This window comes from Agelaius tricolor, unplaced genomic scaffold (assembly GCF_023055355.1).
Source record: "Agelaius tricolor isolate 1412-34295 unplaced genomic scaffold, bAgeTri1.0.p SCAF_21, whole genome shotgun sequence".
NCBI classification, from domain to species: Eukaryota; Metazoa; Chordata; class Aves; order Passeriformes; family Icteridae; genus Agelaius; species Agelaius tricolor.
Genome location: NW_027269281.1, coordinates 9,912,996 through 10,057,174, shown reverse-complemented (window position 1 = coordinate 10,057,174; position 144,179 = coordinate 9,912,996). Strand labels below are relative to the sequence as shown.

Sequence of the window (144,179 nt, the reverse complement as noted above, 5' to 3'; positions counted from 1 at the left end):
AGCAAACCCCATGACATTTGCTTTGATTTTCTTCTTAAACATGTAATCACAGAGGCATTACCAACCTCTCTCTTTGGCCCAGTTTTCGCCAGCAGCATGTCCATCTTCAGAGCCATCAGCCATTAGCTCTGCTGGACATGGTGGGAAGCTTCCAGCACCTTCTCAGAGGAGCCACCTCTGTGGCCCCCGCTGCTACCAAAAACCAATATACAGGGACAAAATTGTCTGACCCATAATTATCTGGGTGAGGCTTTGGGGTTGGAATTTATATCCCTGTTCCCTGGTGATGTGCAACAGACAGTCTTTAAGCAGTTTTTGGGATTTCGTTGTGACTTGCCCCATTATAAAAAATGCTTCCTGACGGCTCACAAAGGCTAACCTGTTCTATAGCCAGTGATGAAAGGTGCTCCTTGGTGATCAGCTGAACACACACATGCTTGGTTTGGTCAGGCTATGCCACCGGACTGGAAGACATCTGTAGTAATGATGTCCCTGTTAATCAGGAGGCCATTTGTAGGGTATCAGTGCAAGACTCAGAAGCTAAGAGTAAATGAATCTGTTTATTGCAGTTAAGACAATACTTACACTCTTAGTGTGAGAGTCTCTGTTTAGTTCATCACATGCAACCGAATTGCAGGCCTGTAATAAATCTGATGGCCTAACAGTCTGTTATTTTTCTCAAGGTTTGCAGGCTTTGAAGAAACAGGATGACTTTCCTGTTTTTAGATCATGTGTAATCTTCTTTCTTCTGTGCTTCCCAGGGTTTTTCAGGCCAGAAGTTTCCTCACAATCTCTTACCCCTACATAAACATGAGGAACTATGGATTCCTGTGAATCTTTGTCCTGGATTGCCAAGCAAATTGTATTCTATTTGCCATCTCTATGGCAGTTGTCTTCTGGTAGGTGGGCTGTTTTCCTTATCTCTTCCACAACCAATCCTCCCTCCAGGGAGACATCTGCTGATAATAGGCTACTGAATGTCACTGCATGACTGATAATAACTATAGCATCCCATTGTGAGATGCTCCACCCAGAGGGAGGAGCCAAGCATTCCTACCCAGATATAATCTTGAGTTTCTGGAACACCAGGACTTTTCCACTGGATTTCCCAGAGGAACAGCTGCCTCTTCCTCTGGATCTTCAGAGGAAGACTACACCCTTTCTACAGGATCCCTGCTCCAACAGAACCACACCTGACACTCCAGGAGGACTACAGCCACAATCCCAATTGGACTGCTACCAACACCCTGACCAACAGGGTGTCAGGTTGAGTTCTGACTCTGTCAGTGTTGGTTTGGTTTACTGCATTGTTTATATTATTTTTTTGTTTTCTTCCCTAATAAAGAACTGTTATTCCTGCTCCCATATTTTTTGCCTGAGAGCCCTTAATTTAAAATTTATAGCAATTCGGAGGGAGGGGGTTTATATTTTTCCATTTCAGGGGAGGCTTCTAGCTTCCTTGGCAGACACCTGTCTTTTGAAACCGAGACAATCTTAAAGCAGAATGGAAAGGAGAATCAGAAGTTGTATATCTAAAGTGTTTCTTTTCAAAGGAATTCAAACAAAAGAAGAGATTTATTGTTTGTTTGGTTGTTTTTATTGTATCTGCTATTGCTATTTAATTTTGTCTGCTATTGTTATTGCTGCCTTTACAGAATCAGTAAAAACAGCTCATGAAGTTAGTTCTTTAAGGAGTAATTTCACAGAGGGAATACAAATGCAAACAGTAATTGATCAACAAATATTGGCACGTATTAAATATTAAACCCCGAATGTTTTGGGGTGTGTCCTGCCTGGCTTCGTCTGGCCTCGCTGCTGGACCAAAGGCGGCAGCTGTGGCGTCTTTCACCCCAGAGATGCCTTTGGCTGGCTAGGTGCTGCAGCTGGGTGCTCAGAACAAGTCCAGGCAAAATAGGAACTCAGTTTACCTTTGGTGGAAAAGGTTCAGGCAACGGTGAAGAGAAAAGGAGCGGGTTCTGCCGTGTAGCTTAGATCCAGAGTTTATTGTAGCATGGTAGACCTCTGAATGTGGTATCAGCTCCAGCCAGACAGGCAGAGCCAGAGACACGGCAGAGACCCCGACCGCATGGTCTCGTGTCCTTTTTAAGCCCTGGGGACAGGGGGAGGGGACGGACAGGTGAGGGCCAACCAGGTGTGAGCAGGGGAAAGGGTCAGGGGATGTGGACGCTAGGACAAACCAACGAGCCCAGGCCTGGGGGGGCATCTGCCAATCACACGACGCCTTGCTGGAAGGTGCCAGGCAGGAGGGCAAAAGGGGGAGGGGGAAAGGTTGGCATCCTTGAGGGGGATGGGATAGGTGAGACAGGAAATGGCGACACACTGCAACATCTCCCCCTAGTTTTGTTTAAAAAGAAGAGGACTGGGTTTGTGGTACAGAATGCTTGCCAAACCATGGTTGGTAAATTGGTTCTTCCTCTACAGGAGGTTCAGTGCTTTCCACTGAGGGTTTTATGTCATTAATTGAAGCACTAAGGGCTTCCAAATGGTAAACTTCAGGAGGGGGAGGAGATGAGCTTGAAATCAACTTGAGAACCATGCGGTCGACTAGTCCAAAAACAATGCTAACAACTACAACAACAAAAACTAATACAAACAGTACTAAAATTACAGTTTTCAGAATAGATCCCACCCAGCCCGAGAGTCCCCAGTCTTTGAACAGTCCACTCAGCCAGTCATCAGTTTCTCTCTTGATGTCCGAGGTCTTTTGCCAAGGTAGTCCATACGTGCTTTGGGCTGAGGGGCTATCCAGGAGATCACTGGTGGGAAGATCACGAGTAGGACAAGGAGCAGGCTTGGTTTCATGGAGTCTTGAGGCTACACACGAACCGTGGGATCTAAACTGGTACAAGGAAACTTAAGACAAACATATTACAAGCTATTCCAGAAAGGAGGCTTAAATGGAATTTCCTCCAGAGAACGCGTGCGGCGTTTCCTTCTCCAGGCAGCATTGGCAACCTGGGGCGCTTCTGTCGATTTCTCTGAGACTTTGGGAACATAGGGCCTTACCCATTTGGAAGGAACCCACTTTAACCCAGAGGGGGTGGACACACAGGCGTATCCACGTCCCCAAGTAACCAATTTGTAAGGTCCCACCGTCTTCCAAGTCTCAGGGTCCTTTACTAAAACCGGAGGCTTTTCTTTCAACATCGTATGACTGCCCCCCCCAAAGTGGCGCAGGATGGGCGGGTTCAGGCTGTCAAAGGAACAATTCAGAAAATTTATTGTAAACAACGCCCTGGACAATCGGATGTAGGGGGTTCCACCTTCAGAACCTGTTGCTGCTGGTCTAGGACTCTTTTAATATTGCAGTGAGTCCTTTCTACAATGGCTTGACCTGTAGGGGAGTAGGGGATGCCAGTTTTGTGCTCTACTCCCCATTGCTGCAGGAAGCTCCCGAATTCCTTGGATTTATAGGCAGGCCCATTATCAGTTTTCAATTCTTTGGGGATGCCCATGAAAGAAAAAGCCTGTAAGAGGTGCTTAATGGCATCATTAGATGACTCTCCTGTGTGGGCAGAGGCATAGACCGCTCCAGAAAAGGTATCTACACTAACATGAACGTATTTCTGCCGTCCAAATGACTGTATGTGTGTTACATCCGTTTGCCACAGTTCACAACTGTTCAACCCCCTAGAGTTTGCTCCCGTACTCACTGTAGGGAGTGCATGTTGTTGGCAATTTGGGCATGTGTCCACAATCGCTTTGGCCTGTTCTCGAGTGATGTGAAACTGACGAACCAGGCCAGGTGCATTTTGGTGGAAAAGCTGGTGGCTGATTTTTGCCTGTTCAAAAACATTTGGAAGAGTGGCCATCACTGCAGGTGCAGCAAGAGCATCTGCCCTTCTGTTGCTTTCAGCGATAAACCCTGGCAAGTCGGTGTGTGACCTGACGTGCATCACATAAAATGGTTGCTCTCAGTGGGTGACTAACTTTACAAGTTTTGAGAGCAATTCAAAAAGTGTGATGTTAGACACTTCTTGCAGTATGTCTTGATCTGCCCTGGATACTACTCCTGCCACATATGCAGAATCCGTAATCAGATTGAATGGTTCTGAGAACCTTTCAAAAGCCCTAACAACAGCAGCCAATTCAGCAATCTGAGGTGAACCTTCCACCTCAGCAATGTCCGTCTCCCACTGCTGGGTTTGAGGATCCTTCCAAGTCATAACGGACTTGTGGGACCTCCCGGACGCATCTGTAAAGACAGTCAGAGCCTTTTTTAAAGGTCTCCTACTCAGAGCACTTCTCAATTTCAGAATAAATTGAACATCTTGTTGGAACTTTTTGTGGGCAGGCCGGTGGACAGAAATTTGTCCTGCGTAGGAATCCAGAGCAAACTGCAACACTTCATTTTCTCAAAACAATTGTTCCAATATTTGCATAGAATTTTGACCCAATTTTAACTCAATTGGAATGTGAATGCACTCAAAGTCACATCCTGCTAACTCCCTGATCCGGGTCCTTGCTTTCCGGATCAGTTCTGCTACCAGCTCGTGAGGCTTTGTCATTCTCTTGGACCTTTTGTGACTGAGGAAAACCCATTCTATGATGAAGAGAGGGTCCCTCCTGTCCTGGCCCTTTTTAGGTGTGCCCTTTACCTTAGGAGTTTGTTTTTCCTCCCACTGGAAAATGATCCCATGGAGGTGTGGTGACTTACCTAAGATGATAAATTTGAATGGCAGGTCAGGCCGGCATCGGTGGGCCTGTGTTGTGGACATTGTAATCTGAACCTTTTCTAGAGCTTTCCGTGCCTCTGGGGTAATAGACCTAGGAGCACCTGGGTCCTCTCCCCCTTTCAAATAATTGAAAAGAGGGGCAAGGTCTTCATTAGTCAGACCGAGCCATGGTCTTACCCAATTCAAAGACCCACACAACTTGTGGACATCCGCAAGGGTCTTGATCCTTGGATTGATTTCTAGTTTTTGAGGAACAATGGTCCTATTTCCAATTTTTAAGCCCAAATATTTCCAAGGTGGCATCTTTTGAATTTTCTTTTCCTGGAGCTCGAACCCTGCAACAATCAATGCATCGATCGTTAGGTCAAGCACATGTGTGAGTAAATCATCATTGGGGGCACACACAAGGATATCATCCATATAATGATAGATGATGACCTTTTCTGCAGCTGCATGCACTGGGGAAAGCAGGGAAGAGACATACCACTGGCAGATCGCTGGCGAGACCTTTAGTCCCTGAGGAAGAACTTTCCAATGTTACCTTTTCATAGGGGCTTCCATGTTGATGGTGGGGACCGAGAATGCGAAACGCGGTGCATCGTCAGGGTGGAGGGGAATATGGAAAAAACAATCTTTTATATCAATAACAGCTAATTTCCAATCTTGGGGAAGCATTGTTGGGGATGGCATACCAGGTTGGGGAGAGCCCATATCTTCAATGACATTATTAATTTGTCGGAGGTCGTGGAGGAGCCGCCATCTCTTTTTGTCAGCTTTCTGAATGACAAACACTGGAGAGTTCCACGGGGACGTGGTCTCCACAATGTGACCCTTTTTCAGTTGCTCTTCCACTAGCTCCTCAAGCGCCTTTATTTTTTGTTTACTGAGTGGCCACTGTTTCACTTCAACTGGTTTGTCTGTTTTCCACTTCAATTTTTGGGTGTGGCGCTGTTGTTCAATGACTGCTGTACAAAAATCTTGTGGGGAGTCTGGAATATCAATTGTGACACCCCACTGGGCCATCAAATCTCTCCCTAACAAAGGTTCTGAATAATCTAACACAAATGGACGGATATCAGCCAACTGTCCATTTGGTCCCTCTATTTGGATGATGCTTTTGGATTGTCTTGCCAATTGCAGGCCTCCTACACCTTGAACATGACCGGCAACGTTTTGCAAAGGCCAATGTGCTGGGCAGTCTTGTACTGGGATCACTGTGCAGTCTGCACCCGTGTCTACAAGCATCTCAATGCGTTTTGACTCCGCAATCCCACGGACATTACACCATAATTTGGGTTTGTCTCTCCCAATAACTTGGACCCGGGCGACTGTGGGCCCTTGTTTTTCGGTGCCTTCAGGCAAAAACGGCACAGGGATAGCTTGGGCAACAATTTGACCTTTGGGAAGAAACAGGGGTGGGTGGAAACAGTGCAGCCCGAGAATGAATTGCTCAGGATCTGATGCTGTCATTCCTGGAGCAATTTCAATCTCATGTGGTGTGTGTTTGGTGTCCCCAATGACAATGTACTTACAGCGAATACGGTGCCAAGTACCCTTCTGATCTGGGTTGACAGAAACAAAATGCCAGTCTGTATCTTTCAGGTGGAGTGATTCTGTCAGCTGCAACCTGAAAGGCTCATTGACAGAAGACGTGGTTAACATAGGTTCACTTAAATTATAACAAAGGTTATTTTTTTGCATTTTTAACAGTGGACCAGCAGATGTGGTCTTTGAAGCATCTGCTTCACTTACAGAAACAGTAACATTACCGCGCGCTTCGTTTGTTTTGCTTCCCTTATTCCCTTGGCCTGCTCTTTTTATGTCTGCACGCCTAGCAGGCCGGCACTCCCCATTCAGTTTTTGTTGTTGTTGACCCCCTGGGAGTGTTTGTAATTTCCCTCCCGTGCCATTTCTAAACTCATCAAATTGCTTTTTCAGGGGGCACTGGTTACTCCAATGCCCAAGGCTGTGGCAAAGCAGGCATGGCTTTGTGGGGTCAACCATTGCTGGTCGTCGCTGCTGCCCAGGGTACTGCTGTGCTGAGGGAATGGGCGCAGGGCTGGCAACGGCGACACGCTGTGGTGGTCTTGGCAGTAGCCTTGGTCTGGTGTCTTCAGCCACACTCATCAGAGGCACTTTCCTGTTACAAACTAGAAGCATATCTTTTAGTGTGGGGGGGGGTTCTAGAGGAAGGCTCAAAATTGCCGCTCGACACTGTTCATTTGCATTTGTAAATGCCATTTCCTCTAAAACCTCTTCCCTTGCATTCTCTTTTTTGACTTGGGTTTCAATGGCTCTAGTTAACCTTTCGACAAATTTCAGAAAAGGCTCGGATGGTAGCTGCTTGATCTTACTGTAGGGCTCAAAAGGCCCCTCAGGTTGGAGGGAAAAGAATGCTTTTTCAGCTGCTTCCTTTACCTTCTCCAGTGCTTCTACAGGTATTACATTAGCTTGCATTGAGGCTGCAGACCACTGCCCTTCACCGATGAGATGCTCAATGGTAATTGGCATCCCATTAGCATCTTTTGCTGTGTTTGGATCAGCATGCAAGCTTGGGAGAGCCTCTTTTAGCAGTTGTTTCCATGCTACTTCCCATAATTTGAATTCTGTAGAGGTCATGAGGCATGAGCAAAGCTGTTTTAAATCATGCGGGACGACTACAGTCCTGCTCAATTCAGAACTTAAAAGGCCATGGAAGTATGGACTGTGTGGGCCATACTCCTTGTGAGATTTATAGATCTCTTTAATCAATTGTCGTCCAAAAGAGCTCCAATTAGCAGTTTGAGCAGCTCCCACTTGGGCTGCAGGCTGATACGAAACAGGGGCGAATGACAAAATGGGACCCTGTATTGGGTCTGCAGCTTCCTGCCCTGTATCCCTTGCATTGGAAGCAACGGGATCACAGAAGCAGGTTTGGGGACATGCAGTGGGTGTGCCCCCACCGAGGGAATCCGGGGAGGGGGCGGAGATGCAATGCAAACAGGGGGCGGGGACAGTTGGTGACGTCACTTCCGCAGATGCCTGTTGCCGTTACGGCGTGGCGGCCTGGTTCGGGAGGTCCGGCACGGTGACCCAAGGCCCAGGGTCACTCGGTCCAATGCTACATACACCAATGTGGTGGACAGCAAATGGCGTTTATTGAGGGGTCTCAGGGGCATTTATGGACTAAGGGGTTTCTCTACGTCAGAAAGGGGTTTGGCTATACTTTCTAGGGTTAGTATGGAGTGGAAAGTTACTGGCATCTATAGGTTAGGGGGGCTACATGTTTGGCTACATTCCAAGGGTGATCCTTATCTCTGGGGAGAGGGGCAGAAGGAGTCCTGTAATTTTCCGTCACAGCCCGAAATCTTCCGAACGCCTGTCCCTTACCTACCACACTTCCCCCCCCTCTTTCACAGGTGAAGCACAGAAATGAGGTAGGAGGTTGAGATCTGACTAGGGAAAAGGGTCTTGGGAAACCTGAGTAAGTTTCTGCCAGGCAAGTCTCTCGTGACTGGCAGTGTTCCCTGTTGAATTCACAGTAATTGTTGCTGTCCCACGAACAGGATGCTAGCCCGTTCTAGGCGGGCCTGAACGAATGAGACTAGCTTGTTCAGCAGGCATGGCCCGAAGGTAATAGCTAAAAGCAGCATTGCCAATGGACCTATTAGGGTAGAAATTATGGTGGTTAGCCATGGTGATCGATTGAACCAGGACTCAAACCAGCCCTGTTGAGCTTCTCTATCTGCTTTCCTTAGGTTTAGCCAATTTCTCAGTTCGGCCATGGAGTCTCTGACGACTCCGGTGTGGTCTGCATAAAAGCAGCATTCCTCTTTCAAGGCAGCACACAGGCCCCCTTGCTGCATGAATAAGAGGTCCAGTCCTCTCCTGTTTTGGAGGACAACCTCTGAGAGTGAGGAAAGGGATTTTTCCAGGGAAGAGATGGATTTCTCGATCCTTTGCAAGTCCTCATCAACTGTCATCTGCAGTTGTGCCAGTCCCTGATGTTGTGTTGCAAGGGCCGAGATGCCTGTGGCAGCGCCGGTAGCTCCTAAACCGAGGAGCATTGCGATGGTGACGCCTGTTATCACCTCTCGTTTGTAGAGCTGGTTGGGTTCCTCGAACAAGTGGTACACTTCTTCTTCTTGGTAATACAGGACTCTGGGGAACAATTAGAACTTGGACACAAAAGTCAGTAGAACACGCTTAAGAATGGACTGGAGAGGGTTGGTTTGGTTAAGAGATCGGATGGGGAGGCTAGTTTCGACCTCTGTGTTTTGCGGCTAGAACTACCGTTAGCTGCGATCTCTTCCCTGGGTCTACTTACTACTAGAACCGGGTTGGGTCCGACTGATTGGGATACTGAAGCTGGGAGTCTGATAATTTGTATGTTCGCCCAGATGCTGCGGTTAGGGAGATGAGCATACGCTGTCCACACTTTACCTGTGGCCCAGGAATCATGGGTCGGCTGCAGGATTGTCATTATATAACCTGTGCAAGTGTGCTGTTTCAAGCCTCTGGGCATAAGCGCATACCCATCTCCGTCATATTTTGGTTCGATACAGCCGTGTGGAGTGTACTTAATTTGCAGGAACTTATCTGGCTGTTGAGGCGTCCATCTATTGCTTATCACAATAGTTTCACACCCCCAATATCCACAATATCCATGCCCTGGGTAATTACAATAACTTTTTCCTGGGTTGGAAGCAGGGCACCAGTACATCCCAAATACTGTTGTCTCCTGAAATCTGGGGTGCCCTGTATGCATGGGAAAAATGTCTTTTAACCTGAACTCGAAAGATGGGATGTCGGCTGTAACAATTTCTTTGATGACCCCCTCACCTGAGAGATGGCGTAGAACCCACCTGAATGGCTGGTGAGGGTAATGTTTTGTGTCTGCTTGTCCTCCGCCTACTAACCCTAGAAACAAGATTACACAGAGATACCGTTGCTGCTTTAATTTTGATGGGGCGAGCTTCTCAGGTGATGTCGGGTTGCTCGTTGGCCTCTCTCTCTTTCCCAGTAGTGGGGCATATGAGTTTCGGGGACGTCCAATGATCCAGTCCTGCAAACAAAGTCTCACAATTCTCATGAGTTTCCCTTTGAAGGTCTGGTTTGATAGATTTGAGTGGACACCATTTAATGTCCCCGTCTTTTTTAACGGCCGCATATCCCCGCCCCGTGAGCACCAATCTCCAACCCTGTTCCCACTCCCCTAGTTCATTTTTGATCACCACCCGTGGGCCTTCTTCTAGCGCCCGAGTGGCCCAGTGTCTCTGAGCAGGACTGCTTGTTTCGTCCCCCCTAGGGAATTGATTTAACGCTAGCAGCGCAGTTGCCAGCATGCGCGCCTGGTCACCCGGGGGAATGGCATTGGTGAAGCCTTCTGCCTTTGCTAGCACTTCCAGCTTAGTTTTCAGAGTCTGGTTTGCTCTTTCGACGATGGCTTGCCCGGTGCTGTTGTATGGGATGCCATGCACCAAGGCGATGTTCCATTTCGAGGCGAATGCTTGGACTACCTTTGAGATGAAGTTTGGGCCGTTATCTGTTTTGATCTGTTTTGGAACTCCAAGCCATGCCATGGCTGTTAGCCAATGCTGGATGGTCGCTTTGGAATCGGTCTTGAGATGCTGTGTGGCCACAATCATGCCGCTGTACGTATCTACAGTAACCGCGAGCCACGCTCGGGGTTTCAACAGCTGGCATTGTGTAAAGTCTGTTTGCCATATTTCTGAGGCTTTGAGGCCTCTGGGGTTGACGCCACTCGACCACAGTGGCGACTTCTGGCAGGGGGGGCACGTAGCGACGACGTGCTTTGCGTCCGCAGTAGAAATCCCACACCTTTTCGCAAGCGCTTTAGCGCCGATGTGAAGGGATTCGTGCAACTGACGAGCTTCTTTCAGTGTCCATACCGCCCTTTGCGGCGGCGTCAGCCTTGTCGTTGCCTATTTGGTAGAATCCTTTGATCGGGTCATGGCTGTTGACGTGGATGACTGATATGGTGCCTTTCCGTGAATAGAGTGCTTCCTCCAGCATCGTTGCCACTGTGGACACTGACACACCTGGTCCGGACATGGCTAGGCAGAGCTTGGCCACAAATATGGAATCAGTCACAATGTTAAGGTGTTCTTCTGGGAACAGTCCGCACGCTAGCACTACAGCTGCTGCTTCAAGCTGTTGGACCGAAAGCGTGGGGTCGGTTGCTTTGACACATTGCCACTGTTTTCCTGACTGCCATACTGCCGCCGCGGTGGAGGTCTGCGATGATGCGTCCGTGAAGATGGTTGGTCCCGCCCGCGGTCGGTCAAGTACTTTTGGTGGGAGGTCGATATTGATGACCGTGAGCAGCCGAGTCCAAGGGGGTTTTTCCGCGTAGCGAATCTCTCCTCCAAAGCCTGTAAGGGCCATGGCTAGATATTCCGATATTGTTGTTGACTGCGCAGAGAGCTGTTTGTGGAGAGGCAAGCTTATCTTGGAAGGTTCAATGCCCAGATGTCTTAGGGCGAGTTTCCTGCCTTTCATGATGAGGCTGCAGAGGCACTCGACTCCCGGGGAAAAGGCACGCGACGGTTTCCCCAAGACCACCCATAGTATTGGTTGGGCCTTGTCGGGGGGTCCTTGGGCTAAGGCTCCCACTCCCCCCTTTTTTGTAAAGTGGACATACAGATCGACTGGAGCACTTGAGTCCCATCTGGTGAGCATGCTCTCTGACATCTGATGTTCGATGAAGTTGAGCAAGCATACTGCTTCCGGTGTCAGGGTTTTTTGCTCCCATGGGTTCTTCCCTTTCAAGAGGTCATTTAGAGGGTCCATGACCTCGGGAGGAATCAGGACGATGTTGCGGAGCCACTGTAAGGACCCTACCAGCTGTTGCATGTCGTGGAGCGTCTTGATGTCTCGGCAGATTTTCATCTGGGGAGGAGTTATGTAGGAGCTTGTGATTCCCACTCCTAGGAAGGTCACGCACGGTCCTTTTTTTATTTTTGCACTCGCTACCTCAAAGCCATTTGTCCTTAAGGTCTCGGAGATGGTAGACACCAGCTGGTCCACTTGTCTCGTGGATGGTGCGGCGATCAGGATGTCATCCATGTACTGCACGATGGTTACAGTCGGATTGCTCTGCCGGACTGGTGCTAGCGCTTGGTCCACGGTGATCTGGCAGATAGTCGGGGAGTTGAGCATTCCTTGTGGAAGCATCCTCCATTGGAAGCGTAGGTTGGGCCGCTGGCTGTTTGGGAAGACGATGGAGAAGGCGAAACGCTCCTTGTCGTCTTCGTGCAGGGGAATAGAAAAGAAGCAGTCTTTGATGTCGAGCACTGCACAGGGTTGTCCTTTCGGTATCACAGAGTTCATGGGCAGCGAAGTTTGCACAGGGCCCATAGGCTGGATTCTCTTGTTCACTTCTCGCAAGTCGTGCAGGAGTCGAAAGCCTTCACCAGACCGCTTAGGTATTACGAAGATCGGAGTGTTCCATGGACTCGTGAAGGGTTCTATATGATTCTTGTGTAATTCACGGCTAACTAACTCAATGAGGGCAGTCATTCGAGGCGTTGACAAGGGCCACTGTTCGACCCACACTGGGTCGGCTGATTTCCAAGTCAGCTTGATGGGCAATGGCGGGTACGCGACAGTGGCCCTTAGAATAAATTTGTCACCCTAACATCCAGCAGGGCTAGGGCATCCCTCCCTAGCAAGGGTGGGCAGTCCGACATCACATATGCAGTGAGGGTGATAGTTCTTCCTGGTCCTCTCTCGGTGCAGAGGGTTATTGCCACTGGTTGGGTGCTCTTGTGGGCTCGGGACAGCCCTCCAACTCCGCCCACCATGGAGGCTACTTCTAGCTTCCATGGTCGAGGCCAATGTATGTCTGGGATGACGGTGACATCTGACCCTGTGTCCACCCAAAAGGGAAGGCAGATGGCCGAGTCGTCGGAGCTGTTGTGGAGACGACACACTGCCCACACAATCAGTGGGTGTTTCCCCACCTTCGCGGCGAAGGCCACCCATAAGTCCCGTTCCCATGCTTTCATGGCCAAAGCCACCCAGGGGCCTCGGCCCCAGGGAGCTGTTCTTGGTATTCCTGAGGTGCAGATGGGTTCGATTGAGCCTTTGGCTGGGTGACAAAGTTGGTCATTCCCTGAGGGGGTGGAGGTGGTGGGCATGAGAGCCGTGTGCCCCATTGGGGGTTGCTGTAGCTGGGCCGCTGCATGTTCCAGGTGGGAGGAGGCTGGATACGGCCCAGCTGCCCCCTCCCTCTCCCGTTTCCCTGATGCCTGGATCTGCATTCCTTAGCTAAATGCCACAGGCCCAGCATTGTCCCCTAGGTCTCCCCTGGCGTGGTGGAGCAGCTGCTGGTGGGCGTCCTGACTGGGGGCAGTTTGTTGCCACGTGCCCAGCTTGGCCACACTTAAAGCATGCCATGACACTCGTTATTGCAGTGTGAACTGCTGCTTGAATGGGAGCTAGGTGTTCTTCCTTTGCAACGTGTCTGATCATGGCAGCTAGATTAGACCCTTGCGGCAGTGATCTTAAAATGTCTTTGGTGGCTGAGTTGCATTGCTGGCGTAGGCACTCTGCCAGCACAGGACCCTTTGCCTCTGAGGGTAATGTTGAGGAGTCCAAGGCAGCCTGTAAACGATCCACAAACTGAGTGAAGCTTTCATTCTCACTCTGCTTTATTGTGGACCAAGGCGACGGTTTGGCTATTACTTTGGAAGCAACACGGATGGCTTCTCGGGCAGCACGGGTTGTTGTCATAACCTCATGTGCCCGCAAGCCCTCAGCCTGTGCCTGAGGGGTGATCATTGTAGGGTCTGTGCCCATTAGCCTCTGTATGCTGGAGCCGTGCAGTGGATGGTCTGCCCCTGTTACCAGGGCCAGCTGCTTAATACAGTTATCCTCCCATTCCTGCTTAAAAACGATCATCCCTGCCCCATCAAAAATCATTCTGCAAGTCTGCTTAATATCAAAAGGTAACATGTCATCCCCTCCAAAAACGCTGTCAATGAGTGTGGAAACCATGGCAGAATTAATTCCCCTATCTGCAATTGCTTTAATAATTGCCTGCACGTCTTTCGGGTTTACCGGGGAATAGGTCCTTTGATTCCCGCCGGCTCCCCCCACCCGAACCGGGGACACCAGTTTCGCCGACGGAGTCCATTCAGCACACGCTATTTTTATTTTCCGCCAATCTGTAAGCGGAGTTCGATCTTCTCCGATATCCCCTTCACCCATGCAGGAGCGCTGTGGCTATTGACCTTGTATGCCGCTGCTCTCCTTCTGTTAAAACCCGAATCCGAGTCGGAACTCCCCGATCCCCTCTCGAGCTCGGAGCTCGAGTCCGAGTCCGAGCCGGAAGTCGACTGGCCGGACGTTTCCGGGCTGCTCTGCCTTTTTCTCGGGCTCCGACCCCGCCCCTTCTTGCGGGGGTCGGGCCGTTCCCTCCCCCTGGGGTCCCCCCGCCTCCTACTGGGGGAGGTCCTTGCCCTATAAGGACCTAAAGTGAACTGAGCGCTCTGATTGGTCTTACGCTCCTCCGCAGGGGCCGCCCCGTCCCCCCGCTCGCCCGCGCATGCGTTGTTAAGCAGGCGGACTGCATTTCTGCCCCCCGTGTTTTCCTTTCCGCCCTGAACACGCGGTTCGGCGCCATTTTCAAACGCATACGGAGGGGGTGCGCTTTTATCCACCCCTTCGGGGTGCGGCAATTTCGCCGCCTCCCGCGCTTCCTCCGTTAACCCCCGCCAAAACGCCCGCACGCGCCCCCCCCCCCCCCCCCCCCAATGGTGAAGCGGTCTGCTCGGGGGAATCCGGCGCTCGCGGTTCCGCGGTGCCGATCTGATCGAAGCCCTCCGCGGTCTGCGTTGCCGCGCCCACCCCCAACTGCGGCGTGGCTAATAACCAAGCCTGCGCGGCTTTCCAGGTCTCCTGCTCTTCTCTAGCTTTCTGCAGAGCCTGCATGACTCTGCCCCATGACTTTAGAGCTTTCCCTGAGCCTGAGGACATAGTTTCCTCAGCTAAAACCTTTGTACAAGTATCCCATATCTCTGGATGGAGAATATCCACCGGGCTGTCTATCGCCCCCAGCTTAATAAGTCTCGGTATAGCAAGACATAAATCTTTTAGCTTACAATCAATCCCCCATTGAGCATGCATCTGAGTTACGACCTTCGCTATGGCTTCCATGGTCCACGCTGGTCCGGGGGCGTCCCCCCCGCTGCACTAGGCCTGCTGTGCAGCCGCCGGTCCCCTGTCCAGGCAAAATCCCGAACTCCGGGCGCTGCGATTCCTGGGTTTCGGCACCAGATGTTGCCGTTATGGCGTGGCGGCCTGGTTCAGGAGGTCCGGCACGGTGACCCAAGGCCCAGGGTCACTCGGTCCAATGCTACATACACCAATGTGGTGGACAGCAAATGGCGTTTATTGAGGGGTCTCAGGGGCATTTATGGACTAAGGGGTTTCTCCACGTCAGAAAGGGGTTTGACTATACTTTCTAGGGTTAGTATGGAGTGGAAAGTTACTGGCATCTATAGGTTAGGGGGGCTACATGTTTGGCTACATTCCAAGGGTGATCCTTATCTCTGGGGAGAGGGGCAGAAGGAGTCCTGTAATTTTCCGTCACAGCCCGAAATCTTCCGAACGCCTGTCCCTTACCTACCACAGACGCCCCCTGGGAGGAGTAGAGGGGCGGAGCTGAGGGTACAGCAGGTGAGGGAGGGGGAGGGAAGGTGTCATGAGGAACAGGAGGAGCGGGGGATGGGAAAGGAATTTTGGGATCCTCAGGGGGATCTTGGGAAGAAGATGACCAGGTCTGGGAAGGTGCCACGTGGCATCCTCCATCTTGGGTAGCCCCTAGGCACTGGGGGCCATTTTGGGGATCACTGCTCTCCGAAAAGCTAACACGTGCTCTGGGATTTAGAGCGGGGGAAACAGGGTTTTGGGAAGATTTCCACGAGACCTGGCCAGGGCCTTGTGGACAAGGGGACTCAGGCATTTTAACCTGCACTGGGAGTCGACTTCCCAGCGTGTGAGCAGGGTTTGCTCTGTTTAAAATACCAAGTTTTGGGGTAAGAGCTTCAGGGCTGAAAGGGGGGGACACAGGGAGAGCAGAGGTACATGGCTTAACATTTGGCTTTTTCTCCAATTCCCTTTGTTTGAGCAAAGCAGTCCGAATTTGTAAGCTCCAGAACACAAATTTAGCTGAGGATGTATTCCCAGACTGTCCCAAGGTTATCAATTCATGTCCTACTTTATCCCAAAATTGAATATTGTGGACTTCCTCAGGTGAAGTTTGTGGGAAGTGCAGAAAAAGCCACCTTATAAACTGTTTCAATTTTCCCTTGGAGAACTTTACGTTTGCATTAACTAAAATTCCAATAATATGCTAATACACTCCTTCTTGTGCTGTGCTTAATTTCGAGCCCATGTTAGATGTAAATGGCACAGAACAAATTCCCGCCAACCGAATGCAAAGCCAAAATCAGCTACCGATTTAAAAAAAAAAAAGAAAAACTATGGTTAAAAGGCGATAACAGACGAAAGCTTTCACAATGTAGCTGTATACACTGCTTTTAAAATTGCCGCGGGCAGGAGCAGCAGGGAGTCGGGACCCGCCCCGCAGGAATGCAGCCGCCCCACGCCGAGAGAGAGAGAGCCCCCCCCCGTGCCACGTGGCGAGCCAAAACCGGGGCCGCCCCGTGCCGCGTGGAGACAGAGAAAAAGCCTCCCCCGTGCGAACGCAGCACCCCCCAAGCACCGAGAGAGAGCACGCGGCCGAGCTGGGAGGAGGGGCAGACAAAGCCGTCCCGCTCCTCCGAGCTGGCGCCAATTCCAAAAGCGGCGAGAACACGCCGCAGAGTTAAAGCTTTACAGAGGGAACAACCTTATCACCGCAGGGCTGCACAGCCTAAATGCAAAGGGCAAAAAGGAACTCGTCTCACGGCAAAGACGGGTTTTTTAAAAGGGAACTTGTCTCACGGCAAAGACGGGTTTTTGAGCTACTACCCCCCCAAGGAGCAGAAATACTCACCGAAATCAAAGCAGTTCTTAGCAAGGTCAGGCAGGCTGGTCTCTTCACTTGAATAGGACCCCTTGGGCAGGAAGGGGCTCCCCTATTCTCCCCTGGAAAATTCGCTCACCAGAAAGGAGCTTCACTTTCCAGAGGCACAATGCGTTCCTCGAGGCTTTTTGTGGGATCAGAACAGACAGAACAGTCCCAAAGTCTCTCCGGAGAGCTGTGCAACCACAGCTCTTTCCAGTGGAAGCAAAGCTGCTGTAACGCTTTTCCAAGGTTCTGAGGTTCCTTCTGGGGCTGCAGGTCCGTGCAGCCCCACGTTGGGCGCCACTATATTAAATATTAAACCCCGAATGTTTTGGGGTGTGTCCTGCCTGGCTTCGTCTGGCCTCGCTGCTGGACCAAAGGCGGCAGCTGTGGCGTCTTTCACCCCAGAGATGCCTTTGGCTGGCTAGGTGCTGCAGCTGGGTGCTCAGAACAAGTCCAGGCAAAATAGGAACTCAGTTTACCTTTGGTGGAAAAGGTTCAGGCAACGGTGAAGAGAAAAGGAGCGGGTTCTGCCGTGTAGCTTAGATCCAGAGTTTATTGTAGCATGGTAGACCTCTGAATGTGGTATCAGCTCCAGCCAGACAGGCAGAGCCAGAGACACGGCAGAGACCCCGACCGCATGGTCTCGTGTCCTTTTTAAGCCCTGGGGACAGGGGGAGGGGACGGACAGGTGAGGGCCAACCAGGTGTGAGCAGGGGAAAGGGTCAGGGGATGTGGACGCTAGGACAAACCAACGAGCCCAGGCCTGGGGGGGCATCTGCCAATCACACGACGCCTTGCTGGAAGGTGCCAGGCAGGAGGGCAAAAGGGGGAGGGGGAAAGGTTGGCATCCTTGAGGGGGATGGGATAGGTGAGACAGGAAATGGCGACACACTGCAATAGGCACGCTTAGATTCCCTTGAGGCTGCTCTACTATGGGTAGGAGGAAAACAAGATGTCCTAAATACTTGCTTGTGTCTTCATTGTGATTGGCAGCATACTGATGCTAGTGTGTGTTACCCCTGTAGAGTGGAACAGTTCTGAAACTTCCTGGGATAAGGTGAAGCCTCATCTAAAAGGGAAATTCTCTATAAATATGGATAAAAACATTAATGCATTAAGAGATAGCATTAGGAAACAACCTCAGAAACTTGAAACCATGTTTGCACAGAGTTTCTATGATACACTTGCTAACAGCTTTGCCTGGCTTAACCTGAAATCTTGGTTTAAGAGTCTGAATTAATGCATATGGCTGTTTGGCGCTTTGGGGACAGGTCTCTTTCCTTTTTTTATTGCAGGATTTCTTTTACTCTGGAGACTGTATTCAATCAACAAAAAGCCAGAAGCAGATGCAATGGATGCCTTTGTGATCAGTTCCTCCTTAAACAAATGAATTGCAGAAAACGAAAACAAGCTCCACAACTTTGTCAAAGTTGTAAAGCTGGTATGTTTATTAGAGTGCTGGATGCATGTGGGGATCACTCCCCTTAAAAAGATGTGTACCTCTGGGAACTCCAGATCCTTTTTTTATCTCCCTTACTAATCCATTTGCATGGAATTTGACAATAGTTTCATACATATTCATTTTACTGATTTTGCCTTACACTTGCAGCTAGTTACACTTGCAGCTAGTTACCCTTGCAGCTAGTTTTTTATCAGAAAGTACAGAAAGAACTCCTGGGTCACCCTGCCCTGCCTCCCGCAGTCTCTTCGTCTGTTTGTCCTTAGGCTGAAGCAGTTTCTTCGAGCATAGGTTTTTGCGAGAACAGGCAGTCAGACCAAACAGCTGTGTTTGCAAGCTACCGACTTCAAAGTTCAAGGGACCCCCCCTTTATCTCCAATTCAAAGATGTACATTTTACTTAAATTGAAATGGATTTTAACTCTGGATAATTTCCACTCTGTCTCACAAAGAAGGGGGAGATGTAGAAGTAGTGGCCTGCTAGGGCCATCCTGACTTGTATTAACAGCTCTTCTCCCATGGGAAAGCACATACCAAAGGATCAAGTCCAGCCATAAATACCTATGCTTTGACATTTAACCCAGAAAACTGGGCTTTGAATTTGTGTGGGATGAATGATAAAAGCTAGAAACATTGGCTCTACTCTTCCTGTTTTTGTGTGGTTGTTTTCTCTCTCCTACTGCCTGGCTGTGTAGTTGATCCTAAAACTTGTTCAAAGAAGAAACATATAAAAATCATGTGTGTTTATTAAAGATAATCCTGCTAGACTACAAATTGGTATTATGTTATCCTCAATTGCTATACTTCACCATCCTCATGACCCTCCTTTGGACCTTTTCTAATAGCCTAATGTCTTTTTTATATTGTGGTGCTGAAAACTGCCCCCAGCACTCAAGGTAAGGCTGCCCCAGTGCAGAGCAGAACAGGACAATCAGCTTTGACTGGCTGGCAAAAATTAGTTAGTGCACCAGCACTGTCTTCCTGCCTTAGATAAACCCTTCTATCTGTTTGTAGATGTAGAAAGAGGGGTAGCTCATGGAGTACTTGCCCAGGACTGGGGAGGATCCAGGAAACCGGTGGGCTATTTATCAAAACTACTAGACCCTGTCAGCCGGGGATGACCGACTTGCATTCAGGCAGTGGCAGCGACTGCCGCACTCATAGAGGAAAGCAAAAAATTAACCTTTGGGGGAAAACTGAAAGTATATACCCTGCACTCAGTTAGAAGTATCCTAAGCCAAAAGGCTGAGAAATAGCTCACTGATTCCTGAATGCTAAACTATGAAGCCATCTTAATAAATAGTGATTTAGCACTAATCGTGAGTAACCAACTCAACCCTGCCCAGTTTTTATATGGAGAACCAGGTGAGGAATTAATACATAATTGTCTAGAAGTTATAAACTATCAAACTAGAGTAGGAGAGAACCTAACAGATCAACCACTCCAAGTTGGAAAACGATTGTACATCAATGATCTTCATGGGTAATAAAGGGGCACAGGGTATCAGGGTACACTATAGTGGATGAAAGGTTAGTAGCCATAGAAAAGGGAAAGTTACCTTCCAACTGGTCAGCCCAATTGTGTAAGTTGTATGCCCTAAAATGAGCTCTGGAAATATTATCACAGAAAAGGGGAACAATATATACAGACTCAAAATATGCTTTTGGTGTAGTGCATACCTTTGGAAAAATTTGGGAAGAGAGGAGGCTATTAAATTCAAAGGGAAAGGGACTGATTCACGAAAAACTTGTTTTAGAAGTGTTAGAAACCTTACAATTACCAGAAGAAGTAGCAGTGGTATATGTAAAAGGGCATCAAAACGACTATGTCTAAGCTTAATTAATCACAGAAATAAAAACTATATCTTTATAACAAAGTTACTTTAACATCACACATATAAAATCCATTTTTACATTTGCGAAAAGCCAATATTATAATATGTATCTATGACAAAACCTTTGTAAATTTTTGGAAGTGAGCAGCATTTCTCACAGCAAACAATTTAACAATTAGCTCTAGCTTAAGCATCTAATATTCATTAACCTATCATCTGTCTAAATTACATCCTGATCAGTATGAATTGCTTCTAACCCTCAGCTGAAATCTTAACTCTTTAAAATCATGATTCAGTAAGTGAGATATATCAGAAACTTTGCAGCTGTAGCTGGAACCACAGAGTGTCCCAGAAGGTAGGGGGTGCGGGGCTACATTGTAGCAAAAACCTGGAGCAGTGGCAAAGAAACGGCGGGGGCTGGGCAGTGACAGCCCAGCTCCCGAACACAGATGGGAGAAGCTCCCTTGAAGGGGAAAAGGGCTTGGTGTGCTGAGATTTCCCCTGAGGCACCTGAACAGATGGTGAAAGTGCTTTTTTTAGTGAGGTAGAGTGTTAGCAAGGTCCCAGTTCAGTGGCTGCTCTTATGAGCAAAGGCTTACCCACGACAGAAGCAGGATAGGGATGAGCTCCAGTGGTGCCAGAGAATTTTCCCCCAGGAAGCAGCAACCTGACTGTCCTCCTCTGAAGCAGAGAGACCAAGAGAGCTAGGAGCTGTGCCCAGCCCCCTTTTCCCCAGCCCAATTCTTGTGGTATCTGTGCCCTTCCAGGAGAAACCCCCCTCTAAGAGAGTTAGCCAGCTGCACCCTTCCCGTGGCAACTTCTTTTGTCTCTCCTAAGTACCAGTAGCTATGGTTTCTGTTATAGATAAATATTATAATATTGGCTTTTCGCAAAAGTTAAAATGGATTTTATATGTGTGATGTTAAAGTAACTTTGTTATAAAGATATAGTTTTTATTTCTGTTGTTAATTAAGCTTAGACATAGTAGTGAAATAGCTATGCTTGTGTTAAAATGCCTGGTTGGATGGGATAACATCCAATGAACATAGGATGAGGGCACCTGCTACAGATATGCCAACTATCAGCACTCACTGTCTGAAGAAAGCATGGACCAAGGCCGGAACTGGAAGTGATAAAGAGAAGGAGCCTAAACCACAGCCAAGAAACACGCATGCTCTAAAAAGGCAGACCCGAGGAGGGGCCATGTCAAATGGTTCCTGGAAAATGTGAACTAGTTTATGGATATGCATAAGCGTCTAGGAATATGCAATGGGCTGATGTAAGGGAAAAAGTATTTAAGGGGTATCCCCAATGGTAACAGTGTGGTTTTGACTGAGTGCCAAGATGCATCCAGCTGTAATAACTTTTGCTCTATGGTCCTTGTCTCCTATTGTCCTTTAATAAACTGTTTAAATTTTCACAGGAGCGTGAATGTGTTTTTCACAAATGGGCACTCGTCCCAGATGTAACACCTCTCTCCCGAGACCACCAGGAGATCCTGAGCGGGGAAGGCGCGCCCTGCCAGGTTTAGGCAGCCTCGCTCTGTTTCTCCTGGTGTGATCAGCGGTTGCAGGTAGAACACCCAGTGGACAAGAGGAGACACATAAAGCAAAGGAAAAGGGAAGAAAAGGCTCCCTAAAACCACAGTAGCCCCATAAATTCTTGTGCACGAAGACTCGAAGAAGAAAAGGGGATTGTAAGTACTCTTTGGGGGGGCAGGTACAGGGGGATGAATGTGTCTGTGAATGAAACGCGGGCTGGTTATTCCAGACCTGCAAAGTGAGTGATGAGTCTCGCAGACTGCAGTTCCCTTCTTTCACGAGAAATACCAGCCAGTAAAGAGACGAAGCGAAAGATAAAAGTAGTGAGAGAATCCCCAGGGGTAACTGGGACTGGGTCTCAGGGAAGGGGTGGGACCCTTTAGAGAGAGAGAGCGGAGGGTTTTCCTGGCACAATCCACTGGGAAAGTGGGATAAAAACTGTAGGGGGCCCCTAAACACTCTGCTGGGTTGAGGGCTAAATATGCCCAAGGGCATCCAGGGTTGAACGACACAGCTGGATTGAGGGATACCCAAGAGCATCCAGGGTTGGCCAATAACATTTTGAGATTTTATCATACCTGTGGGTGGATATTAACAAGCGACTTGAGAACAAAGGTACATTATTTTGTGTTGTCCTGTTGTGAGTGGGAGTGAGCGAGTCATATTAAAGAAATAAAAGTGAGTGTGAATGAATGAAAGCATATATGATATGGATTGTGGATTTAAAGTTTAACTTTTCTGGAAGAAGGTGGATTGTATTTTTCTGTGCTGTGAAGAGTGGAAGGTGTTCAAGTTGTCTGGGGAATGGATTGGATGTCAGGGGAATGGATTTCTCACAGGCAAATGAGACGGGGAGCCAGAGAAAGGGGCTGGGACCTCCTGGAAATGTTGCCTCTCCCTGTCTCCAGTTTCTCTGCTCATGCCAGGAGCTCCAGTCTCTCTACCCGTATCAGCTTCTCTGCCTGTGTCAGGAGTTTCAGCCCTCCCCACCCATACTGACCGTGATCACTCCTGTCCCTGCCGTGACTCTGGAGCCGCTTGCTCCTACCTTTGTTTCTTTGTTGATTCCAGCTTTCCTGCTGACTTCTGCTCCTAATTCCATCCCATTTTTGGTTCCAACTTCACTGCCGACCCCCACTCTTGTCTCTGCTCCCTCGGTGATTCCAGCTCCTGCTGTATCTATGGGAGGGGTTCAGGAGGGGGGCAGAGCCCTGGTGTGGTCAGGGTCCCAGGGAGGGACTAGGGATGCCTGTTTCTGCTGCAGTGGGGGAGGGCACCCACACTTAGAGGTAGATTTGGAAGTACTTCAGGGGAAGTGCCCAGTTAAGGTGTGGGAAGATCATGGGCCCCGTTTTCTGAGGAATTAATGCCGTCTGGAGCCTTTGATAACTTGGGAAGCAGGACCCCAAGAGGAATAATTGGAATTTGTGGTTGATTCTGGGGCAGAGAGAACTTGTGTGGGGGAGATTCCAGGGAGATGTGATATGGGTGGTGACACGGTGGAAGTGGCAGGGGCAGAAGGAGAAAGGTTTAAAATCCCTGTCGTTGAAGATGGAGTAATTAGGAGAGAGACTGGCATGGGGATAGGAGATGTCTTGATTCCTGGGGCAGGCATCAGCTTGTTGGTGTGGGAAAGACATTTCTGTGCTGTTCTTGTGAGCCAGCAAAGGCTTCTTGATGAGGCAGAATATAAATTTTCCAGGGTAGAAATCTGTGACGGTGTTCACAGGGGTCTTATGTTGAGGGAAGAGACTAGGATCTGACTCCATATTTCAGAAGGCTTGATTTATTATCTTATGATATATATTACATTAAAACTATACTAAAAGAATAGAAGAAAAGGTTTCATCAGAAGGCTAGGAAAGAATATAAAGGAATGAATAACAAAGGTTTGTGGCTCAGACAGAGAGCCAAGCTAGCTGGGCTGTGATTGGCCATTAATTACAAACATCCATCATGAGCCAATCACAGATCCACCTGTTGCATTCCACAGCAGCAGATAACCATTGTTTACATTTTGTTCCTGAGGCTTCTCAGCTTCTCAGAAGGAAAAAATCCTAAGGAAAGGATTTTTTATAAAAGTTGTCTGCCACAGAAATCCATTTTGATTCAAGTGAAATGTACATTTTTGAATTGAGTCTGTGCTTAGAAAACATAGCTATTTAGCCTGACTGCAAAAGCCTAGGCTCAGAAAAACTGCTTCAGTGAAGGACAGAGACTGAGGGTGATAAAGAGAGACAGAAAGAGTGCTGCGAGAGCAAGTCAACCTGACCTAAGAATTCTTTCTGATAAAGAAGAACTAGCGGCAAATGTCACGCTAAATTCGTAAAAATGAATATGTATGAACCTATTGTGAAATTGTATGCATATGTATTGGGGAGGAAGATAAAAAAGGACCTGAAGTTCCCAGAAGTACGCATGTCATTTTAAGAGAACAATTCCCACATCCAGTCCAGTGCTGTAATAAACATACCAGCTTTACAACTTTCACAAAAGTTGTAGAGTTTTGTTTATCTCCGCAAAACATTGAAGATAAGGAAAGCCTCATATCTCTCTCAAAGAATTTACCAAGGCTATCACCATGACAACGCGAAGAAAGAGAGAAGAAAAAAGTATAAGCAAGAAGATCTGGACTTTGGTTGGCTTACACAGTGGTGTGGCTCCTTTCACCTTCTGAAAGCTTTGGTTTTTCTTTATGACCAATGGGCAGTGTATGTGTTCGTTAAGTAAATGTAAGCATCTTGTGAAACTATAAAAGCAACATGCTGTTTTAATCAATAAGTCTAAACAGCCTTCTGAGTGACTTCTGGTGCTTTGTGCTGCATGGGGCTCTATAGCAACATGTTGGGGAGAGACTTCCAGATGCAACTGGAAGTGGGGGTTGTACCAGAAGAGGAGAGAGCTGTGGACTTACTGTTAGAGATAAACTATTTGTGCATACACCTTGTGCGGTCCAAAGTGTGTTAAATCAATGGGAAAAAAAGAGGGAAAAAAAGGGGGGAAAAAAAGAAAAAAGAAGAAAAAGAGAGGTTTGATTTGCGGAAGCAAACAAACTCCACAACTTTTTTGAAAGTTGTAAAGCCGGTATGTTTATTACAGCGCTGGACACATGTGGGGATTGTTCCCCTTAAAATGACATGCGTACCTCTGGGAACTCCAGATCTCTTTTTATCTTCCTTACTAATCCATGTGCATGGAATTTCACAACAGGTTCATAAATATTCATTTTACTGATTTTGCATTATACTTGCAGCTAGTTTTTTTATCAGAAAGTACAGAAAGAACTCCTGGGTCATCCTGCCCTGTCTTCTGCAGCAGCCTCTCCGTCTGTTTCAGAATTCAAGGGGCCCTTCCTTATCTCTGTCTTTCAGCTGAAGCAGTTTCTTTGAGCATAGTGTTTTTGTGAGAACAGGCAGTCAGACCAAACAGCTATGTTTGCAACTACAGACTTAATTCAAAGATGTACATTTCACCTAAATCAAAATGGATTTCTACTCTGGAAAATTTCCACTCTGTTTCAGGTTGAATGTTGAAAAAGAAGAAGAGTCGTTAACAGACTCTAGGATGTTGGAATGTGGGATAATGATATCTTGGTACTGGAGGAGGACAGGAGTTTGAATATAATTTCTGTATGAAGGGCAGGGAAGTGCCTTAACACATGGATGTTTGGAGGTTTTTCAGTGCCGAACTGGGGTTCGGGAAGGTTTAGCAGAACAAGCCCTCCTTGAAGGGAAAAGAAAATATGTCGATGGTTTGTCCAGATGCTTACTAAGGAGAAAGAATGTCAGGAGCACCTGGGGATGCCAGGTTGGGGGTTGTCAAGGTTAGGATGTGTTTGGCTGCTCTCGTGCAAGCGGCAAGGTCTTGGGGGCTGAGGCAGGGGCCAATTTATGGGGGCGACCCAGGGTGGCAACTCCCAGTGTTCGCCCACCCAGTGAAGGCGGCGCAGGGCGTGGTTTGCATGGGACACCACTGGGGGTTGGGGGCTGGCTTGGTTGTGTCAGGGTCCTGGAGGATGTGGGGTTGACGGATGCGCTCGCCAGCCCGGCGGTGGTGCTGGGTGCGGATAGTACAGGTTTGCTCATGAGGAGCTGGCTGGCTCAGTGACGGAGCTACCGGGGGTGGCTCCCAGCCTGCCGAGGTCCCGAGTCCAGGATGGCAGCCTCGGCAATGGCAAGTGGGTCGAGGGAGAGAGAGAGAAGGAGGGGGTGAAAGGGAGGCAAGGCACGGCCCCAGGGTCCCCACGCAGGTGCCTGTCTGTGAGTTCCCCCCTGCTCCCGGAGCGAGCTGCTAGGGCAGGGTTTGCCTGGGCCAGGGCCGCTGGGATGCAGTGGTGGCAGCGGGACAAGGGTGAGGGACTACGTTGAAAGGGCTGCTGTGAAAAGAGGGAGAGAGCGGCCAGAGCTAGAGATAAGACCAAGGCAGAGATATCCTTAATCTCTTGCTAATTCTCCAAAACTTGCAAAGTTCGTTTATTTTTAAAGCAAGATTTCTTTTTTCTTTCTGTTTTTTTCTTTTCTTTTTTCTTGCTGTTAGGAGAGAGGCTTTTCTTCTGAGGAATGGGTCTGTGATGCTAAAACAGTTAAATATTGCCCAGAGGGTAAAAAGCAATAGATGTGATTCATCTCAGGACTGTTTTGGTCAGAGAGTTCTCATATTCTGGCCTTAGCCTGTGACTTATACAAAAAAGAGGGGGAATTACAATTTCCATCAGTGCCATACTGTATACTCTGTTTTATTCATCCCAATACTGGACACCCTAGCTGGGTTATAAGTAAATGCTTGAATTGTGGGAATAATTGGTATTGTAGTTCACACAATCGATGCTCTCGTTGCAGGAAGTGTTGAGTACTAAATCTATCCCCTATCCAGATAGAACTCAAAACAACTGAAATAATAACTTTGTTTTGTGGATGGAAATTATTAGTGCCTGTTGAATGAGAGATACCTGAGGAATGGTGGGAAACCACAGTTAAGGAGTGTAAAAAATTATTTGCCTGGAAATTAGTAAAAAGGAAGTGACAAGAGAAAAAGAGAGCAAGCCTGGATTGACCACCCACTGTACTCACCACCGAGAAGATCATATACACCTGCTATGGGTTGCAATCCCATAGGCAGGGAAGGTGGGGGTATAAGCCATGCCAGACCTCTGTTATTCCTTTTTCTTTCACTCATTTGTTTTCTTTTCCCTTTCGGGATATCAGCAAGATCGTGTCACAAATGCTACCAAAAGCATTACATGGTGTCCCAGTCTCTCTGCAAGCCTCTCAAGTCCCTGGGCCTTACCCGGGTCGGCAGAGAGTGGGGGGGGTGACCCCACCACGGCCGACTGCGGGGAGACACTCTCTGTGCCCCGAGGGTGCTGAGGGCACTCAGGCTGGTTGCCTTCGTTGCAGCAGAGACGACCGAGACGTCGGTGGAAGAGGAAAGGGGCCGACTCCCAGCAGGGGGTATTCCAAGGTTTTATTAAGGAGTCCCGAGCGAGCTCCTATACCTCAGGGGGTTCCTGCCGAGAGCACTGGGGGACGTTCGGAGCTTACATTTAAAGGGGGGAGGAAACTAACATAGATAAAATCCTACTGACCAATAGGTATCTCTGGGGGATGGGTGCTGGGGGGACAGACATACAAAACAGCGTATGGGGCAGGACTTGGGGGGTTGACCCTTGGCCCCTGGCTAATCACTCGACAACTTGGACCGAAACTTCTAGGTAGGGGGCTGGGATGTCGAGGTGACTGACAGAGAGCCAGGGTGGGGGTTTTGGAGATCTTATCCCAGGAAAGGGATAACACAAAAGGAGGGGGGGGGGTGCAGTCTGGGATAAACCATTTGGGAAAAACATGGGAATACAAAACCAACTACTTCAAAGTATTACAAAATATAAGAACGCACTACAACAACATGGAAAGAAATCAAAGTTCCTCTTTTATTACACACACCCATGTCAACAGTGACTGTTATAACCCATCCAAATTAAGTACCTGCAGGAAAAACAGGGAAAAATATTGGATTACAAGAAACTTAGGAAAAAGTGGTAATAGATTTGGAATTGAATGTACAAAAGGAGAGAGATGGATTATAGTCCAAGATCCGGTAAAAGAACAATTAGTAAACAAAAAGGTAAAATCAGCACAGCAATCTAACTCTGTATTGACCCCAAATTATATGCTGAATTGTATTATAAGACTCCAAGCAGTTATAGAGATGATAACAAATAAAGCTGCTCAGGCATTGGAATTAATATCAAGTCAGCAAAGCCAAACAAAAACTTTACTGTATCAGAATAGGTTGGCTTTAAACTATTTATTGTCTAAATTTGGGGGTGTTTGTGGAAAGTTTAATGTATCATATTGTTGAAAGTAGATGACAATGGGGATGTCATTCTGGAAAAAGCAAAAGGTATCAGAAAAATAACCCAGGTACCCATCCAAAATTGGGAAACAATATTAAAAACTGGCTGGTGGGGTAGTGTATTGGGGATAGAATGGTGGAAGAAATTAGGCTTCTTCATTTTATGTGTTACAATTGTTTTGATATTTGTTCCTTGTTTAATCCCGTTTTATTTGATTACCAGCATAGTCCAAAGAATGCAAGTGGACAAGAAATATTTCTCAAGCCAAATGATTTATAAAGAAAAAGAGGGGGGATTGTTATAGATAAATATTATAATATTGGCTTTTCGCAAAAGTTAAAATGGATTTTATATGTGTGATGTTAAAGTAACTTTGTTATAAAGATATAGTTTTTATTTCTGTTGTTAATTAAGCTTAGACATAGTAGTGAAATAGCTATGCTTGTGTTAAAATGCCTGGTTGGATGGGATAACATCCAATGAACATAGGATGAGGGCACCTGCTACAGATATGCCAACTATCAGCACTCACTGTCTGAAGAAAGCATGGACCAAGGCCGGAACTGGAAGTGATAAAGAGAAGGAGCCTAAACCACAGCCAAGAAACACGCATGCTCTAAAAAGGCAGACCCGAGGAGGGGCCATGTCAAATGGTTCCTGGAAAATGTGAACTAGTTTATGGATATGCATAAGCGTCTAGGAATATGCAATGGGCTGATGTAAGGGAAAAAGTATTTAAGGGGTATCCCCAATGGTAACAGTGTGGTTTTGACTGAGTGCCAAGATGCATCCAGCTGTAATAACTTTTGCTCTATGGTCCTTGTCTCCTATTGTCCTTTAATAAACTGTTTAAATTTTCACAGGAGCGTGAATGTGTTTTTCACAGTTTCTTAGTTTTGCAGTGTGTTTTTATTTTGCAGGTTATTGTTTGATTTGTGTTTTGGTAGTCCTTTTGGGTTTTTTTTCCCCCCCTGTTTTAGAGGGACACAGACCTGCCTTTGTTATTCAATTGAGCCAGGTGTTGGTTTATCTGTTGTTACTTAGCTACTTTCCTGCCAAGTTTCAAACCCCTTCCTCCCACATCCAGTTGTTAACCCCTCCTGTCCCAAGCAGTTTTCCTCCCTTGTATTCCCTGCCTTGTGTCTCACTTACAGTTCTCTTGATTAGTTGAACATTGTATCCTCCCTTGAGACCTGCCCCCCTTTATAAGTTGTTGTTTGGTCCCAGTTCTATCACCTGGGACCTCGGTACTTGGGGAATTTACCATCAAATAAAGTAACCCCAGTGCCACCCAGGCCCGTGCTGTGCCTTTTTGTTCCGCGTTGCGCCTCCACTGGTAGCTGGGATTCTGCGGAGCCCCGAAAGAGGGGGACTGTTGCCCCCCCCCACTGTCACCATCTAGCTGGGACATGCAACATTTGGCGCCCAATGTGGGGCTCTACTTGTGACTCTAAGAGGAGCTGCTGTGAGGAAATTTTAAAGCTCCTGGACTCTCTCCCACCCTTCCCGGTTTTCGGATGCTTACCCAGAGGCAGAGAGAGAAAGCTTGCCAGAAGGCCTTGAGCAGACAGCAGCGGGGAGCTGTGTGGCAGCTGCAGGCAAGGCAAAGTGCCTGCACTGGGATGGGCACACCGGGAACCTACAGTGGCCATGCCCAGGGCTTCAGGGACAAGTCCTGAAGCACCGGGAACACCCAAGTCCCTGGCACTGGTGAGCCGAGAAAGAAAAAGTCCCCAGCCTACCAGCAAACATCAGATTTATTCGTCGAATCCTGGTAAAGAGAGGGACAGGCGCAGGCAGATTTCCAGTCAGTTGGAAGACCAGACACCTGAACTTGGAGGGTAAGCAAGTCAGAGCGGGGTTTTCTTTGTTTTCTTTGGTTTTTTTTCTCCGGCGGGTGGGATCTGTCCCTGAGGGCTGTCGGCCAAGCCCACAGGGACCTCCACATCTGGTTCATTCCCCTCCCTCACTTATCAGAGAGGTGTTCTGTCTGCTTTCTGGTTTTTCCTCCCTCAATTCAGGGCTCTCCCCCAGGGACCTGGGGCATCCCTTGAGAGGGAGACAGCAGAGAACCCCAAGGCAGGGCAAAAAAAATTTTTCATCAAGCAGCAGCACGTCTAAATTCCTGTACCCTCTGTCCCTTAGACTTCCCGAAGCCCTTCCCTGTCCTCACTTGGAGCTAGTGTTGGCCGAGCTGCTCCGAGCGCCCAGCCGGACAGTGTTCAGACCTCACTAGGGAACTGCAATGTACCTCCTCCTGGAGGGGCTCTCTCTCCCTTGTGGGAGGGGGGCAGGAAACCCAAATCCAGAAACTGCCATCTTGCCCCCCTCCCCCGAGATGGCAATGCCCGGATCCACCTCCCTATCTACTCCCTTTGTTACCTGAGCAGCCATCAAATTTGTTGTAGCATTTCCTGTGAATTAGACCAAATTCAAATTCAATTGGCATTTAATTTTTATAAAGATTTTCCTTGAAAGATTAGACTCTTTTAAACCCCTGAAAAAGCCCTTTTAAATTATAGATTTGCAAGCTTTGATTAAAATAAAAGAGAGACAGTCTAAACAAAATAATGTTTATAATATTTTTGGTGATTTTTTACATGTTTTTAATAATTTAAGTGTTTTAAACTTTTAATTGTAAAGGTGACTGCTCAGGTTCCCTGTCCATCTCCCTACTCATTCCATACCCAGTTTCCCTTTTAATTTTTATATTATTATGAATTGGCAAAGACATTAATATTGATTTGGTTTATATTTATACAACTTTGATGAGTTCAAAAATTAGGTTATAGAATTACCTTTTATACCCTGAGCATTTCCTTGATTGCAAAGGGCCCTGCAGAAAGGCCATTCTCACGGTTGTGATAATAAAAGGTGAACTTAAAAATCAAGTGTTACAATTTTAAATTGAACATAAATTTTTTAAGAGTTAATCCCTTCAGTAAAAATTTCTTAACTTGAAGAGATGTCTTCAATTTCATTTTAAGTTACAATATGCTTTTTTAAGATTTTTGGAACCACATGTTTTTATAAAAATAAAATTGTTAATTTGATTAAATTTATAAAAAGTTTAATTATTGAACATGTTTTAAATTTTGAAAAAATATATATTCCCTTAATTCCAAAATTAAAATGTTAGATGCTTTGTTGAATTTGATTTAGTTATTAATTAAGCAGATTTTTTATCCCAAACGTATGTTCTTATATTGTTTTAAAAATAATTGCCTGTCATATTTGGAGTAATTTTGAAATTAACCCAGTTGTTAAGTTTTATATTATAGAAAGAAGATTGTAATCTCACCAAAGTTTACTATGCTATACTCAATCGTGACCATTCGCTGAACTGAACTCTTTGAAGAAAAAGACCTTCAAACTCGATGTTCTCCCATGAATGAAGAAGATAACTGAAGTTTTTTAAGTGCAAATGAAGATAATTGTCCAGAAAATCAGCCAATAAAGATCAGCCAAATTAATGTGATGAACACCTCACTGTTTTACGTTGTATTAAAAAATAATTTGTAATTGTATTAACAAAAAGAAAAGTTGTTAAAAAAATAGTAACCAGGAGCCAGTTTATTTTTAGTCAATTTAATACTACATTTTTTAGTTTTAAATCATAAATTGAAGTAAAAATTAAAAGAAAATTAGGAACTGTTTAGTATGAAATGAATTTTTTTTTATACATTTAACTCCTGGATACTATGAAAGATTAAGTCATTTTAAGTTTACTGTTTTTAGACTTTTTAGAGCCAATTTTTTTAAGCTAACTGTAAGAATAATTGACTCCCCAAAGCAGATTCAAGTTTCAGAAAAATTTAAATTAGTTTTCTTTTGTAATCAGTTACCTGGAAATTCTACTTTGTTTTGTAAAAGGTTCATTGAACAATTAATCCAGCAGTTATCAAAATTGGACACATTTAAATCATTTGTTCCTTTTTCAATAGTTTTAAAATTTTTTACTTGTTTGTATCCTATGTTGTGAAGTATTTACCTTTTGCAAGTCCATTTAAACTTTGACACTTTTTCCCTTGCTTTTGTAAAAAAAACCAAAACTGGAAGATGTTGCAGTGTGTTTTTATTTTGCAGGTTATTGTTTGATTTGTGTTTTGGTAGTCCTTTTGGGTTTTTTTCTCCCCCTGTTTTAGAGGGACACAGACCCGCCTTTGTTATTCAATTGAGCCAGGTGTCGGTTTATCTGTTGTTACTTAGCTACTTTCCTGCCAAATTTCAAACCCCTTCCTGTTGCCCCCCCCACTGTCACCATCTAGCTGGGACATGCGACATCTTAGCAACAGATGGGACAAAATTCCATGAGAGAAATAAACAAAGGGAAAAATCCTAAACTGCAACACAATGATAGCCAGCCATAGATTTATAGGGGCCCCTCTGGAGCAGCAGAGGAGAGCTACAGGTCTCTATCATTGATTAGAAAGAGGGGAAATGGTGCCTTAAATTTTAGCTTTCATATTTTTCACGTTCTGTTCTTCCTAGTCGTGTAGTTCTGAGCTTCATATTGTGTTGGTAAGCTCTCTTCATAGACTAGGTAGACAAAACAATTCCTTTTCTAGCTTGGGGTCAAGGACAACCATTACAAGTTTCAGGCCTAAGAGCATAAACAACAGTGGACTGAAGAGAGAAAACAAGAAGGATGGGACTTCATAATCTGAAGCTGTAATTGGACAATTAACTCCAATCTGCTAATGGACCAAAAATTATAAAAGTGTGAGACCTCATGACCAGTCGTCCACTTTGTCACCATTTTGGGTTCATCTTGGGTGTAGCCCTGTCCAGGCTCTTGTACTGCCCAAGATGTATTCATTAAGGCCTTTTAATAAATACCAACTTTATTCTTTAACTCAGTCTGGCCTCTGCTCTAGGTCAGCCTTCTCAAGGCATCAGTTCAAGAAGAAGTAGGAGAATCAGGAGAGGAGAGGTTGCGGTAACCGTGACTTTAAAAATCCCGCCTGCACCGCCGTTCCCGCCTGCCAGCCGACGGAGCGGGAGGGGAGGCGGGGGGGGGGGGTTGGTTGCGCGCTCCGTCGTCAGGCGCGCGCTGGATCGGCGGTCAGCTCTGCCAGAGGCGGACAACAGGCACGGCACCAACAGACAGGGAATGGGAGAGTGTCCCTCCGACCAGGGCCAGTCCAGTTTTATTCCAGAATGCGGAGTAACACCCAGGGGAAGCCGCTGGATCGAAGGGCGACGGGGGGAGAGAATACACGTGTTATATAGGAGAAACGGGAGGGGGAGAGCTCAGACAGGCAGCGAATGGGAGCCCACGGTGAGCGCGGGCTTTTCAGAGTGACAGGACGGGTGGCCAAACGAGAGAGCTCAAAGGTGGGACCCCGGTCCCCGGCCCAATAATTCCATTTATAACACCGAAGTTTCTGGATAAAAGGGGGGTATTTGGGGGTGACAGAAAGGGCGCGAGTTTCCAGGGTAACTGGTGATTGACAGATAACTGGGAAAGAGGGGGAATTCCCGACAGAACCATTATACAGAAAAAGGGGGTAACAGAACATTCCAGCTTAAACCGGGGGAGCATAATAACACAACACAACAAGAGGTCATTTTTTAATGCCTCCAGCCTGCTAATTCTTTCAGTTGTTCTTTGCAAAAAATGTGATAAATGGAAAGGAGCTCAAATATGAGATGAATGCTCTCACCCTGATCTGTGTCACTATGCTTTTCTGTATGCCACCTAAAACTGCATTGCCTGTTCCTGACTGCTGTGTCCTAACATCTGTGCAACAGTATGCACTCCTCCAGGTGTCTTTCGGGAGTTTTGCCTCCAAAGCAAATCCTCCCATGTAAATGCAGATTCTGGATATTTTTTTCCCCAAAAATAGCCAGCTGGGTTGTGGAGGTTGATGTAATTTGTTGGCAGTGCATAACTAAACCTACCTAAGAAAGCAGAGCAGCAGGCTTACAGCCCCCAGGAGCCTGGTGCAGGGCAGGTTTTATCTTTTCTTAAGTGGAGATTTCATTAGCACCCTGAGTGTTCCTACTTATGCTGATACTGCCAATATTGCTTGCACCACTGATGCTGATTGTTGTAGTGCGTTTTTATACTCTGTAATATTTTGAAGTAGTTTTGCTTTGTATCCCCATATTTTTCCCAAATGGTTTATCCCAAACTGTACCCCCCTCCCTTTACCTGTGCTATCCCTCTCCTGGGATGAGATCATCCCCAAACCCCCACCCTGCCTCTCTGTCAATCACTCAGCATCCCATCCCTCCATCTAGAAGTTTCGGTCCAAGTTGTCGAGTGATTAGCCAGAGGCTAGGAGTCAGCCCCCCAAGCCTTGCCCCATACGCTGTCCTAAATGTCTATCCCCCAGTACCCATCCCTTAGGGTCACTTATTGGTTGGTAAAATGTTATCTACTTTTGGTTTCCACCTCCCTTTAAATGTAACCTTGGCACATTTCCCGGGGGGCTCTCGGCAGGAGGCCCCCTGAGGTGCAGGAGCTCCTTTGGGACTCCTAGAATAAAACCTTGGATTAACCCCTGCTAAGAGTCGACCCTTTATCTTCTACCGATGTCTCTGGTGTCTCTTCTGCTGCAAAGGCGACCAGCCTAGGTGCCCTCAGTACCCTTGGGGCACGGGAGAGTGTCTCCCCACTGTTGGCCGTGTCGAGGCTGCCCCCCGGTGTCTGCCGACTTGGGACTGGCCGAGGGTTCCTGAGAGGCTCGCAGAGGGACCGAGACAGCTGATGCTCTTGCAAAGGAAGTTTTTACATGTTTGGTGAGAAGTATCTTACAAAGTAGTTTTAAAAAAGAATCATTAATTCCTGACTACGTAGCTCTACTTTTACTTTAATCTGTCTCTTATTTCTCCTAATATGATCAATTATTTTGAGGTAGTATGTGGTGTCTGTGTTTTCTAAGTCAACGTATATGATTTGGATGGTGATGCAGGTAGATGCATGCACATGTTTCTATACTACCAACCCTATGACTGATTCTGTGCCAGAAGCAGTGGCTGTGGAGGATCAGGATCCTCCAAGGGTACCTCTGTTGTATGATGCATATTTAACACTTGAATTTCCCAGGCATTTGTAGGTCCAGATCAGGAATTAGGAACTATACTGAACTGATTGCTGCCATATGTTTTCAAATTGCAGAGCACTACCTGCAATGTATTGTGCAGTTGTGCAGCATATATACCCCAGGGATGCAAACCTAAATACCCTGATTAAGAAACATCAGAAGGATGTTTAATGTATGCATTACAATGTCACCCTAATGGCACATCACCTTCCCCTGCCCAGTCCCCGGGTCTCTGATCTCAGGGAGTGCAGAGGCAGGATCACCAGGATGTTATAAATAACAAATATGGTTATTGGCTTTCGCATTTATGTATTAGCTTTTGCAAGTTATTATTGATCACAAAGCTTTTGATATAGAACAATTTGTAATTCCTTTTAACTGCTTTTTGGTATAGTATAATCTGACAGCTTATGTATGCACGGTATAGCTTATATTAGTGTAAGAAACATATCTTAGGCCTTAGCATAATATTAAAATAGACACTATGTAATGTTAAAATGCTTTTATTCATGTAACTAACTCAGAGAATGGTGTAAAATAATTATGTGGTTTCTCACATTTGTGGACTATCTTATCATTCAGATAAGATAGTAGTGACAAAAACCAGAACACCGAGGGAAGAATTTATTAACTCTTACTCTTATCAGGGAGTGCAACAACAACAGGATAGAACTACGAGAAGAAATAAAATATATTGATTTAATCTACAAGATGGCATGAAGACAAGTCAAGGATTAAAACCAAGCAAAAGAATTCCGAGAACATCTAAACTCACAGGAATGTTTGAATATGTATAAACTCTCATGAATATGCATGTAACTCACGTAACCATATACAAGAACATTGTTTTAAGCTAACCGTGTGTTTTTGGAGTATTGCCAAACATCACAGAGCTGGATATTAAACTCTTTTATCCCTTATTAAACTTTTATTAAAAAAAAATTAAATAGTGATCTCTGTTTCTCACAAGGATCAGTGTCGTAGGAAGATGGAGCGTTGGACAAGGGACGGGGAGAGCGTTTGCGGTGCCGGGATCCTGACGCCTTCACCTGCTTCTCTCCCGAGCTCAGGCCTCTTCGTCGCCCGGCCCCTGCGCCAGGGAAAGACGTTTCTTTCTTCTTGTTTCCTTCAGCTTCCTCCTCAGCTCTTTTCCTTTGGTGAGTCGCTCCGACTACTGTGCTTGCTTTACACACTCTACTTCTCCACTGGCGAACCACCACCCTCCGCTCCCCTTAGGGCTTGAGGGCAGGGGAAGGAGGGGACGGGGCTTCGGCCGCTCTGCGCCGTGGAGTGGTGCTGGTGGGCTCGGCGGCCGTTCTGCGCGGTGCTCAGTTGTTCCGGCGGTGGCGGAAAAAGGAAGTGACGCCACATGCAGAGCCCTGCGGCCTCCGGTGACATTCTGGCGCTGGGGACGCGGAGTGGCGTCCGCGCGGCTAAGACCCAGCTCCTTCCGGCCACCCATGCCCCAGCTGTTACCCCCCTGGTGGAGGCTAGGACGAGCCTTGCGGTGTGCAGGTGAGTGAGGCTGGCGCGGCCAGGGCTCACCCACTGCCCGCTTCTGTAGGGCCGGGCCACCGTGCCCCAGCCGCGGGGGCGCCGGAGCCGTTGCCGTTAGCCCGGCTGCGCGTGGGCGAGAGACGGCGAGGCGCCGTGGGAGAGGCGGATACTGGCCTCTCACTCCCCCAACCTTCCCCCGGGACTGGCGGAGGCGGGAGGGCACACTCCAGGGGCCCAGTCCCATCAGGGTCGGGAAGGCCCGCGCCGGCCGAGGGCTTTTCAGGGAAACATGGGAGTCTGTTGGGAGCTTTCAGTACTGACTGCTTCGGTAATAGTGATCTCCATCGCGGCCCGGCCCGGTACTGGGACCGCGGGATCCAGCCTAGCCGCCTCTTTTCAGCTCTTACCTTGCCTGGAGTCAGCGGATGAAAGCCTCACCACATCTCCTGGAAGCAATTTTGGCCACTTAGTCTTACCTGGGACATCTGTAAAGTGCTGTGAGATCGTGTTAGCTCTTTCGAAAAAACCCTTTGAAAAACAAGGGGTGTAAACTGCTTCAGTTTTATGCTTCTCTAGTTTTTTTGCTTCTTTGTTCACCTTGTGGGAAGCTATATTTTATGTGGAAAAAAGTTCCAAATTGTTCGTTGCTTATGTAGCCTGAGTTCTCCTTGAGCTCCTAATATCTAGGTTGCTGTTGAGGCTTTGAGCAACACAGGCATCCGTAAAGAATGTAAAATTTAACTGCTACCTTTTTCTTTTTAGAAGGAAAAAGGTAGTCTGAGGAGACTTTGAATAATTTAACTATTACCACAATTCCAATATTGAAACTTTCTTTGCCTTTATTTTTAATTGTATTTTTGTATTAGTTTGTTAATAGCAGAATAAGGCAACTTGTTTTAAAGTTTGTAGGTACTTTTGTGAAACCATAACTGTAATAATTTAGTTAAACAAGGTCTTGGTTGTAACTAGTTGCACACTTTAAACCAGCACAAAGTACCTAACTGTTTCAAAGGCTGGGAAAAAATCTTGTCTATAGAGATTCTATGGCATAACTCAGTCCTGTTTGGTATTGTGGTTTGGTTTTTTTTCACTGTCAGGTAATTCTAGCTTTTAAAAACAAATAATTAGTAAATATTTGGACCTTTGAGCATCTCTTTAAAAATGTAAAATTTTTCTTAATTCCCACTCCCAAGAATTTTTTTCATTTTAAGTCTCCTCTGGTACTTTTCAAGACCATAAGACCAAATAATAGTTTCACTTATAGGCAAGGGCTAGCCTATTTTCAGTTTTCAAGCTAATGTTTTAAGTCCAAACAGTAATAGCTCTCCCCTTAGAACAGCAAACAAACATTAAATTTAAAAGGTTTCTCTTAAAGTATCCTACGTTGCTTAAGTCTATTAAAAATGTGATGTTTGACCTTGAGATGGAAACTGAGTATGGTACTCTTTTGCGGTCTTCATCTTGTGGTTCTCCTGCTTTAGTTAGCACCTGTAATGACCATTTCTATGATATAAGAGCCGAAAGTCAGGCAGTCACAACAGCACAGCTTCTCCGCTACTCTGGAAGAGGGTAACATTGCTTTTGCAGAGCAAATAGGTTTGTAACAAGCTCTAAGGAGTCATTAAGTTACTTGTTATGTGTTTTCTAAGCCCAAATAACTTTCCCCCCCATCCTTCATGTATGGTACAAAAACAGTGAGATGAAATGTGGAGAACTCAGCTGTCTGACAGCAATCATTTTTAAGCATAATTTTCTGAATATTTCTTACCTTTACTGACCTAGCATAGTTTGATGCTGGCAAAAGAAGCTCCAAAGGGGGTGATTATGTGGCTGCTAAAGGCTTATAAAATAGTGCTTTTTGTGGTTCATATATACCAGTAATGCTAGTATTCTGTGTAGGGACTTAGGAGGAGGGACTGTGGGGGTAATGGAAGATAGTACATGAGTTTGGGCAGCTGGTATTTATGCCCAAGTATGAGGATAACACTTCTGACTCATTTTTAAGCACTTTATTTTTTAATTATAATGTGTCGACTATTTCTGTTTGCTCTTTAGCCTAATTGCTGGTTGACATGAAGAGGTGCAATGAGATTCCTGAGAAATCAGGAAGAGGAAAGTGACCGTAGTCTTACGCACGATGTGTATTGCAGTACAGCCTGGGCATTTATGCTTTCGCTTGATAAGTGCATGCAGTCTGCCTGCCTGGTAGAAATTAAAGTGCACAAACAACCTGGGAAATGAGTGGATACATTAAACTGGGTACTGTGAAGGGAGGGGAAAAGGTAAGGAACCTGATGCCAACCACAAGGCAGTTGAGAAAGGTCGATAGAGTGATCACAACACAGAAACTAAGCCCTGCTCTAACTGATAAAAGAGAAATAGGAAGGATGTTTGTGTACATTTCACAAATGAGCAGATCACACTGGCAGCTGACAGTGTGGAGGAGGTGGGGATTAATCAGGTAAAATAAGATTGAATTACCAAGAGTAAATATGGAGAATCATGAGAGGCTTTGGACACTAAATGTTAGGGAGATAAGTGGATACAACTTGATCTTGTTATAACGAGACCAAGTTATATACCGAGAATTTGGATGCTTTTGTGTATGGATTCACTGTGATCTGAAAGATTCATGCAACACGTGCCCTTGAAGTCTTTGCAACTATGTCCTTGTGATAACAGCAGGAAGTCAGTTGCAGCTCTATTTTGCAGGGTAACATGTCTGATACTGTCAACGTCTGTTAGTAGCTCACTTAGTACCTGAGACATGGCATTGGTTTGCCTACTCAGCCAACGTCCTAGATTGCCTAACATTTTCAAAGCTTTTGCTGCAGCAACTCCAGGTGCCAATAGTGAGGCTGCTATTCTTTTTCCTTTACTCCAAAAATTAATTAAGCCTTTGAAATCTAGTTCAAATTGCTGGATAAATCTTTTATGCCTAATTTTTTGATCACGAATTAAGGCAATCTCAGGTGCTAGCACAGTAAACCTCCCCAAGCTACATGGTCTGCCTGTCTTGGTTTGAAAAGGCAGGTGTCCGCTAAGGAAGGCAGGAGCCTTCCTTGAAATGGAAAATTTAAACCCCCTCCCTCCGAATTATTATAATTTTGAAATTAAGGGGCTCTCAGGCAAAGAGATGGGAGTGGGAATAACAGTTCTTTACTGGGAAAATTAAAAATACAACTGCAATAGTACAAACAAAAAAAAAAAAACCACTGACAGAATCAGAATATGACCCGACACCCTGTGGGTCAGGGTGTTGGTAGCAGTCCAATTGAATGGTGGCTGCAGTCCTCCGGGAGTGACAGGTATAGTTCTGTTGAAGCAGTGATCCTGTGGAAGGGTGTAGTTTTCCTCTGAAGGTCCAGTGGTGGTGTAGATGGGCCTGGCCTTCCTCTAGGAATCCAGTGGAGAAGACAGCTGCTCCTCTTGGAATCCAGTGGGAAAAAACTGCTCTGGTGTTCTAAATCTCAGATTTTATCTAGGTAGGAATGCTTGGCTCCTCCCCCTGAGCAAAGCATCTCACAATGGGATGATGTAATTTTATCAGTCATGCAGTGAGACTCAATGTCCCATTAACAGAAGATATTTCCCAGAGGGAGGATTGGTTGGAAGAGATAAAGAAAACTTCCCAATTAACAGAAGATAACTGCCTCACCTCTAACAGATGGTAAATAGAATGCACACCTCCAGCTAAATCTTTCAACCTAAGACACCTCCTCTGATGCAAGATGGAATGTCAGGCCATGCTTTGTTTCCACAAATGAGAAACATCCCAGATCATAACTGTAACTGGGAATCACTGGACCAGGAAAAGATGGGTGAGGTGTAGTTACACCACATCCTTTCATTTTTATAGACTAGGTTATGTGGGGAAACATCCCACCATGTATTTGATTGCTTTCTTATAGCCTGGACATCAGTGATACTTCATATTAATTTGGGAGTTTTTTTAATATAATGAAATCTAACACAAAAATCCATTCTTACAGAGCTCAGAATTTCCAATTCTTGGGATTCTAGTGGTGCATGTGGTAATTTCCAGGCCCAGTAATCCCTGTTATCAATGGGATTGTGAATCCATTCATTGCGGGGACACAACACACGGATGGCGTACTTGGTTAGTGGCCACACATCCATTGGTAACCCAACTAAACAGGTGGAAAAGGGGTTGTCACAGGTGGCTACTGACAGACACAGGGTTTGCTGCTTAGTGTTGTTAGCTAATGCAACCCAGACATTTTTCTTTGACTGCAGAACTTTCCAGGTCTTAGCAAGGAGTATGGCATCGATCAGAATGGGAATAGCATGCAGGAGTCCTTTAGGAGTCATGTCTGGTGGAACAATCTGTGGATTAAACTTAAAAATTAATAATGCTTAAGGAGTTACGAAACCAGTGGTATTAATCAGTAATGGGTAGGAGGTGAGGGATGGTTATTTGCAAGCCTCAAGGTGTCTTTTCTGTAGGTTCTTCCTGGGGTTCTGATGGGTTTTCTCCTCGAGCCAGGTCTTATGAGCTTTCAGAGGACCTATCACACCCGAGATAGCCCAGCTACCTCAAATGGCATAAAATTAGCAGGATGATTTCCGAGGTAGTGTTGGAAACAGAAAAGGTTTTAATAAAAGGCAAAATAACAAATCTCTTGCAGAGAAAACCCGAGCCAGGGTCAAGAGGTTCTTGCTCCTGCTAAAACACCCCACAAAAGCAATTATTTCCTTTTTTCTCTTCTTTTTCTAGTGAATTACTTAAGCAGGACTTTTTGGCTTCTGTCCAATTGGGTAGCCTTAGGTTTGAGATGAAGTCTCAAAGGTCCTATGAGGTGTCTTTTTACCAAATTGAGGAGAGAAACTTCTGGGCTTTTTTCCTTTTTAAGGAGACAAAGGATAATTTGGTCACTCTGTCAACAGGGGGCACATTCCTATAGGGTTCCTCCTGTTGAGCTTCTTGATGATCTTGTAGAGGCTGCAGATATAGCTTAATGTTCTTTGCTGGAACCCACCAAGGTCCTTTACCTGTAGAAAAACACAAGTATACCCTTTCCTCCAAGTAATTAGAGGAAAGGGTCCTATAATTTGGCCTGTTTCAAGATCTTTGATTAACACTGGGGGGGGGGGGGGGGGGGGGTCTCTCTTTTAATTGTGCCTGCATTGTATTAGAAAAGTGCCTGATAATTGGGGGATTTGGTTCCATAAAGGAATTCTTAAAAAATTAAATACAAATGTGGCCTTAGCAAGTCTTTCTACTGTGGATAATGTCTCTATTCCTCCTTTTTGTTGTTCTAGCAGGTGTTTAAGAGACCCACATGTTCTTTCAATAATTGATTGGCCTTTGAGAGAGTGTGGAGTGCCTGTGATATGTTTGATTCCCCACAGATTAAGAAATGGCTGTGTTTTCTGGGAGACATAGGCAGGCCCATTATCTGTTTTTATTTCTTGTGGGATGCCTAGAGTTGAAAATGCTTGTAGGAAATGTTTAATAACATCTTTTGCCGTTTCACCTATGTGAGCAGAGGCAGAGATTGCTCCTGAGAAAGTGTCTATTGAAACATTTATTATATTTAAAGCAACCAAAAGATGCATAATGGGTAACATCATTTTGTCAAATTTGTAAACTGTGAAGCCCTCTAGGATTTACTCCTGCCTCCATAGACAGCAGAGAATATTTTTAGCAGTCAGGGCATGTAGTGACAATGGCTCTAGCTTGGTCTCTGGTGATATTAAACATGCGTGATAGTGCAAGTGCATTTTTGTGGAAGAATGCATGGTTGAGCCATGCCTGCTTGAAGATGTTTGGAAGTGTGGTTTGTATGGTCATCGCAAGGATATCAGCTTGTCTATTGCCTTCTTCTAGGAATCCTGGCAAAGAAGTATGAGAATGTATGTGCATGACAAAATAGGGATGCTGTCTCTGAGAAAGAGTAAAAATGATAGTTTTGAACAAAGAGTATAACTGATCGTTAGAAACTGTTTTTAGGAATGAATTTTCAGCTCTCTCAACTGTTATGTTGGTGTTCCTATGTCTGAGACATAACATAAGACAGACCATGTGTGTTTCCTCAGAAAAAACAGCCTGGTTTATTGTCCGGAGCTTTCTTTTATAGCCCATTCAAAACTCCCAGGTTGAAACAGGTCATTGGTCTATCTGTGTGCCCCCAGACTCTGAACCAATAAAATGCCTGCACCCTAGGAGAGCTCCCATTGGATGTGAGCTTCTGTCAGTCAGCCCACAGGCTGGTTCATGGAGCTGAGCTGGACTGCTTATTTATAACTTGATTAATGCTAACTACAGATCAGCTTTCAATGCAACACTCAACGATACCTACAACGTAAACAGAATCAGTTACCAAATTAAAAGGGCGTATAAACTTAGAAAAAGCTCTAACAACTGCAGCTAATTCAACTATTAGGTTTGAACCTTCTACTGTTTCAATGTCAGATTCCCAATCGTGTTACAGGGTTTTGCCAGGTTATAACCAATTTATGGGACCATCCTGATCCATCGGTGAAGATGGTTAGGGCATTAAGGGGTACATCACTTTTTAAAGGTTTAGGAATTAAGCTAAGAGAGGAATGTAACAGCCTATGTTTAGGGTGATGAATTGAAATTTGCCCAGTAAAATTTTCATGTGTAATTTGCAAGCATTGTGATTGTTGTAATAGCCAATCTAAATATACAGTAGTTGTAGGTAAGAATATAGTAGAGAAATCTTTCCAAGCAAGAGAAAATAAATGTGACCTGGCTCTTATAACAAGCTGAGCCATCATCTCTGGCTTTGTTGTTATGGTTTTGCCAGGCTGGTGGGGTACAAAAACCCATTCTAAAATTAACAAAGGATCAGACGCCTCGGGGTCCCACTGAAAAATTAAAACATAGGGTTAGGGTCCTTTTTCCAAAATAGCTAGCAGGAATGGTAAGTTTGGATTTATTCTGTGTGCCTGATGAGTTTGAATGGCATAGGATACCTTATCTAAGGCATCCTTTGCCTTGTCAAATAGCTGCCTAGGTGAATTTAACTCAGAATCCCCCCTTAACAAAACAAACAATGGAACAAAATCTTCGTTAGTAATTCCAAGCAGAGACCTAACACAATTAATAGTTCCTAACAGTTTTTGTAAATCGTATAGTGTTTCTGGTGTCTCATTTAGTTGCAATGGCTGGTGCTGTACAGTTTGAGAGAGAATTTTAAGTCCCAAATATTTCCAAAGTGATGTCATATTTTTTTTCTGTGATGGTAAGTCCTGCTTGTTGGATGGCTGTGACAGTGGCTTTTAAAGTTGTATCTAAAGATGAGTCATTTTCAACTGCAATAAGTATATAATTCATATAATGGTAAATAATCGCTTGTGGATGGTCTTGGCAAACCGGAGCCAAAACTTTAACCACCAACCATTGGCATATGGTCAGGGAATTTTTCATGCCTTGGGGTAGTACCATCCAGTGGTATCTCTGGAGAGGTGCCTGTCTGTTGAGGCTTGGTATTGAAAAAGCAAATCAAGGGGCGTCATCAGGATGAACGGGAATGTCAAAGAAACAGTCTTTTAAATCTATAACAGTCAATTTCCATTCCTTAGGAATCATGGCAGGGGATTAATAAAGCCTCATATTTGGCCTTATCATAAAGCAGAGCAATAGGGCTCAGGAGCTCAGTCCCTGGGTAGGGACCGGGTGCCCGAAGCTAGCTCGCTCATGCCAACGCCGCAGGGCTACCATCTAGCAAGCATGGTGATTATCAGCTCTATAGTGATTGCAAGCTCTCAGGATTTCAGCTTTGCTTGCTAGGTAGTGGTGCCCTGGGCTGGAGGCTGCAGCAGACAGAGAGAGAGGAGAAGGAGAAGGCGCAGGCTGTTCCACGGAGATGGCTTTATTTGGGGAGGTCCGTGAAGGGTCTCTGCTCTTCTTCTTTCTCAACTAATGGGGTACAGTATGCTTCTTTTATAGGGTTGGAAAGGATCCAAGCTTGACCAATGGGTAAGGGGTTAACATGACATTGCCTTATAGGGTTACAGAGATAGGTTAAGGGGTGGAGGACAGGAAAACAGGAATTTTCTTTTGCTGTTTCAGCATTCCTATTGTTCATATCCTCCATGGTGCTTTTCCTAAATCTATAGGGTTTACTACAACTCCACTTTCTCTTTTTACAAAAAAGGCGTTCGTTATAGTTCTTTTGAAACAGTGAACAAGGCACGAGAACATAGCTAACACAATAACAACTACAAGGAGAATCAACAACATTCCCTTAACCAAGGATGCAGCCCATCCTGTTAATCCCCATTGCCCAAAAAGTTCATTGACCCAGTCTGGGATTCTTTCTACTTTCAAGTCCTTCACGAGATCTTTCAGTTTCTGGATGTTCGCATGGATGGATTCCGAGCGTGAAGAGAGGTTGAAGCAGCACATCCCTTCAAAGTCTTCACAGCCGTGTCCATGGGCAAGCAGCAGGAAGTCAATTGCTGCTCGATTTTGGAGCGAAGCATGTCTTGTGGTTTCTTCTTCCTTTAAGAGATCACTCAAGGCTGCAGATGTAGCGTTAGCTTGTTTACTGAGCCAGCACCCAAGGTGATTGATTTCACCGAGGGCTTTAGCTGCAGCTACCCAGGGTAAAAACAGGGAGACAGCAATCTTTTTTGGTTTGTTCCAATCATATAATTTAGGATCACAATTTTCATCAAATTCAGTGTAGGACCTTTTTTGTCGTTTTGATTAGCTTTCTTTTTTTCCAATTATGTAACAGGGTGATGTTTGGAGTAAGGGTAGAAAGTTTTCCAAGGGTACAGGGACCTCCCTGGAGTCGGGAGGGGATCCCAGCCCATACTCTGTCACCACAGATGAGAAACATTCCTCTGGGTAATACTTTGGGATGGAGAGAGGACACAGAAATCACGCGAGCCGTGTAATTGCACCAATCGTGAGAGTTATAGGCTTTGTTAATTGGTGATATCTCTTTTCGATATGTGTTTTTGTTCTGGTCAATTTCTGGCCAATTGTTTTTTGGACGTCTAAAGTAAAATTTGACACAGTATGTGGCCTTGGAGGACCCCAACAGATCTAATTCTTGGGGTTCCTCTCGAGCATCTGGCAGAATTTTTGTCCACTCATCCCAAGTATCAACCACATTGGGTCTCTTACCTGTGGTGCGGAGGATCTCTGAGTTAGACAGGCCAGTCATCTGCTACAAAGGGAATTCCTACTAGACATGTGGAAAGTGGATTATCAATGCTTCCCATGGACAAGCACATGTTGTCCTGTTTTAATGTTTTTGCTAAGGTTACCCAAACATTATGGCTGGGCTGTGGACTAATCCAGCCGAAGGCACGCGGTACGGTGAAGAACATCCAGGCAGCAATGAGGACAGCAGCAACGGAGATATTTTTCATCTTTGGGCAGGAATAGGGCTTCTGATAGGGAATATAAGCAGAATTTGTTATCTTTATGATGAGAGGGTTTTCTGCCTTGTTCTTTTCTTGTTCCCCTCCTCCCCCCCTTTTTCTTTTAATTTCTAAGCTACACTATGGGAGGAGGAGTGGGTAGAGGGTTAAGGGGTTTTAAAAGGTTAGGGAGGGGGAATAACAGGGTTTTTTTTGTTGGATTTTTTTTTTTTTTTCTTTCTTTAAATACAAAAACAAAAACAACTGTAACAACATATAGTTCAGAGAACACTTTTGTGTTAAGGCTATCTATGGTCTGATGCAGCAGACTGTTGTTTAGCTTTTCAGTTTTGTCTGCTGTCTTGTAATGGGGCGGTCTGTTCTTGTGTTTGTGGGTATTCGGCGACGTCTTTGTCTCCAGGCAGAGCTGGTTTGGTTTTGAGGTGGTCTTGTGTTTGCCTCAGGAGTGTTCTTGTCCCCGTTTGCAGGAGTAGTGTTCTCAGTGCCTAGGTATGGCTTTATGTTTTTTCCTGGGTACCACCTCGGACCGGATGGTAGTAGCACACACGCATATCCTCTACCCCAGGTAATCAACTGGTGAGGCCCAGAAATTTGGTGTGTTTCAGGGTCCTTCACGAGCACAGGTGGTTTCTCAGTGAGCTTTGCTTGGGTGGTATTTGCAAAGTGGCGAAGTATTGGTGGGTCAGGCTCTGATGCTGTACAGTTCAGGAAGTTGATGACGTAGAGAGCCTTGCAAAGTCTTTCCACTTGAGATGTGATTCTCGTGTCTCTGTTCTGTTGATCGAGGACTCTTTTGAGGGTTTGATGTGTCCTTTCCACGATGGATTGTCCTGTGGGGTTTACAGGTATGCCGGTCTTGTGTGCTATTCCCCATTCATTGAAAAACTCCTTTAACTTGCGGGAAGTGTAGGCTGGTCCATTATCTGTTTTAATCTCTTTTGGTACACCCAGGGTGGCAAAAGCGAAGAGAAAGTGTTTTATTGTGTGCATGGTATTTTCTCCTGCATGTGATGATGCAAATACTGCTCCTGAAAATGTGTCGACCGATACATGCACGTATTTTGACCTTCCAAAAGGTGCGAAGTGAGTTACATCTGTCTGCCACAGCTGGCAGCTATTCAGACCTTGGGGACTGACTCCCATCCCCATGGATGGTATCTGATAATTCTGACAGTTCGGACATGTAGCCACGATAGCCTTTGCCTGATCCTTTGAGAGCTTAAACATTCTCATAAGGGCAGGTATATTTTGATGAAAAAACGCGTGTGACAACTTTGCCTGGGCAAAGATGTTAGGAACATTAGCAGTTTCTGCTGCCATTGCTAATGCATCCGCTTTCCTGTTGCCTTCTGCAACAAAACCTGGGAGGTCTGTATGTGACCTCACATGCATTATATGGTAAGGTTGCTTTCTGTGGGAGATTAGGTATATTAATTTAGAGAGCAATTGGTACAACTTTGGATTAGAGACCTCTTTGAGAAGAGCATGTTCTGCTCTCATCGCTATCCCAGCGACATAAGCTGAATCTGTAACCAGATTGAAAGGCTCGTTTTTAAATTTTTCAAAGGCTCTGACAACAGCTGCTAATTCTGCGATCTGTGGAGATCCCTCCACTATTTGTATGTCAGAGTGCCAATCTTGTGTTTGGGGGTCTCTCCATGTAACCACCGACTTGTGGGAAGACCCTGAGCCATCTGTAAAGAGGGTTAGAGCCTTGAGAGGTTTTCTACTTTGGATTTGTTTTGGAATCAAATGGAAGGTTACATCAGGGTTAAAAAGTTTGTGTTTTGGGATCTTAATGGAAATTTGGCCCGTGTAGCTATCCAGGGCAAACTGGAGGCTTTCATTGGTCTGGATCAAATCCTCAAAGTCTGTAAGAGTTATTGGTAAGTATATGCATTCGAACTCACAACCTGAAAGAGAGCGAAGGCGAGTCCTTGCCTTTTTTATTAAATGTGCTATGACCTCCTGGTAGGTGGTGAGTGTCTTTGTGGGCTGGCTATTTGTAAAGACCCATTCCAGTATCAACAAAGGGTCTCGAAGCTGAGAGTCCCATTGGAAAATCAGTCCATGGAATCGAGGTGCTTTTCCCAGGATGATGAACTGGAAAGGCAGGCTGGGCTCGAAGCGATGGGCTTTGCGTGAAGACAGGGCTTCCTGGACTTTGGTGATGGCACCTCTGGCTTCTTCTGTGAGAGTGCAGGGAGAGTCCAGGTCCTTAGGTCCGCGAAGAAGGTTGAACAAGGGAGCAAGGTCCTCTCTTGTAATTCCTAGCAGTGGACGTACCCAGTTGATGGATCCGCAAAGGCTGTGTAAGTCCCTGAGGGTTTTTGGGTCGTCATTTATGGTGAGATGCTGAGGTATGATGGTTCTTTCCCAGATCTGGACTCCAAGGTAAGTCCATGGCTTGGTGTACTGGATTTTGTCCTCATGAATCTCCATTCCTGCCTTTTCTATGGTTTCAATAGTCTTTTTAACTGTTTTGTCCAAGTAAGCTTTGTCTGAAGCACACACCAGGATGTCATCCATATAGTGATGGATGATAGCATCGGGGAATGATTTCCGAATGGGAGACAGAATGTGAGCCACGTACCGCTGGCAAATAGTGGGGCTGTTTTTTAGTCCTTGAGGAAGATAACGCCAATGATATCTTTTGAGCGGGGCCTCCTTGTTAAGAGAGGGAACGGAAAAAGCAAACCGTGGAGCATCCTCAGGGTGCAGAGGAATGCTGAAGAAACAGTCCTTAATGTCTATGATAGCAAGTGTCCAGTCTCTAGGCAGCATCGATGGAGAGGGTAGGCCAGGCTGGAGGGGGCCCATGTCCTCGATGACCTCGTTGATTCTGCGAAGGTCGTGGAGAAGCCTCCACCTGTTTGTCCCAGGCTTTGGTAGAACGAAGACTGGAGAGTTCCAAGGGCTGTTGGACTCCACTATGTGGCCTTTTCCGAGCTGTTCTTCCACGAGGGTGTTTAGGGCGCGCAGTTTGGCTTTATTGAGGGGCCACTGTTCAATCCAGAGTGGCTTGTGACTTTTCCAGGTGAGACCAGGTGTTTCTGGCAGCGCGCTTACCTCAGTGGCCCCGATTAGAAATCCTGAGTGGGAATACGGAGGGAAGCTCCCCACTGGGATAGAACATCTCTGCCCCAAAGGGTGATGGGGGCCCTTACCACAAATGGACGAATGGTTGCCAGCTTGCCTTCAGGCCCTTCCACAAGGATGTTGTTCTTGCTTCTCATGGACACTGTGGCTCCACCAATCCCTGAAATCATGCCTGCAACAGGTTGTAGATCCCAGTGTGCTGGCCATTCTGAGCGGGCGATGATGGTCACATCAGCACCGGTGTCCAGCATCCCTGGTAGGTGGGTCTTCTCGCCTTTGCAGGTGAGGCCGCACTCGATGGTAGGCTTGGATGGTCCCATGACTTGTGCCCACATAGCTGTAGGGTTGAGAGGAATCTGTTCCCTGTGATCCTTTGGGAGTAAAAAGGCTTGTGCTATTGGGGTTCCCTTTGAAAGAAAAAATGGTGAGTCTATGCAGCATACCTGGACGAGAATCTCTTGTCCTGGCTGCACTGTCAGCACTTCTGGAACAACGAAGATCTCCTTTGGGCTATTAAGAGAGTCACCTATAATTAAAATGTGCGAAGGACCACCTTTTGGCCCATATTTGCCTGTGGGAACACAGTGAACATTCTCATTATTAAAGTCAATGGACAAAGCAGTTACCAGTTGACGGCGGGTTCCCATCTGGGTTGCCCCGTGGGTTGGATCCTCTTCTTGTGGTCCGGAACGTCCTGGGTTGGTGCGGGGTTGGGTCTGGGTGGCCTTTGATTTGTTGTCAGCACCCGGGGCTCGACCGGGCGGCGCAAGAAGTTTCCCGAATGCTGCTGGTAGCGCTGCTGATTCTGGGGTCTTTGGTAATTGTTACGGTTGTATCGGGGGTGTGATCTCTCTGGGCAGTCCTTTATATAATGTCCAGGATCTCCACAGTGATAGCATTTAGCTTGGTCTTTAGAAGCTATTACTGCATATGCACCAGAAACTCCTTCAGCAATACCTTTGGCAACTGCTTGGGCCACTGTATTTTCCGTGGACATGTGACGTGTACAGCATTCCAGCATTTGCTCTATGGTGGGGTCTGTATCCATGGGTAGAGACCTCAAAATGGCTTTGCATTTTTCATTAGAGTTACACAAGGCAAGTTTACATAAGAGTTCCTTCTTTGCCTCTGTGCTCTCTATCTGTTTCTCCAGAGCATCTCTAAGTCTGTCCACAAATTTGATAAAACTTTCATCAGTCCCTTGTTTAATAGTAGAAAAATGCATTGTTGGCATTGACTCATCATGCACGAGAAGTAGAGAGGTTTTTGCTGCGAGAGCGATGTCCTGCAGTGCCTCTTTATTCAAGGTTTCCAATTGGTCTGCTGGTTTCTGTAAGTCACCTTCACCAGCTAGTTGGACTACCGTAAAATTCGTCTTATTAGCATCTGCAGAATATGAATCTGATAATGTTTTTAAATGTCTTTTCCAATGCCTGTCCCATAACAAATATTCTGCTGGGGACAGGAGGCAGTGTGAAATATTTTTTACATCGTGGGGAAGTAAGACATGTGCTGAGAACATGGCTTCTAAGAAATTTCTAAAAATATGTGAGCTTCGCCCACGTTCTTTGGCTATATTTCTTAATTGCACTAGTTCCTTGTTCGAGTTAGCTTTCCACGTCTTTATAGTGGACTCACCACCATTCCATCCTTGCTTATATTCTACTGGGAAAGCATTAATTTTCTGTGCCAGCTCCCAATCTCCAGCCTTTCTCGCTTCTACTTTAATAAGAGCCCATGGATCCGTGTGGATCGTATCAGAATCAGATTCACTGCAAGAGCTCTGGTCCTCTGAGGAGGACTGGGGGGGTTGCTATCCGTGACTTATGCTTTTTTCGTTTAGAAGCGTTTTTCAAAGGTTTTAGTGGCTGGGGGGGGAGACATGGCATGACCTGGCTAGGGGGAGGTGCCAATGGAGCTGGGATGGCAGCACAGCACGCACAGGACTGGGTGGGGGGGGTAGCACCGTGGAGGGTCTCTGGGATTCCGTTCGGGTGGCATTGAGGGTGGGTGGGGGGTTGGGGGGACATGTGGTTGGGGCAGGGGGGCTGGGTGGGGTGGGGGTGTGGGCATGGGGGGAGTGGGGGGAGGCAGGCGGTGGGACCGGTCCGGTGTGCTGCAGTTGCGGGGTGGGTTGGTGGCACTGCGCTTGTGTGAGGTGTCCCTGCTGTGGCAGGCAGGGAGCAGGGGGAGGGGGCGGGGATGGACACGGGCTCGGGAGTGGCGGGGTTGTGGCTCGGGGAGCCGTCAGGAGGGGCCGGGCCGGTCAGAGGCGGGGCGAGGGGAGAGGGGGTGGCGGGCGCGGCGACGGGAGGGATGGTGGGGGACACCAGCGTGGGGATGGGGGGGTATGCAGTGGAGGGGGGCAGAGCCGACGCAGGGGTGGAGGGGGCGGCAGAGGCAGGAAAAGGGACCCCCGGGACTGGAGGCAAGGAGGAAGCCGAGCTGGGGGTAGGGGGGATGTGTGGAATTATAGATAAGATAGGATCTGCGGAGTTGGGCAGCGCAGGTCCCGCAGGGGTGGAGGATGTGGGGGGGGGAACCGTGGTGGACAGCGTAACCTCTGCTTTAGGAGTAACGGAGGCGAGATGGGCTTTAGGAACGAAGGGGTGGTGTGAGATATGCAAGTGACATTCCTCTGAGTCCTTATCGATCTTGTTAGTATTTGAAGAGGAAGTGTCTGTTAAGCCCTGCAAGATTTTTTCTCTGTTAAATCTTTCAACGGTTTTAGTTATTATATGGAATAAAGGCAAATAGTTAGTTACAGAGAAATCCTGGTTTGTTTGGGAGATATATATTGTGTTCCCGATCATATCCCAAAACGAATTTTCAATGACTGCTTTCTTATCAGTATCAGGGTATTGCGAAATAATCCAAGTTACAAATTTTTTAAGATTAGTTTTTGAGAGCTTGCCTTTAGAAAAGGAGAAGTTGTTAGCAGATAAGATTTCTAAAATAGTTGAATATATCTCTCTCTCAGTTTTACTTAGTTTTAAAGTACTAAAAATTGTACCCATGTTAATGGTTAGCCCTTCCAGCAGAAAAAACGTGAAAAAAAACAAAAAAAAAGTTTTGGAGCCCCGAAGTTATGCGCGCAATATTAGCTAATACTTACAATTCCTGGGGTCCAAGATCTGTGGAAGGGTTCTGCTGCGTCAGTTCTTCTTGGAACTTTTTGTCGTTCAGATGTAGGTTTTGAGTGTCGAACTGACCCTCCTAGGGAAAGGATTTTCTAAAACGAAAAGTCCCTTCACAGAAGGAGCGGCTTCCCGAACAGGCAATCACAGAAAACCCCAGGGGGGCTTCGTTGCTCAACCAACGGATATCGCCTCTGGGGGAGTCCGAAGTAGTTGGGTGCCACTTTAATAAAGCCTCATATTTGGCCTTATCATAAAGCAGAGCAATAGGGCTCAGGAGCTCAGTCCCTGGGTAGGGACCGGGTGCCCGAAGCTAGCTCGCTCATGCCAAGGCCGCAGGGTTACCATCTAGCAAGCATGGTGATTATCAGCTCTATAGTGATTGCAAGCTCTCAGGATTTCAGCTCTGCTTGCTAGGTAGTGGTGCCCTGGGCTGGAGGCTGCAGCAGACGGAGAGAGAGGAGAAGGAGAAGGCGCAGGCTGTTCCACGGAGATGGCTTTATTTGGGGAGGTCCGTGAAGGGTCTCTGCTCTTCTTTCTCAACTAATGGGGTACAGTATGCTTCTTTTATAGGGTTGGAAAGGATCCAAGCTTGACCAATGGGTAAGGGGTTAACATGACATTGCCTTATAGGGTTACAGAGATAGGTTAAGGGGTGGAGGACAGGAAAACAGGAATTTTCTTTTGCTGTTTCAGCATTCCTATTGTTCATATCCTCCATAGTGCTTTTCCTAAATCTATGGAGTTTACTACAGGGGATGGTAAACCAGGTTGTAGTGTGCCCATGTCTTCAGTGACCTCATTGATTTTACGTAGGTCTTGTAGGAGTCACCATTTATCACTGTTTTGTTTTTGATTGAGAAAGATGGGTGTATTCCATGGGCTTGTGGCCAGTATAATGTGACCCTTTTGGAGTTGTTCTTGTATTAAAGACTTAAGCGTGATGAGTTTTACTTCAGGGAGAGGCCACTGATCAATTCACATGGGTTTATCAGTTTTCCAGATTAATTTAGGGACGCCACGCTGCTCAATGGCTCCAATTAAAAATTTGTCTCTAGGCGCATTCCCCACTGGGAGAAAATGTGTCTTCCCCACAAAATTATGGGGGCTTTTACCATGAAGGGTCTGGTGGTGGTGATATGGCCTTCGGGTCCCTCAAACCTAATCAACTGCATACTTCTCAGGCTGTCGCTGGTACCTCCAATCCCTGATAGCGTTCCTGAAGCAGGTGTAAGAGCCCAGTCGGGAGGCCACTTGGGCTGTGAGATGACTGTCACATCCACACCTATGTCAATGAGTCCTGAGAGAACAATCTTTTTGGTGTTAAGTTCTAGAGTGCAGATTAGTTGAGGCCGATTGCGGCTTATTATCCTAGTCCACATTACTAAGGATTCTGATGTGTTGTTAGAGTCCTGTTCGGGGAGCAAAATCGCTTGAACAATTACCAGTCCCTGGGGGATAAAGCGAGGTGGGTCAGGGCACATAGCTAACACTGATTTCTTGTTGGAATGTCACTGATAACACAGAGGGGAACACAAAAAATCCCTCAGTCCTTGATCTACACATCCCCAAAATTAACAGTTCACAGGGCCAATCTTCAGGCCCAAGTTGACCTGTTCATATGGTGTGTGTAAAATAATCGGTCAGTGTTACTGGGTTGGCACTTGTCAGCTCCAATCTGGAACCTGGGGGCAAGGCTGCTTGTAGCCCCGGGAGGAGGTGTTGAAGCTCTGAGCTACCTGGCTTCCAGTGGTCATGGGCAGAAATGGCTGAGGCATTTGTGTCATGGCGCAGGGCCATTCTGCATTCTGCTGGAAGTTTCTCTAGGCCAGCTTGCCATAACCCCCCTGTTTTGGGTGACATTGGTTAGTGTGAGAGTAACTCCTTTTACGTTTGGAGCAGGCAGGAGCCTTGGCCCTTGCTCCTTGTTGGGGACAGTCACTTTTGAAATGTCTGTGTTTGCCTCATTCAAAACATGGGCCAGGACCTTGTTGTTGTGGTCCTTGGGTGACAGTTTGTGTGGCAGAGCTAGGACCTTACTGTTGTTGAAGTCCTTGAGGAATAATCTGCATTGCTGCCAGAGCCTCTGCTATGCTTTGCCCTACTGCCTGAGCCTTTAGGGTATCCAAGTGTTCCGGTGTTCCAAGGCGATAACAGGCCTCAATCATTTGCAATAAAGTTGGCTCAGGCTCAAGAGGAAGGACACATCATACTTTCTTGCCCTCGGGATTTGCATTTGACATGCCTAATTTTTTAGTAATTTGTCTTTAGCTTTCTCTTCTATGATTTGTTTTTCAATGGTTTGCTTAAGGTGGTCAATGAATTTCATGTATGATTCACCAGGCTCTTGCTTTGTATCTACAAAATCATGTGTAGGTGTGTTACCATCTGGCACTTGCATGAGTGCTTTCTTTGCTGAGTTTTTAATATCATCAAGCACTGCCCTTGGGAGGTTTGTGGCTTGCTCACTGGGCTGGGAGTATGCCCCTTCTCCAGTTAAATGTTCTAGTGTTAGCATTGCCCGTGTTTGGTCCTTAGCACAGTCAAGCAACAATTGTTATAACAGTCTTTTTCACCCCCCTTCCCACAGAGTGAATTCAGTGGAGGATAGCAGCACAGTCATCATATGTTTTAAGTCATGGGGAGTTAATACGTGTGCAGTAAAAGTAGCCCGTATTAGATTGTTAAAAAAAGGAGAATCCCTTCCATGGTCTTTGGCAGCTTTGCACAGTTCTTTTATTTCCCCATAGGCTAGAGGTTCTCATTTAGGCCTAGTTCTCCCCCTTCTCTACTGCACTGGAAAAGCAGTGATTTTTGAAACCATTTCCCAATTCCTATCCTTTACCACATTTGTCTGTATCCTTTCCTATGGATTGATGGAATCACTGGATCCAGAAGAGGTCAGGTCTTCTTCCGAGGAGGAAGGGGAGTATGCAAGCACAGTGTTTTTATTGCTGGATGGGTAAAGGCAGAGCTTGTTCTCCAGCACAGTCACCGACATGAGCGCCACCATGTTGGAGAGCAGCACTTCTGGGACCATGGTGGGCATGGTTCTGGTTTTCCCAGAAGGGGTGTGGCCCAAGGCATGCTGGGAGTTGTAGTCTGAAGCGGGAGTGGTGGGACCCGGAGCGACAGGGGTGGAGCTGAGGGAGGAACCTTGAGGCAACATGGCGACTCGAGTGGCATAGACATCAGAAGGGTGTTTAGCAGGCAATACAACAGGATATTTGGATGAATAGGAGGGAGGTTGGGATGGTGAAGGAACAGGAAAGGCGGGGGAGGAGGATCCAAGACAGCATGGCCACTGTTGTCTCGGATCCCAAGTGGAGGAATTGGAGGTGGACATGGGGTGGTGAAGTAATGGGGCGGACTGATGTTTCCTTTGAGCACGCTGGCAATGTCAGCCCCATGTCCCAATCTGGAGTAGAGAGAAGGGTGAGAAAGGGAGGGGTACGAAGAGGCAGGAGTTACAATTTGTATGGGCTCCTGTGTCTGGGACGGGCTCCGCCCTCGTATCGTATCCTATCCTCCCCCAGGGTTAGAAGGGTTAAAAGCAGTCTCGGTTTGGGAAGGAATCGTGTGTGGTGGGACGGCCCTGGACCTCTCGGGAGCGGTGGTGGCTCTGTGGGGAGAGTCCAAACTAGATTCACACTGCGATGGAGAAGTGGGGGTGGGGCTCAGCGATGGGAGTCGCTCCTCTTCAGCTTTTAGTGTTTTGGAAATCAGGCAACAGACGCGCTGCGAGGGGGTCCCCCCTAGTAGCTAGGTCATAAAGTGTGACCCCTACCAAGTCCCAAAAGCCCACGGAAAAAATTTTACAGTTTGTGCTGTTTTCCGAAGCACCATGTGGGGCCAAGCTGGCAGCAGGTGTGGCTGTCCTGCAGGCTGCGGCTGCTGGGCTGGCAGCAGGTGCGGCTGTCCCATGGGCCATGGCTGCCAAGGCAGAAGTGGCGGTGCCGGCAAGCAGGGCTGGGGTGGAGCAGAGCCTGGTGGGCAGATGAGCACGGGGGGTGGCAGCACTGATGGCTACAGTTGCTGAGAAGTTGCAAAATACCCACTTTAGAAGATTTCTTTAAATCACGCTTTTCAACCTTTCTTCTGTGGACTGCTAACAAAAGTTCAAAACGTCCATATACGTCCCTTTCTAATCTTGACAGTCTTATTCCAAGCCTGTAGAGTAATTGGGATTAAATGGGGTATGCCCACCTGGTTGGGGTAGGTGCAACAAGAATAAGTGTCCCTTTTCTCCGCTTACCTGCTTTTTGGGCAGGCATCTGAAGGAACTGAGCCAACTCTGAGGGTAGCTCATAACCACATCAGGCCTGATGATTTAATCCACAGAAGAGAAAAAAAAGTCCTACCGGTTGGCCGAGACCCAGACAAACTGAACTGAGAAGGTCCCTCAATATGATGTCCCTGTTCTTGCATGCCAACTGTTGCAGTCTTCGCTCACTGCGACCCCTAGTCCAGCTTGGCCGGGGGGAACATGGCAAAATGAAGGAATGGGTGCGATGGACTTGCCTGAAAATAAAGACTTTAATAGCAAAATAACAAATGTAGAAACCACATGATTAAGGGTCAAGATCCAAAGATGGGAAGGATGTGGCGAAGGCAACAAGGTATAGGAGTAATCTGAGAGCAGGGGTGCAATCATGAACGTGAACTTGGAACATGACCTTATTTGTTACGGGTTCCGAACCAACTGAGAACAAGAACCAGAAACCTGACCAAGTATAGAATAGTTCCATTAACACTGATTCCCATGACCACACTCTTCTCGCCATGACCTGACTAGATGTCCCTTTTTCAGTATCCTGTTTCCCATGGTCTTCGGTTGATGCCTCCTGTATATGCTTCTGAGACTAAACCACTATTTATCCCAGCCAGCCCTGTTTCCATATACTTCTTGCTTACTGAGTCCCGGGACCACTGTCACAAGTGTTTTCTTCTTTAGGAGCATTTCGGACATGTAAAGATTGTGGTATTGATTGTTAGCAATCTGGTGGGTGCTGAAATCAATTGGTACCTCTTAATACTGGTCAGAAAAGATCAAGGTTTGGTGGCAAGAGCAGCCCAACAGCAGTTGGTATCTTACTGTCAAATTTTCATAATTTGAATGCAACATGACTTTACCTTTAGTGTATTGATACCATTTATTTTTCAGTAGTATGCCTACTGCAAATCCACGTTGCAATATTTAGATTTTATTCTATGAGCTTAATAATTAAATAAACAAATAATATTAGTGGCTTGTGGCTGAGAAAATTACTTGAGGTGAGGGATTGGTTGGCTTACAGCTCCTTTCCAGCCTTTCTGTAGAATTTGGGCATGTCACCTGTTCTCTCAGTTGGCCAGACCATATGTCCTGGTTTCAGTAGTGATAAAGTTAATTTCTTCTCAGTAGCTGTTATAGTGTCATGTTTTGGATTCAGTATGAGAATAATGTTGCTAACACAGTGATGTTTTGGTTGTTGCTGAGTGTCACAGCTATAGCTGGTCTGTAACCTGAACAGATGAAATAGGCCATAACAGACCCCAACTCCCAGCTTAGTTTGTTAGAGAATAGAAGTAAACAAGTCCCCAGGTAAGACGATAGGTTGGATTCAAACTCAAACAGGGGACCCCAGCCAATCCCATTCAATCCTGAATGCAGAAATCTAATTGGCCAGTGAGCTGGGCAGTGTTAAGACCTCGACCAATCAGGTGTTTGGGAATGGGAATTTTGAACCCCCTCACTAAAAGTTGGCTGTTGTCGCATGATCTCGGCATGTTCAGTTGTGTGCCTGTCTCCAAAATTGCAACAAATGTAACAGCTGAGTAGTGCTTACCCAGGTCAAGGACTTTTCAGTGTCTCATGCTCTGCCAGTGAGGAGGTGCACAAAAAGCTGGGAGCCTAGCTGGGACAGGTGACCCAAACTGGCCAAAGAGATTCTGCACCATAGAATGTCATGTCCAGTATATAAACTGAGGCAGTTACCTGGAAGGGAGGCTAATCACAGCTTGAGGATGGGGTTTGGCATCAGTCAGTGGGTGGTAACTGTATTGTGCATCACTTGTTTTTCTTGGGTTTTCTCTTTTTTATTTACTATTATTATTCTTATATTTAACTTTGTTTCAATTATTAAACTTTTCTTATTTCAACCCACAAGTTTTACTTTGGATTCTCCTCCCTGTTCTCCTGGAGTGGGAGGGGTGGTGGGCAAGTGGCTGTGTGGTGCTTAGTTGCCAGCTGGACTTAAACTGTTGCCTTTTTCCCAACTTGGAAATGAAACTTGAGATAATTTTAGTAAGGAGGTAATATTAAAGTGGATATTTATTTGAAGGCCTTCAGGAGCAGTTATGGAAAGATGTCCACAAAAGCCCGCCCACACAGGGTGAATACAGTTTTTATAAGTTCACCAAATCAGCATAATTGACAAAAAAGCACCAATTAGGAGGACAAGGTCAAGCCCCCCCTTCTCTGGAGCTCCCCCTTCAGCAGTAGCTGTACTTTGTCCATTAAAATGTATCTCAAAGAGTTGTTCTCAACCTTGGTAGCCAAGAAGAACTAAGATAGCATAGGGGTCTTGTACCCCCCAGGGCTTGGAGCTCTGGAATTTGTTTTGTGTTTCTGCCTAGGGAAAGGCCATGGAAAAGTACTGGGAAAACTCATCACTAATACAATAGACTAAAGAGCTACAAAAATATGTGCAAAAAATACAGAGAGCATTTAAAAGAAAAAAGATGAAAACCAAAACGGCATCAAAACCTCACACCATAAAATGAGTGAGTTACTGCTCCATGCCAGGAAGATACTGGCTGAAAGACATTAATTGGAATTGAATGAAAGTATTTAAGCTTTAAATTACCTGAGAGTTGGCTTTGTTTATTTCCTGTGCTTATACGCGTAAAAAGGTCTGTCCTGGGTTGTAAGATGCATGTGTGTTCTATTTCCCATCTGTTAGAGGTGAGGCAGTTATCTTCTATTAATTGGGAAGTTTACTTTATTTCTTCCACAACCAATCCTTCCTCTGGAGAGATATCTTCTGTTAATGGGACATTGAACCTCACTGCATGGCTGATAAAGTTACATCATCCCATTGTGAGATGCTTTGCTCAGGGGGAGGAGCCAAGCATTCCTACCTAGATAAAATCTGAGATTTAGAACACCAGAGCAATTTTTTCCCACTGGATTCCAAGAGGAGCAGCTGTCTTCTCCACTGTATTCCTAGAGGAAGGCCAGGCCCATCTACACCACCACTGGACCTTCAGAGGAAAACTACACCCTTCCACAGGATCACTGCTTCAACAGAACTATACCTGTCACTCCCGGAGGACTGCAGCCACCATTCAATTGGACTGCTACCAACACCCTGACCCACAGGGTGTCGGGTCATATTCTGATTCTGTCAGTGTTGTTTTCTTTTTTGTTTGTACTATTGCAGTTGTATTTTTAATTTTCCTAGTAAAAACCTGTTATTCCCACTCCCATCTCTTTGCCTGAGAGCCTCTTAATTTCAAAATTATAATAATTCAGAGGGAGAGGGGTTTACATTTTCCATTTCAAGGAAGGCTCCTGCCTTCCTTAGCAGACACCTGCCTTTTCAAACCAAGACAAGGTCTGATCATAAAAAATTTACAAACTGTAGTGGCTTAATATCTTATAACTCATCTTCACCAAATAGGCTGTCATAAGTCCAAACCACTTCTAGTTCAGTGCCTTCAGCTCTTAGATAGCTGTAAGAGATGGAGAGATGCTGGTGAGTTGCTGAGTGAGCTACGGAAGTGCCCATAAGACAGCCAGGCTGGTTGTAGTGTCAGTTAAGTAGGCAGCACTGTTACTGGAAAGGAACATCGCAGAGAACTCGAGAAAACAGCTCTCTTATCTGCTGAGAGTCAGATGTCAAGGGTTGTGCAATTTTGGAGCACTGTTTTGCAAGATCAGGTGAATCTCCAATGCTCTCCCTTGCTTCAGGCCCATGGCTGCTGTCAGGCAAAATACTCACCTTGCTGTCCTTCTGGACTTTGACTGATCTCATTAAGTCAACTATCCAAGGTGCATAGCTTTCTTCTGTGAAGTTGAATAACAAAAGGAGTTGATGGGGGCTCACTGCCCCAGCATGTAGGCAGTTCTGTCTCTTAACAGCCCGTGCCTCATGGCACTCATTTCTGCTTCAATATTTCCAAATATCAGCAATAGCAAGGTACATTTGTGCCTATCTGTGCTGGACCAGATTTGATTTTTTTGAGAGACAACACAAGACCTTCTCAAATGAATACTGCTGTACTGAGATAGGTTTACTACTTTGAAGTTACATTGCAGTTGTCCTGATCTGCTAACAAGTTATAAGTGAATAATTCAGTGTTTGATTACTTTCAGGATATTTGAGATAAATGTTCTTAATCTGAAAAGCATGATTAATTTACTACAATTATGCACAAGCAATTTAAAATGTGGCTTTTTTGGTGAGCATTACTTTATTGACCACGGTAGAACAATAGATAAACATTTGTTGGAAAGAGGAGGTTTATTTATATAGAACAGCATGAACCAGCAGAGGAAACACAGAATACATTTCCTTTGAGTAACAGAAATGGATAGGTAAAGTGGGAAAATTTGTTAAAATCTTATAAAAACATGGCACATCCTTTCCCAGATAGGGGTGGTTAGATGTTTAATGGCTTCTGCATACTGATGTGTTCTATGTGTGCCTGGGAAATAAAATAATTTCGGATGGAAAAATCTAGCACAGACGTTTTTACGGAATTGCCTTTTCAAATAAGTGCAGTATCGGTGCATCAATGAAAGGAGAATAATATTTCTAAGCAATGTCTGATTAAGTATCCATCTGTGTCAGTAAGCATCACAACATTTTTCAGTGCTGTGTTCTCATTTAAGTAAAAAAACTGGTCTTTCTCTAGCATCACCTCAAGATTACTTTTTCTAGTACTGTTACTAGAAAAGTGAGTGGCAAGAAAAGAATGTGATTTTTTCAGTATAGCCTCTTCCTCTCTCTGACCTATAAATTTCTCAAGTAGAACTAAATAAGGACATTAGTTTTTCTTTCTTTGAGACAAGGCTTTCCTTGGCATAAACATTTTCCCCTGAACTTTGTTCTTCCCTGCATCAAACTCTGAGTCACAGTAGACTTTTTTTCCACTGAGATAAAGACAAAGTTATATTTTATTTACATACTAATACTTGCTCAAATTTTTGATGTCTAAATAGCCAGCTCAGGGGACCTAGAGAGTACAAACCTCACCAGAGCAAGTATTTTTTCCACGTATACAGGAACACAGATTGATGTTGACCAGATGTAGTGTTGTGAGATTACTAGTCTCTGTGCTGTCATCTCACTGAAAATATAATTCACTGATCACTGTATGAGGGATCAAACCAGCATGGTTTGAGTAGTGTGAAAAACGCTAATCACTTGTTTTAAAATTTTTAAAGTTGAATAGTAATAAAATGGTTATAAAAATAGTAATACAAATTAAAGCAAAAATAATTTGGACAATCAGAGTTAGGACAATAAAGGACAATAAAAAAGCAAAGAATTGCGAATGTTTGGATGCTTTCCTCTGGAAAGCATGGGTCGCTAACCAAGGATTAACTCTTAAAAGCAATAGCCTGTTGCATATTCATATATCTCATAGATGATTCAAAAATTCTCTTCAAACAAAGGGTGTTTTCTGGTTATTGTCAGCTTTCCCCCTCATCTTGTAAAGCAGTCATCTTTGTCCCCACCAAGTCTGGTTCTTCCCGACAAGGAGGCAATAATTCTTCTCTTTGGGATTTTAGTGTCTTGTTGCTGTTATCTCTGTGTGAGGAATTTCTTGAGCTAGCTAGAAAAAGTATCTTACATTGCATAGTTTCTATTTTAATATTATGTTATAGCCTATAACTATATTTAACACACTACTGAAAAGGATTAATACAGTATAACTTTCTAACATAACACATATAATATTCATTTTAATATTTATGAAAAGCCAATCATATAATATGCATTTTTCACAAGTAGTTAAAGTTCCTATTTAATGATGAAAAAAATCTTATAAAAACATTGTAATTAGACTGTTAGCAAGGTGGCAACATGTAGATGAAACATTTTTTTTTTTCTGGCTGATAGTCCAGACAGATGGAAAAGCAAGTACAGGTGTTCTTATAGTCCCTTTGGAAGCTGCTATGTAGATGATATTTCCAAGTAGGATATTTGTGGAAAGTCTCTAGTTCATTTTGGCTGCCCTTTAGATTCTTGTCAAGCTCTCTTCTTTGTTCTCTGGGCTAAAAGGCTGAATAGTGCAGAAGCTGTTCTGCACTTATTAGTATGAATATTTAAATATATTCATTTTGGCCAGACTGGTACTCTTTTGATATGTGTTTGAACAACCAAATTTTTCCTTGCATGTACATTTAAAAATTCTTAGAAAAGCTGGGAGTTGCTCTAGCAGGTACAATACAAATCCCACTGTGTATAACACTTGGTTAGTCATTCAGTCATCAAATCTATGTTTTACTTACCCATGTAATAGAAGAATTATTTGATAATGAAGATTTGTGGGTGAAATAGATAGAAATAGTGATTTTATTACAGTATAGGGATGTATTTGTGTCTCAACATGTATACTCATTTGGGTTTGTTGATGTTGTGCTGTGGCCTTGGAAATAAATTGGTACCTACATTAAATTACACTTTCTGAAAATTCTTATTTTAAGTTGCTTTTAAGAGAGTTTTACTCAGTATTAACAAACATTTTTCCTTTATATGTATGTTCTTGTATTTTCTGGTATGTATTTTATTCCTCTTTTTGTTTTTTTGGAAGTAAAATGCTTTGCTGTGTGTTAGGGGTTTTTCTTTCTCATTTAGCAGATGTGAACTTATCTTTCTTTTGTTGTCTGAGATTAACTAACCTTTCTTTCCTTAACACTGGTGTTTCTCTCCCATAAGTATTTTCATCATTCCCTTGCACCATACAGCATTTCATTCATTAGCCCAAAGGAAGTATGAACTCTCTTTTAATTTTCTTTAAAAATGAAGTTTCAAAGTGGGTTAGGGTGGGCAGAACAACACTGAGCTTTTCACAGCACTTTTTAGAATTGTGGAAGTAGCCTCATGTTGTGCTGCAGATGGGGGGGGGGAAACAGCATGCAATTACAAACATACAGTTACAGGAAGCTTGGGATGGATCAGGAATCTGATGAAGGATTGTCCAGGTACTGAAAAATCTTTCTGAGCCATCCATGCTTTCTCGGGCTCTTCAAGTACTAATTGCCCTTGTCTGCAAAAATGCATTTTTTAAAAGCAGTAAATTAAAAATTCTACTGATTTTTCTCATCTACACTTTTTAAAGTGCTGTAAATTTATTGTTTCTATACTTCTAAACCCATAAATTATTTGTTCCATACCATTCATCTGTAAGCAAATGTGTTGAATGAAAGATCTTTATTATATGTTGAATTACAAGTGGAGAGGGACTTCGGCAGGGGGGAATGGCTTCAAACTGACAGAGAGCAGGTTTAGATTAGATATTGGGAAGAAAGTTTTGACTGAGAGTGGTGAGGCACTTGGAACAGGTTGCCCAAGGAAGTTGTTGATGTCCCATCTCTGGAAGTATTCAAGGCCAGGATGGGATTTTGAGCAACTTGGTCTAGTGGAAGGTATCCCTGCCCATGGCAGGGGGTTTAGAATGAGATGATCTTGAAGGTCCCTTCCAACCCAGACCATTCTAGGATTCTATGAACATACTGTCTGTAACTGAAAGCAATGTCTTGTTTAGGTAATACTGTGAAGAGCAGGACTGAGTTATTTGGGTAAATTATTCTTCCTCTTCTGTTCTTGTTTAGGCTGCTGTATTGCTGAAGACCTTATCTAGTTCACCCAATCTTCCAGACCATGTGCTCCATGCTTTGAGATCAGGAGGACCTTAGTGTTCTGAAATGAAGATGGAGACAGTGGGAAAAGCAGAACTTGTTGATTCAGTTCCACCAAAGACTTCTGAAAAGCAAGAAACTGATCCTGATGAACATGGACCTATAGAACTTGAGACACAAACTCAGAAAGACAACATGCGTGCTGCAGCAGACTCAGCGGTGCTTTCTTCAATGCCTTGCTTACTGATGGAACTGAGGCGAGACTCTTCAGAGTCTCAGTTGGCATCTACAGAGAGCGATAGGCCAATGGGTGGTCGAGTTTATGAGAGCGACTCTTCTAATCACTGCATGCTTTCCCCTTCCTCCAGCGGGCATTTGGCTGACTCAGACACGTCTTCTGCGGAAGAGAATGAGCCCTGTCAAGCTGAAGGTACTGTAGAGGGAGACCTTTCTGCGGTGTCTGGGGCTGCAGTTGGGAGGAAATCCAGGAGATCCAGGTCTGAAAGTGAAACTTCAACAATGGCTGCCAAGAAAAACCGACAGTCTAGTGATAAGCAGAATGGTCGAGCTACCAAGGTAAAAGGTCATAGAAGTCAAAAGCACAAAGAAAGAATCCGTCTCTTGAGACAGAAGCGGGAGGCAGCTGCTCGCAAGAAGTACAACCTGCTTCAGGACAGCAGTACCAGCGACAGTGACCTGACGTGTGACTCAAGCACAAGCTCATCAGATGATGATGAAGAGGTTTCAGGGAGCAGCAAGACAATCACTGCAGAGATACCAGGTAGAGGATGTTTTTTAAACTGAACTGTAACACATCTGACATAATTTTTCAGCTGTCATGCTAAATTAGATGAGTCACACTTGAGAAAAACCAGGAGAACTGCAGCTCTGTGTAAATTTGAAGACTGCAGTGTATTAAGACATGGGCAAATTTTAAAATCTGTCCTGAGGTTTCAGATCACTTTTGCACACCAACAAAGCATAGAAATGGTAAATTGGAGGAAGGACTATCTTTGAATTCTGGAATTTTTAGATATTTTCATTTATAAGCCTAGATAAGCTCTTGTTAGTGCTGTCAAATCCCATTAGATGGTGATAATCTAATAAATACCTTCTGAAGATAAATAGCCAGCTTTGCTTTAATATCTTAAGACCACAGATTGGCAGCTGTGTTAAAAATAATACAGCATACCTCTTGCCTGTGTTACAGTAAGGCCCTGTTCATTACTGCACTGTCCTTTCAGCTCTATGTTTCAGTGCATGACAAACCTGTTTAGCCTTATTGTAAGTTCTTGCAGATTGCAGCTGGTCACCTATTTTAGGATATAAATATGAATTTGTTTACTCAGATGCCCAAGCTATATCCACACCTAAATTTTCAACATCTTAGACAAAGCTGTTACCATTTTCCTATGTCATAAGGATCTATAATTTCTATATTTTTAATTTTCTGACACATCTGTGTTAAGATTATAGGCAGCAAATTATAGGGGCCTTCTCATAATTTTATTAGCAAAAGAAACATTAATTCTTCAAGTTTTTTGTCTGCTGAGTCTTTGTTATTAGCTCAAGTGCTGTGGACAGGATTTTGTGTCAAAAATTATTTCAGCATATTATACCACAGAACCATCATCATATGGCAATCAAAAATAAAATCACATAAAAAGAAACTTTTTGGCTTGCCAATTTTTACTAGATTACATGCTTTTATGCCTCTTGTGTTAGAAGTTGGGTGTTGTGGCTTTTTTTTGAGATAAATATCAGCTTGCATAGGGCAAGAAGATTTAAAGGAAAACTGCAATAATTAGTCTTGAGTTGCTGAACTAATGTTTGCTAGATGAATTAAAATATTTGCAGCAGATTTTGCAAATAACTGTTTTAACTGACTTGGTTATGGTGAATAATTCTGTCATCATGAGAACTGGGATTTTTCCCACGTATTGCTAGGAAGCAGGTTGCACAAAGTAAATATTTATTATTAGAAAGTCTGTGAAAGGCATAGTCTATAATTATTGTGTAGTAAACTCTTAATAGAGATCTAAAAATATTTGCCAATTTAATAGTTACTCAGACTTCTAGCTTTTATAATTCTATGCCTTTTTCTTTGCTATATTTATACTTTGCTGGGCAATTAAAGCCTCATTTAAAGCCTGTTGAAGAAGACTACTTCATTGAGTTTTGGGACAGGTTTCTCGCCACCTCACAAACCCCGCCAAACTTACACAATAAGTCCCCCAGGTTATATTCTTTTTTTTTTTAAAGTCATTAAAGGATCTTGTGACCCAGGAAGGCACCACAGGGTATTTTCACATCTGCTTAGATTTCTGACTTCCATTGGAGAGACCTGAAACCACTCTAGTGTACTTTGTGTCACTAGGCTCTTCTGTATTTGAGTTCTTGGTCTTAACCATGAGATGTTTGCAGTGAAGAGTTCCCATTGCAGTACACAGAAAAACTTGATTATTTAATGATGATTATACTAAGGCCCAGTTTTGCCTGTGATGCAAGATATGAGAGTGCACAAACCATCCTGAGGAACAATGATGCTTATTCATAGCACATATCATTTGCTTTATGCTAAATTCCACTTATGACATTCAAATGTTTGAGCTGTCCTTTTGCTGCAATTAGGTGCAATATGTACCTGCCACATTGTGGTTTTCCTTTAAATAGAAATGACTTTGGTTTGTGGGAAATGTTTTCCAAGTACAAGTGAAAAACATTCTCTATAGACATAAGGACAAGGTTGGCCAAAAATGCATCCTATGCTACTTGTGGTTAATGAAATATTGTGGTCTTAGATGCAGTGGAGTTGTGAGTCTGAGTAGGACTTAGAGCTCTCCATTGCAGTGGTAGTTTCACATGCCATTTGCGATCCCTCTTATTGGAACTGGCAAAGTACTTAAATTCTTTTTCTTGACTAGAAAGCTGCTTTAGTGCACTTGGTATTACACTGTGAATTACTTAAAATTTAGGGAATGAACACATAGAAATTATTATAAGGTATCAAAAACATTACTGGAAATTCAGTGCATGAATGTCCTCTGCACGCAGGTTTAAAGAGGTTTAACTTGATGCTTGAACTTGAGTATCAGGACATAAGCATGAAAAACCTTTTGCAGTTACTTTTGAAAAAGTCTGTATGCATTGATGCATAAGAGTCTTACAGGTAGTCTGTGTTCCCCTCAGTTTTAGTGTATTTGGACATTTCAGCTGTAGTGCTGGTTACTGTCTCAACATCGCTTATTATTGGGACTGATTTTCAACCACTCTGAAAAATAGCTTTGCCAACAGAGATGTTCTAAAATTTTTAGTGACAGTTAATGTGGCCTTCATGTATGAAGGTTATGCATACTCTGGCTCTTAACCTTCTCTCAGTGCATGTATTGTAACAGCCAACAGTTTGCTTGTGTGTGGTCTGAAAATTGAAGTGCCACATTTGAGAATACAGTAGTCTTTCATGTTGTGTAACTAAATTTTGTCCATTTAAATAGTGTGGGTTTGGCTAAACTAGTAAGGTAAGGAAAATGTTTAGTGAATACATAATGCCATGAAGTTACAAACAGAGCAGTTATGCTGTAGAGAGTCAGTTCTCACTGCTGAACTCAAATGTCCTGTGCATTAAAATACTGTCAGGCTTGGTTTTCTTCTCAAGAAAGATTGAAGAGTAAAGAGTTGAGATCTTACTGGTGATACTTCAATACAAGTATTGTGAGCTCCATAGGACCTAAGCACAATATAAGTTATTTTATTCTGAATGCTTTCTGTGGTGTTAATTTACACCTGAAAATACAGGTTCAATCTAAACTTCAAGGGTGTTACTTAGAATCTTCTCACTGAAGTGAGCAGTCATAAGCTCAGACTCTTTAATTCAAGGGAATGCCAGGATGTTTGAGTTACTGCAGACGAAGAGCAATTTCTTATCTTTTAATGACTGAGCCTCTCTGTTGGCATTTAAGATTTTGCCATTCTTAAACACTAGATAGCATTCACAGCCTAAGAGGATGATCTTTGAATCCTTGAATAGGTTCTGCTAGATCTGCTGCTGTTAAAAGTTTTTCCTTTAAACAATTTTGAATTTGACCATACAAATTAACTCTGAATGAAATTGGCATGAGAGCAAGTTGGGGAATCAATATTTATTTCTATGCAAACACTTTTTTTTGAAAGAACAAAAAGGTTTTTAAAACTTCAAATATAATAGAAAAATATTGGCATTTCACCATTATTGTGCTTTTTACAGCTCAGAAAACTCTGAAGTGAAATAAGGGTGACTCATGTTTCAGGCTTTCAGAAGAATCTGTTGAAAAGTTTGAGTGTTGACATTGAAAATGTGTTGCAGCTCACTTTGTTAAAAAAAAAAAAGGAAAAAAAATTGATTTTTTTTAATATTAAGAAATCCAAAGGGGAGGGCACAGTGTGTATGTATGAGGGACTCTCAAGCAGGTTACTTCCTCTCAAGAACTGTACATAGACCTTGGAAAAAGCATCTTGCAAGGGATAAATTTGGTTCAAGTAACTCAGGATGACGCTTATAAGAACAGGGAGGAAAAAAGAATCCATTAAGGAGGATTTGCTGTAAGATACTCATTTGCAAATGTCAGTAAGCATAACAACATGGAGGAATACACCATTGCTAGTTAGAATGAAGATGTAACATATCTCCTTAAATTGTTGTCTTGTCAGAGTTCCTATATTAAATAACTGTAGATTTGGTTATTATTTAGATGATACTTAATAGATCACATAGTGTCGATGCATTTCTTAAGTGCTGTTTTGCAGGAGGTAGTGTTTTGTGGAGATAAACAAAACTCCACAACTTTTGTGAAAGTTGTAAAGCTGGTATGTTTATTACAGCACTGGACACATGTGGGAATCATTCCCCTAAAATGAAATGACATGCGTACCTCTGGGAACTCTAGGTCCCTTTTTATCCCTCTCTCAAATCCATATGCATGCAATTTCACAATAGGTTCATACATATTCATTTTTACAAATTTCGCGTGAAATTTGCTGCTAGTTCTTTATCAGAAAGAATTCCTAGGTCAGGTTGACCTGCTCTCACAGCAGTTTCTCTGTCTCTCTCTGTCTCCCTCCCCTTATCTCTGTCCTTCACTGAAGCAGTTTCTCTGAGCCTAGGCTTTTTACAAGAACAGGCAGTCAGACTAAATAGCTATGTTTTCAAACTACATACTTAACTCAAAGATGTACATTTCACCTAAATCAAAATGGATTTCTACTCTGGAGAATTTCTACTCTGTCTCAGTAGTTTTGAAAATATTATACGAATCTTGGCTTCTGACCCCTTTTGTAATTGCAAATTTCTCTGTGTTTTAACTTGGCAGAATTAAAAAAAACAAACTATAGAGTTGTAAGTTTACAGATAGCAAAGAGACCAGTTAGATAAATGCTAATATTTTTAATATGAAATGCATTTTTATTAGGCTTGATTTTTTTTAACCCTGAAAGCTACAAATAAAGAAAAGATTGAATAAGGCTTGTTATAAGACCTGCAAGGGGAGCATTTGAAACACTGATTTGCTGCTACTGTATATTGTAGATGTACTATGAACGATGCCTTTTGAAAATAGTATTGTAGGGTACTATACATTTCAATACCTAGTTTCTTCAGTTTGCAAAACAATTTTATCAACTTTGACCATGATAGTTCATTCTTAACTTTAAAAACCTGGCTAGGTTGTCTCACATACTATCATAAATAGTTTTTATTTAAATTGCAATTAAAACTTACTCAATGTTACTCAGGGGTGTCTGTTCATAAGCCTGTGGAAATCAGAAAGACTGTCATTTAGTTATTTGATTTTAGGATAAGATCCCTGACTAAAGATGATCAGTATCATATTGGATGTTCAATACTAGGAGTATATGAATGGAATGAATATTTTTTTTCAGGGAGGAAAAAGACATTGAATATATAAAAGGAACCACATTTTAGGAAAAAGGTACCATTTTACGTAATTATTTTAGTTAAAATGCAGTCAGAGGAATGTTAATTAGTTACTATATAGTCTATATTTATTTTTGAGTAGAAGACATGAATGCTAAATTTCCAGCTTGTCTGATAGGTAAACAGATGGGGGTTTAATAGAATATTTTTAGCCCCTGATGGGTAGTGTTGCTGCTGCTCAGAAAAAGGATGATAATCCTGGGCTTTGTTTAGCTGTTACTGAAGGTCTTATATATACCTCATTTATATAGCTCCAAAAAAAGAATGTGTTGTTTAAGCAATACTGGAATTTAATGTACACACTGAAATCCGAAAAAAAGATTTAGTGCCTTATATTTTTATTAGTAAATATTTGGTTAGGTTGTGCAATGATTTCTCTCATTCTTAGGATATTTTCTATTATTCTTAAGCTAGAGGATCCCACAAGTTTCATATTTACATATTAAATTGTCAGGTTCTGTTGCTGCTTTTTGTATTGTAATATGATGCTTGTCTTGTTTCAGAATTACCTTAGGTAATGTTTGTGTGTTTGGATGGCATGCACATATTGTTTATTATTCCTCAAACAGGTACAAAGTCTCAGGGTTTTTTTTGTTTTATTGCTTCCTAGATGATTCCTCTAAACATAAAAATATAGATACTGCTGCCTTTTGTTATTGATATGTAGAGTAAGGTAATAAGGATGGCCTTTTCTTCTTGCTGCTAAAGTTCTTTCTGATAATCCCAAAGCCAGTCATTTTAACCATCATTTTGATGGATAGAAGGAAGGAGAACAATTTCCTTCGAACTATGCCCTGTTTTCTGCCTTGCCTAGGATTAATGCTAGGAGTGCTGCACAGATGGTGGGTCATGTGAGGAAAGGCACATTTCTAGTTGTTGTGAGGTTGATCACTCCTACATGTCATGTGTATTAACCCTGTGATGGAGCTGTGTCCATCAGACCTAAGAGAGGTTGCTTTTACCTCATATATTAGCATATCATTCACATATCTTTTCATGCTTGTGTGTTTTTGTTATCTTCTTCATTGGTGTTTGTGTTTTCCAAAATTAGACCAAGAGCTTTGGGCTTAGCTACTTTGGATGCTGCAGTCACTATATCAGCCTTTATCTCTCTCTCATGTAGAATTTTGTCTGTGTTTAACAGTCTGTTATAAAAGGGTTCAAGTGTGTAAGTACAATATGCATAATTATTCACATTTAAAGTTAATAGCATTTTGGATCACAGCTTAACAGAACTAAACATGTTATTGTATGATGTTTTTTGACACCTTCAGTTGAATTAAAAACAGAAATTGCAAGGGAATTGGACTAATTTAGTTTATTTATAAAATAAAACCTTAGACAGAATTGTCTGAGAATTCTAGAATAAAAATAATTTTGAAGCCAAAATGTCTATTATAACCTAAGTGGGTGTAATTTTGTTTTTTACAGTAATACTGTTGGCTGATATTTGCTAATTCCTCCCCAATTGTCATATCTAAGGGACAGCATTAGAAAAGCTGTTTTCTTGACTTAGCATGCCTTAATAAGCAATAATATGTTCTTACTTAATGATATCTTATCAAATGGCCTCAATGTCTTTAAAGCTGGCTTCAGTCGTGCTGGGGGATCTGGAGAAACGACCAGGGAAATTCCAGGATTGCTTGACAGGGGCACTAGGTGGGATAGGAACTGCATAGGCAATGTCCTGGAAGAGGCCATGAACTGCTTTGCCAAGATGCAGAGGCAGACATGTGACAGTGTTCACAGGGGTTTTCAGATGAGGGAAGAGACGAGGATTTGACTCCATATTTCAGAAGGTTTGATTTATTATTTTACGATATATATTACATTAAAACTATACTAAAAGAATAGAAGAAAAGGTTTCATCTCAGAAGGCTAGCTAAGCTAAGAATAGAAAAGAAAAGAAGAATGATAACAAAGGTTTGTGGCTTGGACACTGTGTCCAAGCCAGCTGGGCTGTGATTGGCCATTAATTCCAAACATTCACATGAGACCAATCACAGACCCGCCTGTTGCATTCCATAGCAGCAGATAACCATTGTTTACATTTTGTTCCTGAGGCCTCTCAGCTTCTCAGGAGGAAAAAACCCCAAGGAAGGATTTTCATAAAAAGATGTCTGCGACAAGACAGAGGAGAAATTTCTCATGTGGATAGAAAAGCTTACTCGTCTTGACATGGAAAAAGAAAGCAAGCAACAACTGGAGCCCAGAGAACCTAAAATTCAACTAGTTGTCCAAAGAACCCCCCCTACCACACAGTCAGGGGCTTTCATACAGATGCCTGATAGCCAAGTACTTCCACAGCAGTTGTTTAATTTTTACATGGTCTATCAAAATGTCAATGCTACGTTAGAGTTTCCAGTGATTTTTAATAACAGTTTTCTACCTATCTTTTCAGAGAATGGGAATATTGCAGAGCCTGATCTGAATCAATAATAAGCTGGAAAAAAAAATCTCATCTTTGCAATTTTGATGTTACTTTGGATTATGCTAAAAACAAGGTTTCCTTTTCTCTCCATATGTTTGTTTTGTTTTCTCTTTTGGGTTTTAATACCATGGTGGTTTTTTTTTTTTTTTTGGTTTTTCATTTTATAGCGAATATATATGTTGTTTATGCATGTGTCAGCACACACATATAAACACCTTTAAAGATTTGTAGGGGAAACTACCCTAAGCTTTCATCACCAAACTTGAGAAAATAAAATCCTTGTTTAGATAACCCAAAATCAGTAGAGGTATGTTTGCTACAGTAGGAGCATTCATCCAGATGCTCTTTTTGCATGTTAAAACATTTATATAAGTACCAGACTAGATACAAACTCATAGCATTTTCTTAACTATGTTTACTTCTGAGTTTTTCAGCTTGAACATGTCATACATTAGTGTTCTTTTTCATTTTAGGCAGAAATAATAAATAAGCTTACCTTTAAGATTTAGTTATACATAACAAATGTGCACAACTGATTTTTTTTGTCTCCCAATTAGTGGTTAATTTTCTGTCTAGAGTTTTTATTAATGTCTCTGCTGTGTTGCACATGGCATATTTATGGAAGCAGCTGTCTTATATTGTGTGCACAAATAGGCACGTGTACAAATATATATATGTTTGGTTTGGGTGGAAGTAATCTCTCATTTTAGGTGTTTAGTTTGCTGCTCCCTGGATCTCCTGAGTCACTGGGAAGAGAGAAGCACCTACAGAGGATACCTTCTGGCAGTCTTTCTCTTGTATTAGTTGTCTAAACCTTCCTTATCAACAGTTTAGAATAGATAACTTCTGGCTGAAATGAGGTGAGATAAATTACACCCAACTGCATGTGCATGCATGACCTGTGTCCACAAATGACTTCTGCTTTCTTTCTGTTTATGCAATCAAACTGCATTCTTCATGATGGAATAAAAATAGTCTTGTCAGTCCCTAAGATAAGCAGCTGTCAATGGATGGATTGAGCCTTGACACAGGATGTTAGAGGAAGGCCTGACAGTCAGGTAAATAAACTGCAGTGGTCTGGAGATTGCTGCTCTGGGTCAGACAGCAAGAGCTTCTTCTGAACCATGTTTGAATGCTACTGAAATAATTATTTATTTGTGATGGGGAATGCCAGAACATTAGTTTCATTTAATTAATGCAAAAACTTGCTATTGTATGGATCTTTTTATACTAATAGTTATCCTGAATAGACAGGCTTGAAACTGTGATATTTAAAGTTGGATTAATTTAAACTATATATTAGAATTCTCTATTTAATTCTTACTATTATCACTATACACTGGAATTTTATTGGTTACCTTTCCATTGAGACCTATCTTCATGTCAAATAACTTCTCTGTAGCTGCCAAAAATGTATATTTTTCATCAGTTAAACTTGCTAAAAGTTTCTAATGCAAATTAAATCAGAATTTTAGTAATGGAAATTGAAAGTCTTTATAGAAATAGTTTAAGAGAATGCTATATGTCTCCATAAGCTCTGTTATTTTGCTTTTTGAAAGAGACATTTTTTTCCTAATTATTTTAGTGTAATTCCTTTTCTTTCTATGGGAAATATCCACTGTATCTTCTGTAAGTCTGATAGTTTTTTTAATCTCCCTGAAGTCAGTGGGAGTTTTTTCATCAATTTTTATTGGGGTTTGGATCAAACATGTAACAGAAACTCAAGAAATTATTGTTTTTAATCAGTATATTAAGACTGGTGGTTTTACATTATTCTTGGCCTAGACTTACTTTTATTTTAAGTATATGATGCCTTCATTAAAAAAAATTAGATTAGAGAGCTGTATTATTTTCAGAGTAACTGTTGGAAAGACTCTGCAGGAGATCATTTTAAGTACTGGAATGATTTCTTTCCAGATTACCTTCATGTATAATTTTGATAAAGATTTTGATATGAGTTTGTATCTTGGTTTGAAAAGGCAGGTGAGGCAGGAGCCTCCCCTGAAATGGAAAATGTAAACCCCCTCCCTCCAAATTGTTATAATTTTGAAATTAAGGGGCTCTCAGGCAAAGATATGGGAGTAGGAATAACAGTTCTTTATTAGGGAAGAAAATAAAAAAAATAAATAAACAATGCAGTAATACAAAACAACACTGATATAGTCAGAATACAACCTGACACCCTGTGGGTCAGGATGTTGGTAGCAGTCCAATTGAAATGGTGGCTGCAGTCCTACTGGAGTGACAGATGTGGTTCTGTTGAAGCAGTGATCCTGTAGAAGGGTGTAGTCTTTCTCTGAAGGTCCAGTGGTGGTGTAGATGGGCCTTGTCTTCCTCTGGGAATCCAGTGGAGAAGGCTGCCCTGGTGTCCCAAAATCTCAGATTATATCCAGTTAGGAATGCTTGGCTCCTCCCCCTGGGTGGAGCATCTCACAATGGGATGATGTAATTTTATCAGTCATGCAGTGAGACTCAATGGCCCATTAACAGAAGATATTTCCCAGAGGGAGGATTGGTTTGTGGAAGAGATAATGAAAACTGCCCAATTAGCAGAAAATAACTGCACCACCTCTAACAGATGGCCAATAGAATACACACTTATCTTACAATCCAGGACAGCTTGTTAGAAAAATCCCTTATCTAAAATTGTGTGCATTTCAGGTAAAAGTTAAACAAGTTATTCTATGTTTGATTGTAATTTAATAAACTTGTTCTCATCTCTTTAGCATTTAATATCCTCCAGGGTAGATTATTTGCTGATATATATGGGAAAAATTAATCAAATGCTTCTGGTGTTCAAAGATTAAATATATATAAATATATAAATACCTTTATGATGATGATAAGAGCAGCATATTTTAAAGCATGACAACTTTACAAGTGTTCCCATGCATGTAGAACCACCTTTTTGCTGTGACTGCTTTCTTTCAATGTGTAAGAGTCCCTGTACTGGCTTAAGAATGGTATTCTCCAATTTAGTGTTCACACTGAAACCACTCCAAACTATTTGCCGCTTGCTCACAGAGAATTGGAGGCACAAAAGGTAAAGATCATGGGTTGAGATAAGAACAATTTCCTGGAAACAGCAATGAGATAAGAAAAGAAACAGTAACATCTATGATACTAATAACAAAAGTGTACAAGAGAGGCGAGCAATTCACTGTGCAAATGCTCACCACTGTACCACCAACCACAACATGCAACTGCTGCCACATTACCTCAACCCAAAAGGGACCCCTTTCCCCATTCCCAAAAAAACTTGTGTGAAGGAGTATGGAATAACCTCCTGGTCCTAGCCATGACCCATCCTGGCTACTGTAAAAATTAACCCTGTCCTGGACAGAACCAGGACATGATCCAGTACTTATTCTACACCATCTATGTTATGCCCAGATCCTACACCTTCCAACTATATACATATGCGCACATGTATATATATATATACATATACAAGCACAGGTGACATTTCCATAGTCAATGGCTGTTCCCTCCAAGATGTTTGTTGAGTTTATTTAGTCCATGACTGTGGGTTTTATCCATCCTAGATGTCTTTGTGGGCAGAAGGGCTTGTGAGTTGTTAGCTGGTTACTGTATCACGAGCTCATGACTGGTGTATCTGGAGCAGTCCCTCCCCATTGTCCATGGTAGTTATGGCATACAGTGGCAGTGTCATTCTTCAACCAATATTATACAGTTCAACATTGGTGACTGTTCTCATCCAAAAATCAAATCCCCTTAAGATATACATTGTGTTTCCCTGTCCCTCTGCATTACCCACCCAGGCCCTTGAGCAAAAACAATCCCACAGATGGGTTTGCCTTTGCTTGAGGCAGGACTAATCCAAACTGTCTTCCCTAACACATTCCTCATATATACCATGGGGGACTTTATCCCCTCCTATGGCACGTGGTGGTTTTGATTGGGCCGGGCCAGCTCAATTGGCAGCACCTCTAGTGTTAACTGACCAGGTGGCCTTTGCTATATGTAGATCCCAATGTTTGAAGGTTCCCTCACCCATTGCTTTTAGTGTGGTTTTTAACAGTCCATTGTACTGTTCAGTTTTCCCAGAGGCTGGTGCATGATAGGGAATATGATACACCCACTCAATCCTGTGCTTTCTGGCCCAGGTGTTTATGAGGTTGTTTTTGAAATGAGTCCTATCATCCAACTCAATTATTTCTGGAGTGCTATGTCACTGCAGGACTTGCATTTCAAGGCCCAAGATGGTGTTTCGGGCAGTTGTGTGAGTCACAGGATGTGTGTCCAGCCATCCAGTGTTTGTTTCCAACAATGTCAGCACATAGTGCTTGCCTTGGCAGGTTTGTGGGAGTGTGATATAATGAATCTGACAGGCTTCCCCATATTTATATTTTAACTATTGTCCCCCCCATACCACAGAGGCTATACCTGCTTGGCCTGCTTGATTGCAGTGCATGGTTTACAGTTATGGATAACCTGGGAGATAGTCTCCATGGTTAAGTCCACCCCTTGGTCACAAGCCCATCTGTATGTTACATCTCTTCCCTGAAGACCTGAGGAGTCATGGGCCTACTGAGCCAGAAATAATTCAACCTTATGGTGCCAGTCCAGATCTACCTGAGACACTTTATTCTTGGCAGCTAGATCTACCCGTCTGTTGTTGCGATGCTCCTCATTAGCCCAACCCTTAGGTACGTGTGCATCTACATTATGGACTTTGACAACCAACTTCTCTACTCAGGCAGTGATCTCTTGCCACAGTTCAGCAGCCCAGATGGATTTTCTTCTGCACTGACTATTGGTCTTTTTCCATCGGTCCACCCAACACTACAGAGCATTTGATACCATCAACAAGTCAGTGCAGAGATGTAGTGTTGGCCATTTCACTCATTCAGCTGGAGCCAGCTGGATATCTTTCAGCTCTGCAACCTGACCTGATCTGCCTTTGGGATAGTTTGTGATGATCTCCAAGATCCCAAGGCAGTTAGGATTTCCTATCTGAGATTACTGTGTAATCAGTGATCCACTTAATCCACAAAGCACCAGTGGCATGATGTGTGGAAGGGACTTCCCCTTTAAACACCCAGCCCAGCACTGCCAGTCAGGGTGCCAGGGGGAGCTGTGCTTTGGTGTCAATCACTTCTGAAGCAGTGTGAACCCCTTCATAAACTGCCAGTATCTCTTTTTCAGCTGGGGTTTAACAGGCCTTGGATTCATTGTATCCCTGACTCCAGAATCTGAGGCCATGTTCAAGTCTCCCTGGGTACTTCTTTTCAGAGACTCCAGGAAGGACCATTCTTCCCAGCTGTGGAGTAAAGCATGTGCCTCACATCCTGTCCTGACTGGCCCGAGGGCTACTGCATGAACGATTTCCTGTTTAATTTGTCCAAAATCTTGTTGCTGTTCAGGATCCCACTTGCAATCATTCTTATTCTGGGTCACATGATAGACAGGTCTGTTCTTACTGAAGTTCCAGCATGTCCAGCACAGCGGCACTCAGTGATGGTGTGACTTTGATCAGGCCACGATAGTCCACTGTCAGCCTCCACTCTCCATTGTACTTATGCGCTGGCCATATAGAACTATTAAAAGGTGAATGAGTCTTGCTGACCAATCCCTGGCTCTCCAGTTCACAAATCATCTCATGGATGAGAGTCCAAGTTAGTGTGGTGTTGTCAACAGTGTAGTGTTGTGGTAGTGATTGGTACCTGTTGTTTTTGGAGCCTCAGCAGTCCCACAGCAGAAGAGTCCTCTGAGAGACCAGGCAAGGTATTAAGCTCTCTAATTTCCACTGCCTCCACAGCAGCTATCCCAAAAGCCCCACAATACCCTTTTGCGTCTTTGAAATACACTCTCCTGAGGTAATCTATGCCAAGGATGCATGAGCCAGTCACAATGGGGTGGTTTTGCCATTCATTCCCTGATCAGGATTACTTCAGTTCCAGTACAGTCAGCTGTTGGAATCCCCCTGTCACCCCTGAAAGAGAAATAAACTCTGTCCCTACATATTTCAGTGGCTTAGGGTACATTGTGCACCAGTGTCAACTGAAGCCTTATACTCCTGTTGGTCTGACGCGCCAGGCCATCAGATCCACACAGTCCAATAGATCTGACTGTCCCTTTTGTCCACCTGGCCAGAGGCAGGGCCCCTCTTGTTCTGATCTGATATGTGGGGTCATGGTTGGAGAGAGACCCAACACAACACCAGTGGGTCATCAGCAAACAGACACGAGTTTAATATGGCTGCCCCTTTTATAGGGCTTTGGATTTCCCGGGTTTAGAATTGGATGAGACCTCTCTCTGCCCAGCAGTGTATCTGCATCTCAGCTAGAACAGGGTTGGCTGAGGCCTTTGCTTGGGTTTGAATCCAACCCATCCCACCTTATCTGAGGACTTGTTTTCTTCTCGGTTGGTTGAGTTTAGGGGGTCGCTTCAGATCAGCTGCAATGCGACAACACTGGTCATAGTACTTGTTGCTCACTTCATGTAAATATGCATTGGAGGTCCCTTCAAGAGAATCTGAAAAAGCATCGGCCCTTTTTTCTGTCTGAGGACTTGCACACTAGAAACTGGTGTAGCATTTATCCCTGATGAATTTCCTGTGGTGGGTCTTCTTCCTCTCATTTCACATCCCCATGCTGCTAGGCCAGGAGTAGATTTCAATCCCACTTCCTCATGTCTTCTCCATGGAGACGTGTTGTCATTATATTGCAAAGGTTCCATAGTGCTAGAATTTCATACCTCCTTGACATTTCTTGTAGGCAGTTCCTCTAAGCACTGACTCCAGTTCCCCTCAACCAAACCATCCACTCTTTTATAACACTCTTCTTATTGGCTACAGCTGTGGCCTGTTAAAATCAGGCCTGCTCCTAATATTTAATAATTAACCCAGCTGCAACTCTTTAGGGGGTAAGATTACTTTCTATACTACCTTTATTTACTTATATTCTATCCTCCTACAGTCATGCAGGTAAAACCACAGATTACCTGGTGGTGTGTACCCTTTCTAGCAGGGGAGCGCTTGCCCCAATAGCAGAGACTCTGGTCTGTTCTTGCAGGGCATGGGACATTTCCTTCCTAACTTGCTTGAGTCTTTCAAGTCTGTCTGCAGTCTTGGACAGTTGTTACAGAGCTGAGGTGCAGGTGAGTAGGGAGGAAAAAAGATGCGATTGCTGGAGTCAAGTAGTCAACTAAAGCACTGATTGTTCTTCTTTCATTGACATCAATGCTAACGAGTTGGTGTATGATGATGATACACTGTACAAACTTCCATCACACGGACTGTGTACACTGGACCTCATCTGGATCTAGAGGGGACTGCTTGGTATTTGAATCCCTATAGATTACCTCCAGCACAGCTAATTCTCTCAGATACTGGATATCTTGCTCCATGGCATTCCACCTGCTTGGGTGCACTACTGCATCATCCTTGAGAGAATACCTTTCCCTCACGCTTGACAAGTGTCGCTTCCAGAGGCTGAGAGTTCCTGTTCTTTTACCAATCCCCTCATCAATGCCCATGGATGCCAGTTGCTTGGCTTTACTACCATCTAGTTTCATGTTATGAGCCATGATATCACAGCATGGGAGCAGCCAGGTCACCAGGGGCTCACCTGATTGGTGACAAATCTTTTTGCATGTCTTGCAGCTCACTCAGGGATAAGGATCGGACTATTATCTCTGACTCTGCCTCTTCCTCCTGTTGCGAGGGCCCTACTTTCTTTTCATCCCCCACTAAGCAAACTGATTTGGTCTTGGATTTCTTCTGTACAGGAGTGACTGCTACTGGTACAAGTTGTTCCTCTGGTTCAGCTGCAGTTTGAGTTGCCACAGTGACTGTTGGTCTGCTTTTCTCCTCCTCCCTCTGAGGATTCAGTCTAGTATTGAGCCACGTCCAATAAATAGTAGCCAGCGCCCAGCATGTTGCATAACTTCGTGCCTCTCTGGAATTTCCACATCATTTTCCTTTCACATATTTTTTCACTTTAAGAAGGTCCTGTAGTTCAGGGGTGAATTTCCAGACTATCAGAGAAGTCCTCCAAGTACTGGCCCATGTCCTCCCACATTCCATACCACCTATGACTATCCACCTTCGAGGCAGATCTTTGAATGGCCTCCCTAGAAATCTCTTTTGTGACTCTAAATGGGGTGTGGACCTTACTGAGGAGACCTGGCAGACTTAGCAACAATAACATGCTTTCCTTAGCATTCAAAGGAAATTGAAAATTCTCAGAACCTTTTCTACCAGGCCTGAAGGAGGAAAAGGGGGTGAAAGGCTGGGGAAAGTCATCCTCCCCTGTTCCCTCCACAGACTGGGTATGATTATTAGTGCACTCCCAAAAGTAGTGCCTGAAGTAAGGGTAGGAGAGCAGCACTGAATACACATCCCAAATGACACTCATTGCCCTTGATGTTATCATGTCATAAGGTGATATCCCTCAGTACAGCAACAAAGAAATCCTGATCCCTTCTCCCTGCTCTGAAAAAGACCACTGTGATGGGCACATTGCATATACAAAGAATATATACAGGATTAGGTTCCACAATCACATGAATGAACAGAACAAGCAACATTGTGACCAGTGGTTCATTGCCTCATACAACAGATGCTTAGATCAAATTTGTTTCCAACCCGAGATCGAGGCAGATCTGTTGCTATCTCAACCCTTTGTGCCTCACATTGGGCACTAAATAAGACTGTCATGGTTTAGGAATGATATTCTCCAATTTAGTGCTCCCACTTGCTCACTCCACCCTCCCTCTCCTCTGCTGGTCTGGAGAAGAGAATTGGAGAAACAAAAGGTAAAGATTACAGGTTGAGATAACAATTTCCTGGAAACAACATAAGGAACAGTAACAGCAACAATATTAATAACAAAAGTGTTCAAGAGAGGTGAGCGATTCACATGGAAATGCTCACCACTGTACCACCAACAGAGCCTGACAATACCAGACCTTTGTCTGGTCTGGGAAGATCCCTTCCCTCCTTCCCGGAAAATGACCCTGAGGTGGTATAAAGTAACCTCTTCCCGGAAAATGACCCTGAGGTGGTATAAAGTAACCTCCTGGTCCTAGCCATGCCGATCCTGGCTACTGCAAAAATTAACTCTGCCCTGGCTGGAACTAGGACAGCCACTTAACACAGTATGTGTAAAAGCATGCCTTTAACCTTTTTTATAAAATAGTATATATGGAGCAATTAGGTATTTGTAAACAAATTTTGTAAGGAGATCAGTTTAACTTATTTATCTCTCAGACTGAAACACCTTTATATACAGATCTCATAAATGGATAATAACTTTGTTCGGAATGTAGCCAGTGAAATTTCTGCTAAGCTTAAATGTCTCAGTCAGGTAGTTTAAAAAAAATTGTAATAATTCTGTGTATTAATAGATAAAATTTGGATTTGGTTAGTAAGAGTCAAAATTTAAAACCTTTTAATTTCATCAATTTCAGTTAATTGTTTATTTTAGTGCAAGCAACTTTGAATGTGGAAGAACAAGCAGAGGATGACAGCAGCTGAGCATAGATTTTAAAGTTGCGTTCTTTCCAGGATAAAATTATCCCAAGGTACCCAGAAGACTGAGGGAATAGTTCATATAAGATATAATTTAAACCTAATTTCCCCATAAAACCTATCTAGTGTTAAGAACACTTGTGTAAGATCAGTGGTTGTAAATGGTAAATATTAATTTCTTTGGTCACTCTTTTCACTTGCCTCAAAACTGGAGCCAGGTCTTCAGCTATCATAAATCAGCTCCTCTGAAATGAAAAGTGTGTGTTGATTTACACAGTTGAATAGCTGGTCCATGAGCTTGTTTTCCATGTAAAGCAGTATGTTTCTCTGTGAACGGAGAGGGGAACCCCGCCTTTCTGTTGTTGTTCTGGTGTAGTATAATCTACCCGATGAAGGATTTGGCAAGCTGTGCCATTAAACAGGAACATCTCTTTTCTTGCTTTGTATTGTGAATTTGAGAGATTCAGAGCCCTGAAGAAACCAACCTTCAGATACCAATAGTAGTGATGAGTCTGCATTTTTAGTAAGTGTGCAACAGACTTTGGCATCTCTTTGAGAAAACAGATTCCCAATACATATTTTCAGATTATGTTTTTTTTTCTTCTGGGAATTCTTTTGCTATATTAAATGCAGCCATATGTTTGTCATGATTTCCATTATAAGGTCTTATTTTTAAAGGACATTGACTACGAATTTTTGGGAAGTTAAAATTGCTTCAGCTGAAATTTTCATATAAATTTTAACCTCATCCATTCTGTATTTCATGAAATCAGTCTGACTTATTTTAAGATTATCAGAAGGAAACTCCTACTTTCCAACTCAGTTACATTTTGAATGTATGTTTATGCTCACATCTCAAGAAATTACTTGAAAACCACCAAATGTAACAAGTAGAGGAGAAATCAGTAGTTTTTCACAGATGTGGAGAATCACAGATGATAAGGTTTCTCTAATTTCCCTAGGTTTTATACTTCATAATGGAGTAAAGAAACACTTCATTTTCTTTAAAGAATTTTTCTTATGGTTTCAAAGATTAAATACATTGAGTCAGATTACCTGGTGTAAACTGGTGTAATTCTGGTGTATATTCCTAGAGGTCAGAGAATCATAGAATAGCTTGGGTTGGAAGGGACCTTAAAGACCATCCATTTCCAACCCCCCTGCCATGAACAGGGATACTTTCCACTAGACCAGGTGGCTCCAAGCCCCATCCAACCTGGTCTTGAATACTTCCTGGGATGAGGATTCACAACTTCTCTGAGCAACCTGTTCCTATATTGTAATTTTTAATATTGAATTACATGTTTTCTAATGTGGCAGCTGTTCCAGCATAGGAGTAATGGGACACCCGTACCACTGTGGAGTTAGGATTTAGCAGCAGGTGAAATACAGCTTCCTTTGCAAAAGAAAAAAAGTTTGTATAAAGGCTTCATTTAAATGTCTCTAAATGTCAAACTGAGAGCTCAGTAAATGAAAAATTAAAGGATTTTCTCCTAGAATTTGACTATTTTTAGGAATCCTTGAAAGTCCAGGTGTTAGCGTTCAGAAACACATAATCACATAAGCGATTATATGCAGGTGCTTTTATTAAGAGCTCTGGGTGTCAGGAGTATTCAACTCAAATCTGACTCCGACCATACATTCGAGATGATCGTGTTTTTATATTCTATCGTTATATAACTTTCATGTTAATTATTAAACTTATATTGTTCTATTGTATAAATAGATTTCAGTCAAGCATGGCTTCTCATTGTTCCCCCTTAAATTTCTAACATAGTTTCTCATTCTTCTTATGATTATACAATAATTATATTTAATTACTAAACAATCATCACATCTAACAATTATATCATTTATCATACTGCTTATGCAAATGCAGTGATCTGAGAAAACACAAAGCCTAACATTTTCAAAGTCTGTCTTTAACATTTTCCAGGGCTCCACTATCACAGGGGCTTTAATGTGCAGTGGTTTTACCGACTTATCTGCATGTTCTTTCCCAGGCATCTGTGCTGCTTCCCTCCCTCAAGTGGGGTTTGGCAAGCAAGGTCTTTAGGAAGTTCTACCCTTCACACTTTTTAAAAATCTGAATATCTGAGATTTTGCTTCAAACATCTGAATTCTCCATTTTTATTTAGAAAAAACATTGAAGTAAAGGCAGTGAAACTTTTTTCAGTTTTTCCATTGCAAAACTTAACTGAGCAAGGAAAAAAAGAAGTCTTCAACCTTTCATATATACTAGACTTCAGTATAATTTTTAACAGTATTTTGATAAAATAATTCAGGCAGAAATATACATCTCTATTTTTTTAGTTCACAGTGTCTTTTGGTGTTTTTGCAGAATAGTTAGGTTATTTTATCTGAGCTGCCAGAGTTAAGACTGGATGACCAATTTTAACTTCAATGAAACAGGATTATATTTGGTAGTTATTTTACAAATTTAAATGTGTTTACTTTCACTCATTTCTCTTGTTAATATATTTTGCCTCTTCCTGTATCCACATACTGTAAATCTCTTTTTTTTATAAAGTAATATTTTGAGTGTGTTAAGAAATTAAATTCTAGCCCTATTGATATTAGTAGAAGTTTGCTATTGGTTTTAATGGAGCTAGCATTTAATCTCATTAGAAATTAAATTATTCTGTAGTTTTTGGTCAGATCCTTCAGATGAATTTCAGGGGAGTCTTTGCCTGATGAGGGTGTATATAAATCAGACCAGTTGAGTAGATATTTCTAAAATAATTAGAGTCTGCACTGTGACCACTGCAGTTACATTTGGAAGCAGTAGAACAAATGCACTTTGTAATTTGTACTGTAAAAGCTAAAATATTTGGGCTGATTGATAGAAATAGTACCTTGAAAACATGAAGCTAGAAACCAGTCTTTCTCACAAATTTTGTTAGTTTCATAGTGTTAGATCATCAAAATGAAGGCATGTGAAAAATAGGCTTATTAAGTTAGAAGGAATTTCAAGCACTCTGTTAAATCTCACCAACTGATGGGAGCAACGGATTAGTCTGGAACATCAAAAACTTTGCATCAAGGCTGTATCAGTCCTTTTTTGGGAAAGTGCAGTTTGTACTTGCAAAAATGTGATGTTTTCTGGAGGGGTATGTAGGGGGTGTGTGTTTGCTGCCTTTTCCTAATGTAAGTGGTATTTACACCCGGAATTTTTTTTTAACTGTCATGGCTATGTAAGAGTGTAGGTTGTGATGGTTTCCAAAAGCCTCCTGATAGACTTTTGCAAGTAAAGCTGGGGAAGAGATCTGTCTAATATATCTGTTTCCATAATTAATGAATCAGTAGATGGCATCAGGGTAAATAAATCCTGTAATGAGAAATAGAGGCCACTTCCCAATAATTTCAATGCACAGCCATATTCCATGTGCCTTTGCTTAACACACAATGAAAAAGACTTTATTATATCTTTATATGTAATTTGATTAAACAAATCCAAGATATTTTCCATCTAGTCATCAAAAAGCCTGAAAGAATGAATTTTGATCAGCAAGACTTGAATTTTTTGAGATCTCTTTTGATGTGATATATTAAAAATGATCCAGTCTGAGAACAGATACTCATTTGATAATGTTGTTTTGATTTTATTATTTTATTATGGTTAAAAAAACAAACACAAACCCTTTGCTTTGTGAAATTAAGGAAAATTGGAGGAAAGTGGGTTCACCAATAAAGTTCACTTTATGATTTTGGAAGGAATGCTGTTACACTATTTTTTAATGCATTTACAGTGTATTCTTTGCCTAACTCTGTAAATTTTGAAATGTAAATACTGTAACCTCAAATAAATAAATAAATAATCATAATGAAGTGTTTCATGTTGCTAAACAGCATTAAAAAAAGCACAGATCCTGCCCCCCATCCCCTCATGGGAATTGTTTTAGGGTCTAGCTAGTTTATGCCATTTGAACTGTGCATACTTTATGAAACAGTAGCTCTGGGTCACATTTGAAATAAACAGGGTTGTATTGCTTATCTAAACAAAAAGGCTGTTAGCCTGTAGTCTTTTATATGAAGCCTTTCTGTTTGGATCAAAGTTACTGATGTGTCTACTGTAAAATATTTTAACAAATTTAAGATGAATCCTCTAGGTTTTGACACACAAAAGATTTCAATTACTGTAATGATCATCTGATCTTAACATGTATATAGGTCTAAGACTCCATTACATGTTTTGTGTAATCTTGAAGTAAATGGCGTTATTGCTTAAATTTAAATGTCAAGTGTAATTGAGGGCATTCTTAACTCCTATTATTTTAAAATGTTTCAGTATTTCCTTTTGTTATATAAAAATACATCCAATTGAGTTTGAGAGATTGAGACAATGCACTACCTATATTCACAGTAAAGATGTAGAGGTGAGGCTGGAAGAAGCTGCGTCTCTTTTGGCTTTCAATTACTTAGGTGCCTCTGTGTGTCACCGTTTTAGCTTTTGCACATTTCATGAAAGCATTCCTAGATACTATTTTTAAGCTCCTCAGTAATTTGAGGAGAGCATTGCTTTCACCAGAGCTGAGCTCTTCTGCTTGTTAGCCTTGAGCAAGCTGCAAATCTCTGCTTGCCTCAATTTCCCCCATAGGCAAAAGGAGGTTAATAAGCACCTCAGAGTTCTTTGAGATCCTCTAATGGAAAGCTTTCTGTGAGGGTTAAGTGCTGTAATTATTATTGCTAATATTATTGTACCTGTTATGTGTGTTTTAAAGCTTAGTGTGATATTTACACCTAAATAAGGCTCCACGTCTCCTTCATTGTAAACACACTGATGACTCCAGAGTGCAATTCAGACCACCAAAATTAGACTTTTAATTCTGAAATTATTTTAATCAGAATAGCCTTCTGGAGATATAAGTCTTTTTCCTCTACTTCTAGAGAAAACAGCAAAGTTTAAATCCCATTCCTAAAGCTGGAATTAATCTTGCTGAACTTCAGAGATGTAAAAGTTAGGTGCCTTGGCTAAGGTGGCTGCCTAAGGTCTTTGTGTTTACTAGGGAAGGAGGGGAGATGGTGATGCTCCAGGCTGCAATTTCCAGACTGGGATTACCTTACTCTGAACAACTTGTCTCTGGCTACAGTGGTAGGGAGTTTAGGTGATGATGAGCTTGGAAGAACTTGCCTAAATTTAGGAAAGCTAAAGTAATGATTTAGAGTCAGTCTCATGGAATGGTTTGGGTTGGAAGGGACCTTAAAGACTCCCTAGTTCCAACCTCTCTGCCATGGGCAGGGACACCTTCCAATAGACAAGGTTGTTCAAAGCCCCATCCAACCTGACCTTGAACACTGCCAGGGATGGGGAATTCACAGCTTCCCTGAGCAACCTGTTCCACTGCCTCACCACTCTCAAAGTCAGTTCCTGTCCAATATCTAATCTAACTCTGCCCTCTGTAATTTTTAAGCCATTCCCCCTTTTCTTATCCCTCCATGCCCTTGTCCAAAGTCCCTCTCCAGCTCTCTTGTAGCCCCTTTAGGTACTGGAAGGTGCTCCAAGGTCTCCCCGGAGCCTTTTCCAGGCTGAACAACCCCAACTCTCTCAGCCTGTCTACATAGATTTAAAGGTCTAAATTCCCCATTCAGGTTCTGCTAGCTAATATCTTTTTGTTTCCTGTGCATTGGTACACAGTGGTTGCAGTGCAAAAGTATGGTGCTTCTTATAGAATCACTGCTTTTAACCTATAGCTGAGATTTTACTGTTGATTCTCCCATTTTACTTGTGCTGCCATTATAATGAAATAAGGGATAATAGGAGCATGGATATTACAACACAGTTTAGACCACTGAATGTCGAGATGTGGCTCTATGAAAAACATGGGAGCAGATAGCAGATAAGAAATTACTGACTTTTCTATGTTGCAAGCTTAAAATGAAGGTTGATATGTGTAGACATGGATTTTTGTGCATGTGACTTCTGATTTAGTTGTCCTGTGGAGTTAGTTTTAATGTGTAAAATAAGGGAGAATTGGACACTTGGGAACATTGACCCCAAACTGACCTCTGCTTCTGAATTCTTTAAAAATAAAAAATGCAGTCTTTCCCTCCAGCTATTAATATTAAATGTAAACAGCTGGATTTTTCTGCTGGTATTTACTAACTTTCATCTTTGCCTTTTTCAAGCATTTATTGCTTTAGAAGTGAATTATAGCTTATCACCAGGGGATATGTACATCTTCCACATCTTCCAGCTACCTTTGTTGCCTTTTTCCCAACCTGGAAATTAAACTCGAGATAATTTTAGTAAGGAGATAATATAAGAGCGGATCTTTATTTGAAGGCCTTCAGTGGCACTTATGGAAAGATGTCCACAAAAGCCCACCCCCTCCAGGGATGAGTACATATTTATAGGCTTTAGGAAATTAGCATAATTGATAAAAGGCACCAATTAGGAGGACAAGTGGTGATGCAATTTCCCCCCAGGTCAAGCCCCTTCTCTGGAGTGTCCTCTTCGGCAGTAGCTGTACTTCGTCCATGAAAATGTATCTTGAAGACTTGTTTTCAACCTTGTTTCTCAGGAAGAACCAAGATAGCATAGGGGCCTTGTACCCCCCGGGGCTTGGAACTCTGGAATTTGTTTTGTATTTCTGCTTAAGGAAAGGTCATGGAAAAGTACTGGGAAAACTAGTCACTAATACAATAGACTACAGAGCTACAAATATATGTGCAAAGAATATAGAAAACATAGGAAAAAAAGGCAAAACCCAAGCTGGCATCACCTTGGCTTCTCAAAAGACACGATTTTTCTTAAACAGATTGTTTAAATTACTGATAAGGGAACCTCCTAATTGTGTTACATTGTTTTGATTCTGGCATGGTTTGTTTTGGTCTGTTTTTCTATTTGTTGAAATCCCATTACAGTAAGTAATTGCAAGAAGTGGCTCTATTGCAAAGAAAAAATTATAAAGTTCCATTTTGCTTGTAGTTAATCCTTTTACCTTTTCAACCTGAAAGCATTTTTTCACTTTATTTCCAAGCTGAAGCCAATCTTCTTTATTACTTGGTACTACACATAAACTTTGCATCATGTCACAAGATGATCACATAGTTGGCTAGGGAAGTATTATTTATTTCCAAATTTAACTGCTCCTGTCCCATCCTTATAGCACTGAAAATGAAACAGGTTTTTGGGAACAGAGGATTTTTTTATATGCCTTTTCTGCAACTTTTATCTAGTTCTCTGCAACTTATTGTTTGGGCATTTTTAAACACACATAGGCACTTATTGCTTATTTCTTCTTTTATACATGCTGAGAATCCAGGAACTTGCAGCATTGTGGCTATTGTCTTTGTTGGTCGTTTACTTGTGATAGATATGGTTAAAACTGGTGTTGGGCCCTTATGTTTTCAAATGTGATTCTGAAAGACAAGGTTGAGAAAAAAATAGATCTCTGGTGTGATTGCTTTGTAAATAAGCAGCTTGTTTTTTTCCAGATTGGTAAATTGGTGGCTCTTACACTGACAGATGTAATGACAGTATTTAAATTATATTGAAAATATTTTTGTCTATTTGATGTATACTAAATTGAAGTGGAGTTATACGGTGTTCTGTTTGGAAGTGTGGAAGATACAAGAGTGGAGCTACAGATAACAAGTTTATGCTTGTATTTCCTACTGATGAAGACTTTCACACAAGTTATTTCTATGGGTAGGTGATGAGAATATCACTCTGCATGTATATATATTTATAATACATTTTTGCATGATTATACATGTAGGAGTGGTACAATTTTGACTTGAGACTATTAGTGCCTTTTGTCCCAATGCAATTTTATTTGTGTAGACATGTCTATCTAAAAATCAAATTTCACTTCTGCTTTTGGAGATCTGAATAAGAAGTGAGACAAAGACCTGAAGGAACAGTACGTAGCTCCTGAAATTTTAGATAACCTATTGAAAAAATGGGCAAATAGTCAATATTGTACTTGACCCTCGTATCTTCTCCACTCGACTGTTTATTTTTATAGCTCATGTTATATATGTTCACACTGAACTGTAATGATAATACTGAAAGACAACATGCCTCTCTGATTCTGTCCAGTTGTGGCTTATGCATGTAATTTAATCATCGGCTGTCACAAATAATTAACTGAACATCAGCCAGCTTAATTTTGAACTTGGTCTTCCGTTATTTTGTAAGTCTTTTAAAAAGACAAAGATTGCCTTTCAGTTAATTATCATGACTTATTTTCCAGTCATAATCATCAGTTTTTCATGTTGCAAACAGTTTGACCTTTAATACATTGTCATTTAACTGCCCATTTATTTTTGTGAGGTCTGTTTTAAGTTTCTAATATAACATCATTTTATGAAATTGTTGATTTGGAGGCAGGTCTGATTTGAAATATTTTGTGAATTTCTTCATACCTTGTTGCCATACTGATCTTTAGTATGACTTAAGTGATATGGTCACTCTTCAACGAAGTGTGTTGCTGATCACAAAATAGGCACTTCTGAAAATAGTGAGTTGAATTATGTTTCAGGCACCAAGTTACAAAAACCCAAACTAAACACAACCAAAACAAAAGAAACCCCACCCTAAAAACCTCAGGAGAAACAGCTTTTAAGAGAATTAAATTTGAAACTTTTTTCTATTTAATCCTTGATTTTGTTGATGAAGCCTTGGCCGAAAGAGTTTTGATTGCCTCATTTGGAGAGTGGGAACTCCAGCCACTTTCATCCACTATGAGTCAATAAGCTGTAGCTGGGGTGAACCATTTAAGTTAAACTGCACATCCTTTCAGAATTATTTTTCCATTCTCTCTGCTTCTACATTAATCTTTGTCATGAATTTGACTTTTTTCTGAGCCTCTTCTGTTTCTAGCATGTTTTCCAATTATAAGTGATTTTCATTCATTACAAAGAATATAGTTGGTCCTAACAAAATAGCTTTTTGTTATTCCTCAAGAACAGATTTCAGAATCTCATAAGCTATTTTCTCTCCCTCTTACCTTCTTCACTTTGGTGACCAAAAATGCATATGGTAATCATATTGAATTAAAAGCACATTTATCACTGCATATGATAGTTTTGTTTCTTGTTATCCTTGATTTTAAAAAAACATCACCAAAAAACATTGCTACTTTGAAAAATTCCCTGCCCTTGACAGGTAAATGTTATGAAAGGAAAGTTGCCTAATGTTAAATTTATTGTCACTGGATCAGTTATATCAAAAAGTTAGTCTTATTCAATCAACCATAATGTAATGTAAACTTTCACTTGACTTTTGTAAAATTCTCTAGATATTTTGTCTTGCCAAATTTAATGTCCTGTATCTTATTATTTTTATTTGAAACTGAATCTTTTTAAGATTGTAAATATAATGTCATCAGATATGGAGATGTTGATGCGTTAATGTAAAAGATAATACACAAATAAGTGATAATTTCATAAATGAGTTTTTCTGTGTATGCAAAGGTTAAAATGTCTCTGTAATCTCAGACTATGTTCATTAACTGAAGTTTAATGATTCATATAATGAATGTATCACTATAAACCATAAGCTGCACGTAGGAGATGGTATTAATCCTTAAATTACTGTTCTTTGTACTTTTAGAGGGGGTTTTCACAGTATGCAGACTTCTAATCTGTGTTGTTTTTCTCTACTTCTGCAGATGGACCTCCAGTTATAGCTCACTATGATATATCAGACACAAACTCAGATCCAGAAGTGGTAAATGTGGACAATCTGTTGGCAGCTGCAGTAGTTCAAGAGCACAATAATTCTTTAGGAAATCAAGACTCAGGATCTACCTGGAGAACCAGAGGGCCGCTAGATGAACTGAGTGCTGATACAGGTTTGGTTAAATTCTCTTCCTCTGACATTTGTTCCAACATCTCAGTAGGTATCTCTCTCTTTCTTGGTTTCAGTATTTTTATAGTTTATACAGCTTTAAAAGCTCCCTAAGTGGATTTTTCAAAAAAAAAACAAACAGTACTGGCGCTTATTAAAAAGGTCTGACATTTATTCCAAAATATAACTCATAAAAATTGACAGATTCCTGCAATGTATTTTTGACACTAATTTTCTTATTTATTTTTTCTCCTTTGTTTCCTTCTAATTACTGTTTGGAACTTAGGTCTGGGGTTTTGGTGTTGTTTTTGTTTTTTTTAATGAAAATGAGCTAGGCTTGTTACTGAATGATTGATTATGATGACCCATGCCACCAGCTGTTAAACTTGTCTGCTAAAGAAGAGGTTGGAGCCTAGGTTCTAAGGCAGAGTTAGTTTATTTCAGCTCAAGCTGGGTGCCTCCAGAGATGGACCCTGAACAAAGAAATTCCTGGACCTTTATACCCTTACAGTCTGTGCACCCGATCTTCACACACCCTGCACGCATCTCTTGGTCCAATGGTGATTTATAGTCTGGGGTCTTCTAACACATCATTGGATTCTTTCCCCATGTCCACATGGGCAGGCCATTAACTGCTCTTACCTTCCAGCTTGGGTCAGCCTTGGGGGCTTCCAGGGTCTCAACCCTTATCTGAACATATTCAGCCTTTCTGTTTTCTCCTCTGTTTAGCCATCCATGCTAACAGAGTTCATTTAAAGTTCACTGTTCCTAAGCTTTAAGCAGGGTCCACTCATGCCAAGCTGTAAGCAAGTTACAATTAAACTTAAACCTATACAATTAATTTCTGATATTTCATATTTAAATGTAAGCTTAATTTGATCCCCAACAGGTGATAATCTAAGTATTGGAATTGTCTGTATCTTTTTTTCTTTCTCTCTTCATTTCTTTAAAATACAAGCAGTAAATCTTCCCATATACCTTCTGCACCTTAGAAAATCGGACTGACCAGCATCAGATAAACATGAAGGGTAAAAAGGTGCTGGTAAGTGAGCTTAGCATTTTATTGGGTTTGCATAGCTTAGTTTAGGTAGTGAGGGGGCTACAGGGATGACTTCTGTGAGAAGCTGCTAGAAGCTTTCTCATTGTCTGGCAGTCAATCCCTGGCATCTCCAAAGATGGATGTGCTGCTGGTCAAGACTGGGCCAATTAGAAATGGTGGTAGCACCTCTGTGATAACATGTTTAAGAAGAAAAAAAAAGTTATCATGCAGCAGTAATTGGGGCCAGAGAGGAGCGGAGTGAGAATATGTGAGAGGAGCAACTATGCAGACACCAAGGTCAGAGGAAAAGGAGGGAGAGCAGCTGCTCTAGGCACTGGAGCTGAGATTGCCCTGCAGCCTGTGGCAAAGACCATGGTGAAGTAGCTGTCACCCTGCAGCCCATGGAGGAGACCCACGCCAGAGCAGGTGGATGCCTGAGAGGAGGTTGGGACCCCGTGGGAGGCCCGTGGAGAGAGGAGACCCCTCTGGAGCAGTCTGTTCTTGATGGACTGCACCCTGTGGAAGAGTGATCCATGCTGCAGCAGTTTGAGGAGTACTGTTGTCCGTGGGATGGACTCGTTGCAGCCTGAATTGCTGCTAGTAAAGTCCAGGGTAAAGAAACAAAAAGGGCCTTTGCATAATATCCATAGATGTTTAATTCAGCTGTGCCATGAGATGTTCAGGTCCCAGGCGCACCCACACCCCGAGGGTCCAGCTCTCCCCCCCAGGGGCCTCCCGGGCTGACCTTGGTCTCCAGGCAGTATCAAGGTGAAGGCCAATCAGGGAAATGGGAGGGAGTGGCTCAGGAACACCTATGTTCAGACATAGGAACAGGGGAAGGAGCCAATGGGGTGTAACTTAGGAGATGCCCCCTCAGGGCTTCCACAGCTCCCAGTTTTTTATATTATTAAGAAAGCTTCTCTGAAGGATTAACTGAATCAACACAAAATGACAAAAACAATCAAAAGCGCCCATAAGACAATTTTCAAAATGCAAACAATTCTGAGTCCTCAATGTCCAAAAAGATTTTCTGGAGTGTCTTAGAGCTGGCAGGAGGGATGCGGGGTTTTCTTAGCACGGTTTATCAGGAAACTGAGTCAGGAGAAAGTTTCTTTAGCAGGGGCTTTTTCTCTGTCTCCTGTGGTAAAGTGGTTGGCTGTGATAGACTCTGTACAAGGTAGCATAGGTGGTGGTGTGCCTGTTGGAAACTCCAAATAGAAATCATTACTTTAGGAAAAAGATGGTTACTTTAGGGAAACTTTCCTTTCTTTCCCTTCTAATCACGCTCCCTCTGGTCTTATGAAGGAACTCTGGGGAAAGGGATTAGTGGAGGGAGACCATGGGAGAGGGGAAAGGGTGGTAGGAATTTGTGGGAACATAAAAAAGGGGTAATAGGACAATGGAAAGGAAAAGGGGAAAGTGGGAGGGGGGCAGGAAGGCCACAGGAATTGGGGAAGGGTATTAGAAGAAGTGGGACTTATTGGACTGGAAGGTTCTTTCATTATCGACATGGGCCTTTGGATGCAGGACAGCTTGCCAGTGTCCTGTGCTCTTCTTGCTTTTAGACTATTGCTGGTGCTTGATGGTTGTTGGTTTTGGGTTCTATTTCCTTGGTAGGTGTGTGGAGGACTTCTATGATGTGGATAATATTTTGCAGGTTTGTAGTCTGGTGCATGTTTACTGCCTTGCACTGGAACTCCACTAGGTCCTGTCACATTGGCTGCTTGGGGGCCTTTTCTTCCTTGTATTATATTAAATTCCACAATTTCTCCATCTCCTAGACTGTGGAGGTATTTCTTGGGATTATTCTCTTTTATAGCAGTCTGATGAACGAACACATCTTCTTTGTTATCATTCTGGGTTATGAAACCGTATTTGTTTTATACATTGAACCATTTTACTGTCCCCAAAATGTTCATGGCAAGGATTTTTTTACCTTTGCCAGTGGGTTTGTGTTGGTGTTGCTGGACATGTTGCTGGTGCTGGTGTGCTGCTGTGCAAAGTTTGTTCTGCTCCCGGTGCTGGTGGCCGCGCTCAGGCTCGGCCCCCTCTCGGGGGTCTGTCTCACCTGGTGCTTGCAGGCACTGCCAGTGCGGGGCTCTCAGAGCAGTGACGGTGGGCGGGGGGCTGTGGTTTTGCTGCCAGGGCTGCAGCTCTGAGCCATCCCCCAACGGAGCTGTCTGCCTGCCCCGTGACAGCGGCGCCCAAGGTCCGCCGGTCTCGCCCACCTGCCCTCGGCCCCTGAGCAGCAGGCTGCTGCGGGATGGGCTGGACAGCGAGTATCAGCCGGCTCGCTCTGGCCTTGCTGACCGCCGGCGGGGCGGCTGAGGGTTTTCTGCAGGGGGGAGAGCCGCAGCGGGGCACGGAGCGGGGGCAGCCCTGTGCAAGGGGATACGGCTCTTTCCACCCCTGCCACGTCTTGCGGTGCTATAGCAACTGAGGTAAACACGTCCATAGGAGGAGGCGTGGGGACCAGAGGGCAGAACGGGAGACCCTGCGGCCCCTGCAATGCATTCTCCACCATCTTGGGCAGCAGGAGTAGAGATGGGAGAACCTGGGGGAGTCTTTCCTTGTGACAAGGGAGGGGGTGCAGGGGCACGAAGAGGGGAACATGGAGGAGGGGTTTTCAGCTGGTGTTCATCCTCAAGATTCAGAACGCATTTCATCATCATACTAAATAAAGGATGGAATTCTGTGTTAGTTTTTAACCTTTCCCAAAGTACTTCCAATAATTCATCGGTTAGGACTAAGTTCCGCGAAATATAAGGAAAATGCTTAAATAACCACTGTACAAAATACTTCAACTCCTCCTCTGAAAAGCAAAAATTTTCTTGAAGAAAAGACTTTTTAAGGTAAACTTCTTGTTGTGTGTGGGTGAGTGTTGTCTCCATCTTAGCCCAGTCTCTTTCCAACACCCGAGAGTACCAGGAGGAAGGAACCAAAATTTCAAACTCACCACACTGGAGTAAGGAAATTCTCGGGGTGGTCTAGTGCAGATGTTTTCCAGGAGAAGAGGTCTCAGACTAATCCAGAGGCCTTACGTTGGGCGCCGTTTGTTGCAGCCTGAATTGCTGCTAGTAAAGTCCAGGGTAAAGAAACAAAAAGGGCCTTTGCATAATATCCATAGATGTTTAATTCAGCCATGCCGTGAGATGTTCAGGTCCCAGGCGCACCCACACCCCGAGGGTCCAGCTCTCCCCCCCAGGGGCCTCCCGGGCTGACCTTGGTCTTCAGGCAGTATCAAGGTGAAGGCCAATCAGGGAAATGGGAGGGAATGGCTCAGGAACACCTATGTTCAGACATAGGAACAGCGGAAGGAGCCAATGGGGTGTAGATGCCCCCTCAGGGCTTCCACACTCATGTTGCAGCAGTTCACAAAGAGCTGTTGCTCATGAGATGGAGCCATGTCGGAGAAGTTCGCAGAAAGCTGTCTCCTGTGGGAAGGACCCTACAGTGGAGCAGGGAAACAACTCCTCTCCCTGAGCAGCGGGAGAAGCCACAAGTGATGAAATGACCATAACCTCCATTCCCTGTCTCCCTGCATCACTGGGGTAGGAGGTAGAGCCAGGAAGGAGGGAGGGGTGATGTCACTGTTGAGCAAGAAATGACACATTCACAAGAAGGCTGGTTGGCACAACAACAGCTTTAATACGAAAAACTCTCTTCTTTTATAGACAGCTTTGACACATTCTATTTGATTGGCTAATTAACAAAAACATCTTTCTCACAGTCATTGAGAGGACCAGAAAAACAGAGTAGGAAAACACTACCTGCAGGTTGTTTATACTAACAAGTTATCATTGTTTCTCTACAACTCCCTAAAAAGTCTCACAAGTCCACTGTGAGAAAAGGAATTTAGTTTTCTTGCTGTCTGACCAGGCTGTCACATCCACAGGGTGAGGGGAAGGTGTTTTTAAGGTTTTATTTTACTTCTCATTATCCTGCTCTGATTTTGTTAGTAATAAATTCAATAAATATCTCCAATTCTAGCCTGTTTTGCCTGTGACAGTATTTGGCGAATGATCTCTCCTGGTCCCTATCTCAACATATGAACCCTTTGTTATATTTTCTCTCCCCTGTCCAGTTGCGACAGGGAGTGATAGAGAGCAGTGATTCGCAGAAAGACTCCACAACTCATAAAGTTGTAAATTAAGCATGTATTTATTTGGCACTGGGCGCATGGGGGATAGTTCCTCCAAAAGCACTCGTGCCTCCCAAGAAACCTAACCCTCTTTTTATTTTATAAAATACTACATATGCATTAAGTTTCACAATAGTTTCATGCATATTAATTGCCTAGCCCCGCTTTGTATTTGAATTAGCTTATCAGTCCTTCTGCACTTACGCAGTGCTCTGGTGGTCGCAGGAGGAAGGGCAAATGAGTCTTCATCAATGTGAACTTTTCCCCTTTTCTTCCTGGTGCATGCTCTTTAGTATCTTGGCTGTAGCCCTAACTACAGTGCTGGTCTAAGCTGGTTTAGAGTCCAAGGAGCCTCTCTTATCTCCAACAGCTTGCAGGCTCTCCCATTCCTTATACCTTGTTTTGGGTAAGGAGCTCTTCTTATCAGGATCCCTGCATTCCTTCCTGTCTCATATTCACAGGCCTTGCAAGCAAGTTAATCAAGTTAAGCAACATACATCGTCTAAAACAGCTATCCTGAATCCTAAATTAATTTCTAACCTAAATAATTTTCTAACCCCCATGTCTCAGCAGCTTTGGTGGGTGCTTGGAATCCAGCCAGCATCAACCCACTCTTCCATAGGGTGCAGTCCTTCAAGGACAGGCTGCTCCAGTGAGGGTTCCTCTCTCCACAGGCCTCCCACAGGGTCACAGCCTCCTCTCAGGCATACACCTGCTTCAGGGTGGGTGTCCTCCATAGGCTGCAGGTTTATCTCTGCATCCCCCGTGGACCTCCATGGGCTGCTTCACCATGGTCTTCACCACAGGCTGCAAGGCAATCTCAGCTCTGATGCCTGGAGCACCTTCTCTCCCTCCTTCTTCACTGACCTTGGTATCTGCATAGTTGTTCCTCTCACATATTCATGTATTCTCACTCCGCTCTTCTCTGGCCACAATTACAACTGTGCAATAACTTTTTTTTTCTTTCTTCTTAAATATGTTATCACAGAGGGGTTACCACCATTTCTAATTGGCCCTGTGAAAAACACGTTCACTCTCCTGTTAAAATTTAAAAAGTTTAATAAAGGACAATAGGAGACAAGGACCATAGAGCAAAGGTTATTACAGCCAGGTGCATCTTGGAACTCAGCTAAAACTTTCGGGGATACCCCTTAAATACCTTTCCAATTACATCAGCCCTTTGCATATTCCTAGACCCTTATGCATATCCATAACTAGTTTACATATTCCAGGAACTGTTTTACATGGCCCCTCCTCGGGTCTGCCTTTTTAGAGCATGCATGTTTCTTGGCTGTGGTTTAGGCTCCTTCTCCTTATCACTTCCAGTTCTGGCCTTGGTCCATGCTTTCTTCAGATGGTGAGTGCTGATAATTGGCATATCTGTAGCAGGTGTCCTCATCCTATGTTCATTGGATGTTATCCCATCCAAGCAGGCATTTTACACTTGCATAGCTATTTCACTACTATGTCTAAGCTTAATTAACAGCAGAAATTAAAGATATATATTTATAACAAAGTTACTTTAATATCACACATATAAAATCCATTTTAATATTTGCAAAAAGCCAATATTATAATATGTATCTATAACAGCCCAGCCTTGACCAGAGGCACATCTGTCTTTGGAGCCACCAGGGATTGGGTCTCCCAGACATGGAGGAAGCTTCCAGCAGCTCCTCACAGAAGCCACCCCTGTAGGCCTCAGCTACCAAAGCTTGGTCATGCAAACTCAATACATTCTACCCTTTGCCTGTGTGAATCACATATTTAAAAATTATCATTAAAATTTGGCTGGCTAGCTCAGTCAGTAGATGATAAGACCCATAGGGTCATGGATTTGGGCTCCACATTGAGTGCCAAAAAGGACTGTACAGGGTTGACCTTGACTGGACACCAGCTGCCCACCAAGCCACTATCACTCCCCTTCCCAGTGAGGCAGGGGATAGAAAATAAGATGGAAAACAGCTAGTAGATTGAGGTAAGGCAGTTTACTAAAGAAAAACAAATTGCCCTCCCATAAGCAAAGGGGAAAAAAAATTATTCTCCACTTCCCATTGGCAAGCATTGTTCAGCCACTTCCCAGGAAGAAGGGCTTCAGCATGCATAGCAGTGGCTCTGGAATGCAAACATTGTAAATAACAAATGCCCTCCCTGTCTATCCTCCCTTCCTTAGCTTTTATATCTAAGCTGATATCATATGGTACGGAATACCCCATTTGGTCTATTTAGGTCAGCTGGCCTAGTTATGTCCCCTCCCAGGGTCTTGCCCACTCCTGGCCCCTTGATGGACGGGGGGGGAGTAATGTTGAGAGACAGCACTGATGCTGTGACAGCCCTGCTCAGCAGTAGCCAAAACACTGGTGTGTTATCACTACCTTTCCAGCTGCCAATAGAAAGCACAGCACTGTGAGGGCTGCTATGGGAAAATGAACTCTATCTCAACCAGACCCAATACATCTTGGTATACTTCTAAGTGCATGTTTGTCAGTACTGGCCTTTTCTTACAGTCTCTAGGATTGCACATTTGGAAAGCAGAATTTTCAAATCTTTCATCTTGTTCACAAATTTCATCTTCAGCCAGTATCTAGTTTAACAGACATTAAAGGATGGGCACCCATGGGAGAATAACAACATAAACTTTATCTAAGTGAAAAATCTTATTATGACTGTATGGTCGGGCATCCCCATCATCTGTAATTTTGGTCCAGATATAAGTCTTGTGCCTTTAAGAGTGAAAGGGGAGGAGAAGTGGTGGAATGCTTTTTCTTCACTTCCCCCCCGAATTCCTTTCTCTTGGCATGTGTTTCTTGTGGGCTTAAGAAAGTGGGCCCAGCTAGCTCAGTCAGTAGAGCATGAGACTCTTAATATCAGGATCGTGGGCTCGAGAAAGTGGAAAGGAGCAAGTCAAAGCTCCCATAGCAGTCAGTAGCGGGATCACACCTTTTAGCCACTGCAGCATAGCCTGGCTAACTCAAAGACACGTAGGCTTCCCTTTTTTTAATTCATAAAGCAGTTGGGGAGGGGCTTCTGGAATCTGCCTTTTCAGAGGAGACACCTTTTGGACGTTTCCTCCCAAATTTATTTCAAACCAGGACAATAGGCAAATATTTTAGACTGTTTTGCAAGCCTTTATGTTGTAGGACAGACAAAACACATTGGACATCATCCTAATGTTCATGAAAAGAAATTAACAGCATAGGCATGTTACTAGGCATGAAATTAATATGGCCAGAGGCTGTAAATTTATCTGTATGTTATAATCTTGATTGACACTCAGCTATGCTTACAGTATTTACTCTGCTAAGCATGGTTTCTCTACTGCTATTTATTTTTTGTCTGAACTTAAAACTATGGTAAGATATGGACGCTCTTTTGGAGCTCCCCTTTATATATCTGGGGATTAATTTGGGGGCTATTTAAGACTCAGCTTGCTTTACTCCTTTGCCAGGCATTACCCTGTCAAGCAAAAGGTGCAGAATGGTGATATGTCATCAATACATTAATACAACATAATAAAGTGGGTTGATATCCACACCAGTTTGTGTGAATCAATGGCCAAGGATTATGTTGCTCTTCTGCTGCCTGTATTACCAAAAATTCAGAAAAAAAGCCCCAACTCCTTAACACCAATGTAGCATTAAGAAGCAGGCATTCTTTTTTTGGCCAGATGCACAAGGGGATATGTCCTCCAAAAATCGTGCATGCTGAATACAGGAAAGTTTCTGTATTTTACATACATATTCATTGATTGTCCTAGAATAAACATATGTATGATAATCATTTCCCCAAAACTGTTAACATATTTTCTCTCCCCTTTACGCATGCATTCTTAGTGGTCAGGGACTCCAGCATTATAGCCGACCTGGTAAAGCTGGCAGAACACTAGAGCTGGTGAACTTCCAGTTCTTCTTATGCAATGGGCATTGTGCAGTTCCATATGCCTGTGGTTTTTGAAGAATAAGCATTGTGTTATCTCACCAGGTGTAGACAATTTATCATCTGGTAACATCCCTCCCCTTTGAGACTTGTGAAGCTTGTCTTCCCTTCAAGCCTTCATAAGCCTCACTTTGCTTTTTTACTAACATCATATAAGTTCCTTGTCTTGCATTAGCAATCATGTTTTTTATGCAGCTTAAGGCAAGTAACATAATCACAATTATTACTATGATCACAATTATACTTTGCAAATGTGAGGCCAACCAACCAGTTAGAGAAAATTCAAATCCTTGAAATATTTTACTTAACCAGCTGCTTTCTAATCCTGCCCTTAATTCTCTGATAGATGCAGCAACTGATTTTATTCTCTCTACCTGATCATCCAATTTAGCAGTCACATTCAGAATGTGCACACAAGTATTGTTTAAATTCAAGTATCTACATGTTCATGCAACAGTAATAAGTCTGAAGCCAATCTGTTTTGTAAGGTCATTTTAGTCATGGTTTGCAATTGTTCATCTATTTCAGTAAACCCCAACTGAGTTGCATTTGCTAAAATTTCCATTTGCAGAGTCAAATTGTGTATAGCTAGTCTGTTCCTAAAGGTAGATATTTGAGGAGTAAAGATGGATTCTTATATCCATCCCACTATTGTTCCCTTTATCTTTCCCATTTGTGTTACCAGATTTTTGTCAAATTGCTGACTAAAGCTCCCCACAGAACTGGATTTTCTGCAGAGGTTGGTGTTAGCAAACAAGCTGTTATAGAAGTTAAATTCTGTAATCTGCCAAAATCTTGCACTAACTTGAAGACCACATTCCCCTTCCCAGAAGATAAGAATGTAGTTTCTATTATTATAAGTATGCAATTATTTATCATCTTCATCTAGATCCAATAAATAGTATCCTCTTAGAAGATCATATTCTTTACCTAAAACAACAGAATTTATATATTAAAAAACCTACACGGTGTTAGTCAGTCTTGTTTCTGCTGTGTTTGATGTGTGGTTGCTGGTTTTACCTGCATGTGATGAACCCAGTGTTTGATTCCTTCTACCTTGAGTGCAGTGTAGGTTACCAGGAAGGCTTGATATGGTCCCTTCCACTTCTCCTGGATTGATCCAAAGTTCCAGGTTCTGATGCACACCATATCTTCTGGTTGAAAAGGATGTATATACAAGTGCAACCCCACTTATCTGTTGATAATGATGTACCTTTTAAGACTTGAAAGAGTTAGTCCCAATGCTATTAAATATTAATTTTAGAAAAACTTTTGACATTTCCCTTGCCTTGTTGGTGTGACATGGAAAAGTTTCTGGCCATCTAGAAAAAGTACCAAAATACTAAAAGTACTAATTCCCATTCTTCCCGGGCAGTTCTTCAAAATTAATTTGCCAAGAATCACCTGGTGAATTCCCCTGTTTTACTAGCCCTGGAGGTGGCCTTCTTCCTTCCTTGAGATTATTAGGCAAAACAAATCACATATTTTGCAACAACTGATCTATGAATTTCTGCCATCTTTGTGCTTACTATATTCCTTTGTAAACTAGTTACCATGTTGTCTATTTCCTAATGTGTTTTGGTTTTATTATCTTATACATTAATTGTGGAGGTGCAATTATCTGCCTGCATGAGATTACCAATCACCTTCTAATGATGGGGCTGCCTGTCCTGATTACTATAATTTGGTTTTTGTTCCAGGACATTCAACTTTTGCTAGGTATTAGTGCAAGGATACCTTTTTCAGCAATGTCTTTAGCATTTTTGTCAGTTGAGTCCCTATATTAACTGGAGAGTCTCCAAACTGATGAGCTTTACAAGGGCACCATGGCCACTTCTTTTGACTTTTACTTTTGCATACTGTAGTAGTTGACTAACTTCTTCTTTGTACTTAATAGGAGACATCTGTGCCAATAACAATCTTCTTCCATATGGTTTCATGGGGGAGTGTATTATTTCAAAAATATATTTTAAATCAGTCCATATGTTTACTCTTTTTCCTTCAGTGATTTCTAGCACTCACTGTAAAGTCATTAATTCTGCTTTTTGTGCTGAAGTGTTAAAAGGTAAAGCCTGGGCTTCTATTACCTGGGTCAAGGTTCCCACTGCATACCCAGCTACCCATTTTCCATTTCATACCGTGCTGTTCCTACCAGTGTGCACATCCAGTTCTGGCTCCCAGATGGAATCACTATTGAGATCCAGTATGCCAGAACATACTTGTTCAATAGTTACCATGAAGTCATGGCACAAAAGTATCTGGGCTTCTTCTGAAGCTTGGAGAAACATGGCTGGATTCAAAGCAGTGGTTACCTTAAGTTCAACATTGTCCTGCTCCAGTAGGGCAACTTGGTATTTCAGCATTCTGCTGGCGATATCCAATGTCCTCCTTTTTGTTCCAAACCAGCTATTATTATGTGGGGCACATATCAGCTTTTGTGTGATTTGTGGAAGCAAACAAACTCCACAACTTTTGTGAAAGTTGTAAAGCCGGTATGTTTATTACAGCGTTGGACGCATGTGGGAATCGCTGGATGAATGTGGGAATCGTTCCCCTTAAATTGACATGAGTACCTCTGGGAACTCCAGATCCTTTTTTATCTTCCTCTCAAATACATATGCATGCAATTTCACAATAGGTTCATACATATTCATTCTACTGATTTCATGTGACATTTGACGCTAATTTTTCTTTATCAGAAAGAACTCCTGGGTCATCCTGCCCTGTTTCCCCACAGCAGCCTCTCCGTCTATTTCAGAGTTCAAGGCCCCCCCCCCCCCCTTATCTCTGTCCTTCAGCTGAAGCAGTTTCTTCGAGAACAGGCAGTCAGACTAAACATTACGTTTGCAAGCTACAGACTTAATTCAAAGATGTACATTTCACCTAAATCAAAATGGATTTCTACTCTGGAAAATTTCCACTCTGTCTCATGTGCTTCTCTGCAGCTACCACTTCTCTCAAGCATCTGGGTCATGTTTTACTCACATTATCCAATTGTTTGGACAGGCTTCTTCCATGATCCCAAATGCTGTGCCAGTACCCCTAGTGCCAGGTGGATCCTTTCACACACAGATAACTAAAGTGATTTGGTTGTGTAGGAATCCCAATGCAAGGGTTGGCATTAGGGCTTTTGTAGGGCTTGAAAGGCCCTCTGACTCTCAGGAGTCCATACCAAGTAATTTTTCATTGGACGACCATAGAAAGGTTTTGCCAGTACCCCATAACTGACAATCCATAACTGACACCATCCAGCCATACCTAAGAAGGCTTGTAGACCTTGGCTCTGGAATCTGGCAAAAGGCTTTTTTTCAGCTGCTTCCCAAGATTCTTTCTTCCTGAAAGATCTCAAAACCAAGATATATTACTGGTTTTCTGCCTATTTTGTGCCATTTTCTTTGACACCCTGTATCCAGATTGTCCCAAGAAATTTAACAGATTTACAGTAACATCAAGGCACTTTCTTTCAGTCTTGGCAGACTATCATCTACACATTGTAGTAAAGTTCTTTCCAGATTTTCTCTTTCCAGGTTTCCAATTTTTTTTTTTTTTGCTAACTGATTGTCAAATATAGTGGGGCTCTTTTGAAGCCCTGGGGTAGCACAGTCCATGCTATCTGCTCCTTCCACCCAGTGTTTGGATTCTCCCACTCAAAAGCAAACAATTTCTATCTGGGTCAAGAGGTATTGCAGCAAAAGGCATCCTTAAGATTGAGCACTGTGAACCATTTGTATTCCTTTTTCAGTGCCACCAAGAGTGTTTATGGTTTTGCTACTACTAGATAAATATCAGGTACTTTTTATTAATGGCCCTTAAATGTTGTATTAATCTATGTTCCCCATTTTGCTTTTTAACTCATAATATCGGGGTGTTATACTCTGACTCATACCCTTTCAATAACCCATATTCTAAAAATTTGTCTATAAGCTTTTCAAACCCCTTCCTTGCCTCCCACTTAATAAGATAGTGGTTTTGCTTTACCAGTCTGGCTTCAGGTTTGAGAGTAATTCTCACTGGTGTGGCCACCTTTGATCATCCAGGCACCTCAGTTGCCTATACCAACATGGTTACAGCATTCTTTACCTCCTCTGGGATTTGTTCCAACTCTTTTCATTCCTGCGACATAAAATCTTTGTCTCAACAGCTTTTTATTTGGGTATTTGAATTTGTATTTCCCCATCCCAGAAAGTTATTTGAATAACCAGTTTTCCCAATAAATCTCTCCCCTAACAAGGGGATTGGGCATTCAGGCATATACAAATTGCTGTGGTCCCCCCACTGTTTTCTTAATTTAAATAGTAATAGTTGTAAAAAAGGCCTGTTCTCTTTCCTCCCTTAGAGAGTATTAACCCCGATGTTTCCTGATGTGGGGTGCCTGGCTTCATCTGGCCCTTGCTGCTGGACCAAAGGCTGCAGCTGTGGTGTTTTCACCGCAGAGATACCTTTGGCCGGCTGGGTTCATTAGCTGGGCTCTCAGAACAAATCCAGGCAAGGTAGGAACTCAGTTTACCTTTGGTGGAAAAGGTTCTGGCGACAGTGAAGAGAAAAGGAGCGGGTTCTATCGTAGAGTCTTAATCCAGAGTTTTATTTCAGCATGGTAGACCTCTGAATGTGGTAACAGCTCACCGAAAGACAACAGCCACATGGTCTCGTGTCCTTTTAAGCCCCGGGGACAGGGGGCGGGGAGGGACAGGTGAGGGCCAACCAGGTGGGAGGAGGGGAAGGCTCAAGGGATACAGACACTTGGACAGGCCAATGAGCCCAGACCTGAGGAGCATCTGCCAACCACACGACGCCTTGCTGGAATGTTAAGATTGATGGACAGCTCTTAGGCAGGAGGGCAAAAGGGGGAGGGGGAAGGTTGGCACACCTGGGGGGGTTGGGATAGGTGAAACAGGAAATCACAATGCAACACTCCCTGTCATACCCACAGTGCTTACAGCTTTCAAACTAAGTTTTCCTCTGCACATATTCAGTACTGAATAAGTTGCTCCTGTATCAATTTAAAAATTTATCTTTTCATTCTCCAGCAATAATGTAACCAGGTGCTCAGCTAAAGATGATTCCCCTGGTTCCCTTTCAGGGTAATTCTTCATCTTCACTTAGGGTCTTGAACTTGATGGCTTAAAGAGTTGGGTTTAGTTTTTATGTCTGAATGCCCCTGCCTTGGGGACACTCCCTTTTCCAATGTCCCCTTTCTTTACAAATTGCCAAAATATACGTCAGCCACCAATCATTACAATACAAATTGCCAAATGTAGTTCAACCACTAATTTTTACAATAACCAAGGTATACTTCAGCCACCAACTATTAAAATATTCAACCAATTGTTTTCAAGTGAGCCGTCCTGAGTCCTAATTATGGTTTCAAATACTTTAGCAACTCTAACTGGATCTTCCCTATAAACTCCTGCCACTTTTCTCCATGACATTAAATCCACTATTAACAATGGGTTTTTTACTGTTATGGAACCATGATTCCTGACCACCTCCTGGAAGGGAACCATTAGAACTTTCCCAGCATCTCCCCCATCATCTCCTTTCTGCCTTGTGGTGCATCCCACAATCAGACTAAAATCCTCCGATCCCCTAAAAAATTGTCTACATTCCAGTCCACTTTCCCACAACCTCCTCATACATCTAAACGTATTCCTGGGTGATTGATCATTTCCCCTCCCATTCTTTGCTGAGGAGCAACCATCAGCTCTAAATCCTCCTCCTCTTCTCACCTGCACTTTAAGCACCTCTGTCCTATTCTACACGCAGAACAACATATCTTCAACTATTTGCCTTTCTTTTCCTTTTCAAGGGCTAAAATGAATGGATCTTGTGGGGTTGTCCTGCATTCCTTTTGCCATTCTGGATGATTTCTTAGGGTGAAAATACAAGTGAACATAAAGAACTCCATCCCACTTATTCTCCCTTCTACAAAAGAGCATTACTTGCAATATGGTATTATACTGTAAGGTTCCATCCTTAGGCCACTTTTCTTATCTTCCAGTATGTAAAGTGGCCATCACTGATTACAAAATTTTATATGTTTTATTGTGTAAGGGGATCACCTCCAATTTGTTTCCAATGTTTCAAGATACAGTGCAGTGGAGACACCTGTTAAACTCCTTTTGAGGTTTTGTTTCCCATTACAACCAATTACCATTTAGGAGCTCCTAGAAGGGACTCTAACCCTTCCCTGTTCCCTCCTACCTTAGGTACCTTCAAACCCAACCCTGCAAAGGTTTTGCTGGGCCTAACAGGCAGATTAACAGTTAACACCTTTAAAGTAAAGTAAAGAATGCCTCTATCTGACCAGGGGTCTTGCTTTGATTTTCTATGGACTGGGGCTTGAACGTTCTCCCTGAGAACCCCTTGATGCTTACTGGAGGTCCTGTGATCCCTCAGATCTGTTGAAATTCAGGAGTATGTTCCACCTGGGTTGCCAAAATTGTTACCTAAAATTCGGTAAAATAAAAAAAAACTCCTTAACACCAATGTAGCATTAAAAAGCAGGTATTCTTTACTTGGCTAGATGCACGAGGGGATATCTCCTCCAAAAATCATGCTGTAGCAGCAGTGACATTCAGAAGAGGGGAGATGAGAATCTCTGAGATGGTGATCATAAACGCATCAAATGGTTTAGGTTGAAAGCGACACTAATGATCATCTCATTCCAACCCTCCTGCCATGGGCAAGGGCCCCTTCCACTAGGCCAGGATGCCCAAAGCCCCATCCAACCTGGCCTTGAACACCCAGGGACGGGGCAGCCACAGTTTCTTTGGGCAACCTGTTCCAGTGCCTCACCACCTTCTCAGGAAAGATTCTCTTCCTAATATCTAATCTAAACCTGCCCTCTGTCAGTTTGAAGCCACCAGCACATGAATCAAAGCCTCTGAAGACATCAAAGTCAGTAAAGAAGTCCCAGATAAGAGAGGTTAAGAAATATCTTGTTTTTAGAGCTGAAATCCTCTTGTAAGCTATAGAAAAAAGACTCTTTTTCCTTAAAACACATGAAACTATAAAGAAATAAAAGTGTTCAAATTGATATGGAGTAAAAGCCTCCATGTTAAAGTAAGCAGATGTTAAAATGGCTGTGATCCCATGAGAAGTTTGAACAAAAAAAGAAAGAAATCCTGTACTTCCAAAAGAAAAAAAAGGTCTCTGTTCCCAAAAACAAAAATTATTTTAGAAATAGATAATAAGAACTTTTACGTTTAAACAGCTCATCTTTAAAACAATACCCCATAAGTTGACATGGCCCATTTACAAGCTATTAGTAGACTTGTAGAAATGAGAAAAACTTCGCAATAGCAGGGTTCCCCAAGCGGCTGCTATTTGTGACAAAATTAATAGCCACAAGAGAACTGTTTTTTCCTCTTGTAGAGAAGTCTCCATAACCTTAACAAAAGAGACTTCTCTCCCTAAATAAACTGAAAAAATACTATTTTAGAAGTAATAAACTAAAAATCTAAAGTTTAATTTCTTTACATTGTCAATAAGAAAGAAAAAGCTATGAGGGAAAGGGAAGTGTTCTAAAAAGTTTATTTTAATTCTTACTACTTTTTTTCCTTTTAATTACTTTTAATAAAATCTTCTTAATACCCTTTTAAAGTTTTAAACCTGCTTTACCTTTCTCTTAATCCTATCGCACAACAAGAAGTACCTTAGTGATTAGCCAACACTAAAGCCCACCACACTCATTAGTTAAGAAATCTCAAAATTAAAAAAATCTAAAATTAGTAAACCAAAACCACTAAGCAAAATTGGTGTTTCTGCCCGGTTCCAAACTAAAGCCGCCACATCTTTTAATAGAAAATACAAACAATTAATAAACACTGTAAAATAGAGAATTTATTAAAAGAAATTAATAGCAAGACATGTATTAGATCATAAAAGTAAGTAAAATGATAGTTTAAAAGTTTTATTGTAATTATAGTAAAAGTCTAAGAGTGAAAGTTGAAGTTTTTTTCCCCTTCTGTTTAATTTAGTAAGTTTTATTATTCTAAGTAAAAGTTGTATAAGGAATGTAATTTTGATAGTAGTTCTTTAACATGTGTATTTTGCAGAGGCAAGGGGTAGAGTGTCATGGTTTAGAATGGGCAGAAATTCAGGGAAGTGATCAAAGCTTTTTGTGCAATTGACACTCTGTTGAACCACTGAGAAGCTAGACACGCCTCTGTAAAACACACATGTTAAAGACAAAAAAACCCAGGAACTCTCCCTTTCCAGTCGGCAAGGAGGTAGCGGGCCCCTTCCCCCCTCCCCGGGCCGCCTGCTGGACCTCCCACCATCAGGCCCCGTTCTGGCCGGGCCAGACCCCAGCAGCTACCCGGCAAGAAGACAGGGGAGGCTGCAGAGCCTTGGCTGGAGCAGGGCTAGCCACAGCTGTAAAGATCATGCCATCAGGCTCCTCCTCCCAGCGTGGCTGAGACCAGAGACCCCTACAACCCATACAAAAAAACCAAAAACCAACCATGAGGCCCATCCTAACACAACCCAACCGCAGCCCCTCGCCACAAGTTACCAGCAGGTCAAGTAAGCCTCAAATGTAATGTTAACCCTTTCAGTACTTCAATCAAAATGGCTGTAATCCCATAAAAAGCTTGAACAGAAAAAGAGACAAGAGTAGTCCTGTACTTCCAAGAGAAAAAAAAAACCAGCTCTGTTCCCAAAAATGAAAATTATTTTAGAAATAAATAATAAGAACTTTTACCTTTAAACAGCTCATCTTTAAAACAATACCCCATAAGTCAACATAGCCCATCAACAAGCTATAAGAAGACTTATAGAAATGAAAAAAACTTCACAATAGCAGAGTTCCCCAAGCAGCTACTATTCGTAACAAAATTAAAAACCACAAGAAAACTGTTTTTCCCTCTTGTAAAAAAGTCTCCGTAACCTTAGCAAAAGACATTTCTCTCCCTAAATGGACTAAAGAAAAACAATTTTAAAAGTAATAAACTGACTAAAAATCTTAATTTCTTTACATCTTCAATAAGAAAAAAAAGTTATAAGAAGAAAAGTATTCTAAAATGTTTATTTTAATTTTTACTACTTTTTTCCTTTTGGTTACTTTTAATAAAATTTTCCTTATACTCTTTTAAAGTTTTAAACCTGCTTTACCTTTCTCCTAGTTAGTCTGCTCAAAGAACTGGCAGTCTAACTTGGCAACACTCACTACTCCAGAAACAAAGGAAAAGATGGAATGCTCATTCTCTACTCAGCCTTGTGAAGGCTGACCTAGAACAGAGACTAGACAGAGCTAAAGAATAAAGTAGGTATTTATTAAGAGATCTCAAATAGATCCACCTGGGGCAGCACAACCCAAAATGGCCACAAAAAATGGATGATTGGTCACAAGGTTTCACACTTTCATAAGTTTTGGTCCATTCGCATATTGGAGCTAATTGTCCAATTACAGCTTTAGCCCATGAAGTCCCATCCTTCCTGTTTTCTCTCTTCGGTCCACCATTGTTTATGCTTTTGGGCCTGAGATCTGGATCGGCTTTCCTTGGGTCCCCAGCTAGAGAAGGAATTGTTTTGTCTACCTATTCTGTGGAGAGAGCTTACTATCCCCTAATATGAAGCCTAGACTTATACACTAAAGCAGAATATAATCTGAAAAATATAAAAGCTAAAACCTGAGGCATCAATAGAAGGACCATCCGATTGATGATCAGCATCCTGATCATCATTCGATGGTTGCCTGTTGGCCACATTCTGCTTTTGGTGTCGCAAGTCAGGGCAAACACACCTTGCAGGTTTCCACTGTACCCCAGAATCTGTGGAAACGCATGCATACCCACAACCCCAAGTGATAAGCTCACATGGGCCCTCACACTTATTATTGGTTAGATCCCATACCCAGACTTTTGCTAGAGGCAGGTGCGTCTCACCTGAAGACTGCAACGAAAGAAAGTGATTTAAAATTACAGGATTGTTTGAATTCTGTGGCGCTGTAAGATGATTAATTATATATAGAGCCTTTTCCAATCGACTGTGTGGGGTTTCTCCAGGCATTCCCCCTTTTTGTTTTTCAAGAACATGCTTTAAAGTGCCATGAGCACATTTAACAATAGCTTGACCAGTTGGAGAATGTGGAATACCAAATTCATGCGACATTCCCAATAAAAGTAAAAACTTCCACGTCTTCTGTGAGAAAGGCGGGGCGATTTTCAGTTTTCACAGAATAAGGTATTCCCAAGACTGCAAAAGCCATCCTCCAATGGGCAAATAACATCACGACCCTTTTCTCCAGTATGAGCAAATGCCCACATAGCAGAGGAGAAGGTGTCAATAGACACGTGCACATTCTTAAGTCGGCCAAATTCAGCGATGTGAGTGACATCTGTTTGCCAAAGCTGCAAGGCCTTTAGGCCTCTGGGGTTTACCCCTGCTGGTAAAGGTGCAGCAAGTGTATGACAGTCAGCACAAGAACTGACAAAGCCATGAGCCTCAGTTGGGGTCAAATGAAACTGTTTTTGCAAAGTATGTGCACTTTGATGGAAAAAATCATGCGATGCTTTGGCTTGCGCAGTTTTGTCAGGCTGAGCTGCTACCCATGCTACCCAGCTAACCTATCAGCCCTGGCATTACCTTCTGTTATGAAACCTGGTAAATTGGTGTGACTCTGAATGTGAAGGATGTAATATGGATGAACTCGGGCCTGAATTGCACACCACAACTGAAACAATGTTGCATTATTGACTTCCTTCAGAAATGAAAAATCCAAACGTTTGGTTATGTCTGGTATATTACCAGAATCAGAGGTACCTGAGAAAATTGCTGGAATGCCATGGCAACAGCCTTTGATTCAACCAACTGGGCCAAGCCTGACTCTTGGCCTTCTAGCACCTGCCACCCAGATTCATCCTTCCAAGCAACAATGACTTTCCCTGTTTTCCTGAGCCGTCAGTGAAGATGGTGGGTCCTTGCACTGAAACTGGGCTATTTTTTGGCTGCAAAGACAAATTAGTTGATTTTGCCAACTGCAATAACTTATGACTGGGCAGAGGATAGGCAATCTGCCCTGAAAAGTTCTGCAGCACACTTTGTAAAGGAGCGCTGTTAGCAAAGCTCCATTCAAAGTCTTCCCGCTCTACTGGAAGAATAATTTTTGCAGGATCAGCTGCCATTAACTGCAAACACTGTTGACGGCATTTGATTATCAAATGAGCAATCAATTCAAACAATGTGGGTGCTGTCTTTTTTGGTTGATGGGGCAAGAAGACCCATTCCAAAATGTGCAAAGGATCGTACCATTTTTCACTCCTTTGGCCAATGATACCTGTAGGATGAGAATCTGGATTGGTAATGAAAACAGTGATATCAATGGAGGGATCTACTTGATAAACCTGATGAGCAGAAATAGCTTGTTGAAATTCCTCCAGAACTCATTGCGCCTCAGGAGTCAATTTCCAGGGTGAATTCAGATGAGGGTCCCCCTTTAAAATGTTAAACAACAGGGACAATTGTGTTGTGGAAAGCCCCAAATAAGGACGTAACCAAGTGATGGTACCCAGCAATTTCTGGGCATCATTCAGAGTATTAATAGAATCCGTGAATTGCACCTCCTGATGTTGAATGACTTGATTGAAAATTTTGACTCCAAAGTATTTCCAAGGAGGATGCTGTTGAACCTTCTCCAGAGCTACTTGCAGCTCATAAGAATGCAGAGCAGTGAACAGCTGAGGCTGTATCCTCAGCAGCTCATCCTGGGTGGATGCCGCCTCCAGGATGTCGTCCATATAGTGATAGCAGTATGCATCAGGAAACTGCTCGCAGACTGGGGACAAGGCCTGAACCACATACCACTGACAAACAGTCGGGCTGTTCTTACAGCCCTTCAGCAAAACTCTCCATTGATACCTCTGCACAGGTTCAGCGTCATTAATTGCAGTAAAGGCAAATTTTGGCTTGTCATCAGGATGCAAAGGAATTGTGAAAAAAAAAAAATCCTTCAAATCAATGATCAAAATTTTCCACCCCATAGGGATCATGGTGCATGAGGGCATACCAGGCTGCAATGCCCCCATGCTTTCCATCACTGCATTGATTTTCCAGAGGTCCTGTAACAGCCTTAATTTCCCAGATTTTTTTCTTAATTACAAAGATAGGAGTATTCCAGAGACTCATGGAAGACTCAATGTGTCCCTGCTGCAATTGTTCCTGAACCAATTCACGAAGGGCGACCAATTTTTCTTTTGTCAGGGGCCACTGGTTTTGCCAGATGAGTTTGTTTACTAGCCACCACAAAGGCAGCGTAGGGTACTGTGCACCCTTCAGCACAGTGGCCACCATCAAAAATATGTCCCAATCTGTACCCCCCAGGCTGCCAATACATCCCGCCCCCAGAGGTTGAATGGAGCTGCAGTGACATAAGGCAGAACTCTAGCCATCTGCCCCTCTGCGTTTTTGACCAACACAGACTGTTGGCTTACAAAGGTCCGTGGTTGTACCTCCCAACCCTTCGATGGCCGAACCTATGGAAGCCAAGGGCCACATAAGAGGCCACACAGAGAAGGAAATGATTATCATGTCAGCCCCTGTGTCGATCAAACCTTGAAGCTGGATCTGAGACAGGCTGGCATCCAGTAGAATCAGGGTACACGTCATCTGTGGTCGCTGAGTAGAAATATCTGCAGTCCAGAAAACTTGCCGCAATCCTGTAGATCCAAAGCCGCCATCCCAATGACTCTGCTGATCAGTCCTGGGGACACATGACTGAAAAGGCACAAGTTGAGCAATGCGAGTCCCTGCAGGGATAGTGACGAGGGGGTGGGTGTGGAAACCATGGTACAAATTTGGCCTGTAAATTCAGCGTCAATGACTCCTGGATGCACAAATATTCCTTGAAGGGTCACACTAGATCTCCCTACAAGCAGTGCACTCAATCCCCAACCCAAAGGTCCAAATGCATCCAGAGGAACTTTATATACATGACAAGATTCTAAGATGACTGTTGCTGCAGTGTGTACATCCACCCTGGCTGCTCCTTGGGTACTGCCCCTAAGCTGGCTGAGTAAGCCTGTGCTGATACCATGCCCTGGAGAATCACTTGTGTCAGAGCACAGTTCCCCTTTGCGCTCTTTCTCCTGTTTCCCGAGCCTGATGCAAAAAGCTGACCATTGGCATGGTATTTAGACTTACATTGGTTTGCATAATGACCTCGCCTCTCACATCTAGCACACAAAAAATGACCCTTATTTCCTTTCTGCTTCTCTGTTACCTGTTTTTGCTTGCACTTATTTTTCACATCTCTGTTGTCCACACCCACAGGATGCCCAGGCTGTCTGTAAAGCAACAGCCAAAGCAGACATTTTATAGTCTACAGAACCCACTTTAGAGCATGCTTGGACCATATCCGTTCATGTTGGGTCACCCAGAAGAGCCTCTATGATCTTTCTACAATCTTCATTGGCATTATCCTTTGCTAATTGCTTACATAAAATCTGTCTCAAGTTGTCATCCTCAACCTGCTTTTCTAAGGCTGCTGCAATTTTCTCAACAAATGGCAGAAGTGGTTCCTTTATTCCTTATTTTCACATATCGTGGCTTGGAAGCAGCTGTTTCTATAGTTTTTAACAGTGCCCCAATGCCTATCTTTTGACCCTGCCCAAGAATCCGAGGGTCCCAGGTAGCCTGAACATCAGGATTAGAAAAGATACCCTTCCCCATAAGAGCATCTACTCCAATGGCATATCTGGGATCATCCTGAGGCAATCACATGTTATCTGCTGTAGTCTTATCAGGCACCTGCCTCCAGTTGTCCTCAAAAACTCTAAATTGCACAAGTTGGAACAACACTTGACATAGATGTTTAATATCAAATGGAGCAAGCAGATCAGTGTTTAACACCCTAATAACTTGCATAACTTCTGAAGAACCAAGCCCATATTTTGCTACTTTATCTCACAAATCCTGTACAACTTTCCATGCTATGACATGCCTGTCAACTTGTCCCATATTTGGAACAGCCTTAAATACAGGAAAGGCTTGGACACCCCCCCTGTGGGGCTACACTGCCTCCCTGATCCACCTGCATCCCTTCTTCAGATGCTGGAACAACTACTTGACTTTCCCCTGTGTCTCTTCCCCCTGCATCTACGGTCTTGATAATTCCGCCCTTGGGTATCGCCATCTTCTCTAGCAAGTCCCAATTCCTGATTTCCGGAGCTCGCAATTTGACCAATTCCCAAAAACGTCTCGGGTGCTTTGGTCGCACAGTCACCTGACACGGTACCAGTGTCTACAGGTGGCTCTGGGGTGGTCTCACAACATGTCGCTGCCAGCACTCAGCTGCCGGGCCACTCCCCTGCTGCAGGACAAGCTGTCGATCTTTATCAGTGTCACTGTCTGCAGCACGTGGGACAGCCTGAAGGAAGTGGAGGAGGGCAGGCCGGCTGGAAGCGCCGAGGCGGGGGGGGGCAACCAACCATGGCGGGCGCTGTGGGCAGTGGTGCCGAAACAGCAGAAGGCACCGTGCCCACAGTTCCACATACAGCAGGGGGAGGAGGTGGTGCGGACGCTTGGGCTGACCCTTCAGATGGGAAAGGAGGGGCTGAAGGGACAACGGCTCCAGCCGCGTCACCTGTCTGCAGTGGAGGCACTCCCACCGCTGCTTGCTATGCAGAGAAAGGAGGGGCTGGAGAGGGGGAATGGAACTGGCTGCAGCAAAGGCTCCCCTGCAGCCGTTTGCAGTGCAGAGAGGAGGGGCTGAGGGGGGCAACCATAGGGGGACACTCGGCAATTTCTGGCAGGGACTCAGCTAACGAAGCCTTTGCAAGCTGTGTCATGGGTGACAGATACTTTGGCATTACAAAATCACAGGGAGCAGGGTACTTTGGGGGAACATAATCTTGTGGCAATGGATAGATTTTACAAGCAATTTCTGTGTCTCTCAGGGGTCCAGGCAGAGCCAAAGGAAGGCCGCTAGCAGCCCCCTCAGCCCCCTCGCCTTCTGGCATGTCAGTGTCCATAGAAGGATTGTCCTCACCCTCTGAGTCTGCCGCATCTGTATTGCCCTCCTCCAATGTCCAGCGCTGCAATGCTTTAGAGAGAATGCCCCATGTAACTGCTAATTCAAATGCGTCCTTATCTCTGCTGGAGATTTCCTGCCACAGCCAGTCTCCTAGTGACTGCCAAGTGTCCAGGCTAAAAGTGGTCTCAGCGTCTACCAAAAATCCATGAGCCTTTGCCCAACAGAGAAGGGCACACAGGGAATGATCTGATACAGCAATTCCCATGTGTGGTAATGCACCCTTCTACACAGAAAGGATGATTTGTTCCTCTGTACAGGTTTGATTCCCCATATTGTAGGGAACCCTTCCCCATCAGCCCACCTAAGCAGTGGTTTGCTCCAGAACACAAACTCTTTGCTGGGGCCCATCCCAACCAGCTCTCAGGCCAGTTCCAGTACCCTTGGTCACAAAAGACCAGCCCCCTCTAAGAGGGTGCAGGAAAAATACTGCCATACCTCTCTCTACGGAGTAGGGAGGGTGACCCCAGTCCTTCAGTCTTGGCTGCAATGAACGTCAGCAGTCACCAGATGTCGCTCTTGTATTAGGGACGGCTGAATGAGACTCCAAGGTCTCAGAAGGCAAATAGTGAAGTTTATTACACATCACATTCTTTTATAGACTGTTCCAAGAAAGCTGGATCTGATTGGTCCTCAATCAACACCCCTCACATCATTGGCCAATTAGGAACAACACCCTTCTTGTAAACATAAGTAAACAATATGTTCAAAACACCAGCTGCAACAGTTAAAGATTATTTTAATTCTTATTCTAATTCTTTCTCTAAGCTTTCTCAAGCTCCCCCAGAGTAATGCCTGGGAAAGTTTATCTGACTTTTTCTCTGACCAGACTGTCAGCATTCACACCTCTGGATGTTAAGGAAAGCATAATTTTGTTGCTATCTCTGCTATGTCTCCTCTGTACAGTCTGAATTGTGTTTAGAGACAAGACAAAGATTTATAGGGAAGCTGTCCAGAGATCTGCCCATGGGGTGGATAGCCATGAGTGTGGGAGGACGTGAGCAAGTATTTGGAGGGTTTGGAAGTTCACCCCTGAACAACTACAGGACCCTGTTAAACAGATTAAATGTCTGAAGGGAAAATGATGTGGCAGCTCCAGAGAGGGGCGGCTTACTGCAGCATTCTGGGCACTGACCACTGTCTACTGGATACTGCTCATAATGGTACAGCACTTTCCAAGGGAAGGAAAACAAATCAATGGGCACCGTGGCCACACAAACGGCAACCCAACCAGACAGACAGCCCAAGCCAGTAGCAGTCACCCCTGTTCAGAAGAGGAAATCCAAGACCAAATCAGTTTGCTTAGTGAGTGATGAAGGGGAGGCGTGACCCTCACAACCAGCAAAAGAGACAGAGCCAGAGATAATCATGCAATCCATCTCCATGGGTGAGCTGCATGAGCTGCAGAGAGAGTTCTCCTGCCAGACAGATGAGTCCATATTGACCTGGCTGTTTCACCTCTGGAATGTCACAACTGAAGACATGAACCTAGATGGTAGTGAAGCCAGGCAATTAGGATCCCTGTCCCCGGATGTGTTTATTGATAAGGGGATCGGAAAAAAGCAAAAAAATCTCAGCCTTTGGAGGTGACTCCTATCAAGTGTCAGGGAAAGATACCTTCACTGTTGTATTGGGTTTGCATGGCCTGGTTTTTGGTAGCTGGGGGCTACAGGGGTGGCTCCTGTGAGGAGCTGCTAGAAGTTTCCTCAGTGTCCAGCAGAACCAGTCCCTGGTGGCTCCAAAGATGGATGTGCCGCTGATCAAGGCTGGGCCAATTAGAAATGGTGGTAACACCACTGTGATAACATATTTAAGAAAAAATGAAAACAAAAAGTGGTGATGCAGTTTTAATTTCAGCCAGAGAAGAGTGAGAATATGTGAGAAGAAAAACTATGCAGACACCAAGGTCAGTGGAGAAGGAGGGGGAGGAGATGCTCCAGATGCCAGAGCTGAGATTCCTCTGCAAACCATGGTGAAACAGGCTTTCCACCTGCAGCCCATGGAGGAGACCCACACTGGAGCAGGTGGATGCCTGGCTGTGACCCCATGGGAGACCTATGGAAAGAGAAGCCCTGTTCCCATGCTAGAGCAGCCCGTCCTTGAATGACTGCACCCTGTGGAAGAGTGATCCATGCTGCAGCAGTTTGAGGAGTACTGTTGCCTGTAGGATGGATTCATGTTGCAGCAGTTTGCAGATCTTTTATTTTGTGAGATGGACTCACATCAGAAAAGTTCACGGAGAACTGTCTCCCATGGGAGGGGCCCCATGGTGCAGCAGGGGAATAACTCCTCTCTCTGAGAAGCGGGAGAAGCCACAAGTGATGAACTGACCATAACCTCCATTCCCTGGCTCCCTGAGCTGCTGGGGTAGGAGGTAGAGCTGGGAAGGAGGGAGACATGGGGGTAAGGTGTTTTTAAGGTTTTCTTTTACTTCTCATTATCCTGCTCTGATTTTGTTAGCAATAAATTCACTTACTATCTATAAGTTGAGCCTGTTTTGTCCATGATGGTATTTGGTGAGGGATCTCTCCAGGTCTTTATCTCAACCCCTGAATCCTTTCTTAAATTTTCTGTCCTCTGTCCACCTGTGGAGGGGAGTGAGTGAGCAGCTTTGGTGGGTGCCTGGCATCCAGCCTGCAACAACCCATGACAGCAGGGAAGACCAAGACCTCTATGAGCAGCAAGGCCAGTGAAGCAGCATAGAGAAAGGTATCCGGTGCCTGAGAGAAATAGCTGAGATGGAGATAATTTTTTCAGATGATGAACAATTCCCTAAAAGTCCAGACTGTGTCCAGTGTACATCACAGATGTGGACGAAATTCATATGGCTCAGGTCGAGCATATATTCCTACTACTTAGCACCCCTGCAATGAAAGGAGAGAGAAGACACAGTGGGTACTTTGGCTACCAAACTCTGGAGATAAAGACACTATCGTCCTGTTTAAGGCCCACATCTTGGCCATGGAAACAGAACTGGACAAGCATACCCAGAAATTGGAAGAGAAAAATTGAAGAGGGCCATCAGAAACTCAGAGAGTAGCTTAGGGAAGGAATGTTCCATGTGTCATCAGTACAGACCAGAGCCCCTGCTATTAGGAGCAGGCATCCCCCAGATGGGAAGAAAGAAGGTGCACACCGCGAGGTAATCTGTGGTTTTACCTGTATGACCATGGAGAAGACACAGAGATGGGATGGAAAACCCACCTCTGCCCTAGTAGCACAGTTACTGGAGTTGAGAGGAAGAACAACTGCCACAAGAAACTCATCAAGGATAAATGCTTCTCTGGTCTCTCGTGGGCAAGCCCCTAGGTAGAATAGAAGAGATGATGCTGTCTGATCCTCTGGAAGGGACTTCCAGTTCATACTTACAGGGAGGAAGCAACAAGCACTGTGAATAGAACTAGAGGGGCCCTGCCTCTGGCCAGGTAGAGGCAAGGGACAATCAGATCTATTGGACTGTGTGGATCTGATGGCCAGGCCATCAGATCCACAAGAATATAAGGCTCTAGTTGACACTGGTGCACAATGTGCCCTGATGTTCCATCAAGATATTTAGGGATGGAATCTATCCTTATTTCTGGGGTGACAGGGGGGATCCCAACAGCTGACTGTACTGGAAGCTAAAGTCAGCCTGACTGGGGAAGAGTGGCAAAAACACCCCATTGTGACTGGCCCAGAGGCCCCATGCATCCTTGGCATAGATTACCTCAGAAGAGTGTATTTCAAAGACCCAAAAGGGTACTGTTGGCATTTGGGGATAGCTGCTCTGGACACAGAAGAAACAAGACAGCTGAATACTTTGCCTGGTCTCTCAGAGGGGCCTTCTGCTGTGGGACTGCTGAGGGTCAAAGAAGAACAGGTATTGATCACCACTGCAACAGTGCATTGTCGCCAACACCACACCAACTGAGACTCCATGATTTCCATCCATCTGTAAACTGGGGAGCCAGGGAGTTGTCAGCAAGACTTGTTCACCCTTTAATAGTCCTATATGGCCAGTGCGTAAGTCCAGTGGAGAGTGGAGGCTGACAGTGGACTGTCATGGCCTGAATGATGTCACACCACTGAGTGCTGCTGTGCTGGACATGCTAGAACTTCAGTACGAGCTGGAGGCCAAGACAGCAAAGTGGTGCTACCATCAACATTGCTAATGCGTTTTTCTCCATTCTTTTAGCAGCAGAGTGCAGGCCACAGTTTGCTTTCTCCTGGAGGGCCATCCAGTACACCTGGAACTGACTGCCCCAGGAGTAGAAACACAACCCAGTCATCTGCCATGAAAAAGGGTGAGGGTCCAGAACACTTGCAGTACATTGATGACATCACTATATGGGGAAACAGAGCAGAGGAAGTTTTTTGAGAAAGGAGAGAAGATAATCCAAATCCTCCTGACATCTGGTTTTGCCATAAAGCAAAGTAAGGTCAAGGGACCTGCCCAGGAAATTCAGTTCTTAGGAGTAAAATTGTCAAGATGAACATTGTGTGGTGGTTTGACAGGAAATGTGTTTTTTGGGATGCTTTGGTCAGGCCAATGGATGTTCAGACTTTAATATTGGCATCTAACCTGGCCATTAGGACATTGGACACGCCTCTGAGAACACAGGGTTAAAAGCAGAGCTCTCCCCTGGGAGGCTCTCTTGGGTTCCGGTGAGGAAAGAGTTCAGATCTCTCCCCCGTCCAGCTGCTGCTGCTGGGCAGGGGAGGGGAGCCATGCGGCTGGGTGAGGTAGGCCGAGGCTTGGACCGAGAGGGGAGGTGAAGAGGCCCCCGAGGATGGAAGGGTGGGAGAAGTACCAGGAGGCATCAGGCAGCCCCCCGCCAAGAGAGAGTACAGCCTGTGCCTGAGACTGTAACCTTGAAACTTGATAAACATGGGCCTGTGCCGGCAGCACGGCTGGGAAGGAGAAGAAGGGGGGGGGTGCAGCCGGCCACTTGTAGGAGCTTTTAACCCCTTTTCGGAGAATGAGAACTTTACAGATCATTGACCTTTCCTAGAAGAGAGATAGAGTGGAAGATGAGGAAGGAAATGTGCAAGTGTGAGAGAGGTCTGGGCGAGTGAGAGATAGTGGAAGAATAGAGAAGAATCCTAGTGGGAAGAGATGATGGAGTGGCTTTTGCTGGACTCTTTTTGTACAGCCATGGACAGAACCATGTTCCTTGTGATACAGAGACTGCATCTAGGGGGAGGCAATGCCTCAGAACCAAGAGGGTTCAGTGTTGGTACCCCTCGGCCCCAGGGGGTGACAAATATGGAGGGGGACAGGTGTCCAAAAGGAGAGACTGTGGGGACAGGTGTCCTAAAGGTGAGACTGTGCTCTTTTTGGAACGGGACAAAGCATCCTTAAAAAGACAACCCTAGAAGCAGCTCTGGTCCATGTTCAGTGGTGAGAGCACTGGACATGAAAGGAAGAGGTCACGACGGCAGATGTACTCCGGGTGGTGCCACGAGTGACACGGAAACACACGAGGCTTCAGCCGTGTTTCCAGGGGACCAAGAGTTGGTGATTTGGGGAATAGATGCATTGTATTGGAAATTTGGTGGGGGGAGGAGGAAATGTTTTTGTAAGGTTTTCATTTTTCCTGTGTGTGTTCCTTTTTATATATAGTGTAGTGTAGTTAATAAAGTTTTGGGTTTTTTTCTTTCCTAAGTAGGAGCCTGCTTTGCTTATTCCTGGTCACATCTCACAGCAGAAACCAGGGAGAAGGTATCCTCATGGGGGCACTGGCATTGTGCCAGTGTCAAACCACGACACATTGTTAGATTGCAGTGGATGTGATTAACAAAATAGCAGCTATGTCCCCACTGACCAGCAAGAAGGAAACAGGCTTTCTTAGGTACTGTGGGTTTTTGGAAGATGCACATCCCAGAGTAAAGTCAGATTTTAAGCCCTCTCTATCTTGTGACCCAGAAGAAAAATTATTTTAAACGGGGCTATGAACAGCAACAAGGTTTTGAACAGATTAAACAGCAGATTGTTCATGCAGGAGCCCTTGTGTCACAGACATGTTTTATGAAAAATCCTTTCCTTAGGATTTTTTCTCCTGAGAAGCTGAGGCCTCAGGAACAAAATGTAAACAATAATTATCTGCTGCTGTGGAATGCAACAGGTGCATCTTTGATTGGTCTCATGTGGTTGTTTTCTAATTAATGGCCAATCACAGTCCAGCTGTATCGGACTGTCTGGTCAGTCACAAGATTTTATTATCATTCCATTCTTTCTTTTCCTATCAAGCCTTCTGATGAAATCCTTTCTTCTGTTCTTTTAGTGTAGTTTTTATATAATATATATATAATAAAATAATAAATTAGCCTTCTGAAACATGGAGTCAGATCCTCATCTCTTCCCTTGTCCTGGGACCCCTGTGAACACCACCACTTGGGCCAGTCAGGACAAGACAGGATGTGAGGAACATGCTCTACCCTGCAGATTGGAAGAATGGTCCTTCCTGGAGCCTCCGGCAAAAAATACCTGGGGACACTCAAGGATGACCCCTGGGATTCTGGACTTGGGGGTGCAGAGGATCTGAGGCCAGCTACACCCCAACTGAGAAGGAGATCCTAGCAGCTGATGAAGGTTTTCAAGCTGCTTCAAAAGTGATTGGCACTGAAGCACAGTTCCTCCTGGCACTCTGACTGCCAGTGCTGGGCTGGATGTTCAAAGGGAAAGTCCCTTCCACACATCATGCCACTGGTGCTTTGTGGATTAAGCGGATCACTCTGATCACACAGCGAGCTTGAATCGGAAACACCAATCACTGAGGAGTTTTGGAAGTCATCACAAACTGTCCCGAAGATGATAATTTCAAATTAACATCAGAAGAGGAGGAGGACAAGGTGAGAGGGGCTAAAGAGGCCCCAGCATATAATCAGCTACCCAAAAATGAAAAGCAATATGCTCTCTTCACTGATGGGTCCTGACGTATCACAAGGATTCATCAAAAATGGAAAGCTGCTCTACACAGTCCCACACAATGAGTCACAGAAACTATTGAGGGACAAGGTGGATCAAGTCAGGTTGCAGAGATGAAAGACATCCAGCTGGCTTTATATATGGCTGAAAGAGAGAGATGGCCAACAGTCTACTTCTACACTGACTCCTGGATAATAGCAAGCACCTTGTGGGGATGGGTGGACCAATGGAAGAAGTCCAATTGGCAGCACAGAGGAAAACCCATCTCGACTTCTGAATTGTGGCAAGAGATCGCTGCCTGGGTAGAGAAGTTGACTGTGAAAGTACATCATGTAGATGCACACATACCTAAGAGTTGGACTAAAAAGGAGCATCACAACAACAGAAAGATTGATCAAGTTGCCAAGAATAAAGTGTCTCAGGTAGATCTGGACTGGCAACATAAAGGTGAGTTATTTCTAGCTCAGTGGGCCCATGACGCCTCAGGTCATTGGGGAAGAGATGTAACATACTGATTGGCTCATTACCTGGTGGACTTAACCATGGACATCATCTCCCAAGTTATTCATAACTGTGAAATGTGCTGCAATCAAGCAGGCCAAGCGGATAAAGCCTCTGTGGTATGGGGGATGATGGTCAAAATATAAATATGGGGAGGCCTTTCCGATTCATTACATCACACTCTTGCAAACCTGCCAAGGCAAGTGTTACGTGCTTATCATGGTGGAAGCAATCACTGGATGGCTGGAGACGCACCCTGTGCCTCACGCCACTGCCTGGAACACCATCTTGGGACTTGAAAAGCAAGTCCTGTGGCTTCATGGCACCCCAGAAATAATTGAGTCGAACAATTGTTATTGAGTAGGTGTATCATATTCCCTATCATGCATCAGCCTCTAGGAAATTTCAACAGCAGAATGAACTATCAAAAACCACATTGAAAGCAATGGGTGGTGGGACCTTCAAACACTGGGATCTGCATTTGGCCAAGGCCACCTGGTTAGTTAACATCCGAGGTTCTACCAATCAAGGTGTCCCTGCTCTGTCAGGACCCTTATGTACCACAGAGAAAAAGTCCTTGTGGTACAAATGAGAAATAAAGACAGATTGCATTAGCCCTGCCTCAGGCAAAGACAAACTTATCGGTGGGATTGTTTTTGCTTAAGGATCTGGTTGCACTTGGTGGGTAATGCAGAGGAATGGGGAAGCACAATCCCTCAAGGGGATTTGATTTTTTGGTTAGAACTGTCTGTAATGTTGAATTATATATGTAATATTAGTTGTTGAATGATGCTCCCATTATATATCATAAATACCTGGCCAATGAATTTGGACTACTCAAGTTACACTAGTCATGGACTAAAATTAACAAAATTCTTGGGAGAACTGTCATTGAACACTTAAATAATAACTGTGTTTGTATATAGTTATTTGTATGTGTATGTGTATACATTTTAAAGCTATAAAATCTGGGCATGAGATCCATGGTATAGAATAAGGGGTGACAATGTCTTGGGTACAGAGACAAGGAGGTGGAGCTTTCAGTGCTGTTTATTCAATATTCAATACCATTTTACATCATAACCATGGGTATGTGTTGGGGTTTGACACTGGCTAGAAGCTAGAAGCCAGGCACCCACAAAAAACCATTCACTCATTCTCCTCTGCTATAGTTTAGCAGAGGAGGGGGAAAGAACAATCAAAGGGGCTCATGAGTTGAGGTAAGGATTGGGAAGAAACACTCTAAGGGCAAAACTGGCTCAAAACTTGAAAGCTTTAAAGAAAAATTTATTAACAGAATTAAAAGAGGATAATGTGAACTAAAATAAACTTTTAGAACACCTTTCCCCTCCCCTCCAGCCCTTTCCTTTCTACCAACAATGAAAGGAGACAAAACATGGGGTTTTGAGTCAGTTTGTCACTTCTAAAAAATCTTTTTTCAGTTTGCTTAGGGAGAGGAGTCTCTTTTCCTATGCCGTGGGGTCTTTTCCATGGGAGACAGTTTGCTGCGAACTTTTCCAGCATGGTTCTAATTTTCACAAGTAGCAGTCCCGCCCGACCTGCTGCAACGTGAGTCCCTTCCACAGGCAAACAGTCTTCCCACAACTGTTTTCAGGGGTCATTGGTTCATGGGGTGTAGTCTTTTAAGGATGAGCTGTTCTAGTCTGGAAGCTAGGGTCCTCTTTCTCTATCTCAGAAAGCAAGGGTCTTCTCTCCCTGTTCAAGTTTCTCACTATATTACAGCTTTTTAGCATCCATGCCCTCCAGTGTGAGCACTCTTTTTCATGGGCTGCGCGTGAACTCTGCATCCCCCCCATACACTTCATGAATTACAGGGAAACTGTTGTATTATAGTCCTCACCATGGCTTGCAGAAGGATTTCATCTCCAATGCCCAGAGCACCTCCTCCTCTCCCTCCCTCCTTTTCATCAACCTTAGTGTCGTCATGTTGCTCTCCTCATGTGTCTTCACCTTTTCATTGACTCGGGAAATAATTGGTGTTTGTAGGTTCATTTGTTCTCAAGTTCTATCAATTGAAAAGTTTTTATAGAATTCTGCAGTGCTGCAAGGTTGATCCCATCCGGGCTCTGCGTTGGGGAGCTGCTTGCCATGCCCTTCACTGCTGGCCATGTAGTCCCTGCCAGAACCGAGCAGGTGGTGCCGGCTGCCATTTAGGGCTTCTGTTCATGCAGGGCATCAAAAAGGAGAAGCTATTGTCACTGCCCCTGCTCTTCTGTCCACAGCACAGCTGGTTAAAAGTAGCTAAGCAAGTAAAGTTCATTGCGAGCCATGCTGTGCCACCCCGACTGCACCGCCCCAGCTGTGCTGCCACTCCCAGCTCTGAGATGGCGGCGGCCGTGTGCCTGCTTCTGGCCCTGGCCACCCCCAGTGCCAGCCACAAGGCTGCTCTCAGTGCTAGGAGGGCACTGGCACCTACCCACCCCTCTGAGGAAGAAAGAGAGCTTCCCATGGCTTTTTTCTTTCTTAAATATGCTATCACAGAGGCATTCCCAACTTCTCTAATTGGGTCAGCCAATATGTCCATTATCAGCGCCTTCAAGGATTGGCTCTGCTGGACATAGTAGAAGTTTCTAGGAGTTTCTCTATCAGAGGCAGCTTCTGTGGCTTCCTCCACCTCCACTAAAAGCCAGGTTGTGTTAAACTAACACAGCACACTTTTGGCAGGGAAAATGCCATGGCCAGAAATGGAAAGGGGGCCATTTTTGTTTGGCTCACTCCAGCTAAAGGACCTGCAGATCCCAGCACCCCATGCCCCACCATTTCCCCCCATTTCCCATCCGTCCAGGATGTTTTTGCAGAACAAGGGGCTGAGGAGAGACATCGGCACCACTCCAGGGGGATGGTGCTGAAGTGACAGCTCTGTTATGCAGCTGAGACCAGTGGAGCCAGGGCTGCACAGCTTTCAGTTCACCATGGGACCAGTTCTTCCCCCCCTTCAGGGTAGCAAAGTGACCTGGAGCAAGGGCACTGATTATAACTGAGTCTGGCCAAGCCAAGAGGGAGTCCAGCTGAGCCGAAAAGGAGCCCAGTGAGGTGGTAAGAAGAGGCAGTAAGGTGGCAGAACCAACCTCCTCACACACCCCCAGTGGTAGTGGCAGTGCAGGAACCTGGTGTCAAAGTGAATTCAGCAGGGAGAGATACTCACTGCCACCACCACTGCCACTGCTGCAGTGCCAGGGCAGGAAACCCTCCACTCCAAATCTGGAGCTGCTCCAGGCAGCACCAGCACCTCCCATCCCCCATTGGAATTGCTCCCTAAGTCCCTGCCATCTTTTCTTTGTTCCAGAGAGGCCACATGATATTGTTGACTTTTTCTGAGTGTGGAAATGAAACTGGAGATAATTTTAGTAAGGAGGTAATATAAGAGCAGATCTTTATTTGAAGGCCTTTGGGGGCAGTTATGGAAAGATGTGAACAAAAGCCCACCTCCACAGGGGTGAGTACATTTTTATAAGTTTTAGGAAATCAGCATAATTGATAAAAAGCAACAGTTAGGAGGACAAGTGGTGATGCAATTTCCCCCCAGGTCAAGCCCCTTCTCTGGAGTCCCTCCTCTTCACCACTAGCTGTACTTTGTCCATGAAAATGTATCTTGAAGAGTTGTTCTCAACCTTGGTTCCCAGGAAGAACCAAGATAGCATAGGGGCCTTGTACCCCCCGGGGCTTGGAGATCTGGAATTTGTTTTGTCTTTCTGCCTTGGGAAAGGCCATGGAAAAGTACTGGGAAAACTAGCCACTAATACAATAGACTACAGAGCTACAAATATATGTGCGAAGAATACCAAAAACGTATAAAAGAAGAAAAGGCAAACCCCAAAACATCATCAACACCTTGCTTTTGTTGGTTAAACCACTCTTTTGTACAATTTTCTTTTTTATTGTTGTGTTTATTGCTATTTTATTTACTAAAAATGTGTCTCTAACCTTTTTTAACCTCTTGTAGTTTCATTTTTTGGTATTTTTCTTCCCTCCACTGTCATGAGGAAGGGAAGGCGGAAAGGGCTCATTCAATCTTAAACTTTTCATCACTGTTAAACTGTTACATCCTCTCATCTTTGAAGACATGCCTACTCAAGCTAGATATACATAATATATTCACCTCCTCTCAAATTTCCTGCTTGACTACTGATTCTTCCCTTGTGTAATACAGATGAGTGAGTGGTTCCCAAGGAGTAGGTAGTGTCATCTGCTTCAAGGCTGCCCAGTATACCCCAGGTTACTGCTAAAGAGACAGTAGAAATAATTGTCTTTTTTTGTTCCCTAAAACAACATTTTTAAAAATAAAAATTATCTTTTTCAATTTAAATCTTATTTTTAATTGATTTTTAAAATAATGTATTTACTGTAAAAGAAATAATTTGGTCTGGTTTGTGTTTTCTATACAAATATTATTTAATATGTCCAAACAAAGCTTCACTAATTGGGGTTAAGAACCTTCTTAGTGTTTAGAGAGGACAGACTGAGGAACTAGATATCATTGAGGAACTGTAATTAAAAAAACCACTGCTGTATATGGGACTTGAGAAAAACAGAAGGTTTTTTTACAAGTCTTTGCAATAATGTTAGAGCAGATGTGTGAAGCAGCATGGCCAGAAACTGATGGGTTTATTGTTTTTTATTTCATTGACTGGCTTCCCCTATTTAAAAAAAAAATTTCCTCAGTGTGTGATATTTATGTCCAGCCTATAGGCTTTATTTTTCACAGTATCAAGTTTGATTTATTTGCATTAGATGGTCTTGTTTCTTTATTTAACAGGGGTTTAGGCAGTCTAACTCAGCATTGTCATAAAAGAACAGCTGGAAATCCTAATTACATTGAATGTTCTTGATGCAACAATCAGACTTGGTTCACATTTGTGTGATAACACTATCACTGGAGCTATTGAGACTGGATAAATCCAGCGGTCATCTTGTATTGGGTGATAAACAGAAAGTTGGATAACTTAATCTAAAACTATTTTCCATTTGCAGTGTTTCAGTCTTTTGGGGTTTTTTTTGTTCACTTGGGAAATTCCTTTTTCAGCTGATTTTTGAGTTATGTAAGTTGTTAAACATTGGCTGTATTTGCATTTTCCCCATCTATAGGTCATTTGGATCCAGGCTTCCTTGCAGGTGACAAAATATCTTTAAGTAATGTCCAGATCAATAATGAAATTAATATCGCCTCTTCTGATAGTGAAGTAGAGATTGTTGGAGTTCAGGAACATGCCAGGTATGAATTCCTTTTTCTTGTTCTAATATTTATTTCATTTTATCAGAATATCTGTATTGCCAAAATTAATAAAGGAAAAAAAATGCTGACTTTCACTGCTTTAGTTATCCATCCATGACTGATGTCCAAAAGGTAGCAAATGTTGCACTCATTTTTTCTGTTCCACTGGTCACGGTGATATCAGAATGTATTTTTCTTTAGAACATTACCAACTTGATAAGTATTCATATTAAGCTTGTGATTTGATATCAAACATTAACAGGCTAAAGATATGTACTATTAAAGTACCAAATATTGAAATACCAAATGTATAGACATCAGGACTTCAGATTTTAAAGGCATAGTGTGAATATGCAAATAATGAAACTAAAATATTTATATAGGTTCTTGTTTCCTTTCAAAATATTAGCTTTAAGCATTTAATCAGCTTCCACTTTAATTAATCAGTAATTGTAAAAATGCTATTAACTTTTCAATAGCTTATATCTTAAGATAACCCCTTTAGATTGAAAATCATATCTTCATGAATCTTGGTTTTATTTCAGGATACAAGAGAGTTCAAATCCCCAAAGTAAAGGAGGGTACAGAAACCAGAGGTTTCAAGCTCAGATAGAAAGCTGTCCAGCTGTGCTTCAGGTGTTATTCTTACTAGGCATTTTTTTAATGTTACTCTTCATCTTTAATCTATGATCTTTCTTTGCCTTAAGATATCATGAAGCAGTTGAACAAGACTGGCATTTGCATATAGTATGGAGTGTCAATTTGGTGAAATAAAAGCAAGTTAAAACACTATACGGACAAGGTCTCTCTAAAACTAGTCTGCTGCCTGGTGGATGTGGTGGATGCTTGGAGTCAGAAAAGGCATGTGAGGGGCAAAGCAGAGCTGTTCCTTGTTGTCCCTTCACCACATCTTTCTTTGTGAAAGGAAGAAGGAAGGTGTGTAGGACCCAGTTTCCCAGGCAGGAAACTGTCTTTGCTTTTAGAATAATGAAAGTCCTTGAGTGGCTAACTCTTTTGGAAGATACTAATTCCTTAAGAAGTAGCTGTCCTGACTGTTTATCCAGCAGACCCAGGGCTTGGAGTATCTTTGTGCCAAAAATAAGCAGTGTGGACTTGTCCTACAATACTAGTTTGTGTAAATCTGTCTAGCACTATGCATGCACAACCCTTCTGTTTGAGGTCCCCTATTCAAAAACTTTCCATGCCGCTTCCCTCAATAATATTTACTGTGTACAAGAAGGGAAATGTGAAGTAAATGCAGAACTGCCATTTAAAATCAGTTTTAGTAGATATGGACTGAAATCATTTCAACAAAGGCAGACTTAAAGCACACTTTTGTGCTTTCCTTTGTTCATGTAACTATCTATCATCTCCCACAGACTAGTTTTTACTGGTTCTGTTAAATACTCACGTGTTTCAGTTGTTCAAATCCTATTTAGAATTGTATTTCTCTTGCAGGTCTAGGCTTGCAGTTATGAAATATTGGTGGGCTTCTTTCAGGGTTGTCTTTTGGAAAAGGTTTAGGTTTTTGATCAGTATTTTTACATGCTTAGCATGGTGTTTGGATTCTGTTCTCTTGCTCACAGTGTTTTTTATCATGCTCCATATTCCATGTCATTATTGGACTGGTGTGAGTCATGATACCCTGGAGTTTGTCCATCATTTGTAGTTTTTCAGATTATGAACGTATTGGTGCAGTTTTTCATCATTAGAATATTACTTGGCATCTACTTAAGACACAAAGACTATTTTTTTTTAGTTTGTTTAATTTTTTCCAGTTATGCTTAAAAATATTTCTTCTTAAAAGAAAGAAATCAGATACATTTGTTAGAGTTCTGGTCTCTTATTGCTAATTCTTTGTAGATACATACTTTAAGTATGTATTTTTAACACTGAAGAAGTAATGAAAAAGTCATTTTAAACATCAAAACATCACATCCAAAAGTAAATAGTGTATCTGAGAAGGCAATGAGACATTTATATTCAGAGAAGTTACAGCTCAGAGAATGAGATTTTTCATTCTATTTAATGAAATTATAACAAGAACCAAGAGAGGTGAGCATAACCTAAGTAGTTCTGGAGAAAATAAATTGCATTGCCTCAAAAAAAAAAAAAAAATGCCTGGGATATTTGAGCAACTCATAAAATTTAGGTTCCTGAAATACAGTACATGCACATTCACAAAGAAATGGGAAAAGCTTACCCCAGCAGCCAAAACACCTCCTACTTATGTGTGCAGCCACCATCAGTGCTTATAAGAGGCAAACCAATTTTTGGAGCACCAGATAGCAAGTTTTCCTAGTGTTTGTTTAAAACTTACAGGTGGAAATTATCATCTTAAATGCTCCAGTAAATTCTTGTCATCACTTTATCATATAACAAAATTGGTCTTTCATTGTGTTGTGTTTTTTTACTAATTATTATTATCTTGTACTTCAATCAAAACATATCTACTATGAATGTAATAAGTAAAAATACTGTGCAAATAAGTAGATATGTACCTTGCTTCAGCAAGGCACTTGAGTGTGTGTTTATCTATCTTTAAATACATTATTTAGTCTCATTGACTATAATCACTGAAAGATTCATTGTTTTGCTGAAGTTGGGCTGTACTGTTATCAGTGAGCATTTCTCAGCATTATTGTCATTTTAGTTAAGAAGACCAAAATAAATATCAAATGCAATGACTGTAATAATGGAATTGACAAGCTTTCTTTTTTAAATATTGTAATTAAAGTATCATTGCCTCCTTATATTAACATGGGTTTGATTTCATATAGAAAGATAGCTTTTCTTTGTCACATCCAACCTCACTTAAAATTTTTCTCTTTTTAAGTCCAGCGGGTAAAAGTGCTATCAAGAAACTATGCTTCTCAATAGTGCATGGTATTACACATAATAGGGTAGACTTCTTCAAGATCCTTGGGATCCGTGCACATATTTTATAAGGAATATCACTTTATACCCACTGGCAGAATTCAGTTCTTAAAAATAATTTTATCACCACCACCAAGTTTAAATTTAGTCTCAGCTTTGTTTACTGGGTATTTAAAATGTGATGGACTCTACAAATGGAAAATCCATGAGGACATTTTAGAGAGGGGCATGTTAACAAGATGCCTATGTGATAAAACACTGCAGCTAAGAATTTTGCTCCTGAATTCAATAGTAGCTTTATTCCTTTGTGGTTTTTGCCTTGCTACAGGTATGTGCATCCCAGGGGAGGTGTGATTCAGAGTGTGTCATCTTGGAAGCGTGGCTCAAGCTCACAATATATTAACACTCAGCAAACACAATCATGGACAGCAGTGACTCCCCAACAGAACTGGTCTTCACCCCCAGAAGTAGTAGACCTCACTTTGGATGAGGATACAAGACGCAAATATCTACTGTAATGCAGCGTCCCTTTGTTTCTGTCCCCACCCCTTCTCCCCTTTGTGGCACAGAAGTTCATTGTTAAAGCTTCAACTTTAGAAGCTCCCTTCTTGGCTTTAAGAAATTCAAACTCATGATCTTTTTCATTACCATAAGAATGTAGTATGATTTCAATATAATTTAAAATGGTTTTGCCTTTTCAAAGAAGGATTCCTCCCACAATTAAAACCTAATAGCACCAAATTTAAAACACATCTACAGTTTCTAACATGTGTATGTTAATCTGAAGAAATAACTGTGTGCAGACTTATGTCCACCCACCCTTTCTCAGCTCCAATTTCAGAACATTTTTAATTTATCAGTATATTGAGTTGGTTAGTAGAAGTTAGTGTTTTGCTGTGTGAGCATCAGTGATTTTGAAAAATGCTGTGTCCTCACTGATTTCAGTGGAACTGAGGGGTATTCAATACTTCTGAAAATTGGGCCAAGAGTATTTTTACCCAAGCTGATTTGGATATTTTACCAGCAAGAGGGACTGTCTTTAATGCAAACGGCCCATAACATATGCACTGAACAGCTTTTATTTTAAGAATTTTTATTTTCAATATAATTTATAGTTTGCACTCTTCAGTTGTATTTTATCTGACTACTGTGTTTCACTGATCATTTATCATGTCTTCTTATGGTTTAAAATAGTAATAGTAGTGACTTAGTAGCAGATGATTATGGCAAAAGCACAGGAAAAAGAAAAGTAATAAAAAGGCCCAGCATCCCTCTCTTTTTTAAATAGAGCTCTTTTTTTTTTCCTAAATGAGTCTTGCCTGGAGTAGAAGGAGAGAAATGAAACATTTTGCTTGCAGTCCTCATTTCTACTGTTGCTTATTTGCGTCATTCACCATCTCAAAAAAACCCCAACCCCAAACAAGTTCCAAAATCCTAGTCTGGCAAAGCACTTTAGCAGCTGTGTAACATTCAGCAAGGACAGTTTGCTGAAACTAGATGGACCATTCAAGTGCTTAAAACTCTGTCCTAAAAGGTGTTGCAGGATAAGAACTTAAGGTTGTGATTTTTAAATTTTTTTTTTTTTTAATAGATCTGGACTATTTTCCTGGCTTTAGGTCATGTCTCTTATACTAATTTTGGAATTGTTTTTTTCAGATATGATTCAGGAAACACTTTCTACCAGAATATTTACTGAAATCAGCGAAACTACTTACTTTAGCAGGCTGTAGTTTCTGTAGTGTATATGGAAATTCTCGCCACTCACCTGTCATTTTGAGCCTTTCTCAAGGCAAAAACCAAAGATTAGACTTTACAAGATTATATTCATTTTAAATGTCTATTGTGCAATTACAACATTTCTTTGTATTCCTGTTGTTTCTAGTGGGAATTTTGTACAGCTCTATCATCAGATTTTCTGCCATTTGAGGCTAAACAGGCAGTAATGAGGACATGGGAAGTTCTGTTTTCTTTTTGTGTTGGCTGGTTTATAAATTTTATTTGGCTTCCAATCACTTTATCTGCAGGCAAAAACAAAAACAAAAAAAACCAGAACAGCTCAGACTGCACTTTAAAGAACAATTAGATAAGGGATTGATATTCCAATTTCAAGCTTTCTAAAACATTGAATATAAGTATATTGCATGGCCAGAAAAATGTATGTGGTGCTTCTAGTGACTGATTTCTTTCTCTGGGGGAAGGAAATAGGTAGGGAGGGGAGTGTGGATGGAGCCCATTCACACTGCAGTAGGGAAAAGCCCCATGCTATTTGGTCACTATAATCAGTAGTGGCCGTCAATCTTTTCTCCTTGCATTTTAATCACACAACTCAGCCATTATTTTAGTGAGCTAGCACACATTTTGCAACAGTAACTTAAACAGTGACATACTGTGGCTGCTTTTTCCTGTTCCACAAAGTCTTTTGAACATCAATTGTGAAGAAAGTTGCAGAAATCCATTCGTAGTCCTTCTATTAAAAATGCAAGCTAATGCTCTTGTTTTTCAGTTTGTGTATGATGTGAGTTCCATGTATATATAAAAACAACTGCATCCTAACCAAGCTTACTCCAATTGTGCACTGTGTTTGTTTAAACAATTTATGTATTGTAGTCTGATGCAAGTTTTCTTTTATTTAAAACACTAAACACTACATTTTTTTCTTATTCTTAACAAATTTGAAAGGGTGATGAGTAATCTGAAAACTGCAATCACTGGATAGCTAGGAATTTGTTTGGTTTTCTTTTTTTTTTTTCCTTTTTTTTTTTCTTTTAATAAGAGCAAAAGGTGCATGTGTGATTTTGCTCTTCTCAACAGGAAACAGAAATGATAGCCATTGTATGGCTAAGAACCAATGCACTTGGGCCTGATCCAAAACCCATTGTAGTTGATGGGGGACTTTCCATGAACTTATGAACTTTAGTATGCATTGCCTCAAGCCCTTCAGGGTTTAGCAGTTCCTGAATTGCTGGAGTGTGAACTTGGAATCTTCTTTAGTGAAAACAAAGCATTGCTTAGAATATAAATGTTTAAAACATGGAACCCTAGTTAAAAATTCTAAATTGTTCTCAACAGTCATTATTTAGTTCTCATTTTCCATCTAGTATTTAATGGTCTTTGAAGAAAAAATAATAATAAAACAGAGTGGTTTATATATATATATGCTGTTTTTTTTTTTTTTGTGCAAGATAAGACCTTCTGTTTTTTGAATCAAGTCCGTAGCATAAAGGTTAAACTATTTAAAGACAAAATAAAATGGTGTATTATTTAAATAATATAAATTTGTTTGGGATTTCTTTCCACTTGCATCAATCTGCTTTGTCACATCGCCAAACTAAAGCCCTAAGGTCTGGGTTACAACTGTCCAAATTAGCACTTTTCCCCACTCTAATGTGTTTAATTTTGCACATTTAGAATGTAAAAGTGATTTCCTGACTGCAAAAGCTTGCTTTTATCTGTCAGACTAGGGCAGGACCATCACTTCTCCCTGTAACACTGGGGGGGGGGGGGGGGGGGGGGTGTCAGGGGATGTCCAGGTACCAGTAACAAGCAGCTGCTGCCCATCATAGAACCATACAATGATGTGGGTTGAAAGGGGCCTTAAAGACAGTTGGCAGGGACACCTTCCACTAGATCAGGTGGCTTCATGCCCCATCCAATCTGGCCTTGAACAGTGCCAGGAATTAAGCAGCCACAGCTTCTCTGGGCAACCTCTGCCAGTGCCTCACCACCCTCACAGTAAAGAATTTCTGTCTAATATCTAATATAAACCTGCCATTTGTCAGTTTGAAGCCATTTCCCCTTGTCCTATCCCTCCATACTCTTGTCCAAAGTCTCTCTCCAGCTCTCTTGTAGTCCCTTTAGGTACTGGAAAGTGCTCTAAGGTCTTCCCAGACCCACCTTCTCCAGGCTGAACAACCCCAACTCTCTCAGCCTATCTCTATAGCAGAAGTGCTCCAGGCCTCTGAGAATCTTTGTGACCTCCTCTGGACTTGCACCAACAGGTCCACATCCTCCTTATGTTGGGAGCTCATTGTGCTCTGCAGGATCCCTTCTAGGCATGTGGTTTCTGCACAGCCTCCATGTCCCCACACACATCAGTCCTTAAGGTGTCTGAGCAACCTTCACACCAGTATTTCTCTGACTGTATCCCCTTGTCCTATTCCAGCTTTCAATGAGCTCCCAGCTGGTCAATGAGACCAATGTCACACTCAGATTTTCTCACACAGACAGTGCTGACAAGCTCAGACCTACTGCCATTCGAAATAGATGTGTAGACTAGCTATGAAGCTCTGGGCAGGTCCTTGCAGACCACAAGAGGTGGTGCTAGGCTGAACTGCATTTTGTTACCACTAAATTATACCAGGGAATTTACAGCCACAAGAGAAGGATAGTAAGAATAACTGCTGTGCTAAACTTGGGGTCCCACTGCCTGCCAGTCTTCTCATAGGCAATATGGAAATAGCAATAATAATAACAATAATAATAACAACTCATTACATTTCCAGCTAAATAGGGAGTTTGCTTCAGTTACAATGTTTTTATCCTGTGAGAAGGCTCTCAGTGGTGAGAGGAGAGACATTTATCCATGCCTTGTAAATATCAAGAGGGGCGATGAGAGTGAATTGAGTTGGTTTTCAGCCCCACTGAGTTCTTGGCTTTTGTGAAGCTTGAAAATACAAATTCTGGGTCTGGTGGTGGTTGTGGAGGTAGACACCAGACTTGGATTTTATTTCATATATATCACCACTTGAGGGAAAACATTGCTGTGCAGTTTGGTGCAGATGTGGGAAGAGGAGAACTGACACATCTCCTGAAATTTTTTTTCCACCAGCAAGACATACTCATTGTCTTTAGACTTAAGGATACATTGAATGGAAAGCTTCAAATTCCTTGTGCGGTACTTGGCACCTTGTGGCTCAGGCCACTTTGCTTTTATGTAGGACCCACATGGCTCTGGGGGAATTGTCATTTCAGGGACAAAATAAAAACTGATGAAAACTACCCAAAGAGGTTAGATTTTGTATTGTTTTCTCCAGTGAATTTGTTGCAATGCAGATTAATTTTGTGGCTGAAAATTTAGTTTATCTGCCTTGAAATGGGGACTGAAAGCTTTTTATTAATTGAATTAGTTCCCCAGTTCCCTGGAGAATCTGTAAATTGTGTGCTTTGCTGAGTGCATCACCTCCATTTGCTGAAATACTACTTGGTTTTGCCTCTCCTTTTTAGGGTCTTAATCTATGAATGTCAACTGCTGTGGCTTTCTCTCCAGAGCATCCCAGGGACACAGTTTCCCTTCTGTCTGTAAAGGAAAGGAGCAGCATGCCTGCAAAATGCAAACTTGTGATGGACAAACCCTGCATTATTTTTGTCATTTGGTGCAAAGAAGGTGAATGTCTTCCTTTTACTAAAACTGAACAGCAGATGAGGATCCAGCCCTCCCTGGTCTATATTTTGATACCAAGAACTACGTGAAAAGTAAATGAGTCCTTACAACTACTGATTCATAAATGCCCCTTGGAAGTTTTTTTCTTGGAACTGGTTAGTCTTCTGGATTTGTAATTCAGTTTAAAATTAAAATTGAGTGACAGCTTCTGGGAAGGAAGCATTTTTCAGACAGTAAATCTCAGGGCAAAGCTGGAGTGGACAAGGGAAATCTGTCTACAAGTTTAATTTCAAATAATTTTCTACATTTATTATCTGCATTGGCAGCTTTGTGTGAATCCAAAGCAACCACATCAGAGCTGGGAAAAGAAACAAGTAAGAGTCTCCTGTCAAAATAATTTTTCAGTGCTGTAGGCCACACAAATTGAATGTTGAACTCATGGATCCTGACTAGTGCCTTTTACAGGGGGGTTTCTACATGAGCCTCTGACAAAATGCCATCTTGTACATCTGAGGATCGCATTTGCTTTATCCATGGCTTAATAGCATTGACAGCTTCTGGCTGGCCCATGATCAAGGACACCCAAATCTCCCATTTCCATTCTGCCAGGTCTTTGTGTGTCTACCTCAGACTTGACATCACTGAACTCCAGCATCATGCCCATCATTCCAGTTCATCCAACCTCATACACATCTTCCAGTATTGACAGTACTGTTACACTGTATTGCAGTTGAGACAGACATAACAAAACACTCCAAGGTTCATGAGGCAATAGCAAACTTTATTATTCAGCACTTGCTTTTATATGGTTGACCCCAATTGGCTAGAATCTTGGTGCCACCCAGTTCACTGACCAATAGCTGCCTGCGTACGTGCTCGTCAGGGATTGACTGGCGTCTGTTCTCTGCAGCCAAGTCCCTCCACCTCTCAGTGCCCTCTCTCACAAAGACATTTCTATCATAGGTATAGGCTGATCAAGTTAAGGTCAGGGTTACTTGTGCCTGTGAGGCTTTCAGGCCAGTTGTTTAACATCACAACACTGCTCAGTATGATCAGCAGTTTTTAGTAGAAATCTCAGTTGAAATCCTGGATGCTGAGAATTTTAGACTTTCTGTGCTTAAAGGCACAGACCCACAAGAGAACACTGCATTTGACCTGAGGCTGTGAAGAAGGCTTCCAAAATTGATTGTAGTACTGGGATTACGGGTGTGTAGTTGGTTAGAAGTGTGCAATATCACAGAGTAGAAAACTTAGAGTTTGGGATTTTAGAATATAGTAATAAATATGAAGCAAGATGGAGGTTTTAGGGTGGAGACAGGTTGTTCTTCTTTACCTTCTTCTTCCTGGGTTTGGGTGATGTTTTGTAATTGGACAGAAAAGTCCACATTGCAGGCTTCCAGGGATCACTTATTGGGTTAAAAGGGAAAATAATTTAGGTGTCCTTTCTTAATTGGATAGTTTAGTCTTAAAAGACCTTGTAACAAGAGATAGTTAGCCATTTTGTGCCTTCTAATGAAAAGCTGCCGAACTCATGGTTGTGAGACTGTTTTACTGATAAGAAATAATAAACACTTAAGTCCAAACATGAATTACCATCTCAAGTGCCTTCAATCCAGACCCAGATAAACCAATAATCTCCAACTCTATATGCCTAAATCACAGATCACAGAATATTCTGAGTTGAAAGGGACCTACAAGGATCATCAAGTCACTCATAAAAATAGTGAATTGCCATTGCTTCCTTGGAAATGCATATTTTAGAATGTTACCACTGGAAAATTTAGCTATTTACATCCTAAAATACTCTTTATTCCCCCTCATCATTAAAACTATAGCCCTCTGGATGCCCCACTGTATGGCCACATGGACCTCAAAGAGAGGCTGCCATCTCAAAGCAAGGGATATTCAAATCCTCCCTCTTAGATTGTAGATACATAGGAAATATTTATCCATGTTGTTATGAGCTGTGTTATAGATACATATTATAATATTGGCTTTTCTCAAATATTAAAATGGATTTTATATGTGTGGTGTTAAAATAACTTTGTTATAAAGATATAGTTTTTTATTTCTGTTATTAATTAAGCTTAGACATAGTAGTGAAATAGCTGATATAAGTATACTTGTGTTAAAATGCCTGCTTGGATGGGATAACATCCAATGAACATATGAAGAGGAAACCTGCTACAGATATGCCAACTATCAGCACTCACCATCTGAAGACAATGTGCGCCGGGGCCCAAAACTGAAGGTGATGATAAAAAAGGACTAAAACCACAACCAAGGAATATGCATACTCTAAAAAGGTGGACCCAAGGAGGAGCCATGCTAAACAGTTCTTGGAATATGTAAACTAGTTTGGGAAAAAAGTTTACTATGCATAAGGGTCTATGAATATGCAACAGGCTGATGGAAGGAAAAAAGTATTCAAGGGGTATCTCCGAAGATGTGTGCTCTTGGCTGAGTGCCAAGATGCACCCGGCCGTAATAACCTTTGCTCTATGGTCCTTATCTCCTACTGTCCTTTATTAAACTTTTTTTAATTTTCACAGGAGAGTGAATGTGTTTTTCACAGCTGGTAGTGTTCCTGTAAATCCCAAGAGGAGCTTTCATGTTTGAGGTGGTTGAGCTGAAGTGATGCTTCTAAGATCCTAATGGGAAATGTGTCACTTGTGTTATGGATTTTTGCTCAAAAATCATCTTACCTGGCACAGAATATGATAGATTCATGACAGGGCAATTTTTTTGCTTTTCCACATGATTACACTTCCCATTTAAGTCCATTTATCTACACTATCCCTGAACTGCATGTCACAAAACCACTGAATAAAAATACCCCTTGCAGAAGCTCTGCCAGGTTGAAATCACTGGATGAGTGCCTCAGATTTATATTCTGACATTTCACTAACACTTCCCTTCTACTAAAATTTTACGGCTCTAATGGGATCTATCATCTGTACAAAGAGCCAAGGTGAAGATCTCCGTGATGCACTGGAAACCACCTCCCTGGCTGGGCTTTCCTTCTTCTCTTGGTCAGCAGTATGTCTCCAGGTGGAGGTTACCCCCACCTCACCTCTGTATTGCACAGTGCAGCAAGGGGGGAAGGACACCTTCAGAAAATTGTTTTGCATTTAAATAAAGGGGTGATGTGGTTTAATGAATATATTTGGACAAAGCAGTGGTTCTTCTGAGCATTCGAGGTTGGGTCTTGAAGGTGAAGGACTGTGGATGTGACAGCCTAGTCAGAGAGCAAGAAAACTAGATAAGTTTTCTCACAGCCAACTTGTGAGACTTTTAGGGAGTTGTAGAGAAACTATGATAGCTTGGTATTAGAAACAACCTGCAGGTGGTGTTTTCCTACTCTCTGTATTCCTGTTTGTCTCAAAGATTGTTTGTAAGAAAGGTGCTTTTGTTAATTAGCCAATCTGGTGAAATGTATCAGAACAGTCTATAAAAAGAGAGAGTTTTTTGTATTAAAGCTGCTGCTGTGCAAACCAGCCTTCTGGTGGATCTGTGTTGTTTCTTACTCAATAGCGACATCTGGTGACCACGCTGTTTTTTGCACGGATCAGCCCCTCATGGATCGCGGGATGGACAGAGATGCCCGGGACTCCCACCGGACCTCCGCCGGGACTCCATGGCACCCACGCGGTCCGTCCGCATCCAGACTCCCTCTGTTCCCCCGGAGAGGTAACAACCTTTCCCCGTGTCCTCCTGGAAGGTACTGGGGTCGCGGTTTTACCCTGATAGCTTAGAACAGGGAGCAGGGACAGATCACCCAGAGCAGCAGACAGTCCGTGTTTGTGCTGGGGTTGGGTGCCGGTGTTTCCACGATGGGAAGTCACGCTTCTAAGAAGACGCGATTGTTACTGTGTGGAGGGACATGAATTCCTTTATGGGACTCTCTGTGTCAGATGATTCACTCTGTGCTCTCTTAACATGGGCCAAGTCTCATGACTTTCTGGTGGATGTGGATGCTGCTTTTAGTCCAGTCCTGTAGGAGGCATTGGGCTACCGGCTCACGGAGGAGTTTTCCGGAGGGGATTTTGCTGTGCTTTGACTTATGGTTATATAGAGATACCTGTTCCATGCCATCCCGGCCCTGGACAGTGGATTGGAGATGGGGAGTTCAAAGGGCGGACATGGTGCCAGCACCCCGGGGGAAAGATTGCCGGACCGGGTGGCTGCCAGTTTTTCTCTGGCTCCACACATGCCGGCAAGAGGCTTGGGGACTCCCCACGGAACCTATCTCTCGTCTGGAGATTATGTTCCGCCGACAAGTCCTGGTTCCTACATCTCTGGGAGGTCACCGTCTCCTCCTTCCGCAATATCAACGCCGCCAAGAACGATAGCCACCTCTCAGCCGCACCCAGGAGACGGTGCTCCCCCGCTTGGGCAACTTTAGGCCCCTCCGTCACCACTGGCGGCACTGGAACTATCGCTGCCACGGCTGACAGGTCAGTTCTCCCCTTTCCTGCAAAGACTGGCTGGCGGGCCGCTGCAGAGCCGGCCCCGCCTTCGCCCTCCCTGCACACCAGGGACCGACACTTTCACGACCAGCAGGAGCTGCAGTTCCTGGCTCAAGATCCCCCCCCCCCCCCCACATCGCGGCTGAGGGCGGAGTCATCCCCACCATTGGCAGTGGCCACAACCACACTGGCTGCTCCGTCAGCTTCCTTATCATCAGCCACGGAGCCTGCACAGCGGTACCAGCCACACCCATTGTCAACACCTTCCGGCGGGTGTCTGTTCCAGCCGACATCAGGCCCCCAGCTGGCTTCCCCCTCCTTTTCCATGGCGCCTGCGCAGATGACAGTGACCTTGACCGCCGCATCAGCATCGACTCTCCGAACGGTAAATCACACAGCAGGGTCTGTGTCTCCTTTCATTCCCCCATCTATGGTTGCAGAGCAACTGCCTTCTCCTCCTCCCTGTGCTGCGGCTGACTTGGTTGACTTAATGTCTGTGAAAAATGCATATTTTATGATTGGCTTTTCGCAAATATTAAAATGAGTATTATATGTGTTGTGTTAGAAAGTAATGCTGCATTAATTCTCTAAAGTAGTGTGTTAAATATAGTTTTAGGTTATAAGAAATGTTAAAATAGAAACTATGCTATGTAGGATACTTTTTTTAAAGAAAGGACTCGCAGTAACATAGCAGCCACAGGACACATAAATCTTCCAGAGAAAAAGAATTTATTGCCCTCTTATCAGAAGAAACGGACTTCTTCCCGCCTCGACGGCGCTGTTAGGATTCAGAGGAAGAAGTTGAAGATGACCAAAGAGAATCCTCTATTTGAATGGAATTTATGCATAATGTATGAGGTGCATGAATATGCATTAGGGTATTGCTTTTAAGGGTCAATCTTTTGTTAACGGGTGTCCTTTTTCGGGCTTGTGCTGCCCAGAAAAAGGTACCTGGACATCTGTAACTCTTTGTTTTTATTGTGTCATATTGTCCTAATTAAAATTGTTCAAATTATTATTACTCCAATTGTATTACTATTTTTATAACCATTTTATTACTATTAAACTTTTAAAATTTTGAAAACAAGTGATTGGCGTTTTTCACAATTATGGTAGCAGAGGATGGTTAACACCTCGCTGCTGGTGCTTTAGGAGAGTCAGAGTGGGGAGGTGCGCCCTGCCCTCTTTGGCAGCCTCACTCTGTCTCCCCTGGGGTGACCGACAGATCGGTGGACAAAAGGAGGTAATAAAACAAAGAGAAGGGAAAAAGGCTCCACGGTAATTTGCCCCCTAAGACTAGCAGTGTGCACAAAGAACCCGGGAAGGAAAAGGGATTGGTAGGTATTTCTCGGGGGGGGGGGGCAGGTACAGGAGGAAGATGAATGTGTGTGAATGAGAGGCTGGTTACCCCAGACCTGCCAAGTGAGTGCTGGAGTCTCCCATTCTACGTTTCCGTCTTTTCACGAGAAAAGCAGCCAGTAAAGAGATGAAGCGAGTGATATAAAAGGAGTGAAAGAATCCCCCGGGGTAACTGGGACTGGGTCTCAAGGAGGGGTTGGACCCCTCGGAAGTAGGGAACAATGTTTCCTAGCCCAATCCACTAGGAAACAGGACAGGAGGGGCCCCTAAAAACCTGCTGGACTGAGGGATTTACATTCCAAGAGCATCCAAGAGCAGGGTTGAGCAGAATTCTGTCAGAGTGAGGATATACCCAAGAACATCCAGGGTTGGACAACACAGCCAAAAAACAAATTAAATGCCCAAGAGCATCTGTAGTTGTACCACACCGCTGGGTTGAGGGACTGAAAAATGCCCAAGAGCATCTGGAGTTGAACAACACAGCTGGATTGAGGGAAGAATACCCAAGAGGATCTGGGGTTGGACAACACGGCAGGATTGAGGGGAAAATTGCCCAAGAGCATCTGGGGTTGGACAACACAGATGGGTTGAGGGATATCCAATAGCACCGGGACTGTCCAGTAACACCTAAACTTGTAATGGGTGATGTGAAAGTAAAAGGTACCTTATAATTGTCTTGTTGTGTGTGTGAGAGTGAGTCACACACAAAATCAGCCTCAACTTCCTGGGTGGGTGGGAAGGGGGGGGCAGTGGAAAGACGAGTGTGTGACCCGCAAACCAGGCTATTGTTCCCGGGTAGGTGGCTGAAGAGTGTGAGTGACCTGCAAACCAGGCTAGTGTTCCCCAGGCATGTGAGGGGGCCGTAGCTGAACAGTGTGAGTGACACGCAGACAGCCTCACAGGCGAACGGGCACCGGAGGTGACCAGAGTCAGGGCCCTTCCAGGAGGCCCGGCGAGACTGAGACACGGAGGCCAACCCCAAGGCGAGGGGGGCCACAGGGACCCGTGATTTTCTAGCGACAGGGATACACTTTGTGTCTTGAGGGTGTGAAGGAATGTGTGAAAGTGAATGAGAAATAAAATTGAGTGACTGTAGACGAATGTAAGTATAGGTAATGTGGATTGTGCATTTTAAGCCTTACCATATCTCCTTGGAGGGAGGTGTATTGTATTGAAAAGTAGTGTAAGAAAAAGGTTTTTTGGGTATAAGTAGTTGAAAGAAAAGTGGTATTTAAGCTGTTAGTGAAAGTGAGAAACAGAGGCAGAGGATGAATAGATAAGATCCTGAAGATGGAACAGAAAACCAGTAAGTTAGATACAGGAAAAAAGGGGAAATAAAAGCATACTAGAAGACATAACCCCAAGGTTGCCCTTTGGGAGTTATGTTAGCTAACAGAAATACAACTCCTTGCAAAATACAGGGTATGCAGAAGTTGATGAGAAAAACATGCAAACTATGGAAAAAGCGAAATTAACCTTAAACTAGAAGGCTCAAACTTGTGAATTATATACTTTAAAAAGAGCACTAGAATATTTAACACAAAAGAAAGGAGTTATATATTGATTCTAAGTATGCCTTTAGAGTAGCACATACCTTAAGAAAAATTTAAAAAGAGAGATTACTTAATTCAAGAGGAAAAGGATTAGTACATAAGAAACTTATTTTAGAGGTTTTAGAGACATTAAAATT

The 144,179-nt window shown here is 43.2% G+C and overlaps 1 protein-coding gene across 3 annotated transcripts; it reads left to right on the top strand.

Moving 5' to 3' along the window:
- The first annotated feature begins 36,334 nt into the window (after positions 1-36,334).
- Positions 36,335-134,541, top strand: LOC139598965 (protein ARK2N-like). 3 transcript variants are annotated; one of them, XM_071445900.1, is made up of 5 exons: positions 36,335-36,469; positions 63,902-64,709; positions 91,441-91,623; positions 128,278-128,404; positions 132,938-134,541. In XM_071445900.1, the coding sequence occupies exons 2-5, from the start codon at positions 63,995-63,997 to the stop codon at positions 132,975-132,977; spliced, it is 1,065 nt and encodes a 354-aa protein (XP_071302001.1). In that variant the 5' UTR covers positions 36,335-36,469; positions 63,902-63,994; the 3' UTR covers positions 132,978-134,541. The 3 variants fall into 3 exon arrangements, with proteins under 3 accessions (XP_071302001.1, XP_071302000.1, XP_071302002.1); XM_071445899.1 differs by having other exon boundaries at positions 131,610-134,541; XM_071445901.1 differs by lacking the exon at positions 91,441-91,623 and having other exon boundaries at positions 131,610-134,541.
- The last annotated feature ends 9,638 nt before the right edge of the window (positions 134,542-144,179 follow it).

Excerpts from the sequence above, each read along its gene's own strand:
- LOC139598965 (XM_071445899.1), top strand. The coding sequence starts at position 63,995 with ATGAAGATGGAGACAGTGGGAAAAGCAGAACTTGTTGATTCAGTTCCA. Across the intron at positions 64,710-91,440 it reads AATCACTGCAGAGATACCAG|ATGGACCTCCAGTTATAGCT; the intron begins GTAGAGGATGTT and ends CTACTTCTGCAG. Across the intron at positions 91,624-128,277 it reads TGAACTGAGTGCTGATACAG|GTCATTTGGATCCAGGCTTC; the intron begins GTTTGGTTAAAT and ends CCCCATCTATAG.